Source organism: Struthio camelus, chromosome 3, assembly GCF_040807025.1.
Source record: "Struthio camelus isolate bStrCam1 chromosome 3, bStrCam1.hap1, whole genome shotgun sequence".
Taxonomy (NCBI): Eukaryota; Metazoa; Chordata; class Aves; order Struthioniformes; family Struthionidae; genus Struthio; species Struthio camelus.
This window is the reverse complement of record NC_090944.1, coordinates 3521958-3658337: the sequence shown is the minus strand read 5'-3', so window position 1 is coordinate 3658337 and position 136380 is coordinate 3521958.

The following is a 136380-nucleotide window of genomic DNA, read 5'->3' as shown; positions in this document are numbered from 1 at the left end:
ATCGGGGCCTTGTATTGGGGGTACTGAGGGGATCAGGGGCTTGTTTTTGAGGTGCTGGATGTGTTTTGGGAGTGCAGAGGGGATCAGGGCCTTGTGGTGGGGGTGCTGAGGGGATCTGGGCATGTTTTCGAGGTGCTGGGCCTTTTTTTCCATGGTGTAGAGGAGATCTGGGTGTTGTGTTGGGGGTGCTGGGCTTGTTTTCGGGCTGCTCAGTGGAGCTGAGTGTTGTGTTGGGGGTGCTATTCTTGTCATGAGGGTACTGAACGGGATCTGGGCATTGTGTTTGGGGTGCTGGACTTGTGGTGGGGGTGCCTAGAGGATCTGGGCTGTGTGTTGGGGGTTGCTCATGGGATCTGGGCGTTGTGGTGGGGCTGCTGAGGGGATCTGGGGCTTGTTTTCGAGGTGCTGGGCTTGTCATGCAGGCTGCTGGGCTTTTTGTAGAAGTGCAGAGGGGAGCTGGGCGTTGTGTTGGAGCTGCTGGGCCTTGTTTTGGGGGTGCTGAGGGGATCTGGGCCTTGTTTTGGGGTTGCTGAGGGGATCGGGGCATTGTGTTGGGGGTGCTGGGCTTGTGGTAGGGGTGCTGAGGGGATCTGGGCATTGCGTTGGGGGTGCAGGGCTTGTGGTGGGGTTGCTGAGGGGATCGGGACGTTGTTTTCGAGGTGCTGGGCTTGTAGTGGGGGTGCTGAGGGGATCTGGCCTTGTTTTTGACGTGCTGGGCCTTTTTTCCATGGCGCAGAGGAGATCTGGGCATTGTGTTGGGGGTGGTGGGCCTTGTGTTCTGCTTGCAGCAGCGATCTGGAGCTGTCATGGGGGTGCAGAGGGGATCTGGGCTTGTATTTCGGGTGCTGGGTCTTTTTTTAGTGGGGGTGCTGAGGGGATCTGGGCATTGTTTTGGAGGTCTTGGGCTTGTCATGGGTGTACTGAGTGGTCAGGGCCTTGTATTGCGGGTGCTGGGCTTGTTGTGGGGTTGCTGTGTGGATCTGGGCTGTGTGTTTGTTGTGTTGAGCTTGTGGGAGTGTTGAGGGGATCATGGGCTTGTTTTTGAGGTGTTGGGCTTGTGTTGCGGGTGCTGGGCTTGTGGTGGGGGTGCAGAGGGGAGCTGGGCATTGTGTTGGAGGTGCTGGGCCTTGTGTCGGGGGATCTGGGTGTTGTGTTGGGGGTGCTAGGCTTGTTTTCGGGCTGCTCAGTGGAGCTGAGTGTTGTGTTGGGGGTGCTAGTCTTGTCATGAGGGTACTGAACGGGATCTGGGCGTTGTGTTGGGGGTGCTGGGCTTTGTTGTGGGGGTGCTTAGGGGATCTGGGCCTTGTGTTGGGGGTGCTGGACTTGTCATAGTGGTGCTGAGGGGATCTGGGCATTGCATTGGGGGTGCAGAGGGGATCTGGGCGTTGTGGTGGGGCTGCTGAGGTGATCTGGGGCATTGTTTTGGAGGTGCGGGGCTTGTAGTGGGGGTGCTGAGGGGATCTGGCCATGTTTTCGAGGTGCTGGGCCTTTTTTCCGTGGTGTAGAGGAGATCTGGGCGTTGTGTTGGGGGTGCTGGGCTTGTGGTGGGGGTGCAGAGGGGATCTGGGCGTTGTGGTGGGGGTGCTGAGGAGATCGGGGCCTTGTATTGGGGGTACTGAGGGGATCAGGGGCTTGTTTTTGAGGTGCTGGATGTGTTTTGGGAGTGCAGAGGGGATCAGGGCCTTGTGGTGGGGGTGCTGAGGGGATCTGGGCGTTGTGTTGGGGGTGCTGGGCTTGTGGTGGGGGTGCTGAGGAGAGCTAGGTCTTGCACTGGGGGTGCTGGGCTTGTTGTGGGAGTGCTGGGCCTTGTTTTGGGAGTGCAGATGGGATCAGGGCCTTGTTTTGGGGGTGCGGAGGGGATCTGGGTGGTGTGTTTGTTGTGTTGGGCTTGGGGGAGTGCCGAGGGGGTCTGGGGCTTGTGTTGGGAGTGCTGGGCTTGTGGTGGGGGTGCTGAGGGGATCATGGGCTTGTTTTCGAGGTGCTGGGCTTGTCATGCAGGGTGCTAGCCTTGTTTTGGGGGTGCAGAGGGGAGCTGGGCATTGTGTTGGAGGTGCTGGGCCTTGTGTCGGGGGATCTGGGTGTTGTGTTGGGGGTGCTAGGCTTGTTTTCGGGCTGCTCAGTGGAGCTGAGTGTTGTGTTGGGGGTGCTGGTCTTGTCATGAGGGTACTGAACGGGATCTGGGCGTTGTGTTGGGGGTGCTGGGCTTTGTTGTGGGGGTGCTTAGGGGATCTGGGCCTTGTGTTGGGGGTGCTGGACTTGTCATAGTGGTGCTGAGGGGATCTGGGCATTGCGTTGGGGGTGCAGAGGGGATCTGGGCGTTGTGGTGGGGCTGCTGAGGTGATCTGGGGCATTGTTTTGGAGGTGCGGGGCTTGTAGTGGGGGTGCTGAGGGGATCTGGCCATGTTTTCGAGGTGCTGGGCCTTTTTTTCCGTGGTGTAGAGGAGATCTGGGTGTTGTGTTGGGGGTGCTGGGCTTGTTTTCGGGCTGCTCAGTGGAGCTGAGTGTTGTGTTGGGGGTGCTATTCTTGTCATGAGGGTACTGAACGGGATCTGGGCATTGTGTTTGGGGTGCTGGACTTGTGGTGGGGGTGCTGAGGGGATCTGGGCATTGTTTTGGAGGTGCTGGCCTTGTGGTGGGAGTGCCTAGGGGATCTGGGCTGTGTGTTGGGGGTTGCTCATGGGATCTGGGCGTTGTGGTGGGGCTGCTGAGGGGATCTGGGGCTTGTTTTCGAGGTGCTGGGCTTGTCATGCAGGCTGCTGGGCTTTTTGTAGAAGTGCAGAGGGGAGCTGGGCGTTGTGTTGGAGCTGCTGGGCCTTGTTTTGGGGGTGCTGAGGGGATCTGGGCCTTGTTTTGGGGTTGCTGAGGGGATCGGGGCATTGTGTTGGGGGTGCTGGGCTTGTGGTAGGGGTGCTGAGGGGATCTGGGCATTGCGTTGGGGGTGCAGGGCTTGTGGTGGGGTTGCTGAGGGGATCGGGACGTTGTTTTCGAGGTGCTGGGCTTGTAGTGGGGGTGCTGAGGGGATCTGGCCTTGTTTTCGACATGCTGGGCCTTTTTTCCGTGGCGCAGAGGAGATCTGGGCATTGTGTTGGGGGTGGTGGGCCTTGTGTTCTGCTTGCAGCAGCGATCTGGAGCTGTCATGGGGGTGCAGAGGGGATCTGGGCTTGTATTTCGGGTGCTGGGTCTTTTTTTAGTGGGGGTGCTGAGGGGATCTGGGCATTGTTTTGGAGGTCTTGGGCTTGTCCTGGGTGTACTGAGTGGTCAGGGCCTTGTATTGCGGGTGCTGGGCTTGTTGTGGGGTTGCTGTGTGGATCTGGGCTGTGTGTTTGTTGTGTTGAGCTTGTGGGAGTGTTGAGGGGATCATGGGCTTGTTTTTGAGGTGTTGGGCTTGTGTTGCGGGTGCTGGGCTTGTTTTGGGGGTGCAGAGGGGAGCTGGGCATTGTGTTGGAGGTGCTGGGCCTTGTGTCGGGGGATCTGGGTGTTGTGTTGGGGGTGCTAGGCTTGTTTTCGGGCTGCTCAGTGGAGCTGAGTGTTGTGTTGGGAGTGCTAGTCTTGTCATGAGGGTACTGAACGGGATCTGGGCGTTGTGTTGGGGGTGCTGGGCTTGTGGTGGGGGTGCTGAGGGGATCTGGGCGTTGTGTTTGGGGTGCTGGGCTTTGTTGTGGGGGTGCTTAGGGGATCTGGGCCTTGTGTTGGGGGTGCTGGACTTGTCATAGTGGTGCTGAGGGGATCTGGGCATTGCATTGGGGGTGCAGAGGGGATCTGGGCGTTGTGGTGGGGCTGCTGAGGTGATCTGGGGCATTGTTTTGGAGGTGCGGGGCTTGTAGTGGGGGTGCTGAGGGGATCTGGCCATGTTTTCGAGGTGCTGGGCCTTTTTTCCGTGGTGCAGAGGAGATCTGGGCGTTGTGGTGGGGGTGCTGAGGAGATCGGGGCCTTGTATTGGGGGTACTGAGGGGATCAGGGGCTTGTTTTTGAGGTGCTGGATGTGTTTTGGGAGTGCAGAGGGGATCAGGGCCTTGTGGTGGGGGTGCTGAGGGGATCTGGGCATGTTTTCGAGGTGCTGGGCCTTTTTTTCCATGGTGTAGAGGAGATCTGGGTGTTGTGTTGGGGGTGCTGGGCTTGTTTTCGGGCTGCTCAGTGGAGCTGAGTGTTGTGTTGGGGGTGCTATTCTTGTCATGAGGGTACTGAACGGGATCTGGGCATTGTGTTTGGGGTGCTGGACTTGTGGTGGGAGTGCCTAGGGGATCTGGGCTGTGTGTTGGGGGTTGCTCATGGGATCTGGGCGTTGTGGTGGGGCTGCTGAGGGGATCTGGGGCTTGTTTTCGAGGTGCTGGGCTTGTCATGCAGGCTGCTGGGCTTTTTGTAGAAGTGCAGAGGGGAGCTGGGCATTGTGTTGGAGCTGCTGGGCCTTGTTTTGGGGGTGCTGAGGGGATCTGGGCCTTGTTTTGGGGTTGCTGAGGGGATCGGGGCATTGTGTTGGGGGTGCTGGGCTTGTGGTAGGGGTGCTGAGGGGATCTGGGCATTGCGTTGGGGGTGCAGGGCTTGTGGTGGGGTTGCTGAGGGGATCGGGACGTTGTTTTCGAGGTGCTGGGCTTGTAGTGGGGGTGCTGAGGGGATCTGGCCTTGTTTTCGACGTGCTGGGCCTTTTTTCCGTGGCGCAGAGGAGATCTGGGCATTGTGTTGGGGGTGGTGGGCCTTGTGTTCTGCTTGCAGCAGCGATCTGGAGCTGTCATGGGGGTGCAGAGGGGATCTGGGCTTGTATTTCGGGTGCTGGGTCTTTTTTTAGTGGGGGTGCTGAGGGGATCTGGGCATTGTTTTGGAGGTCTTGGGCTTGTCCTGGGTGTACTGAGTGGTCAGGGCCTTGTATTGCGGGTGCTGGGCTTGTTGTGGGGTTGCTGTGTGGATCTGGGCTGTGTGTTTGTTGTGTTGAGCTTGTGGGAGTGCTGAGGGGATCATGGGCTTGTTTTTGAGGTGTTGGGCTTGTGTTGCGGGTGCTGGGCTTGTTTTGGGGGTGCAGAGGGGAGCTGGGCATTGTGTTGGAGGTGCTGGGCCTTGTGTCGGGGGATCTGGGTGTTGTGTTGGGGGTGCTAGGCTTGTCATGAGGGTACTGAACGGGATCTGGGCGTTGTGTTGGGGGTGCTGGGCTTGTGGTGGGGGTGCTGAGGGGATCTGGGCGTTGTGTTTGGGGTGCTGGGCTTTGTTGTGGGGGTGCTTAGGGGATCTGGGCCTTGTGTTGGGGGTGCTGGACTTGTCATAGTGGTGCTGAGGGGATCTGGGCATTGCATTGGGGGTGCAGAGGGGATCTGGGCGTTGTGGTGGGGCTGCTGAGGTGATCTGGGGCATTGTTTTGGAGGTGCGGGGCTTGTAGTGGGGGTGCTGAGGGGATCTGGCCATGTTTTCGAGGTGCTGGGCCTTTTTTCCGTGGTGTAGAGGAGATCTGGGCGTTGTGTTGGGGGTGCTGGGCTTGTGGTGGGGGTGCAGAGGGGATCTGGGCGTTGTGGTGGGGGTGCTGAGGAGATCGGGGCCTTGTATTGGGGGTACTGAGGGGATCAGGGGCTTGTTTTTGAGGTGCTGGATGTGTTTTGGGAGTGCAGAGGGGATCAGGGCCTTGTGGTGGGGGTGCTGAGGGGATCTGGGCGTTGTGTTGGGGGTGCTGGGCTTGTGGTGGGGGTGCTGAGGAGAGCTAGGTCTTGCACTGGGGGTGCTGGGCTTGTTGTGGGAGTGCTGGGCCTTGTTTTGGGAGTGCAGATGGGATCAGGGCCTTGTTTTGGGGGTGCGGAGGGGATCTGGGTGGTGTGTTTGTTGTGTTGGGCTTGGGGGAGTGCCGAGGGGGTCTGGGGCTTGTGTTGGGAGTGCTGGGCTTGTGGTGGGGGTGCTGAGGGGATCATGGGCTTGTTTTCGAGGTGCTGGGCTTGTCATGCAGGGTGCTAGCCTTGTTTTGGGGGTGCAGAGGGGAGCTGGGCATTGTGTTGGAGGTGCTGGGCCTTGTGTCGGGGGATCTGGGTGTTGTGTTGGGGGTGCTAGGCTTGTTTTCGGGCTGCTCAGTGGAGCTGAGTGTTGTGTTGGGGGTGCTGGTCTTGTCATGAGGGTACTGAACGGGATCTGGGCGTTGTGTTGGGGGTGCTGGGCTTTGTTGTGGGGGTGCTTAGGGGATCTGGGCCTTGTGTTGGGGGTGCTGGACTTGTCATAGTGGTGCTGAGGGGATCTGGGCATTGCGTTGGGGGTGCAGAGGGGATCTGGGCGTTGTGGTGGGGCTGCTGAGGTGATCTGGGGCATTGTTTTGGAGGTGCGGGGCTTGTAGTGGGGGTGCTGAGGGGATCTGGCCATGTTTTCGAGGTGCTGGGCCTTTTTTTCCGTGGTGTAGAGGAGATCTGGGTGTTGTGTTGGGGGTGCTGGGCTTGTTTTCGGGCTGCTCAGTGGAGCTGAGTGTTGTGTTGGGGGTGCTATTCTTGTCATGAGGGTACTGAACGGGATCTGGGCATTGTGTTTGGGGTGCTGGACTTGTGGTGGGGGTGCTGAGGGGATCTGGGCATTGTTTTGGAGGTGCTGGCCTTGTGGTGGGAGTGCCTAGGGGATCTGGGCTGTGTGTTGGGGGTTGCTCATGGGATCTGGGCGTTGTGGTGGGGCTGCTGAGGGGATCTGGGACTTGTTTTCGAGGTGCTGGGCTTGTCATGCAGGCTGCTGGGCTTTTTGTAGAAGTGCAGAGGGGAGCTGGGCGTTGTGTTGGAGCTGCTGGGCCTTGTTTTGGGGGTGCTGAGGGGATCTGGGCCTTGTTTTGGGGTTGCTGAGGGGATCGGGGCATTGTGTTGGGGGTGCTGGGCTTGTGGTAGGGGTGCTGAGGGGATCTGGGCATTGCGTTGGGGGTGCAGGGCTTGTGGTGGGGTTGCTGAGGGGATCGGGACGTTGTTTTCGAGGTGCTGGGCTTGTAGTGGGGGTGCTGAGGGGATCTGGCCTTGTTTTCGACGTGCTGGGCCTTTTTTCCGTGGCGCAGAGGAGATCTGGGCATTGTGTTGGGGGTGGTGGGCCTTGTGTTCTGCTTGCAGCAGCGATCTGGAGCTGTCATGGGGGTGCAGAGGGGATCTGGGCTTGTATTTTGGGTGCTGGGTCTTTTTTTAGTGGGGGTGCTGAGGGGATCTGGGCATTGTTTTGGAGGTCTTGGGCTTGTCCTGGGTGTACTGAGTGGTCAGGGCCTTGTATTGCGGGTGCTGGGCTTGTTGTGGGGTTGCTTTGTGGATCTGGGCTGTGTGTTTGTTGTGTTGGGCTTGTGGGAGTACTGAGTGGATCTGGGGCTTGTATTGGAGATGCTGGTCTTGACCTGGGGGTTGTAGAGGGGATCTGGGCGTTGTGGTGGGGCTGCTGAGGTGATCTGGGGCATTGTTTTGGAGGTGCGGGGCTTGTAGTGGGGGTGCTGAGGGGATCTGGCCATGTTTTCGAGGTGCTGGGCCTTTTTTTCCGTGGTGTAGAGGAGATCTGGGTGTTGTGTTGGGGGTGCTGGGCTTGTTTTCGGGCTGCTCAGTGGAGCTGAGTGTTGTGTTGGGGGTGCTATTCTTGTCATGAGGGTACTGAACGGGATCTGGGCATTGTGTTTGGGGTGCTGGACTTGTGGTGGGGGTGCTGAGGGGATCTGGGCATTGTTTTGGAGGTGCTGGCCTTGTGGTGGGAGTGCCTAGGGGATCTGGGCTGTGTGTTGGGGGTTGCTCATGGGATCTGGGCGTTGTGGTGGGGCTGCTGAGGGGATCTGGGGCTTGTTTTCGAGGTGCTGGGCTTGTCATGCAGGCTGCTGGGCTTTTTGTAGAAGTGCAGAGGGGAGCTGGGCGTTGTGTTGGAGCTGCTGGGCCTTGTTTTGGGGGTGCTGAGGGGATCTGGGCCTTGTTTTGGGGTTGCTGAGGGGATCGGGGCATTGTGTTGGGGGTGCTGGGCTTGTGGTAGGGGTGCTGAGGGGATCTGGGCATTGCGTTGGGGGTGCAGGGCTTGTGGTGGGGTTGCTGAGGGGATCGGGACGTTGTTTTCGAGGTGCTGGGCTTGTAGTGGGGGTGCTGAGGGGATCTGGCCTTGTTTTCGACGTGCTGGGCCTTTTTTCCGTGGCGCAGAGGAGATCTGGGCATTGTGTTGGGGGTGGTGGGCCTTGTGTTCTGCTTGCAGCAGCGATCTGGAGCTGTCATGGGGGTGCAGAGGGGATCTGGGCTTGTATTTTGGGTGCTGGGTCTTTTTTTAGTGGGGGTGCTGAGGGGATCTGGGCATTGTTTTGGAGGTCTTGGGCTTGTCCTGGGTGTACTGAGTGGTCAGGGCCTTGTATTGCGGGTGCTGGGCTTGTTGTGGGGTTGCTGTGTGGATCTGGGCTGTGTGTTTGTTGTGTTGAGCTTGTGGGAGTGTTGAGGGGATCATGGGCTTGTTTTTGAGGTGTTGGGCTTGTGTTGCGGGTGCTGGGCTTGTGGTGGGGGTGCAGAGGGGAGCTGGGCATTGTGTTGGAGGTGCTGGGCCTTGTGTCGGGGGATCTGGGTGTTGTGTTGGGGGTGCTAGGCTTGTTTTCGGGCTGCTCAGTGGAGCTGAGTGTTGTGTTGGGGGTGCTAGTCTTGTCATGAGGGTACTGAACGGGATCTGGGCGTTGTGTTGGGGGTGCTGGGCTTGTGGTGGGGGTGCTGAGGGGATCTGGGCGTTGTGTTTGGGGTGCTGGGCTTTGTTGTGGGGGTGCTTAGGGGATCTGGGCCTTGTGTTGGGGGTGCTGGACTTGTCATAGTGGTGCTGAGGGGATCTGGGCATTGCATTGGGGGTGCAGAGGGGATCTGGGCGTTGTGGTGGGGCTGCTGAGGTGATCTGGGGCATTGTTTTGGAGGTGCGGGGCTTGTAGTGGGGGTGCTGAGGGGATCTGGCCATGTTTTCGAGGTGCTGGGCCTTTTTTCCGTGGTGCAGAGGAGATCTGGGCGTTGTGTTGGGGGTGCTGGGCTTGTGGTGGGGGTGCAGAGGGGATCTGGGCGTTGTGGTGGGGGTGCTGAGGAGATCGGGGCCTTGTATTGGGGGTACTGAGGGGATCAGGGGCTTGTTTTTGAGGTGCTGGATGTGTTTTGGGAGTGCAGAGGGGATCAGGGCCTTGTGGTGGGGGTGCTGAGGGGATCTGGGCATGTTTTCGAGGTGCTGGGCCTTTTTTTCCATGGTGTAGAGGAGATCTGGGTGTTGTGTTGGGGGTGCTGGGCTTGTTTTCGGGCTGCTCAGTGGAGCTGAGTGTTGTGTTGGGGGTGCTATTCTTGTCATGAGGGTACTGAACGGGATCTGGGCATTGTGTTTGGGGTGCTGGACTTGTGGTGGGGGTGCCTAGGGGATCTGGGCTGTGTGTTGGGGGTTGCTCATGGGATCTGGGCGTTGTGGTGGGGCTGCTGAGGGGATCTGGGGCTTGTTTTCGAGGTGCTGGGCTTGTCATGCAGGCTGCTGGGCTTTTTGTAGAAGTGCAGAGGGGAGCTGGGCGTTGTGTTGGAGCTGCTGGGCCTTGTTTTGGGGGTGCTGAGGGGATCTGGGCCTTGTTTTGGGGTTGCTGAGGGGATCGGGGCATTGTGTTGGGGGTGCTGGGCTTGTGGTAGGGGTGCTGAGGGGATCTGGGCATTGCGTTGGGGGTGCAGGGCTTGTGGTGGGGTTGCTGAGGGGATCGGGACGTTGTTTTCGAGGTGCTGGGCTTGTAGTGGGGGTGCTGAGGGGATCTGGCCTTGTTTTCGACGTGCTGGGCCTTTTTTCCATGGCGCAGAGGAGATCTGGGCATTGTGTTGGGGATGGTGGGCCTTGTGTTCTGCTTGCAGCAGCGATCTGGAGCTGTCATGGGGGTGCAGAGGGGATCTGGGCTTGTATTTCGGGTGCTGGGTCTTTTTTTAGTGGGGGTGCTGAGGGGATCTGGGCATTGTTTTGGAGGTCTTGGGCTTGTCCTGGGTGTACTGAGTGGTCAGGGCCTTGTATTGCGGGTGCTGGGCTTGTTGTGGGGTTGCTGTGTGGATCTGGGCTGTGTGTTTGTTGTGTTGAGCTTGTGGGAGTGCTGAGGGGATCATGGGCTTGTTTTTGAGGTGTTGGGCTTGTGTTGCGGGTGCTGGGCTTGTGGTGGGGGTGCAGAGGGGAGCTGGGCATTGTGTTGGAGGTGCTGGGCCTTGTGTCGGGGGATCTGGGTGTTGTGTTGGGGGTGCTAGTCTTGTCATGAGGGTACTGAACGGGATCTGGGCGTTGTGTTGGGGGTGCTGGGCTTGTGGTGGGGGTGCTGAGGGGATCTGGGCGTTGTGTTTGGGGTGCTGGGCTTTGTTGTGGGGGTGCTTAGGGGATCTGGGCCTTGTGTTGGGGGTGCTGGACTTGTCATAGTGGTGCTGAGGGGATCTGGGCATTGCATTGGGGGTGCAGAGGGGATCTGGGCGTTGTGGTGGGGCTGCTGAGGTGATCTGGGGCATTGTTTTGGAGGTGCGGGGCTTGTAGTGGGGGTGCTGAGGGGATCTGGCCATGTTTTCGAGGTGCTGGGCCTTTTTTCCGTGGTGTAGAGGAGATCTGGGCGTTGTGTTGGGGGTGCTGGGCTTGTGGTGGGGGTGCAGAGGGGATCTGGGCGTTGTGGTGGGGGTGCTGAGGAGATCGGGGCCTTGTATTGGGGGTACTGAGGGGATCAGGGGCTTGTTTTTGAGGTGCTGGATGTGTTTTGGGAGTGCAGAGGGGATCAGGGCCTTGTGGTGGGGGTGCTGAGGGGATCTGGGCGTTGTGTTGGGGGTGCTGGGCTTGTGGTGGGGGTGCTGAGGAGAGCTAGGTCTTGCACTGGGGGTGCTGGGCTTGTTGTGGGAGTGCTGGGCCTTGTTTTGGGAGTGCAGATGGGATCAGGGCCTTGTTTTGGGGGTGCGGAGGGGATCTGGGTGGTGTGTTTGTTGTGTTGGGCTTGGGGGAGTGCCGAGGGGGTCTGGGGCTTGTGTTGGGAGTGCTGGGCTTGTGGTGGGGGTGCTGAGGGGATCATGGGCTTGTTTTCGAGGTGCTGGGCTTGTCATGCAGGGTGCTAGCCTTGTTTTGGGGGTGCAGAGGGGAGCTGGGCATTGTGTTGGAGGTGCTGGGCCTTGTGTCGGGGGATCTGGGTGTTGTGTTGGGGGTGCTAGGCTTGTTTTCGGGCTGCTCAGTGGAGCTGAGTGTTGTGTTGGGGGTGCTGGTCTTGTCATGAGGGTACTGAACGGGATCTGGGCGTTGTGTTGGGGGTGCTGGGCTTTGTTGTGGGGGTGCTTAGGGGATCTGGGCCTTGTGTTGGGGGTGCTGGACTTGTCATAGTGGTGCTGAGGGGATCTGGGCATTGCATTGGGGGTGCAGAGGGGATCTGGGCGTTGTGGTGGGGCTGCTGAGGTGATCTGGGGCATTGTTTTGGAGGTGCAGGGCTTGTAGTGGGGGTGCTGAGGGGATCTGGCCATGTTTTCGAGGTGCTGGGCCTTTTTTTCCGTGGTGTAGAGGAGATCTGGGTGTTGTGTTGGGGGTGCTGGGCTTGTTTTCGGGCTGCTCAGTGGAGCTGAGTGTTGTGTTGGGGGTGCTATTCTTGTCATGAGGGTACTGAACGGGATCTGGGCATTGTGTTTGGGGTGCTGGACTTGTGGTGGGGGTGCTGAGGGGATCTGGGCATTGTTTTGGAGGTGCTGGCCTTGTGGTGGGAGTGCCTAGGGGATCTGGGCTGTGTGTTGGGGGTTGCTCATGGGATCTGGGCGTTGTGGTGGGGCTGCTGAGGGGATCTGGGACTTGTTTTCGAGGTGCTGGGCTTGTCATGCAGGCTGCTGGGCTTTTTGTAGAAGTGCAGAGGGGAGCTGGGCGTTGTGTTGGAGCTGCTGGGCCTTGTTTTGGGGGTGCTGAGGGGATCTGGGCCTTGTTTTGGGGTTGCTGAGGGGATCGGGGCATTGTGTTGGGGGTGCTGGGCTTGTGGTAGGGGTGCTGAGGGGATCTGGGCATTGCGTTGGGGGTGCAGGGCTTGTGGTGGGGTTGCTGAGGGGATCGGGACGTTGTTTTCGAGGTGCTGGGCTTGTAGTGGGGGTGCTGAGGGGATCTGGCCTTGTTTTCGACGTGCTGGGCCTTTTTTCCGTGGCGCAGAGGAGATCTGGGCATTGTGTTGGGGGTGGTGGGCCTTGTGTTCTGCTTGCAGCAGCGATCTGGAGCTGTCATGGGGGTGCAGAGGGGATCTGGGCTTGTATTTTGGGTGCTGGGTCTTTTTTTAGTGGGGGTGCTGAGGGGATCTGGGCATTGTTTTGGAGGTCTTGGGCTTGTCCTGGGTGTACTGAGTGGTCAGGGCCTTGTATTGCGGGTGCTGGGCTTGTTGTGGGGTTGCTGTGTGGATCTGGGCTGTGTGTTTGTTGTGTTGGGCTTGTGGGAGTACTGAGTGGATCTGGGACTTGTATTGGAGATGCTGGGCTTGACCTGGGGGTTGTAGAGGGGATCTGGGCGTTGTGGTGGGGCTGCTGAGGTGATCTGGGGCATTGTTTTGGAGGTGCGGGGCTTGTAGTGGGGGTGCTGAGGGGATCTGGCCATGTTTTCGAGGTGCTGGGCCTTTTTTTCCGTGGTGTAGAGGAGATCTGGGTGTTGTGTTGGGGGTGCTGGGCTTGTTTTCGGGCTGCTCAGTGGAGCTGAGTGTTGTGTTGGGGGTGCTATTCTTGTCATGAGGGTACTGAACGGGATCTGGGCATTGTGTTTGGGGTGCTGGACTTGTGGTGGGGGTGCTGAGGGGATCTGGGCATTGTTTTGGAGGTGCTGGCCTTGTGGTGGGAGTGCCTAGGGGATCTGGGCTGTGTGTTGGGGGTTGCTCATGGGATCTGGGCGTTGTGGTGGGGCTGCTGAGGGGATCTGGGGCTTGTTTTCGAGGTGCTGGGCTTGTCATGCAGGCTGCTGGGCTTTTTGTAGAAGTGCAGAGGGGAGCTGGGCGTTGTGTTGGAGCTGCTGGGCCTTGTTTTGGGGGTGCTGAGGGGATCTGGGCCTTGTTTTGGGGTTGCTGAGGGGATCGGGGCATTGTGTTGGGGGTGCTGGGCTTGTGGTAGGGGTGCTGAGGGGATCTGGGCATTGCGTTGGGGGTGCAGGGCTTGTGGTGGGGTTGCTGAGGGGATCGGGACGTTGTTTTCGAGGTGCTGGGCTTGTAGTGGGGGTGCTGAGGGGATCTGGCCTTGTTTTCGACGTGCTGGGCCTTTTTTCCGTGGCGCAGAGGAGATCTGGGCATTGTGTTGGGGGTGGTGGGCCTTGTGTTCTGCTTGCAGCAGCGATCTGGAGCTGTCATGGGGGTGCAGAGGGGATCTGGGCTTGTATTTTGGGTGCTGGGTCTTTTTTTAGTGGGGGTGCTGAGGGGATCTGGGCATTGTTTTGGAGGTCTTGGGCTTGTCCTGGGTGTACTGAGTGGTCAGGGCCTTGTATTGCGGGTGCTGGGCTTGTTGTGGGGTTGCTGTGTGGATCTGGGCTGTGTGTTTGTTGTGTTGAGCTTGTGGGAGTGTTGAGGGGATCATGGGCTTGTTTTTGAGGTGTTGGGCTTGTGTTGCGGGTGCTGGGCTTGTGGTGGGGGTGCAGAGGGGAGCTGGGCATTGTGTTGGAGGTGCTGGGCCTTGTGTCGGGGGATCTGGGTGTTGTGTTGGGGGTGCTAGGCTTGTTTTCGGGCTGCTCAGTGGAGCTGAGTGTTGTGTTGGGGGTGCTAGTCTTGTCATGAGGGTACTGAACGGGATCTGGGCGTTGTGTTGGGGGTGCTGGGCTTGTGGTGGGGGTGCTGAGGGGATCTGGGCGTTGTGTTTGGGGTGCTGGGCTTTGTTGTGGGGGTGCTTAGGGGATCTGGGCCTTGTGTTGGGGGTGCTGGACTTGTCATAGTGGTGCTGAGGGGATCTGGGCATTGCATTGGGGGTGCAGAGGGGATCTGGGCGTTGTGGTGGGGCTGCTGAGGTGATCTGGGGCATTGTTTTGGAGGTGCGGGGCTTGTAGTGGGGGTGCTGAGGGGATCTGGCCATGTTTTCGAGGTGCTGGGCCTTTTTTCCGTGGTGCAGAGGAGATCTGGGCGTTGTGTTGGGGGTGCTGGGCTTGTGGTGGGGGTGCAGAGGGGATCTGGGCGTTGTGGTGGGGGTGCTGAGGAGATCGGGGCCTTGTATTGGGGGTACTGAGGGGATCAGGGGCTTGTTTTTGAGGTGCTGCATGTGTTTTGGGAGTGCAGAGGGGATCAGGGCCTTGTGGTGGGGGTGCTGAGGGGATCTGGGCATGTTTTCGAGGTGCTGGGCCTTTTTTTCCATGGTGTAGAGGAGATCTGGGTGTTGTGTTGGGGGTGCTGGGCTTGTTTTCGGGCTGCTCAGTGGAGCTGAGTGTTGTGTTGGGGGTGCTATTCTTGTCATGAGGGTACTGAACGGGATCTGGGCATTGTGTTTGGGGTGCTGGACTTGTGGTGGGGGTGCCTAGGGGATCTGGGCTGTGTGTTGGGGGTTGCTCATGGGATCTGGGCGTTGTGGTGGGGCTGCTGAGGGGATCTGGGGCTTGTTTTCGAGGTGCTGGGCTTGTCATGCAGGCTGCTGGGCTTTTTGTAGAAGTGCAGAGGGGAGCTGGGCGTTGTGTTGGAGCTGCTGGGCCTTGTTTTGGGGGTGCTGAGGGGATCTGGGCCTTGTTTTGGGGTTGCTGAGGGGATCGGGGCATTGTGTTGGGGGTGCTGGGCTTGTGGTAGGGGTGCTGAGGGGATCTGGGCATTGCGTTGGGGGTGCAGGGCTTGTGGTGGGGTTGCTGAGGGGATCGGGACGTTGTTTTCGAGGTGCTGGGCTTGTAGTGGGGGTGCTGAGGGGATCTGGCCTTGTTTTCGACGTGCTGGGCCTTTTTTCCATGGCGCAGAGGAGATCTGGGCATTGTGTTGGGGGTGGTGGGCCTTGTGTTCTGCTTGCAGCAGCGATCTGGAGCTGTCATGGGGGTGCAGAGGGGATCTGGGCTTGTATTTCGGGTGCTGGGTCTTTTTTTAGTGGGGGTGCTGAGGGGATCTGGGCATTGTTTTGGAGGTCTTGGGCTTGTCCTGGGTGTACTGAGTGGTCAGGGCCTTGTATTGCGGGTGCTGGGCTTGTTGTGGGGTTGCTGTGTGGATCTGGGCTGTGTGTTTGTTGTGTTGAGCTTGTGGGAGTGTTGAGGGGATCATGGGCTTGTTTTTGAGGTGTTGGGCTTGTGTTGCGGGTGCTGGGCTTGTGGTGGGGGTGCAGAGGGGAGCTGGGCATTGTGTTGGAGGTGCTGGGCCTTGTTTTTGGGGATCTGGGTGTTGTGTTGGGGGTGCTAGGCTTGTCATGAGGGTACTGAACGGGATCTGGGCGTTGTGTTGGGGGTGCTGGGCTTGTGGTGGGGGTGCTGAGGGGATCTGGGCGTTGTGTTTGGGGTGCTGGACTTGTCATAGTGGTGCTGAGGGGATCTGGGCATTGCGTTGGGGGTGCAGAGGGGATCTGGGCGTTGTGGTGGGGCTGCTGAGGTGATCTGGGGCATTGTTTTGGAGGTGCGGGGCTTGTAGTGGGGGTGCTGAGGGGATCTGGCCATGTTTTCGAGGTGCTGGGCCTTTTTTCCGTGGTGTAGAGGAGATCTGGGCGTTGTGTTGGGGGTGCTGGGCTTGTGGTGGGGGTGCAGAGGGGATCTGGGCGTTGTGGTGGGGGTGCTGAGGAGATCGGGGCCTTGTATTGGGGGTACTGAGGGGATCAGGGGCTTGTTTTTGAGGTGCTGGATGTGTTTTGGGAGTGCAGAGGGGATCAGGGCCTTGTGGTGGGGGTGCTGAGGGGATCTGGGCGTTGTGTTGGGGGTGCTGGGCTTGTGGTGGGGGTGCTGAGGAGAGCTAGGTCTTGCACTGGGGGTGCTGGGCTTGTTGTGGGAGTGCTGGGCCTTGTTTTGGGAGTGCAGATGGGATCAGGGCCTTGTTTTGGGGGTGCGGAGGGGATCTGGGTGGTGTGTTTGTTGTGTTGGGCTTGGGGGAGTGCCGAGGGGGTCTGGGGCTTGTGTTGGGAGTGCTGGGCTTGTGGTGGGGGTGCTGAGGGGATCATGGGCTTGTTTTCGAGGTGCTGGGCTTGTCATGCAGGGTGCTAGCCTTGTTTTGGGGGTGCAGAGGGGAGCTGGGCATTGTGTTGGAGGTGCTGGGCCTTGTGTCGGGGGATCTGGGTGTTGTGTTGGGGGTGCTAGGCTTGTTTTCGGGCTGCTCAGTGGAGCTGAGTGTTGTGTTGGGGGTGCTGGTCTTGTCATGAGGGTACTGAACGGGATCTGGGCGTTGTGTTGGGGGTGCTGGGCTTTGTTGTGGGGGTGCTTAGGGGATCTGGGCCTTGTGTTGGGGGTGCTGGACTTGTCATAGTGGTGCTGAGGGGATCTGGGCATTGCGTTGGGGCTGCAGAGGGGATCTGGGCGTTGTGGTGGGGCTGCTGAGGTGATCTGGGGCATTGTTTTGGAGGTGCGGGGCTTGTAGTGGGGGTGCTGAGGGGATCTGGCCATGTTTTCGAGGTGCTGGGCCTTTTTTTCCGTGGTGTAGAGGAGATCTGGGTGTTGTGTTGGGGGTGCTGGGCTTGTTTTCGGGCTGCTCAGTGGAGCTGAGTGTTGTGTTGGGGGTGCTATTCTTGTCATGAGGGTACTGAACGGGATCTGGGCATTGTGTTTGGGGTGCTGGACTTGTGGTGGGGGTGCTGAGGGGATCTGGGCATTGTTTTGGAGGTGCTGGCCTTGTGGTGGGAGTGCCTAGGGGATCTGGGCTGTGTGTTGGGGGTTGCTCATGGGATCTGGGCGTTGTGGTGGGGCTGCTGAGGGGATCTGGGACTTGTTTTCGAGGTGCTGGGCTTGTCATGCAGGCTGCTGGGCTTTTTGTAGAAGTGCAGAGGGGAGCTGGGCGTTGTGTTGGAGCTGCTGGGCCTTGTTTTGGGGGTGCTGAGGGGATCTGGGCCTTGTTTTGGGGTTGCTGAGGGGATCGGGGCATTGTGTTGGGGGTGCTGGGCTTGTGGTAGGGGTGCTGAGGGGATCTGGGCATTGCGTTGGGGGTGCAGGGCTTGTGGTGGGGTTGCTGAGGGGATCGGGACGTTGTTTTCGAGGTGCTGGGCTTGTAGTGGGGGTGCTGAGGGGATCTGGCCTTGTTTTCGACGTGCTGGGCCTTTTTTCCGTGGCGCAGAGGAGATCTGGGCATTGTGTTGGGGGTGGTGGGCCTTGTGTTCTGCTTGCAGCAGCGATCTGGAGCTGTCATGGGGGTGCAGAGGGGATCTGGGCTTGTATTTTGGGTGCTGGGTCTTTTTTTAGTGGGGGTGCTGAGGGGATCTGGGCATTGTTTTGGAGGTCTTGGGCTTGTCCTGGGTGTACTGAGTGGTCAGGGCCTTGTATTGCGGGTGCTGGGCTTGTTGTGGGGTTGCTGTGTGGATCTGGGCTGTGTGTTTGTTGTGTTGAGCTTGTGGGAGTGTTGAGGGGATCATGGGCTTGTTTTTGAGGTGTTGGGCTTGTGTTGCGGGTGCTGGGCTTGTGGTGGGGGTGCAGAGGGGAGCTGGGCATTGTGTTGGAGGTGCTGGGCCTTGTGTCGGGGGATCTGGGTGTTGTGTTGGGGGTGCTAGGCTTGTTTTCGGGCTGCTCAGTGGAGCTGAGTGTTGTGTTGAGGGTGCTAGTCTTGTCATGAGGGTACTGAACGGGATCTGGGCGTTGTGTTGGGGGTGCTGGGCTTTGTTGTGGGGGTGCTTAGGGGATCTGGGCCTTGTGTTGGGGGTGCTGGACTTGTCATAGTGGTGCTGAGGGGATCTGGGCATTGCATTGGGGGTGCAGAGGGGATCTGGGCGTTGTGGTGGGGCTGCTGAGGTGATCTGGGGCATTGTTTTGGAGGTGCGGGGCTTGTAGTGGGGGTGCTGAGGGGATCTGGCCATGTTTTCGAGGTGCTGGGCCTTTTTTCCGTGGTGCAGAGGAGATCTGGGCGTTGTGTTGGGGGTGCTGGGCTTGTGGTGGGGGTGCAGAGGGGATCTGGGCGTTGTGGTGGGGGTGCTGAGGAGATCGGGGCCTTGTATTGGGGGTACTGAGGGGATCAGGGGCTTGTTTTTGAGGTGCTGGATGTGTTTTGGGAGTGCAGAGGGGATCAGGGCCTTGTGGTGGGGGTGCTGAGGGGATCTGGGCATGTTTTCGAGGTGCTGGGCCTTTTTTTCCATGGTGTAGAGGAGATCTGGGTGTTGTGTTGGGGGTGCTGGGCTTGTTTTCGGGCTGCTCAGTGGAGCTGAGTGTTGTGTTGGGGGTGCTATTCTTGTCATGAGGGTACTGAACGGGATCTGGGCATTGTGTTTGGGGTGCTGGACTTGTGGTGGGGGTGCCTAGGGGATCTGGGCTGTGTGTTGGGGGTTGCTCATGGGATCTGGGCGTTGTGGTGGGGCTGCTGAGGGGATCTGGGGCTTGTTTTCGAGGTGCTGGGCTTGTCATGCAGGCTGCTGGGCTTTTTGTAGAAGTGCAGAGGGGAGCTGGGCGTTGTGTTGGAGCTGCTGGGCCTTGTTTTGGGGGTGCTGAGGGGATCTGGGCCTTGTTTTGGGGTTGCTGAGGGGATCGGGGCATTGTGTTGGGGGTGCTGGGCTTGTGGTAGGGGTGCTGAGGGGATCTGGGCATTGCGTTGGGGGTGCAGGGCTTGTGGTGGGGTTGCTGAGGGGATCGGGACGTTGTTTTCGAGGTGCTGGGCTTGTAGTGGGGGTGCTGAGGGGATCTGGCCTTGTTTTCGACGTGCTGGGCCTTTTTTCCATGGCGCAGAGGAGATCTGGGCATTGTGTTGGGGGTGGTGGGCCTTGTGTTCTGCTTGCAGCAGCGATCTGGAGCTGTCATGGGGGTGCAGAGGGGATCTGGGCTTGTATTTCAGGTGCTGGGTCTTTTTTTAGTGGGGGTGCTGAGGGGATCTGGGCATTGTTTTGGAGGTCTTGGGCTTGTCCTGGGTGTACTGAGTGGTCAGGGCCTTGTATTGCGGGTGCTGGGCTTGTTGTGGGGTTGCTGTGTGGATCTGGGCTGTGTGTTTGTTGTGTTGGGCTTGTGGGAGTACTGAGTGGATCTGGGACTTGTATTGGAGATGCTGGGCTTGACCTGGGGGTTGTAGAGGGGATCTGGGCGTTGTGGTGGGGCTGCTGAGGTGATCTGGGGCATTGTTTTGGAGGTGCGGGGCTTGTAGTGGGGGTGCTGAGGGGATCTGGCCATGTTTTCGAGGTGCTGGGCCTTTTTTTCCGTGGTGTAGAGGAGATCTGGGTGTTGTGTTGGGGGTGCTGGGCTTGTTTTCGGGCTGCTCAGTGGAGCTGAGTGTTGTGTTGGGGGTGCTATTCTTGTCATGAGGGTACTGAACGGGATCTGGGCATTGTGTTTGGGGTGCTGGACTTGTGGTGGGGGTGCAGAGGGGAGCTGGGCATTGTGTTGGAGGTGCTGGGCCTTGTGTCGGGGGATCTGGGTGTTGTGTTGGGGGTGCTAGTCTTGTCATGAGGGTACTGAACGGGATCTGGGCGTTGTGTTGGGGGTGCTGGGCTTGTGGTGGGGGTGCTGAGGGGATCTGGGCGTTGTGTTTGGGGTGCTGGGCTTTGTTGTGGGGGTGCTTAGGGGATCTGGGCCTTGTGTTGGGGGTGCTGGACTTGTCATAGTGGTGCTGAGGGGATCTGGGCATTGCATTGGGGGTGCAGAGGGGATCTGGGCGTTGTGGTGGGGCTGCTGAGGTGATCTGGGGCATTGTTTTGGAGGTGCGGGGCTTGTAGTGGGGGTGCTGAGGGGATCTGGCCATGTTTTCGAGGTGCTGGGCCTTTTTTCCGTGGTGTAGAGGAGATCTGGGCGTTGTGTTGGGGGTGCTGGGCTTGTGGTGGGGGTGCAGAGGGGATCTGGGCGTTGTGGTGGGGGTGCTGAGGAGATCGGGGCCTTGTATTGGGGGTACTGAGGGGATCAGGGGCTTGTTTTTGAGGTGCTGGATGTGTTTTGGGAGTGCAGAGGGGATCAGGGCCTTGTGGTGGGGGTGCTGAGGGGATCTGGGCGTTGTGTTGGGGGTGCTGGGCTTGTGGTGGGGGTGCTGAGGAGAGCTAGGTCTTGCACTGGGGGTGCTGGGCTTGTTGTGGGAGTGCTGGGCCTTGTTTTGGGAGTGCAGATGGGATCAGGGCCTTGTTTTGGGGGTGCGGAGGGGATCTGGGTGGTGTGTTTGTTGTGTTGGGCTTGGGGGAGTGCCGAGGGGGTCTGGGGCTTGTGTTGGGAGTGCTGGGCTTGTGGTGGGGGTGCTGAGGGGATCATGGGCTTGTTTTCGAGGTGCTGGGCTTGTCATGCAGGGTGCTAGCCTTGTTTTGGGGGTGCAGAGGGGAGCTGGGCATTGTGTTGGAGGTGCTGGGCCTTGTGTCGGGGGATCTGGGTGTTGTGTTGGGGGTGCTAGGCTTGTTTTCGGGCTGCTCAGTGGAGCTGAGTGTTGTGTTGGGGGTGCTGGTCTTGTCATGAGGGTACTGAACGGGATCTGGGCGTTGTGTTGGGGGTGCTGGACTTGTGGTGGGGGTGCTGAGGGGATCTGGGCATTGTTTTGGAGGTGCTGGCCTTGTGGTGGGAGTGCCTAGGGGATCTGGGCTGTGTGTTGGGGGTTGCTCATGGGATCTGGGCGTTGTGGTGGGGCTGCTGAGGGGATCTGGGGCTTGTTTTCGAGGTGCTGGGCTTGTCATGCAGGCTGCTGGGCTTTTTGTAGAAGTGCAGAGGGGAGCTGGGCGTTGTGTTGGAGCTGCTGGGCCTTGTTTTGGGGGTGCTGAGGGGATCTGGGCCTTGTTTTGGGGTTGCTGAGGGGATCGGGGCATTGTGTTGGGGGTGCTGGGCTTGTGGTAGGGGTGCTGAGGGGATCTGGGCATTGCGTTGGGGGTGCAGGGCTTGTGGTGGGGTTGCTGAGGGGATCGGGACGTTGTTTTCGAGGTGCTGGGCTTGTAGTGGGGGTGCTGAGGGGATCTGGCCTTGTTTTCGACGTGCTGGGCCTTTTTTCCGTGGCGCAGAGGAGATCTGGGCATTGTGTTGGGGGTGGTGGGCCTTGTGTTCTGCTTGCAGCAGCGATCTGGAGCTGTCATGGGGGTGCAGAGGGGATCTGGGCTTGTATTTTGGGTGCTGGGTCTTTTTTTAGTGGGGGTGCTGAGGGGATCTGGGCATTGTTTTGGAGGTCTTGGGCTTGTCCTGGGTGTACTGAGTGGTCAGGGCCTTGTATTGCGGGTGCTGGGCTTGTTGTGGGGTTGCTGTGTGGATCTGGGCTGTGTGTTTGTTGTGTTGGGCTTGTGGGAGTACTGAGTGGATCTGGGGCTTGTATTGGAGATGCTGGCCTTGACCTGGGGGTTGTAGAGGGGATCTGGGCGTTGTGGTGGGGCTGCTGAGGTGATCTGGGGCATTGTTTTGGAGGTGCGGGGCTTGTAGTGGGGGTGCTGAGGGGATCTGGCCATGTTTTCGAGGTGCTGGGCCTTTTTTTCCGTGGTGTAGAGGAGATCTGGGTGTTGTGTTGGGGGTGCTGGGCTTGTTTTCGGGCTGCTCAGTGGAGCTGAGTGTTGTGTTGGGGGTGCTATTCTTGTCATGAGGGTACTGAACGGGATCTGGGCATTGTGTTTGGGGTGCTGGACTTGTGGTGGGGGTGCTGAGGGGATCTGGGCATTGTTTTGGAGGTGCTGGCCTTGTGGTGGGAGTGCCTAGGGGATCTGGGCTGTGTGTTGGGGGTTGCTCATGGGATCTGGGCGTTGTGGTGGGGCTGCTGAGGGGATCTGGGGCTTGTTTTCGAGGTGCTGGGCTTGTCATGCAGGCTGCTGGGCTTTTTGTAGAAGTGCAGAGGGGAGCTGGGCGTTGTGTTGGAGCTGCTGGGACTTGTTTTGGGGGTGCTGAGGGGATCGGGGCATTGTGTTGGGGGTGCTGGGCTTGTGGTAGGGGTGCTGAGGGGATCTGGGCATTGCGTTGGGGGTGCAGGGCTTGTGGTGGGGTTGCTGAGGGGATCGGGACGTTGTTTTGGAGGTGCTGGGCTTGTAGTGGGGGTGCTGAGGGGATCTGGCCTTGTTTTCGACGTGCTGGGCCTTTTTTCCATGGCGCAGAGGAGATCTGGGCATTGTGTTGGGGATGGTGGGCCTTGTGTTCTGCTTGCAGCAGCGATCTGGAGCTGTCATGGGGGTGCAGAGGGGATCTGGGCTTGTATTTTGGGTGCTGGGTCTTTTTTTAGTGGGGGTGCTGAGGGGATCTGGGCATTGTTTTGGAGGTCTTGGGCTTGTCCTGGGTGTACTGAGTGGTCAGGGCCTTGTATTGCGGGTGCTGGGCTTGTTGTGGGGTTGCTGTGTGGATCTGGGCTGTGTGTTTGTTGTGTTGAGCTTGTGGGAGTGCTGAGGGGATCATGGGCTTGTTTTTGAGGTGTTGGGCTTCTGTGCTGGGCTTGTGGTGGGGGTGCAGAGGGGAGCTGGGCATTGTGTTGGAGGTGCTGGGCCTTGTGTCGGGGGATCTGGGTGTTGTGTTGGGGGTGCTAGGCTTGTCATGAGGGTACTGAACGGGATCTGGGCGTTGTGTTGGGGGTGCTGGGCTTGTGGTGGGGGTGCTGAGGGGATCTGGGCGTTGTGTTTGGGGTGCTGGGCTTTGTTGTGGGGGTGCTTAGGGGATCTGGGCCTTGTGTTGGGGGTGCTGGACTTGTCATAGTGGTGCTGAGGGGATCTGGGCATTGCGTTGGGGGTGCAGAGGGGATCTGGGCGTTGTGGTGGGGCTGCTGAGGTGATCTGGGGCATTGTTTTGGAGGTGCGGGGCTTGTAGTGGGGGTGCTGAGGGGATCTGGCCATGTTTTCGAGGTGCTGGGCCTTTTTTCCGTGGTGTAGAGGAGATCTGGGCGTTGTGTTGGGGGTGCTGGGCTTGTGGTGGGGGTGCAGAGGGGATCTGGGCGTTGTGGTGGGGGTGCTGAGGAGATCGGGGCCTTGTATTGGGGGTACTGAGGGGATCAGGGGCTTGTTTTTGAGGTGCTGGATGTGTTTTGGGAGTGCAGAGGGGATCAGGGCCTTGTGGTGGGGGTGCTGAGGGGATCTGGGCGTTGTGTTGGGGGTGCTGGGCTTGTGGTGGGGGTGCTGAGGAGAGCTAGGTCTTGCACTGGGGGTGCTGGGCTTGTTGTGGGAGTGCTGGGCCTTGTTTTGGGAGTGCAGATGGGATCAGGGCCTTGTTTTGGGGGTGCGGAGGGGATCTGGGTGGTGTGTTTGTTGTGTTGGGCTTGGGGGAGTGCCGAGGGGGTCTGGGGCTTGTGTTGGGAGTGCTGGGCTTGTGGTGGGGGTGCTGAGGGGATCATGGGCTTGTTTTCGAGGTGCTGGGCTTGTCATGCAGGGTGCTAGCCTTGTTTTGGGGGTGCAGAGGGGAGCTGGGCATTGTGTTGGAGGTGCTGGGCCTTGTGTCGGGGGATCTGGGTGTTGTGTTGGGGGTGCTAGGCTTGTTTTCGGGCTGCTCAGTGGAGCTGAGTGTTGTGTTGGGGGTGCTGGTCTTGTCATGAGGGTACTGAACGGGATCTGGGCGTTGTGTTGGGGGTGCTGGGCTTTGTTGTGGGGGTGCTTAGGGGATCTGGGCCTTGTGTTGGGGGTGCTGGACTTGTCATAGTGGTGCTGAGGGGATCTGGGCATTGCGTTGGGGGTGCAGAGGGGATCTGGGCGTTGTGGTGGGGCTGCTGAGGTGATCTGGGGCATTGTTTTGGAGGTGCGGGGCTTGTAGTGGGGGTGCTGAGGGGATCTGGCCATGTTTTCGAGGTGCTGGGCCTTTTTTTCCGTGGTGTAGAGGAGATCTGGGTGTTGTGTTGGGGGTGCTGGGCTTGTTTTCGGGCTGCTCAGTGGAGCTGAGTGTTGTGTTGGGGGTGCTATTCTTGTCATGAGGGTACTGAACGGGATCTGGGCATTGTGTTTGGGGTGCTGGACTTGTGGTGGGGGTGCTGAGGGGATCTGGGCATTGTTTTGGAGGTGCTGGCCTTGTGGTGGGAGTGCCTAGGGGATCTGGGCTGTGTGTTGGGGGTTGCTCATGGGATCTGGGCGTTGTGGTGGGGCTGCTGAGGGGATCTGGGACTTGTTTTCGAGGTGCTGGGCTTGTCATGCAGGCTGCTGGGCTTTTTGTAGAAGTGCAGAGGGGAGCTGGGCGTTGTGTTGGAGCTGCTGGGCCTTGTTTTGGGGGTGCTGAGGGGATCTGGGCCTTGTTTTGGGGTTGCTGAGGGGATCGGGGCATTGTGTTGGGGGTGCTGGGCTTGTGGTAGGGGTGCTGAGGGGATCTGGGCATTGTGTTGGGGGTGCAGGGCTTGTGGTGGGGTTGCTGAGGGGATCGGGACGTTGTTTTCGAGGTGCTGGGCTTGTAGTGGGGGTGCTGAGGGGATCTGGCCTTGTTTTCGACGTGCTGGGCCTTTTTTCCGTGGCGCAGAGGAGATCTGGGCATTGTGTTGGGGGTGGTGGGCCTTGTGTTCTGCTTGCAGCAGCGATCTGGAGCTGTCATGGGGGTGCAGAGGGGATCTGGGCTTGTATTTCGGGTGCTGGGTCTTTTTTTAGTGGGGGTGCTGAGGGGATCTGGGCATTGTTTTGGAGGTCTTGGGCTTGTCCTGGGTGTACTGAGTGGTCAGGGCCTTGTATTGCGGGTGCTGGGCTTGTTGTGGGGTTGCTGTGTGGATCTGGGCTGTGTGTTTGTTGTGTTGAGCTTGTGGGAGTGTTGAGGGGATCATGGGCTTGTTTTTGAGGTGTTGGGCTTGTGTTGCGGGTGCTGGGCTTGTGGTGGGGGTGCAGAGGGGAGCTGGGCATTGTGTTGGAGGTGCTGGGCCTTGTTTTTGGGGATCTGGGTGTTGTGTTGGGGGTGCTAGGCTTGTTTTCGGGCTGCTCAGTGGAGCTGAGTGTTGTGTTGGGGGTGCTAGTCTTGTCATGAGGGTACTGAACGGGATCTGGGCGTTGTGGTGGGGGTGCTGGGCTTGTGGTGGGGGTGCTGAGGGGATCTGGGCGTTGTGTTTGGGGTGCTGGGCTTTGTTGTGGGGGTGCTTAGGGGATCTGGGCCTTGTGTTGGGGGTGCTGGACTTGTCATAGTGGTGCTGAGGGGATCTGGGCATTGCATTGGGGGTGCAGAGGGGATCTGGGCGTTGTGGTGGGGCTGCTGAGGTGATCTGGGGCATTGTTTTGGAGGTGCGGGGCTTGTAGTGGGGGTGCTGAGGGGATCTGGCCATGTTTTCGAGGTGCTGGGCCTTTTTTCCGTGGTGTAGAGGAGATCTGGGCGTTGTGTTGGGGGTGCTGGGCTTGTGGTGGGGGTGCAGAGGGGATCTGGGCGTTGTGGTGGGGGTGCTGAGGAGATCGGGGCCTTGTATTGGGGGTACTGAGGGGATCAGGGGCTTGTTTTTGAGGTGCTGGATGTGTTTTGGGAGTGCAGAGGGGATCAGGGCCTTGTGGTGGGGGTGCTGAGGGGATCTGGGCATGTTTTCGAGGTGCTGGGCCTTTTTTTCCATGGTGTAGAGGAGATCTGGGTGTTGTGTTGGGGGTGCTGGGCTTGTTTTCGGGCTGCTCAGTGGAGCTGAGTGTTGTGTTGGGGGTGCTATTCTTGTCATGAGGGTACTGAACGGGATCTGGGCATTGTGTTTGGGGTGCTGGACTTGTGGTGGGGGTGCCTAGGGGATCTGGGCTGTGTGTTGGGGGTTGCTCATGGGATCTGGGCGTTGTGGTGGGGCTGCTGAGGGGATCTGGGGCTTGTTTTCGAGGTGCTGGGCTTGTCATGCAGGCTGCTGGGCTTTTTGTAGAAGTGCAGAGGGGAGCTGGGCGTTGTGTTGGAGCTGCTGGGCCTTGTTTTGGGGGTGCTGAGGGGATCTGGGCCTTGTTTTGGGGTTGCTGAGGGGATCGGGGCATTGTGTTGGGGGTGCTGGGCTTGTGGTAGGGGTGCTGAGGGGATCTGGGCATTGCGTTGGGGGTGCAGGGCTTGTGGTGGGGTTGCTGAGGGGATCGGGACGTTGTTTTCGAGGTGCTGGGCTTGTAGTGGGGGTGCTGAGGGGATCTGGCCTTGTTTTCGACGTGCTGGGCCTTTTTTCCGTGGCGCAGAGGAGATCTGGGCATTGTGTTGGGGGTGGTGGGCCTTGTGTTCTGCTTGCAGCAGCGATCTGGAGCTGTCATGGGGGTGCAGAGGGGATCTGGGCTTGTATTTTGGGTGCTGGGTCTTTTTTTAGTGGGGGTGCTGAGGGGATCTGGGCATTGTTTTGGAGGTCTTGGGCTTGTCCTGGGTGTACTGAGTGGTCAGGGCCTTGTATTGCGGGTGCTGGGCTTGTTGTGGGGTTGCTGTGTGGATCTGGGCTGTGTGTTTGTTGTGTTGAGCTTGTGGGAGTGTTGAGGGGATCATGGGCTTGTTTTTGAGGTGTTGGGCTTGTGTTGCGGGTGCTGGGCTTGTGGTGGGGGTGCAGAGGGGAGCTGGGCATTGTGTTGGAGGTGCTGGGCCTTGTGTCGGGGGATCTGGGTGTTGTGTTGGGGGTGCTAGGCTTGTTTTCGGGCTGCTCAGTGGAGCTGAGTGTTGTGTTGGGGGTGCTAGTCTTGTCATGAGGGTACTGAACGGGATCTGGGCGTTGTGTTGGGGGTGCTGGGCTTGTGGTGGGGGTGCTGAGGGGATCTGGGCGTTGTGTTTGGGGTGCTGGGCTTTGTTGTGGGGGTGCTTAGGGGATCTGGGCCTTGTGTTGGGGGTGCTGGACTTGTCATAGTGGTGCTGAGGGGATCTGGGCATTGCATTGAGGGTGCAGAGGGGATCTGGGCGTTGTGGTGGGGCTGCTGAGGTGATCTGGGGCATTGTTTTGGAGGTGCGGGGCTTGTAGTGGGGGTGCTGAGGGGATCTGGCCATGTTTTCGAGGTGCTGGGCCTTTTTTCCGTGGTGTAGAGGAGATCTGGGCGTTGTGTTGGGGGTGCTGGGCTTGTGGTGGGGGTGCAGAGGGGATCTGGGCGTTGTGGTGGGGGTGCTGAGGAGATCGGGGCCTTGTATTGGGGGTACTGAGGGGATCAGGGGCTTGTTTTTGAGGTGCTGGATGTGTTTTGGGAGTGCAGAGGGGATCAGGGCCTTGTGGTGGGGGTGCTGAGGGGATCTGGGCGTTGTGTTGGGGGTGCTGGGCTTGTGGTGGGGGTGCTGAGGAGAGCTAGGTCTTGCACTGGGGGTGCTGGGCTTGTTGTGGGAGTGCTGGGCCTTGTTTTGGGAGTGCAGATGGGATCAGGGCCTTGTTTTGGGGGTGCGGAGGGGATCTGGGTGGTGTGTTTGTTGTGTTGGGCTTGGGGGAGTGCCGAGGGGGTCTGGGGCTTGTGTTGGGAGTGCTGGGCTTGTGGTGGGGGTGCTGAGGGGATCATGGGCTTGTTTTCGAGGTGCTGGGCTTGTCATGCAGGGTGCTAGCCTTGTTTTGGGGGTGCAGAGGGGAGCTGGGCATTGTGTTGGAGGTGCTGGGCCTTGTGTCGGGGGATCTGGGTGTTGTGTTGGGGGTGCTAGGCTTGTTTTCGGGCTGCTCAGTGGAGCTGAGTGTTGTGTTGGGGGTGCTGGTCTTGTCATGAGGGTACTGAACGGGATCTGGGCGTTGTGTTGGGGGTGCTGGGCTTTGTTGTGGGGGTGCTTAGGGGATCTGGGCCTTGTGTTGGGGGTGCTGGACTTGTCATAGTGGTGCTGAGGGGATCTGGGCATTGCGTTGGGGGTGCAGAGGGGATCTGGGCGTTGTGGTGGGGCTGCTGAGGTGATCTGGGGCATTGTTTTGGAGGTGCGGGGCTTGTAGTGGGGGTGCTGAGGGGATCTGGCCATGTTTTCGAGGTGCTGGGCCTTTTTTTCCGTGGTGTAGAGGAGATCTGGGTGTTGTGTTGGGGGTGCTGGGCTTGTTTTCGGGCTGCTCAGTGGAGCTGAGTGTTGTGTTGGGGGTGCTATTCTTGTCATGAGGGTACTGAACGGGATCTGGGCATTGTGTTTGGGGTGCTGGACTTGTGGTGGGGGTGCAGAGGGGAGCTGGGCATTGTGTTGGAGGTGCTGGGCCTTGTGTCGGGGGATCTGGGTGTTGTGTTGGGGGTGCTAGGCTTGTCATGAGGGTACTGAACGGGATCTGGGCGTTGTGTTGGGGGTGCTGGGCTTGTGGTGGGGGTGCTGAGGGGATCTGGGCGTTGTGTTTGGGGTGCTGGGCTTTGTTGTGGGGGTGCTTAGGGGATCTGGGCCTTGTGTTGGGGGTGCTGGACTTGTCATAGTGGTGCTGAGGGGATCTGGGCATTGCATTGGGGGTGCAGAGGGGATCTGGGCGTTGTGGTGGGGCTGCTGAGGTGATCTGGGGCATTGTTTTGGAGGTGCGGGGCTTGTAGTGGGGGTGCTGAGGGGATCTGGCCATGTTTTCGAGGTGCTGGGCCTTTTTTCCGTGGTGTAGAGGAGATCTGGGCGTTGTGTTGGGGGTGCTGGGCTTGTGGTGGGGGTGCAGAGGGGATCTGGGCGTTGTGGTGGGGGTGCTGAGGAGATCGGGGCCTTGTATTGGGGGTACTGAGGGGATCAGGGGCTTGTTTTTGAGGTGCTGGATGTGTTTTGGGAGTGCAGAGGGGATCAGGGCCTTGTGGTGGGGGTGCTGAGGGGATCTGGGCGTTGTGTTGGGGGTGCTGGGCTTGTGGTGGGGGTGCTGAGGAGAGCTAGGTCTTGCACTGGGGGTGCTGGGCTTGTTGTGGGAGTGCTGGGCCTTGTTTTGGGAGTGCAGATGGGATCAGGGCCTTGTTTTGGGGGTGCGGAGGGGATCTGGGTGGTGTGTTTGTTGTGTTGGGCTTGGGGGAGTGCCGAGGGGGTCTGGGGCTTGTGTTGGGAGTGCTGGGCTTGTGGTGGGGGTGCTGAGGGGATCATGGGCTTGTTTTCGAGGTGCTGGGCTTGTCATGCAGGGTGCTAGCCTTGTTTTGGGGGTGCAGAGGGGAGCTGGGCATTGTGTTGGAGGTGCTGGGCCTTGTGTCGGGGGATCTGGGTGTTGTGTTGGGGGTGCTAGGCTTGTTTTCGGGCTGCTCAGTGGAGCTGAGTGTTGTGTTGGGGGTGCTGGTCTTGTCATGAGGGTACTGAACGGGATCTGGGCGTTGTGTTTGGGGTGCTGGACTTGTGGTGGGGGTGCTGAGGGGATCTGGGCATTGTTTTGGAGGTGCTGGCCTTGTGGTGGGAGTGCCTAGGGGATCTGGGCTGTGTGTTGGGGGTTGCTCATGGGATCTGGGCGTTGTGGTGGGGCTGCTGAGGGGATCTGGGACTTGTTTTCGAGGTGCTGGGCTTGTCATGCAGGCTGCTGGGCTTTTTGTAGAAGTGCAGAGGGGAGCTGGGCGTTGTGTTGGAGCTGCTGGGCCTTGTTTTGGGGGTGCTGAGGGGATCTGGGCCTTGTTTTGGGGTTGCTGAGGGGATCGGGGCATTGTGTTGGGGGTGCTGGGCTTGTGGTAGGGGTGCTGAGGGGATCTGGGCATTGCGTTGGGGGTGCAGGGCTTGTGGTGGGGTTGCTGAGGGGATCGGGACGTTGTTTTGGAGGTGCTGGGCTTGTAGTGGGGGTGCTGAGGGGATCTGGCCTTGTTTTCGACGTGCTGGGCCTTTTTTCCGTGGCGCAGAGGAGATCTGGGCATTGTGTTGGGGGTGGTGGGCCTTGTGTTCTGCTTGCAGCAGCGATCTGGAGCTGTCATGGGGGTGCAGAGGGGATCTGGGCTTGTATTTTGGGTGCTGGGTCTTTTTTTAGTGGGGGTGCTGAGGGGATCTGGGCATTGTTTTGGAGGTCTTGGGCTTGTCCTGGGTGTACTGAGTGGTCAGGGCCTTGTATTGCGGGTGCTGGGCTTGTTGTGGGGTTGCTGTGTGGATCTGGGCTGTGTGTTTGTTGTGTTGGGCTTGTGGGAGTACTGAGTGGATCTGGGGCTTGTATTGGAGATGCTGGCCTTGACCTGGGGGTTGTAGAGGGGATCTGGGCGTTGTGGTGGGGCTGCTGAGGTGATCTGGGGCATTGTTTTGGAGGTGCGGGGCTTGTAGTGGGGGTGCTGAGGGGATCTGGGCATGTTTTCGAGGTGCTGGGCCTTTTTTTCCGTGGTGTAGAGGAGATCTGGGTGTTGTGTTGGGGGTGCTGGGCTTGTTTTCGGGCTGCTCAGTGGAGCTGAGTGTTGTGTTGGGGGTGCTATTCTTGTCATGAGGGTACTGAACGGGATCTGGGCATTGTGTTTGGGGTGCTGGACTTGTGGTGGGGGTGCTGAGGGGATCTGGGCATTGTTTTGGAGGTGCTGGCCTTGTGGTGGGAGTGCCTAGGGGATCTGGGCTGTGTGTTGGGGGTTGCTCATGGGATCTGGGCGTTGTGGTGGGGCTGCTGAGGGGATCTGGGGCTTGTTTTCGAGGTGCTGGGCTTGTCATGCAGGCTGCTGGGCTTTTTGTAGAAGTGCAGAGGGGAGCTGGGCGTTGTGTTGGAGCTGCTGGGCCTTGTTTTGGGGGTGCTGAGGGGATCTGGGCCTTGTTTTGGGGTTGCTGAGGGGATCGGGGCATTGTGTTGGGGGTGCTGGGCTTGTGGTAGGGGTGCTGAGGGGATCTGGGCATTGCGTTGGGGGTGCAGGGCTTGTGGTGGGGTTGCTGAGGGGATCGGGACGTTGTTTTCGAGGTGCTGGGCTTGTAGTGGGGGTGCTGAGGGGATCTGGCCTTGTTTTCGACGTGCTGGGCCTTTTTTCCGTGGCGCAGAGGAGATCTGGGCATTGTGTTGGGGGTGGTGGGCCTTGTGTTCTGCTTGCAGCAGCGATCTGGAGCTGTCATGGGGGTGCAGAGGGGATCTGGGCTTGTATTTTGGGTGCTGGGTCTTTTTTTAGTGGGGGTGCTGAGGGGATCTGGGCATTGTTTTGGAGGTCTTGGGCTTGTCCTGGGTGTACTGAGTGGTCAGGGCCTTGTATTGCGGGTGCTGGGCTTGTTGTGGGGTTGCTGTGTGGATCTGGGCTGTGTGTTTGTTGTGTTGGGCTTGTGGGAGTACTGAGTGGATCTGGGGCTTGTATTGGAGATGCTGGCCTTGACCTGGGGGTTGTAGAGGGGATCTGGGCGTTGTGGTGGGGCTGCTGAGGTGATCTGGGGCATTGTTTTGGAGGTGCGGGGCTTGTAGTGGGGGTGCTGAGGGGATCTGGGCATGTTTTCGAGGTGCTGGGCCTTTTTTTCCGTGGTGTAGAGGAGATCTGGGTGTTGTGTTGGGGGTGCTGGGCTTGTTTTCGGGCTGCTCAGTGGAGCTGAGTGTTGTGTTGGGGGTGCTATTCTTGTCATGAGGGTACTGAACGGGATCTGGGCATTGTGTTTGGGGTGCTGGACTTGTGGTGGGGGTGCTGAGGGGATCTGGGCATTGTTTTGGAGGTGCTGGCCTTGTGGTGGGAGTGCCTAGGGGATCTGGGCTGTGTGTTGGGGGTTGCTCATGGGATCTGGGCGTTGTGGTGGGGCTGCTGAGGGGATCTGGGGCTTGTTTTCGAGGTGCTGGGCTTGTCATGCAGGCTGCTGGGCTTTTTGTAGAAGTGCAGAGGGGAGCTGGGCGTTGTGTTGGAGCTGCTGGGACTTGTTTTGGGGGTGCTGAGGGGATCGGGGCATTGTGTTGGGGGTGCTGGGCTTGTGGTAGGGGTGCTGAGGGGATCTGGGCATTGCGTTGGGGGTGCAGGGCTTGTGGTGGGGTTGCTGAGGGGATCGGGACATTGTTTTCGAGGTGCTGGGCTTGTAGTGGGGGTGCTGAGGGGATCTGGCCTTGTTTTCGACGTGCTGGGCCTTTTTTCCATGGCGCAGAGGAGATCTGGGCATTGTGTTGGGGGTGGTGGGCCTTGTGTTCTGCTTGCAGCAGCGATCTGGAGCTGTCATGGGGGTGCAGAGGGGATCTGGGCTTGTATTTTGGGTGCTGGGTCTTTTTTTAGTGGGGGTGCTGAGGGGATCTGGGCATTGTTTTGGAGGTCTTGGGCTTGTCCTGGGTGTACTGAGTGGTCAGGGCCTTGTATTGCGGGTGCTGGGCTTGTTGTGGGGTTGCTGTGTGGATCTGGGCTGTGTGTTTGTTGTGTTGAGCTTGTGGGAGTGTTGAGGGGATCATGGGCTTGTTTTTGAGGTGTTGGGCTTGTGTTGCGGGTGCTGGGCTTGTGGTGGGGGTGCAGAGGGGAGCTGGGCATTGTGTTGGAGGTGCTGGGCCTTGTGTCGGGGGATCTGGGTGTTGTGTTGGGGGTGCTAGGCTTGTTTTCGGGCTGCTCAGTGGAGCTGAGTGTTGTGTTGGGGGTGCTAGTCTTGTCATGAGGGTACTGAACGGGATCTGGGCGTTGTGTTGGGGGTGCTGGGCTTTGTTGTGGGGGTGCTTAGGGGATCTGGGCCTTGTGTTGGGGGTGCTGGACTTGTCATAGTGGTGCTGAGGGGATCTGGGCATTGCATTGAGGGTGCAGAGGGGATCTGGGCGTTGTGGTGGGGCTGCTGAGGTGATCTGGGGCATTGTTTTGGAGGTGCGGGGCTTGTAGTGGGGGTGCTGAGGGGATCTGGCCATGTTTTCGAGGTGCTGGGCCTTTTTTCCGTGGTGTAGAGGAGATCTGGGCGTTGTGTTGGGGGTGCTGGGCTTGTGGTGGGGGTGCAGAGGGGATCTGGGCGTTGTGGTGGGGGTGCTGAGGAGATCGGGGCCTTGTATTGGGGGTACTGAGGGGATCAGGGGCTTGTTTTTGAGGTGCTGGATGTGTTTTGGGAGTGCAGAGGGGATCAGGGCCTTGTGGTGGGGGTGCTGAGGGGATCTGGGCGTTGTGTTGGGGGTGCTGGGCTTGTGGTGGGGGTGCTGAGGAGAGCTAGGTCTTGCACTGGGGGTGCTGGGCTTGTTGTGGGAGTGCTGGGCCTTGTTTTGGGAGTGCAGATGGGATCAGGGCCTTGTTTTGGGGGTGCGGAGGGGATCTGGGTGGTGTGTTTGTTGTGTTGGGCTTGGGGGAGTGCCGAGGGGGTCTGGGGCTTGTGTTGGGAGTGCTGGGCTTGTGGTGGGGGTGCTGAGGGGATCATGGGCTTGTTTTCGAGGTGCTGGGCTTGTCATGCAGGGTGCTAGCCTTGTTTTGGGGGTGCAGAGGGGAGCTGGGCATTGTGTTGGAGGTGCTGGGCCTTGTGTTGGGGGATCTGGGTGTTGTGTTGGGGGTGCTAGGCTTGTTTTCGGGCTGCTCAGTGGAGCTGAGTGTTGTGTTGGGGGTGCTGGTCTTGTCATGAGGGTACTGAACGGGATCTGGGCGTTGTGTTGGGGGTGCTGGGCTTTGTTGTGGGGGTGCTTAGGGGATCTGGGCCTTGTGTTGGGGGTGCTGGACTTGTCATAGTGGTGCTGAGGGGATCTGGGCATTGCGTTGGGGGTGCAGAGGGGATCTGGGCGTTGTGGTGGGGCTGCTGAGGTGATCTGGGGCATTGTTTTGGAGGTGCGGGGCTTGTAGTGGGGGTGCTGAGGGGATCTGGCCATGTTTTCGAGGTGCTGGGCCTTTTTTTCCGTGGTGTAGAGGAGATCTGGGTGTTGTGTTGGGGGTGCTGGGCTTGTTTTCGGGCTGCTCAGTGGAGCTGAGTGTTGTGTTGGGGGTGCTGGTCTTGTCATGAGGGTACTGAACGGGATCTGGGCATTGTGTTTGGGGTGCTGGACTTGTGGTGGGGGTGCTGAGGGGATCTGGGCATTGTTTTGGAGGTGCTGGCCTTGTGGTGGGAGTGCCTAGGGGATCTGGGCTGTGTGTTGGGGGTTGCTCATGGGATCTGGGCGTTGTGGTGGGGCTGCTGAGGGGATCTGGGGCTTGTTTTCGAGGTGCTGGGCTTGTCATGCAGGCTGCTGGGCTTTTTGTAGAAGTGCAGAGGGGAGCTGGGCGTTGTGTTGGAGCTGCTGGGCCTTGTTTTGGGGGTGCTGAGGGGATCTGGGCCTTGTTTTGGGGTTGCTGAGGGGATCGGGGCATTGTGTTGGGGGTGCTGGGCTTGTGGTAGGGGTGCTGAGGGGATCTGGGCATTGCGTTGGGGGTGCAGGGCTTGTGGTGGGGTTGCTGAGGGGATCGGGACGTTGTTTTCGAGGTGCTGGGCTTGTAGTGGGGGTGCTGAGGGGATCTGGCCTTGTTTTCGACGTGCTGGGCCTTTTTTCCGTGGCGCAGAGGAGATCTGGGCATTGTGTTGGGGGTGGTGGGCCTTGTGTTCTGCTTGCAGCAGCGATCTGGAGCTGTCATGGGGGTGCAGAGGGGATCTGGGCTTGTATTTTGGGTGCTGGGTCTTTTTTTAGTGGGGGTGCTGAGGGGATCTGGGCATTGTTTTGGAGGTCTTGGGCTTGTCCTGGGTGTACTGAGTGGTCAGGGCCTTGTATTGCGGGTGCTGGGCTTGTTGTGGGGTTGCTGTGTGGATCTGGGCTGTGTGTTTGTTGTGTTGAGCTTGTGGGAGTGTTGAGGGGATCATGGGCTTGTTTTTGAGGTGTTGGGCTTGTGTTGCGGGTGCTGGGCTTGTGGTGGGGGTGCAGAGGGGAGCTGGGCATTGTGTTGGAGGTGCTGGGCCTTGTGTCGGGGGATCTGGGTGTTGTGTTGGGGGTGCTAGGCTTGTTTTCGGGCTGCTCAGTGGAGCTGAGTGTTGTGTTGGGGGTGCTAGTCTTGTCATGAGGGTACTGAACGGGATCTGGGCGTTGTGTTGGGGGTGCTGGGCTTGTGGTGGGGGTGCTGAGGGGATCTGGGCGTTGTGTTTGGGGTGCTGGGCTTTGTTGTGGGGGTGCTTAGGGGATCTGGGCCTTGTGTTGGGGGTGCTGGACTTGTCATAGTGGTGCTGAGGGGATCTGGGCATTGCATTGGGGGTGCAGAGGGGATCTGGGCGTTGTGGTGGGGCTGCTGAGGTGATCTGGGGCATTGTTTTGGAGGTGCGGGGCTTGTAGTGGGGGTGCTGAGGGGATCTGGCCATGTTTTCGAGGTGCTGGGCCTTTTTTCCGTGGTGCAGAGGAGATCTGGGCGTTGTGTTGGGGGTGCTGGGCTTGTCGTAGGGGTAGTGAGGGGTCTGGGCGTTGTGGTGGGGGTGCTGAGGAGATCGGGGCCTTGTATTGGGGGTACTGAGGGGATCAGGGGCTTGTTTTTGAGGTGCTGGATGTGCTTTGGGAGTGCAGAGGGGATCAGGGCCTTGTGGTGGGGGTGCTGAGGGGATCTGGGCGTTGTGTTGGGGGTGCTGGGCTTGTGGTGGGGGTGCTGAGGAGAGCTAGGTCTTGCACTGGGGGTGCTGGGCTTGTTGTGGGAGTGCTGGGCCTTGTTTTGGGAGTGCAGATGGGATCAGGGCCTTGTTTTGGGGGTGCGGAGGGGATCTGGGTGGTGTGTTTGTTGTGTTGGGCTTGGGGGAGTGCCGAGGGGGTCTGGGGCTTGTGTTGGGAGTGTGGGGCTTGTGGTGGGGGTGCTGAGGGGATCTGTGCTTGTTTTCGAGGTGCTGGGCTTGTCATGCAGGCTGCTGGGCTTTTTGTGGAAGTGCAGAGGGGAGCTGGGCGTTGTGTTGGAGTTGCTGGGCCTTGTTTTGGGGGTGCTGACGGGATGTGGGCCTTGTGTCAGGGGAGCTGGTCTTGTAATGGGTTTGCTGAGGGGATGTGGGCCTTGTTTTGAGGTTACTGAGGGGATCGGGGCGTTGTGTTGGTGGTGCTGGGCTTTGTTTTTGGAGTGCTGGGCTTGTGGGGATGCTGAGGTGATTCAGGCCGTGTTTTTGTTGTGTTGGGCGTGTGGGAGAGCCTAGGGGATCTGGGCTGTGTATCGGGGGTGCAGAGGGGATCTGGGGATTGTTTTCGAGGTGCTGGGCTTGTGTTGTGGGTGCTGGCCTTGTTTTGGGGGTGCTGAGGGGATCTGGGCTTGTTGTGGGGGTCCTGAGGGGATCTGGGGCTTGTTTTCGAGGTGCTGGATGTGTTTTGGGAGTGCAGAGGGGATCAGGGCCTTGTTTTGGGGGTGCAGAGGGGATCTGGGCGTTGTGTTGGGGGTGCTGGGCTTGTGGTGGGGGTGCAGAGGGGATCTGGGCATTGTTTTTGAAGTGCTGGGCTTTGTTGTGGGGGTGCAGAGGGGATCAGGGCCTTGTGTTGGGGGTGCTGAGGAGATCGGGGCGTTGTGTTGGGGGTGCTGGGCTTGTGGTGGGGGTGCTGAGGAGAGCTAGGTCTTGCACTGGGGGTGCTGGGCTTGTTGTGGGAGTGCTGGGCTAGTGGTGGGTGTGCAGAGGGGATCTGGGTCTTGTGGGGGTGTCGGGCTTGTCATGGGGGTACTGAGGGGTCTGGGCCTTGTCTTGGGAGTGCTGGGCCTTGTGTTGGGGGTGCAGAGGAGATCTGGGCCGTGTGTTTGTTGTGTTGGGCTTGTGGGAGTGCTGAGGGGATCATTGGCTTGTTTTGGGGGTGCTGGGCTTGTGGTGGGGGTGCTGAGGGGATCTGGACTTGTTTTCGAGGTGCTGGGCTTGTCATGCAGGGTGCTAGCCTTGATTTGGGGGTGCAGAGGGGAGCTGGGCATTGTGTTGGAGGTGCTGGGCCTTGTGTCGGGGGATCTGGGTGTTGTGTTGGGGGTGCTAGGCTTGTTTTCGGGCTGCTCACTGGAGATGAGTGTTGTGTTGCGGGTGCTGGTCTTGTCATGAGGGTACTGAAGGGGATCTGGGCGTTGTGTTGGGGGTGCTGGGCTTGTCATGGGGGTGCTGAGGGGAACTGGACCTTCTTGTGGGGGTGCTGAGGGAATATGGGGCTTGTTTTGAGGTGCTGGGCTTGTCATGCAGGCTGCTGGGCTTTTTGTGGAAGTGCAGAGGGGAGCTGGGCGTTGTGTTGGAGTTGCTGGGCCTTGTTTTGGGGGTGCTGAGGGGATGTGGGCCTTGTGTCGGGGGAGCTGGTCTTGTAAGGGGTTTGCTGAGGGGATCTGGGCCTTGTTTTGGGGTTGCTGAGGGGATCTGGGGCATTGTGTTGGGGGTGCTGGGCTTGTGGTAGGGGTGCTGTGGGGATCTGGACTTTGTTTTCGAGGTGCTGGGCCTTTTTTCCGTGGTGCAGAGGAAATCTGGGCATTGTGTTGGGGGTGCTGGACTTGTGGTAGGGGTGCTGAGGGGATCTGGGCATTGCGTTGGGGGTGCAGGGCTTGTGGTGCGGCTGCTTAGGTGATCGGGGCGTTGTTTTGGAGGTGCGGGGCTTGTAGTGGGGGTGCTGAGGGGATCTGGGCTTTGTGTTGGGGGTGCTGAGGAGATCGGGGCCTTGTATTGGGGGTAGTGAGGGGATCAGGGGCTTGTTTTCGAGGTGCTGGATGTGTTTTGGGAGTGCAGAGGGGATCAGGGCCTTGTGGTGGGGGTGCTGAGGAGAGCTAGGTCTTGCACTGGGGGTGCTGGGCCTTGTTTTGGGAGTGCAGATGGGATCAGGGCCTTGTTTTGGGGGTGCGGAGGGGATCTGGGCCGTGTGTTTGTTGTGTGGGGCGTGTGGGAGTGCTGAGGGGATCTGGGGCTTGTTTTTGGGGTGCTGGGCTTGTGATGGAGGATGCTGAGGGGATCTGGGCCTTGTGTTGGGTGCGCTGCGCTTGTGGTGGACGTGCTGACGGGATCTGGGCATTGTGGTGGAGGTGCTGGGCTTGTCGTAGGGGTACTGAGGGCTTGTCTGGGGAGTGCTGGGCCTTGTGTTGGGGGTGCTGAGGGGATGTGGGCCTTGTTTTGGGGGAGTTGGTCTTGTAATGGGTTTGCTGAGGGGATCTGGGCCTTGTTTTGGGGTTGCTGAGGGGATCGGGGCATTGTGTTGGGGGTACTGAGGGGATATGGGGCATGTTTTGGAGGTGCTGGATGTGCTTTGGGAGTGCAGAGGGGATCAGGGCCTTGTTGTGGGTGTGCTGCGGGGATCTGGGCGTTGCGTTGGGGGTGCAGGGCTTGTGGTGGGGCTGCTGAGGGGATCGGGGCGTTGTTTTGGAGGTGCGGGGCTTGTAGTGGGGGTGCTGAGGGGATCTGGCCATGTTTTCGAGGTGCTGGGCCTTTTTTCCGTGGTGCAGAGGAAATCTGGGCATTGTGTTTGTTGTGTTGGGCTTGTGGGAGTGCAGAGGGGATCTGGGTCTTGTTGTGGGGGTGTCGGGCTTGTCATGGGGGTACTGAGGGGTCTGGGCCTTGTCTTGGGAGTACTGGGCCTTGTGTTGGGAGTGAAGAGGAGATCTGGGCTGTGTGTTTGTTGTGTTGGGCTTGGGGAAATGCAGAGGGGATCTGAGCTTGTCATGGGGGTGCTGAGGGGATCCGGACCTTCTTGTGGGGGTGTTGAGGGAATATGGGGCTTGTTTTCGAGGTGCTGGATGTGTTTTGGGAGTGCAGAGGGGATCAGGGCCTTATGGTGGGGGTGCTGAGGGGATCTGGGCGTTGTGTTGGGGGTGCTGGGCTTGTGGTGGGGGTGCTGAGGAGAGCTAGGTCTTGCACTGGGGTTGCTGGGCTTGTCTTGGGAGTGCTGGGCCTTGTGTTGGGAGTGAAGAGGAGATCTGGGCCGTGTGTTTGTTGTGTTGGGCTTGTGGGAGTGCTGAGGGGATCATTGGCTTGTTTTGGGGGTGCTGGGCTTGTGGTGGGGGTGCTGAGGGGATCTGGGCTTGTTTTCGAGGTGCTGGGCTTGTCATGCAGGGTGCTAGCCTTGATTTGGGGGTGCAGAGGGAAGCTGGGCATTGTGTTGGAGGTGCTGGGCCTTGTGTCGGGGGATCTGGGTGTTGTGTTGGGGGTGCTAGGCTTGTTTTCGGGCTGCTCACTGGAGATGAGTGTTGTGTTGCGGGTGCTGGTCTTGTCATGAGGGTACTGAAGGGGATCTGGGCGTTGTGTTGGGGGTGCTGGGCTTTGTTGTGGGGGTGCAGAGGGGATCTGGGCTTGTTGTGGGGGTCCTGAGGGGATCTGGGGCTTGTTTTCGAGGTGCTGGATGTGTTTTGGGAGTGCAGAGGGGATCAGGGCCTTGTTGTGGGTGTGCTGAGGGGATCTGGGCGTTGTGTTGGGGGTGCTGGGCTTGTGGTGGGGGTGCTGAGGGGAGCTAGGTCTTGCACTGGGGGTGCTGGGCTTGTTGTGGGAGTGCTGGGCTAGTGGTGGGTGTACAGAGGGGATCTGGGTCTTGTTGTGGGGGTGTCGGGCTTGTCATGGGGGTACTGAGGGGTCTGGCCCTTGTCTTGGGAGTGCTGGGCCTTGATTTGGGAGTGAAGAGGAGATCTGGGCTGTGTGTTTGTTGTGTTCGGCTTGTGGAAGTGCAGAGGGGATCTGAGCTTGTCATGGGGGTGCTGGGCTTGTGGTGGGGGTGCTGAGGGGATCTGGACTTGTTTTCGAGGTGCTGGGCTTGTCATGCAGGGTGCTAGCCTTGTTTTGGGGGTGCAGAGGGGAGCTGGGCATTGTTTTGGAGGTGCTGGGCCTTGTGTCGGGGGATCTGGGTGTTGTGTTGGGGGTGCTAGGCTTGTTTTCGGGCTGCTCACTGGAGATGAGTGTTGTGTTGCGGGTGCTGGTCTTGTCATGAGGGTACTGAAGGGGATCTGGGCGTTGTGTTGGGGGTGCTGGGCTTTGTTGTGGGGGTGCTGAGGGGATCTGGACCTTCTTGTGGGGGTGCTGAGGGAATATGGGGCTTGTTTTGAGGTGCTGGGCTTGTCATGCAGGCTGCTGGGCTTTTTGTGGAAGTGCAGAGGGGAGCTGGGCGTTGTGTTGGAGTTGCTGGGCCTTGTTTTGGGGGTGCTGAGGGGATGTGGGACTTGTGTCGGGGGAGCTCTTCTTGTAAGGGGTTTGCTGAGGGGATGTGGGCCTTGTTTTGGGGTTGCTGAGGGGATCTGGGCGTTGTGTTGGGGGTGCTGGGCTTGTGGTAGGGGTGCTGAGGGGATCTGGACTTTGTTTTCGAGGTGCTGGGCCTTTTTTACGTGGGGCAGAGGAAATCTGGGCATTGTGTTGGGGGTGCTGGACTTGTGGTAGGGGTGCTGAGGGGATCTGGGCATTGCGTTGGGGGTGCAGGGCTTGTGGTGCGGCTGCTTAGGTGATCGGGGCGTTGTTTTGGAGGTGCGGGGCTTGTAGTGGGGGTGCTGAGGGGATCTGGGCTTTGTGTTGGGGGTGCTGAGGAGATCGGGGCCTTGTATTGGGGGTAGTGAGGGGATCAGGGGCTTGTTTTCGAGGTGCTGGATGTGTTTTGGGAGTGCAGAGGGGATCAGGGCCTTGTGGTGGGGGTGCTGAGGGGATCTGGGCGTTGTGTTGGGGGTGCTGGGCTTGTGGTGAGGGTGCTGAGGAGAGCTAGGTCTTGCACTGGGGTTGCTGGGCTTGTTGTGGGAGTGCTGGGCTAGTGGTGGGTGTGCAGAGGGGATCCTGGTGTTGTGTTGGGGGTGCTGGGCTTGTGGTCGGGCTGCTGATGGGATGTGGGCCTTGTGTCAGGGGAGCTGGTCTTGTAAGGGGTTTGCTGAGGGGATGTGGGCCTTGTTTTGGGGTTGCTGAGGGGATCGGGGCATTGTGTTGGGGGTGCTGGGCGTTGTTTTTGGACTGCTGGGCTTGTGGTGGGGATGCTGAGGTGATTCAGGCCGTGTTTTTGTTGTGTTGGGCGTGTGGGAGTGCCTAGGGGATCTGGGCTGTGTGTCGGGGGTGCTCAGGGAATCTGGGGATTGTTTTCGAGGTGCTGGGCTTGTGTTGTGGGTGCTGGCCTTGTTTTGGGGGTGCTGAGGGGATCTGGGCTTGTTGTGGGGGTCCTGAGGGGATCTGGGGCTTGTTTTCGAGGTGCTGGATGTGTTTTGGGAGTGCAGAGGGGATCAGGGCCTTGTGGTGGGGGTGCTGAGGGGATCTGGGCGTTGTTTTGGGGGTGCTGGGCTTGTGGTGGGGGTGCTGAGGAGAGCTAGGTCTTGCACTGGGGGTGCTGGGCTTGTTGTGGGAGTGCTGGGCTAGTGGTGGGTGTGCAGAGGGGATCTGGGTCTTGTTGTGGGGGTGTCGGGCTTGTCATGGGAGTACTGAGGGGTCTGGGCCTTGTCTTGGGAGTGCTGGGCCTTGATTTGGGAGTGAAGAGGAGATCTGGGCCGTGTGTTTGTTGTGTTGGGCTTGTGGGAGTGCTGAGGGGATCATTGGCTTGTTTTGGGGGTGCTGGGCTTGTGGTGGGGGTGCTGAGGGGATCTGGGCTTGTTTTCGAGGTGCTGGGCTTGTCATGCAGGGTGCTAGCCTTGATTTGGGGGTGCAGAGGGAAGCTGGGCATTGTGTTGGAGGTGCTGGGCCTTGTGTCGGGGGATCTGGGTGTTGTGTTGGGGGTGCTAGGCTTGTTTTCGGGCTGCTCACTGGAGATGAGTGTTGTGTTGCGGGTGCTGGTCTTGTCATGAGGGTACTGAAGGGGATCTGGGCGTTGTGTTGGGGGTGCTGGGCTTTGTTGTGGGGGTGCAGAGGGGATCTGGGCTTGTTGTGGGGGTCCTGAGGGGATCTGGGGCTTGTTTTCGAGGTGCTGGATGTGTTTTGGGAGTGCAGAGGGGATCAGGGCCTTGTTGTGGGTGTGCTGAGGGGATCTGGGCGTTGTGTTGGGGGTGCTGGGCTTGTGGTGGGGGTGCTGAGGGGAGCTAGGTCTTGCACTGGGGGTGCTGGGCTTGTTGTGGGAGTGCTGGGCTAGTGGTGGGTGTACAGAGGGGATCTGGGTCTTGTTGTGGGGGTGTCGGGCTTGTCATGGGGGTACTGAGGGGTCTGGGCCTTGTCTTGGGAGTGCTGGGCCTTGATTTGGGAGTGAAGAGGAGATCTGGGCTGTGTGTTTGTTGTGTTCGGCTTGTGGAAGTGCAGAGGGGATCTGAGCTTGTCATGGGGGTGCTGGGCTTGTGGTGGGGGTGCTGAGGGGATCTGGACTTGTTTTCGAGGTGCTGGGCTTGTCATGCAGGGTGCTAGCCTTGTTTTGGGGGTGCAGAGGGGAGCTGGGCATTGTTTTGGAGGTGCTGGGCCTTGTGTCGGGGGATCTGGGTGTTGTGTTGGGGGTGCTAGGCTTGTTTTCGGGCTGCTCACTGGAGATGAGTGTTGTGTTGGGGGTGCTGGTCTTGTCATGAGGGTACTGAAGGGGATCTGGGCGTTGTGTTGGGGGTGCTGGGCTTTGTTGTGGGGGTGCTGAGGGGATCTGGACCTTCTTGTGGGGGTGCTGAGGGAATATGGGGCTTGTTTTGAGGTGCTGGGCTTGTCATGCAGGCTGCTGGGCTTTTTGTGGAAGTGCAGAGGGGAGCTGGGCGTTGTGTTGGAGTTGCTGGGCCTTGTTTTGGGGGTGCTGAGGGGATGTGGGACTTGTGTCGGGGGAGCTCTTCTTGTAAGGGGTTTGCTGAGGGGATGTGGGCCTTGTTTTGGGGTTGCTGAGGGGATCTGGGCGTTGTGTTGGGGGTGCTGGGCTTGTGGTAGGGGTGCTGAGGGGATCTGGACTTTGTTTTCGAGGTGCTGGGCCTTTTTTCCGTGGGGCAGAGGAAATCTGGGCATTGTGTTGGGGGTGCTGGACTTGTGGTAGGGGTGCTGAGGGGATCTGGGCATTGCGTTGGGGGTGCAGGGCTTGTGGTGCGGCTGCTTAGGTGATCGGGGCGTTGTTTTGGAGGTGCGGGGCTTGTAGTGGGGGTGCTGAGGGGAACTGGGCTTTGTGTTGGGGGTGCTGAGGAGATCGGGGCCTTGTATTGGGGGTAGTGAGGGGATCAGGGGCTTGTTTTCGAGGTGCTGGATGTGGTTTGGGAGTGCAGAGGGGATCAGGGCCTTGTGGTGGGGGTGCTGAGGGGATCTGGGCGTTGTGTTGGGGGTGCTGGGCTTGTGGTGAGGGTGCTGAGGAGAGCTAGGTCTTGCACTGGGGTTGCTGGGCTTGTTGTGGGAGTGCTGGGCTAGTGGTGGGTGTGCAGAGGGGATCCTGGTGTTGTGTTGGGGGTGCTGGGCTTGTGGTCGGGCTGCTGATGGGATGTGGGCCTTGTGTCAGGGGAGCTGGTCTTGTAAGGGGTTTGCTGAGGGGATGTGGGCCTTGTTTTGGGGTTGCTGAGGGGATCGGGGCATTGTGTTGGGGGTGCTGGGCGTTGTTTTTGGACTGCTGGGCTTGTGGTGGGGATGCTGAGGTGATTCAGGCCGTGTTTTTGTTGTGTTGGGCGTGTGGGAGTGCCTAGGGGATCTGGGCTGTGTGTCGGGGGTGCTCAGGGAATCTGGGGATTGTTTTCGAGGTGCTGGGCTTGTGTTGTGGGTGCTGGCCTTGTTTTGGGGGTGCTGAGGGGATCTGGGCTTGTTGTGGGGGTCCTGAGGGGATCTGGGGCTTGTTTTCGAGGTGCTGGATGTGTTTTGGGAGTGCAGAGGGGATCAGGGCCTTGTGGTGGGGGTGCTGAGGGGATCTGGGCGTTGTGTTGGGGGTGCTGGGCTTGTGGTGGGGGTGCTGAGGAGAGCTAGGTCTTGCACTGGGGGTGCTGGGCTTGTTGTGGGAGTGCTGGGCTAGTGGTGGGTGTGCAGAGGGGATCTGGGTCTTGTTGTGGGGGTGTCGGGCTTGTCATGGGAGTACTGAGGGGTCTGGGCCTTGTCTTGGGAGTGCTGGGCCTTGATTTGGGAGTGAAGAGGAGATCTGGGCCGTGTGTTTGTTGTGTTGGGCTTGTGGGAGTGCTGAGGGGATCATTGGCTTGTTTTGGGGGTGCTGGGCTTGTGGTGGGGGTGCTGAGGGGATCTGGGCTTGTTTTCGAGGTGCTGGGCTTGTCATGCAGGGTGCTAGCCTTGATTTGGGGGTGCAGAGGGAAGCTGGGCATTGTGTTGGAGGTGCTGGGCCTTGTGTCGGGGGATCTGGGTGTTGTGTTGGGGGTGCTAGGCTTGTTTTCGGGCTGCTCACTGGAGATGAGTGTTGTGTTGCGGGTGCTGGTCTTGTCATGAGGGTACTGAAGGGGATCTGGGCGTTGTGTTGGGGGTGCTGGGCTTTGTTGTGGGGGTGCTGAGGGGATCTGGGCTTGTTGTGGGGGTCCTGAGGGGATCTGGGGCTTGTTTTCGAGGTGCTGGATGTGTTTTGGGAGTGCAGAGGGGATCAGGGCCTTGTTGTGGGTGTGCTGAGGGGATCTGGGCGTTGTGTTGGGGGTGCTGGGCTTGTGGTGGGGGTGCTGAGGGGAGCTAGGTCTTGCACTGGGGGTGCTGGGCTTGTTGTGGGAGTGCTGGGCTAGTGGTGGGTGTACAGAGGGGATCTGGGTCTTGTTGTGGGGGTGTCGGGCTTGTCATGGGGGTACTGAGGGGTCTGGCCCTTGTCTTGGGAGTGCTGGGCCTTGATTTGGGAGTGAAGAGGAGATCTGGGCTGTGTGTTTGTTGTGTTCGGCTTGTGGAAGTGCAGAGGGGATCTGAGCTTGTCATGGGGGTGCTGGGCTTGTGGTGGGGGTGCTGAGGGGATCTGGACTTGTTTTCGAGGTGCTGGGCTTGTCATGCAGGGTGCTAGCCTTGTTTTGGGGGTGCAGAGGGGAGCTGGGCATTGTTTTGGAGGTGATGGGCCTTGTGTCGGGGGATCTGGGTGTTGTGTTGGGGGTGCTAGGCTTGTTTTCGGGCTGCTCACTGGAGATGAGTGTTGTGTTGCGGGTGCTGGTCTTGTCATGAGGGTACTGAAGGGGATCTGGGCGTTGTGTTGGGGGTGCTGGGCTTTGTTGTGGGGGTGCTGAGGGGATCTGGACCTTCTTGTGGGGGTGCTGAGGGAATATGGGGCTTGTTTTGAGGTGCTGGGCTTGTCATGCAGGCTGCTGGGCTTTTTGTGGAAGTGCAGAGGGGAGCTGGGCGTGGTGTTGGAGTTGCTGGGCCTTGTTTTGGGGGTGCTGAGGGGATGTGGGACTTGTGTCGGGGGAGCTCTTCTTGTAAGGGGTTTGCTGAGGGGATGTGGGCCTTGTTTTGGGGTTGCTGAGGGGATCTGGGCGTTGTGTTGGGGGTGCTGGGCTTGTGGTAGGGGTGCTGAGGGGATCTGGACTTTGTTTTCGAGGTGCTGGGCCTTTTTTACGTGGGGCAGAGGAAATCTGGGCATTGTGTTGGGGGTGCTGGACTTGTGGTAGGGGTGCTGAGGGGATCTGGGCATTGCGTTGGGGGTGCAGGGCTTGTGGTGCGGCTGCTTAGGTGATCGGGGCGTTGTTTTGGAGGTGCGGGGCTTGTAGTGGGGGTGCTGAGGGGATCTGGGCTTTGTGTTGGGGGTGCTGAGGAGATCGGGGCCTTGTATTGGGGGTAGTGAGGGGATCAGGGGCTTGTTTTCGAGGTGCTGGATGTGGTTTGGGAGTGCAGAGGGGATCAGGGCCTTGTGGTGGGGGTGCTGAGGGGATCTGGGCGTTGTGTTGGGGGTGCTGGGCTTGTGGTGAGGGTGCTGAGGAGAGCTAGGTCTTGCACTGGGGGTGCTGGGCCTTGTTTTGGTAGTGCAGATGGGATCAGGGCCTTGTTTTGGGGGTGCGGAGGGGATCTGGGCCGTGTGTTTGTTGTGTGGGGCGTGTGGGAGTGCTGAGGGGATCTGGGGCTTGTTTTTGGGGTGCTGGGCTTGTGATGGAGGATGCTGAGGGGATCTGGGCCTTGTGTTGGGTGCGCTGGGCTTGTGGTGGACGTGCTGACGGGATCTGGGCATTGTGGTGGAGGTGCTGGGCTTGTCGTAGGGGTACTGAGTGGTCTGGGCCTTGTCTGGGGAGTGCTGGGCCTTGTGTTGGGGGTGCTGAGGGGATGTGGGCCTTGTTTTGGGGGAGTTGGTCTTGTAATGGGTTTGCTGAGGGGATCTGGGCCTTGTTTTGGGGTTGCTGAGGGGATCGGGGCATTGTGTTGGGGGTGCTGGGCTTGTTATGGGGGTGCAGAGGGGATCTGGGCTGTGTGTTTGTTGTGTTGGGCTTGTGGGAGTGCAGAGGGGATCTGGGCTTGTCATGGGGGTGCTGAGGGGATCCGGACCTTCTTGTGGGGGTGCTGAGGGAATATGGGGCTTGTTTTCATGGTGCTGGGCTTGTCATGCAGGCTGCTGGGCTTTTTGTGGAAGTGCAGAGGGGAGCTGGGCGTTGTGTTGGAGTTGCTGGGCGTTGTTTTGGGAGTGCTGAGGGGATGTGGGCCTTGTGTTGGGGGAGCTGGTCTTGTAACGGGTTTGCTGAGGGGATCTAGGCCCTGTTTTGGGGTTGCTGAGGAGATCTGGGCATTGTGTTGGGGGTGCTGGACTTGTGGTAGGGGTGCTGAGGGGATCTGGGCATTGCGTTGGGGGTGCAGGGCTTGTGGTGGGCGTGCTGAGGTGATCGGGGCGTTGTTTTGGAGGTGCGGGGCTTGTAGTGGGGGTGCTGAGGGGATCTGGCCATGTTTTCGAGGTACTGGGCCTTTTTTCCGTGGTGCAGAGGAAATCTGGGCATTGTGTTGGGGGTGCTGGGCTTGTGGTGGGGGTGCAGAGGGGATCTGGGCTTTGTGTTGGGGGTGCTGAGGAGATCGGGGCCTTGTATTGGGGGTAGTGAGGGGATCAGGGGCTTGTTTTCGAGGTGCTGGATGTGTTTTGGGAGTGCAGAGGGGATCAGGGCCTTGTGGTGGGGGTGCTGAGGGGATCTGGGTGTTGTGTTGGGGGTGCTGGGCTTGTGGTGGGGGTGCTGAGGAGAGCTAGGTCTTGCACTGGGGGTGCTGGGCTTGTTGTGGGAGTGCTGGGCCTTGTTTTGGGAGTGCAGATGGGATCAGGGCCTTGTTTTGGGGGTGCGGAGGGGATCTGGGCCGTGTGTTTGTTGTGTGGGGCGTGTGGGAGTGCTGAGGGGAACTGGGGCTTGTTTTTGGGGAGCTGGGCTTGTGATGCAGGGTGCTGAGGGGATCAGGGCCTTGTGTTGGGGGTACTGGGCGTGTTGTGCGAGTGCGGAGGGGATCTGGGGCTTGTGTTGGGTGCGCTGGGCTTGTGGTGGGGGTGCTGAGGGGATCTGGGCTTGTTTTCGAGGTGCTGGGCTTGTCATGCAGGGTGCTAGCCTTTTTTTGGGGGTGCAGAGGGGAGCTGGGCATTGTGTTGGAGGTGCTGGGCCTTGTTTTGGGGGATTTGGGTGTTGTGTTGGGGGTGCGGGGCTTGTTTTCGGGCTGCTCAGTGGAGCTGGGTGTTGTGTTGGGGGTGCTGGGCTTGTCATGAGGGTACTGAACGGGATCGGGGCATTGTTTTTGGGGTGCTGGACTTGTGGTGGGGGTGCTGAGGGGATCTGGGCGTTGTGGTGGGGGTGCTGGCCTTGTGGTGGAGGTGCTGGGCTTGTGGTGGGGGTGCAGAGGGGATCTGGGCGTTGTGGTGGGGGTGCTGGGCATTGTGTTCGGGGTGGTGAGGGGATCTGGGCCTTGTGTTGTGGCTGCTGGACTTGTCATAGTGGTTCTGAGGGGATCTGGTCCTTGTGTTGGGGGTGCTGGGCGTGTTGTGCGAGTGCGGAGGGGATCTGGGGCTTGTGGTAGGGGTGCGCTGGGCTTGTCGTGGACGTGCTGACGGGGTCTGGACATTGTGGTGGAGATGCTGGGCTTCTTATGGGGGTGCAGAGGGGATCTGGGCTGTGTGTTTGTTGTGTTGGGCTTGTGGGAGTGTAGAGGGGATCTAGGCTTGTTATGGGGGTGCTGAGGGGATCCGGACCTTCTTGTGGGGGTGCTGAGGGAATATGGGGCTTGTTTTCATGGTGCTGGGCTTGTCATGCAGGCTGCTGGGCTTTTTGTGGAAGTGCAGAGGGGAGCTGGGCGTGGTGTTGGAGTTGCTGGGCCTTGTTTTGGGGGTGCTGAGGGGATGTGGGCCTTGTTGTGGGGTTGCAGAGGGGATCGGGGCATTGTGTTGGGGGTGCTGGACTTGTGGTAGGGGTGCTGAGGGGATCTGGGCGTTGTGGTGGGGGTGCTGAGGAGATCGGGGCCTTATATTGCGGGTACTGAGGGGATCAGGGGCTTGTTTTTGAGGTGCTGGATGTGTTTTGGGAGTGCAGAGGGGATCAGGGCCTTGTGGTGGGAGTGCTGAGGGGAGGGATCTGGGCGTTGTGTTGGGGGTGCTGGGCTTGTGGTGGGGGTGCTGAGGGGAGCTAGGTCTTGCACTGGGGGTGCTGGGCTTGTTGTGGGAGTGCTGGGCTTGTGGTGGGGGTGCAGAGGAGATCCTGGTGTTGTGTTGGGGGTGCTGGGCTTGTGGTCGGGCTACTGATGGGATCTGGGCCTTGTGTCGGGGGAGCTGGTCTTGTAATGGGCTTGCAGAGGGGATGTGGGCCTTGTTTTGGGGTTGCTGAGGGGATCGGGGCGTTGTGTTGGGGGTGCTGGGCGTGTTGTGCCAGTGCGGAGGGGATCTGGGGCTTGTATTGGAGGTGTTGGGCCTGTTATGGGTGTGCAGAGGAGATCTGGGCTGTGTGTTTGTCGTGTTGAGCTTGTGGGAGAGCAGAAGGGATCTGGGCTTGTTTTTGAGGTGTTGGGCTTGTGTTGCGGGGGCTGGCCTTTTTTTGGGGGTGCAGAGGGGAGCTGGGCATTGTGTTGGAGGTGCTGGGCCTTGTGTCGGGGGATCTGGGTGTTGTGTTGGGGGTGCTAGGCTTGTTTTCGGGCTGCTCAGTGGAGCTGGGTGTTGTGTTGGGGGTGCTAGTCTTGTCATGAGGGTATTGAACGGGATCTGGGCGTTGTGTTGGGGGTGTTGGGCTTGTTGTGGGGGTGCTGAGGGTATCCGAGCGTTGTGTTGGGGGTGCTGCGGGTTGTTTTTGGAGTGCTGGGCTTGTGGTGGGGATGCTGAGGTGATTTAGGTTGTGTTTTTGGTGTGTTGGGCGTGTGGGAGTGCCTAGGGGATCTGGGCTATGTGTCGGTGGTGCTGACGGGATCTGGGCCTTGTTGTGGGGGTCCTGAGGGGATCTGGGGCTTGTTTTCGACGTGCTGTCCTTGTTTTGGGGGTGCTGGCCTTGTTTTGGGGGTGCAGAGGGGCTCTGGGCCTTGTTGTGGGGGTGCTGAGGGAATATGGGGCTTGTTTTCGAGGTGCTGGGCTTGTTTTGCAGGGGATCTGGGCTTTTTGTGGGGGTGCTGAGGGGATGTGGGCCTTGTGTCGGGGGAGCTGGTCTTGTAATGGGTTTGCTGAGGGGATGTCGGCCTTGTTTTCGGGTTGCTGAGGGGATCGGGGCATTGTGGTGGGGGTGCTGGGCTTGTGGTGGGGGTGCTGAGGAGAGCTAGGTCTTGCACTGGGGGTGCTGGGCTTGTTGTGGGAGTGCTGGGCTAGTGGTGGGTGTGCAGAGGGGATCTGGGTCTTGTTGTGGGGGTGTCGGGCTTGTCATGGGGGTACTGAGGGGTCTGGGCCTTGTCTTGGGAGTACTGGGCCTTGTGTTGGGAGTGAAGAGGAGATCTGGGCCGTGTGTTTGTTGTGTTGGGCTTGTGGGAGTGCTGAGGGGATCATTGGCTTGTTTTGGGGGTGCTGGGCTTGTCATGCAGGGTGCTAGCCTTGTTTTGGGGGTGCAGAGGGGAGCTGGGCATTGTGTTGGAGGTGCTGGGCCTTGTGTCGGGGGATCTGGGTGTTGTGTTGGGGGTGCTAGGCTTGTTTTCAGGCTGCTCAGTGGAGCTGAGCGTTGTGTTGGGGGTGCTGGTCTTGTCATGAGGGTACTGAAGGGGATCGGGGCATTGTGTTGGGGGTGCTGGGCTTGTGGTGGGGGTGCTGATTGGATCTGGGCGTTGTGTTCGGGGTGCTGGGCTTTGTTGTGGGGGTGCTGAGTGGATCTGGGCATTGTTTCTGAGGTGCTGGGCTTTGTTGTGGGGGTGCTGAGGGGATCTGGGCCTTGTGTTGGGCGTGCTGGGCGTGTTATGCGAGTGCGGAGGGGATCTGGGGCTTGTTGTGGGGGTGCTGAGGGGATCTGGGCATGGTGTTGGAGGTGTTGGGCTTGTCATAGGGGTACTGAGGGGTCTGGGCCTTGTCTTGGGAGTGCTGGGCCTTGTGTTGGGGCTGGTCGAGGGGATCTGGGCGGTGTGTTTGTTGTGTTGAGCTTGTGGGAGTGCTGAGGGGATCTGGACATTGTGTTGGGAGTGCTGGGCTTGTCATGGAGGGTGCTGAGGGGATTTGGGCCTTGTATTTGGGAGAGCTGGGCTTGTCGTGGGTGTGCTGAGGAAAGCTAGGTTTTGTTTTAGGGCTGCTAGGCCTTGTTTTCGGAGTGCAGAGGGGATCTGGGCCTTGTGTTGGCAGTGCGGAGAGGATCTGGGTGGTGTGCTTGTTGTGTTGGGCTTGGGGGAGTGCCGAGGGGGTCTGGGTCTTGTGTTGGGAGTGCTGGGCTTGTGGTGGGGGTGCTGAGGGGATCTGGGCATTGCGTTGGGGGTGCAGGGCTTGTGGTGGGGTTGCTGAGGGGATCGGGACGTTGTTTTCGAGGTGCTGGGCTTGTAGTGGGGGTGCTGAGGGGATCTGGCCTTGTTTTCGACGTGCTGGGCCTTTTTTCCGTGGTGCAGAGGAGATCTGGGCATTGTGTTGGGGGTGGTGGGCTTGTGGTGGGGGTGCTGAGGAGAGCTAGGTCTTGCACTGGGGGTGCTGGGCTTGTTGTGGGAGTGCTGGGCTAGTGGTGGGTGTGCAGAGCAGATCTGAGTCTTGTTGTGGGGGTGTCGGGCTTGTCATGGGGGTACTGAGGGGTCTGGGCCTTGTCTTGGGAGTACTGATCGGGGAGTACTGATCCGGGCCTTGCGTTGGGGGTGAAGAGGAGATCTGGGCTGTGTGTTTGTTGTGTTGGGCTTGGGGGAGTGCCGAGGGGGTCTGGGGCTTGTGGTGGGGGTGCTGGGCTTGTCGTGGGGGTGCTGAGGGGAATCTGTGCTTGTTTTCGAGGTGCTGGGCTTGTCATGCAGGGTGCTAGCCTTGTTTTGGGGGTGCAGAGGGGAGCTGGGCATTGTGTTGGAGGTGCTGGGCCTAGTTTTGGGGGATCTGGGTGTTGTGTTGGGGGTGCTGGTCTTGTCATGAGGGTACTGAACGGGATCGGGGCGTTGTGTTGGGGGTGCTGGGCTTGTGGTGGGGGTGCAGAGGGGATCTGGGCCTTGTGTTGGGGGTGCTGGACTTGTCCTAGTGGTGCAGAGGGGATCTGGGCGTTGTGTTGGGGGTGCTGGACTTGTCATAGTGGTGCTGAGGGGATCTGGGCTTGTGTTAGGGGTGCTGGGCGTGTTGTGCGAGTGCGGAGGGGATCTGGGGCTTGTACTGGAGGTGTTGGGCCTGTTATGGGTGTGCAGAGGGGATCTGGGCTGTGTGTTTGTTGTGTTGGGCTTGTGGGAGTGCAGAGGGGATCTGGGCTTGTCATGGGGGTGCTGAGGGGATCTGGACCTTCTTGTGGGGGTGCTGAGGGAATATGGGGCTTGTTTTCGAGGTGCTGGGCTTGTCATGCAGGCTGCTGGGCTTTTTGTGGAAGTGCAGAGGGGAGCTGGGCGTTGTGTTGAAGTTGTTGGGCCTTGTTTTGGGGGTGCTGAGGGGATGTGGGCCTTGTTTCGGGGGAGCTGGTCTTGTAAGGGGTTTGCTGAGGGGATGTGGGCCTTGTTTTGGGGTTGCTGAGGGGATCTGGGGCATTGTATTGGGGGTGCTGGGCTTGTCGTAGGGGTGCTGACGGGATCTGGGCTTTGTTTTTGAGGTGCTGGGCCTTTTTTCCATGGTGCAGAGGAAATCTGGGCATTGTGTTGGGGGTGCTGGGCTTGTGGTCGGGGGGCTGAGGGGATCAGGGCCTTGTGGTGGGGATGCTGAGGGGATCTGGGCGTTGTGGTGGGGGTGCAGAGGGGATCTGGGCATTGTGTTGGGGGTGCTGAGGAGATCGGGGCCTTGTATTGGGGGTAGTGAGGGGATCAGGGGCTTGTTTTCGAGGTGCTGGATGTGTTTTGGGAGTGCAGAGGGGATCAGGGCCTTGTGGTTGGGGTGCTGAGGGGATCTGGGCTTTGTGTTGGGGGTGCTGGGCTTGTGGTGGGGGTGCTGAGGAGAGCTAGGTCTTGCACTGGGGGTGCTGGGCTTGTTGTGGGAGTGCTGGGCTTGTGGTGGGGGTGCAGAGGGGATCCTGGTGTTGTGTTACGGGTGCTGGGCTTGTGGTCGGGCTGCTGATGGGATGTGGGCCTTGTGTCGGGGGAGCTGGTCTTGTAAGGGGTTTGCTGAGGGGATGTGGGCCTTGTTTTGAGGTTACTGAGGGGATCGGGGCGTTGTGTTGGGGGTGCTGGGCGTTGTTTTTGGACTGCTGGGCTTGTGGTGGGGATGCTGAGGTGATTTAGGCTGTGTTTTTGTTGTGTTGGGCGTGTGGGAGTGCCTAGGGGATCTGGGCCTTGTTGTGGGGGTGCAGAGGGGATCTGGGGATTGTTTTCGAGGTTCTGGGCTTGTGTTGCGGGTGCGGGCCTTATTGTGGGGGTGCAGAGGGGATCTGGGCCTTGTTGTGGGGGTGCTGAGGGGATCTGGGGATTATTTTCGAGGTGCTGGGCTTGTGTTGCAGGTGCTGGCCTTGTTTTGGGGCTGCTGAGGGGAGCTGGGCATTGTGTTGGGGGTGCTGGGCTTTGTTGTGGGGGTGCAGAGGGGATCTGGGCATTGTGTTGGGGGTGCTGGGCTTGTGGTGGGGTTGCAGAGGGGATCTGGGCATTGTTTTTGAGGTGCTGGGCTTGTCGTGGGGATGCTGAGGGGATCTGGGCGTTGTGTTGGGGATGCTGGGCTTGTGGTGGGGTTGCAGTGGGGATCTGGGCGTTGTGCTGGGAGTTCTGCGCTTGTCGTGGGTGTGCTGAGGGCAGCTAGGCGTTGTGTTGTGGGTGCTGGGCTTGTGGTGGGGTTGCAGAGGGGATCTGGGCATTGTGTTGGGGGTGCAGGGCTTTTGGTGGGGGTGCTGAGGGGATCTGGGCATTGTTTTTTAGGTGCTGGGCTTTGTTGTCGGGGTGCTGAGGGGATCTGGGCTTGTTTTTGGGGTGCTGGGCCTTTTTTCCGTGATGCAGAGGAGATCTTGGCCTTGTTTTGGAGATGCTGGGCTTGTGGTCGGGGTGCTGAGGCTTTCTGGGCATTGTGTTGGGCGTTCTCGGCTTGTCATGGGAGTGCTGAGGGGATCAGGGGCTTGTTTTCGAGGTGCTGGGCTTGTAGTGGTGGTTTTGAGGGGGTCTGGGCATTGTGTTGGGGGATCTGGACCTTGTTTTTGGGGGTGCTGAGGGGATCTGGGGCTTGTGTTGGGAGATCTGGGCTTGTGGTGGGGTTGCAGAGGGGATCTGGGGCTTCTTTTGGAGGTGTTGGGCTTGTTGTGGGGGTGCTGAGGGGATGTGGGCGTTGTTTTGGAGATGCTGGGCTTGTTGTGGGGGAGCTAAGGGGATCTGGGTATTGTATTGGGGGTACTGTGCCTTGTTTTGATGGGGGTGCGGAGGGTATCTGGGCATTGTTTTGGAGGTGTTGGGCTTGTCATGGGGGTACTGAGCGGTCTGGGCCTTGTTTTGGGAGTGCTGGGCTTGTGTTGGTGGTTCTGAGGGGAGCTGGGCCGTTTGTTGTGTTGGGCTTGTTGGAGTGCTAATTGGATCTGGGCCTTGTATTGGAGATGCTGCGCTTTGTTTTGGTGATGCTGAGGGGATCTGGGCCTTGTTTTGGGGTTGCTGAGGGGATCGGGGCGTTGTGTTGGGGGTGCTGGGCTTGTGGTAGGGGTGCTGAGGGGATCTGGGCATTGCGTTGGGGGTGCAGGGCTTGTGGTGGGGTTGCTGAGGGGATCGGGACGTTGTTTTCGAGGTGCTGGGCTTGTCATGGAGGGTGCTGAGGGGATCTGGCCTTGTTTTCGACGTGCTGGGCCTTTTTTCCGTGGCGCAGAGGAGATCTGGGCATTGTGTTAGGGGTGCTGGGCTTGTGGTGGGGGTGCTGAGGGGATCTGGGCGTTGTGTTTGGGGTGCTGGGCTTTGTTGTGGGGGTGCTGAGGGGATCTGGGCATTGCGTTGGGGGTGCAGAGGGGATCTGGGCGTTGTGGTGGGGCTGCTGAGGTGATCTGGGGCATTGTTTTGGAGGTGCGGGGCTTGTAGTGGGGGTGCTGAGGGGATCTGGGCTTTGTGTTGGGGGTGCTGAGGAGATCGGGGCCTTGTATTGGGGGTAGTGAGGGGATCAGGGGCTTGTTTTCGAGGTGCTGGATGTGGTTTGGGAGTGCAGAGGGGATCAGGGCCTTGTGGTGGGGGTGCTGAGGGGATCTGGGTGTTGTGTTGGGGGTGCTGGGCTTGTGGTGAGGGTGCTGAGGAGAGCTAGGTCTTGCACTGGGGGTGCTGGGCTTGTTGTGGGAGTGCAGATGGGATCAGGGCCTTGTTTTGGGGGTGCGGAGGGGATCTGGGCCGTGTGTTTGTTGTGTGGGGCGTGTGGGAGTGCTGAGGGGAACTGGGGCTTGTTTTTGGGGTGCTGGGCTTGTGATGGAGGATGCTGAGGGGATCTGGGCCTTGTGTTGGGTGCGCTGGGCTTGTGGTGGACGTGCTGACGGGATCTGGGCATTGTGGTGGAGGTGCTGGGCTTGTCGTAGGGGTACTGAGGGGTCTGGGCCTTGTCTGGGGAGTGCTGGGCCTTGTGTTGGGGGTGCTGAGGGGATGTGGGCCTTGTTTTGGGGGAGTTGGTCTTGTAATGGGTTTGCTGAGGGGATCTGGGCCTTGTTTTGGGGTTGCTGAGGGGATCGGGGCATTGTGTTGGGGGTGCTGGGCTTGTTATGGGGGTGCAGAGGGGATCTGGGCTGTGTGTTTGTTGTGTTGGGCTTGTGGGAGTGCAGAGGGGATCTGGGCTTGTCATGGGGGTGCTGAGGGGATCCGGACCTTCTTGTGGGGGTGCTGAGGGAATATGGGGCTTGTTTTCATGGTGCTGGGCTTGTCATGCAGGCTGCTGGGCTTTTTGTGGAAGTGCAGAGGGGAGCTGGGCGTTGTGTTGGAGTTGCTGGGCGTTGTTTTGGGAGTGCTGAGGGGATGTGGGCCTTGTGTTGGGGGAGCTGGTCTTGTAACGGGTTTGCTGAGGGGATCTAGGCCCTGTTTTGGGGTTGCTGAGGAGATCTGGGCATTGTGTTGGGGGTGCTGGACTTGTGGTAGGGGTGCTGAGGGGATCTGGGCATTGCGTTGGGGGTGCAGGGCTTGTGGTGGGCGTGCTGAGGTGATCGGGGCGTTGTTTTGGAGGTGCGGGGCTTGTAGTGGGGGTGCTGAGGGGATCTGGACTTTGTTTTCGAGGTGCTGGGCCTTTTTTCCGTGGTGCAGAGGAAATCTGGGCATTGTGTTGGGGGTGCTGAGGGGATCTGGGCTTTGTGTTGGGGGTGCTGAGGAGATCGGGGCCTTGTATTGGGGGTACTGAGGGGATCAGGGGCTTGTTTTCGAGGTGCTGGATGTGTTTTGGGAGTGCAGAGGGGATCAGGGCCTTGTGGTGGGGGTGCTGAGGGGATCTGGGCTTTGTGTTGGGGGTGCTGGGCTTGTGGTGGGGGTGCTGAGGAGAGCTAGGTCTTGCACTGGGGGTGCTGGGCTTGTTGTGGGAGTGCTGGGCTAGTGGTGGGTGTGCAGAGGGGATCCTGGTGTTGTGTTACGGGTGCTGGGCTTGTGGTCGGGCTGCTGATGGGATGTGGGCCTTGTGTCAGGGGAGCTGGTCTTGTAAGGGGTTTGCTGAGGGGATGTGGGCCTTGTTTTGGGGTTGCTGAGGGGATCGGGGCATTGTGTTGGGGGTGCTGGGCGTTGTTTTTGGACTGCTGGGCTTGTGGTGGGGATGCTGAGGTGATTCAGGCCGTGTTTTTGTTGTGTTGGGCGTGTGGGAGTGCCTAGGGGATCTGGGCTGTGTGTCGGGGGTGCTCAGGGAATCTGGGGATTGTTTTCGAGGTGCTGGGCTTGTGTTGTGGGTGCTGAGGGGATCTGGGCTTGTTGTGGGGGTGCTGAGGGGATCTGGGGCTTGTTTTCGAGGTGCTGGATGTGTTTTGGGAGTGCAGAGGGGATCAGGGCCTTGTGGTGGGGGTGCTGAGGGGATCTGGGCGTTGTGTTGGGGGTGCTGGGCTTGTGGTGGGGGTGCTGAGGGGAGCTAGGTCTTGCACTGGGGGTGCTGGGCTTGTTGTGGGAGTGCTGGGCTAGTGGTGGGTGTACAGAGGGGATCTGGGTCTTGTTGTGGGGGTGTCGGGCTTGTCATGGGGGTACTGAGGGGTCTGGGCCTTGTCTTGGGAGTGCTGGGCCTTGATTTGGGAGTGAAGAGGAGATCTGGGCTGTGTGTTTGTTGTGTTCGGCTTGTGGAAGTGCAGAGGGGATCTGAGCTTGTCATGGGGGTGCTGGGCTTGTGGTGGGGGTGCTGAGGGGATCTGGACTTGTTTTCGAGGTGCTGGGCTTGTCATGCAGGGTGCTAGCCTTGTTTTGGGGGTGCAGAGGGGAGCTGGGCATTGTTTTGGAGGTGCTGGGCCTTGTGTCGGGGGATCTGGGTGTTGTGTTGGGGGTGCTAGGCTTGTTTTCGGGCTGCTCACTGGAGATGAGTGTTGTGTTGCGGGTGCTGGTCTTGTCATGAGGGTACTGAAGGGGATCTGGGCGTTGTGTTGGGGGTGCTGGGCTTTGTTGTGGGGGTGCTGAGGGGATCTGGACCTTCTTGTGGGGGTGCTGAGGGAATATGGGGCTTGTTTTGAGGTGCTGGGCTTGTCATGCAGGCTGCTGGGCTTTTTGTGGAAGTGCAGAGGGGAGCTGGGCGTTGTGTTGGAGTTGCTGGGCCTTGTTTTGGGGGTGCTGAGGGGATGTGGGACTTGTGTCGGGGGAGCTCTTCTTGTAAGGGGTTTGCTGAGGGGATGTGGGCCTTGTTTTGGGGTTGCTGAGGGGATCTGGGCGTTGTGTTGGGGGTGCTGGGCTTGTGGTAGGGGTGCTGAGGGGATCTGGACTTTGTTTTCGAGGTGCTGGGCCTTTTTTACGTGGGGCAGAGGAAATCTGGGCATTGTGTTGGGGGTGCTGGACTTGTGGTAGGGGTGCTGAGGGGATCTGGGCATTGCGTTGGGGTGCAGGGCTTGTGGTGCGGCTGCTTAGGTGATCGGGGCGTTGTTTTGGAGGTGCGGGGCTTGTAGTGGGGGTGCTGAGGGGATCTGGGCTTTGTGTTGGGGGTGCTGAGGAGATCGGGGCCTTGTATTGGGGGTAGTGAGGGGATCAGGGGCTTGTTTTCGAGGTGCTGGATGTGGTTTGGGAGTGCAGAGGGGATCAGGGCCTTGTGGTGGGGGTGCTGAGGGGATCTGGGCGTTGTGTTGGGGGTGCTGGGCTTGTGGTGAGGGTGCTGAGGAGAGCTAGGTCTTGCACTGGGGGTGCTGGGCCTTGTTTTGGTAGTGCAGATGGGATCAGGGCCTTGTTTTGGGGGTGCGGAGGGGATCTGGGCCGTGTGTTTGTTGTGTGGGGCGTGTGGGAGTGCTGAGGGGATCTGGGGCTTGTTTTTGGGGTGCTGGGCTTGTGATGGAGGATGCTGAGGGGATCTGGGCCTTGTGTTGGGTGCGCTGGGCTTGTGGTGGACGTGCTGACGGGATCTGGGCATTGTGGTGGAGGTGCTGGGCTTGTCGTAGGGGTACTGAGTGGTCTGGGCCTTGTCTGGGGAGTGCTGGGCCTTGTGTTGGGGGTGCTGAGGGGATGTGGGCCTTGTTTTGGGGGAGTTGGTCTTGTAATGGGTTTGCTGAGGGGATCTGGGCCTTGTTTTGGGGTTGCTGAGGGGATCGGGGCATTGTGTTGGGGGTGCTGGGCTTGTTATGGGGGTGCAGAGGGGATCTGGGCTGTGTGTTTGTTGTGTTGGGCTTGTGGGAGTGCAGAGGGGATCTGGGCTTGTCATGGGGGTGCTGAGGGGATCCGGACCTTCTTGTGGGGGTGCTGAGGGAATATGGGGCTTGTTTTCATGGTGCTGGGCTTGTCATGCAGGCTGCTGGGCTTTTTGTGGAAGTGCAGAGGGGAGCTGGGCGTTGTGTTGGAGTTGCTGGGCGTTGTTTTGGGAGTGCTGAGGGGATGTGGGCCTTGTGTTGGGGGAGCTGGTCTTGTAACGGGTTTGCTGAGGGGATCTAGGCCCTGTTTTGGGGTTGCTGAGGAGATCTGGGCATTGTGTTGGGGGTGCTGGACTTGTGGTAGGGGTGCTGAGGGGATCTGGGCATTGCGTTGGGGGTGCAGGGCTTGTGGTGGGCGTGCTGAGGTGATCGGGGCGTTGTTTTGGAGGTGCGGGGCTTGTAGTGGGGGTGCTGAGGGGATCTGGCCATGTTTTCGAGGTACTGGGCCTTTTTTCCGTGGTGCAGAGGAAATCTGGGCATTGTGTTGGGGGTGCTGGGCTTGTGGTGGGGGTGCAGAGGGGATCTGGGCTTTGTGTTGGGGGTGCTGAGGAGATCGGGGCCTTGTATTGGGGGTAGTGAGGGGATCAGGGGCTTGTTTTCGAGGTGCTGGATGTGTTTTGGGAGTGCAGAGGGGATCAGGGCCTTGTGGTGGGGGTGCTGAGGGGATCTGGGTGTTGTGTTGGGGGTGCTGGGCTTGTGGTGGGGGTGCTGAGGAGAGCTAGGTCTTGCACTGAGGGTGCTGGGCTTGTTGTGGGAGTGCTGGGCCTTGTTTTGGGAGTGCAGATGGGATCAGGGCCTTGTTTTGGGGGTGCGGAGGGGATCTGGGCCGTGTGTTTGTTGTGTGGGGCGTGTGGGAGTGCTGAGGGGAACTGGGGCTTGTTTTTGGGGTGCTGGGCTTGTGATGCAGGGTGCTGAGGGGATCAGGGCCTTGTGTTGGGGGTACTGGGCGTGTTGTGCGAGTGCGGAGGGGATCTGGGGCTTGTGTTGGGTGCGCTGGGCTTGTGGTGGGGGTGCTGAGGGGATCTGGGCTTGTTTTCGAGGTGCTGGGCTTGTCATGCAGGGTGCTAGCCTTTTTTTGGGGGTGCAGAGGGGAGCTGGGCATTGTGTTGGAGGTGCTGGGCCTTGTTTTGGGGGATTTGGGTGTTGTGTTGGGGGTGCGGGGCTTGTTTTCGGGCTGCTCAGTGGAGCTGGGTGTTGTGTTGGGGGTGCTGGGCTTGTCATGAGGGTACTGAACGGGATCGGGGCATTGTTTTTGGGGTGCTGGACTTGTGGTGGGGGTGCTGAGGGGATCTGGGCGTTGTGGTGGGGGTGCTGGCCTTGTGGTGGAGGTGCTGGGCTTGTGGTGGGGGTGCAGAGGGGATCTGGGCGTTGTGGTGGGGGTGCTGGGCATTGTGTTCGGGGTGGTGAGGGGATCTGGGCCTTGTGTTGTGGCTGCTGGACTTGTCATAGTGGTTCTGAGGGGATCTGGTCCTTGTGTTGGGGGTGCTGGGCGTGTTGTGCGAGTGCGGAGGGGATCTGGGGCTTGTGGTAGGGGTGCGCTGGGCTTGTCGTGGACGTGCTGACGGGGTCTGGACATTGTGGTGGAGATGCTGGGCTTCTTATGGGGGTGCAGAGGGGATCTGGGCTGTGTGTTTGTTGTGTTGGGCTTGTGGGAGTGTAGAGGGGATCTAGGCTTGTTATGGGGGTGCTGAGGGGATCCGGACCTTCTTGTGGGGGTGCTGAGGGAATATGGGGCTTGTTTTCATGGTGCTGGGCTTGTCATGCAGGCTGCTGGGCTTTTTGTGGAAGTGCAGAGGGGAGCTGGGCGTGGTGTTGGAGTTGCTGGGCCTTGTTTTGGGGGTGCTGAGGGGATGTGGGCCTTGTTGTGGGGTTGCAGAGGGGATCGGGGCATTGTGTTGGGGGTGCTGGACTTGTGGTAGGGGTGCTGAGGGGATCTGGGCGTTGTGGTGGGGGTGCTGAGGAGATCGGGGCCTTATATTGCGGGTACTGAGGGGATCAGGGGCTTGTTTTTGAGGTGCTGGATGTGTTTTGGGAGTGCAGAGGGGATCAGGGCCTTGTGGTGGGAGTGCTGAGGGGAGGGATCTGGGCGTTGTGTTGGGGGTGCTGGGCTTGTGGTGGGGGTGCTGAGGGGAGCTAGGTCTTGCACTGGGGGTGCTGGGCTTGTTGTGGGAGTGCTGGGCTTGTGGTGGGGGTGCAGAGGAGATCCTGGTGTTGTGTTGGGGGTGCTGGGCTTGTGGTCGGGCTACTGATGGGATCTGGGCCTTGTGTCGGGGGAGCTGGTCTTGTAATGGGCTTGCAGAGGGGATGTGGGCCTTGTTTTGGGGTTGCTGAGGGGATCGGGGCGTTGTGTTGGGGGTGCTGGGCGTGTTGTGCCAGTGCGGAGGGGATCTGGGGCTTGTATTGGAGGTGTTGGGCCTGTTATGGGTGTGCAGAGGGGATCTGGGCTGTGTGTTTGTCGTGTTGAGCTTGTGGGAGAGCAGAAGGGATCTGGGCTTGTTTTGGAGGTGTTGGGCTTGTGTTGCGGGTGCTGGGCTTTTTTTGGGGGTGCAGAGGGGAGCTGGGCATTGTGTTGGAGGTGCTGGGCCTTGTGTCGGGGGATCTGGGTGTTGTGTTGGGGTGCTAGGCTTGTTTTCGGGCTGCTCAGTGGAGCTGGGTGTTGTGTTGGGGGTGCTAGTCTTGTCATGAGGGTATTGAACGGGATCTGGGCGTTGTGTTGGGGGTGTTGGGCTTGTTGTGGGGGTGCTGAGGGTATCCGAGCGTTGTGTTGGGGGTGCTGCGGGTTGTTTTTGGAGTGCTGGGCTTGTGGTGGGGATGCTGAGGTGATTTAGGTTGTGTTTTTGGTGTGTTGGGCGTGTGGGAGTGCCTAGGGGATCTGGGCTATGTGTCGGTGGTGCTGACGGGATCTGGGCCTTGTTGTGGGGGTCCTGAGGGGATCTGGGGCTTGTTTTCGATGTGCTGTCCTTGTTTTGGGGGTGCTGGCCTTGTTTTGGGGGTGCAGAGGGGCTCTGGGCCTTGTTGTGGGGGTGCTGAGGGAATATGGGGCTTGTTTTCGAGGTGCTGGGCTTGTTTTGCAGGGGATCTGGGCTTTTTGTGGGGGTGCTGAGGGGATGTGGGCCTTGTGTCGGGGGAGCTGGTCTTGTAATGGGTTTGCTGAGGGGATGTCGGCCTTGTTTTCGGGTTGCTGAGGGGATCGGGGCATTGTGGTGGGGGTGCTGGGCTTGTGGTGGGGGTGCTGAGGAGAGCTAGGTCTTGCACTGGGGGTGCTGGGCTTGTTGTGGGAGTGCTGGGCTAGTGGTGGGTGTGCAGAGGGGATCTGGGTCTTGTTGTGGGGGTGTCGGGCTTGTCATGGGGGTACTGAGGGGTCTGGGCCTTGTCTTGGGAGTACTGGGCCTTGTGTTGGGAGTGAAGAGGAGATCTGGGCCGTGTGTTTGTTGTGTTGGGCTTGTGGGAGTGCTGAGGGGATCATTGGCTTGTTTTGGGGGTGCTGGGCTTGTCATGCAGGGTGCTAGCCTTGTTTTGGGGGTGCAGAGGGGAGCTGGGCATTGTGTTGGAGGTGCTGGGCCTTGTGTCAGGGGATCTGGGTGTTGTGTTGGGGGTGCTAGGCTTGTTTTCAGGCTGCTCAGTGGAGCTGAGCGTTGTGTTGGGGGTGCTGGTCTTGTCATGAGGGTACTGAAGGGGATCGGGGCATTGTGTTGGGGGTGCTGGGCTTGTGGTGGGGGTGCTGATTGGATCTGGGCGTTGTGTTCGGGGTGCTGGGCTTTGTTGTGGGGGTGCTGAGTGGATCTGGGCATTGTTTCTGAGGTGCTGGGCTTTGTTGTGGGGGTGCTGAGGGGATCTGGGCCTTGTGTTGGGCGTGCTGGGCGTGTTATGCGAGTGCGGAGGGGATCTGGGGCTTGTTGTGGGGGTGCTGAGGGGATCTGGGCATGGTGTTGGAGGTGTTGGGCTTGTCATAGGGGTACTGAGGGGTCTGGGCCTTGTCTTGGGAGTGCTGGGCCTTGTGTTGGGGCTGGTCGAGGGGATCTGGGCGGTGTGTTTGTTGTGTTGAGCTTGTGGGAGTGCTGAGGGGATCTGGACATTGTGTTGGGAGTGCTGGGCTTGTCATGGAGGGTGCTGAGGGGATTTGGGCCTTGTATTTGGGAGAGCTGGGCTTGTCGTGGGTGTGCTGAGGAAAGCTAGGTTTTGTTTTAGGGCTGCTAGGCCTTGTTTTCGGAGTGCAGAGGGGATCTGGGCCTTGTGTTGGCAGTGCGGAGAGGATCTGGGTGGTGTGTTTGTTGTGTTGGGCTTGGGGGAGTGCCGAGGGGGTCTGGGTCTTGTGTTGGGAGTGCTGGGCTTGTGGTGGGGGTGCTGAGGGGATCTGGGCATTGCGTTGGGGGTGCAGGGCTTGTGGTGGGGTTGCTGAGGGGATCGGGACGTTGTTTTCGAGGTGCTGGGCTTGTAGTGGGGGTGCTGAGGGGATCTGGCCTTGTTTTCGACGTGCTGGGCCTTTTTTCCGTGGTGCAGAGGAGATCTGGGCATTGTGTTGGGGGTGGTGGGCTTGTGGTGGGGGTGCTGAGGAGAGCTAGGTCTTGCACTGGGGGTGCTGGGCTTGTTGTGGGAGTGCTGGGCTAGTGGTGGGTGTGCAGAGCAGATCTGAGTCTTGTTGTGGGGGTGTCGGGCTTGTCATGGGGGTACTGAGGGGTCTGGGCCTTGTCTTGGGAGTACTGATCGGGGAGTACTGATCCGGGCCTTGCGTTGGGGGTGAAGAGGAGATCTGGGCTGTGTGTTTGTTGTGTTGGGCTTGGGGGAGTGCCGAGGGGGTCTGGGGCTTGTGGTGGGGGTGCTGGGCTTGTCGTGGGGGTGCTGAGGGGAATCTGTGCTTGTTTTCGAGGTGCTGGGCTTGTCATGCAGGGTGCTAGCCTTGTTTTGGGGGTGCAGAGGGGAGCTGGGCATTGTGTTGGAGGTGCTGGGCCTAGTTTTGGGGGATCTGGGTGTTGTGTTGGGGGTGCTGGTCTTGTCATGAGGGTACTGAACGGGATCGGGGCGTTGTGTTGGGGGTGCTGGGCTTGTGGTGGGGGTGCAGAGGGGATCTGGGCCTTGTGTTGGGGGTGCTGGACTTGTCCTAGTGGTGCAGAGGGGATCTGGGCGTTGTGTTGGGGGTGCTGGACTTGTCATAGTGGTGCTGAGGGGATCTGGGCTTGTGTTAGGGGTGCTGGGCGTGTTGTGCGAGTGCGGAGGGGATCTGGGGCTTGTACTGGAGGTGTTGGGCCTGTTATGGGTGTGCAGAGGGGATCTGGGCTGTGTGTTTGTTGTGTTGGGCTTGTGGGAGTGCAGAGGGGATCTGGGCTTGTCATGGGGGTGCTGAGGGGATCTGGACCTTCTTGTGGGGGTGCTGAGGGAATATGGGGCTTGTTTTCGAGGTGCTGGGCTTGTCATGCAGGCTGCTGGGCTTTTTGTGGAAGTGCAGAGGGGAGCTGGGCGTTGTGTTGAAGTTGTTGGGCCTTGTTTTGGGGGTGCTGAGGGGATGTGGGCCTTGTTTCGGGGGAGCTGGTCTTGTAAGGGGTTTGCTGAGGGGATCTGGGCCTTGTTTTGGGGTTGCTGAGGGGATCTGGGGCATTGTATTGGGGGTGCTGGGCTTGTCGTAGGGGTGCTGACGGGATCTGGGCTTTGTTTTTGAGGTGCTGGGCCTTTTTTCCATGGTGCAGAGGAAATCTGGGCATTGTGTTGGGGGTGCTGGGCTTGTGGTCGGGGGGCTGAGGGGATCAGGGCCTTGTGGTGGGGATGCTGAGGGGATCTGGGCGTTGTGGTGGGGGTGCAGAGGGGATCTGGGCATTGTGTTGGGGGTGCTGAGGAGATCGGGGCCTTGTATTGGGGGTAGTGAGGGGATCAGGGGCTTGTTTTCGAGGTGCTGGATGTGTTTTGGGAGTGCAGAGGGGATCAGGGCCTTGTGGTTGGGGTGCTGAGGGGATCTGGGCGTTGTGTTGGGGGTGCTGGGCTTGTGGTGGGGGTGCTGAGGAGAGCTAGGTCTTGCACTGGGGGTGCTGGGCTTGTTGTGGGAGTGCTGGGCTTGTGGTGGGGGTGCAGAGGGGATCCTGGTGTTGTGTTACGGGTGCTGGGCTTGTGGTCGGGCTGCTGATGGGATGTGGGCCTTGTGTCGGGGGAGCTGGTCTTGTAAGGGGTTTGCTGAGGGGATGTGGGCCTTGTTTTGAGGTTACTGAGGGGATCGGGGCGTTGTGTTGGGGGTGCTGGGCATTGTTTTTGGACTGCTGGGCTTGTGGTGGGGATGCTGAGGTGATTTAGGCTGTGTTTTTGTTGTGTTGGGCGTGTGGGAGTGCCTAGGGGATCTGGGCCTTGTTGTGGGGGTGCAGAGGGGATCTGGGGATTGTTTTCGAGGTTCTGGGCTTGTGTTGCGGGTGCGGGCCTTATTGTGGGGGTGCAGAGGGGATCTGGGCCTTGTTGTGGGGGTGCTGAGGGGATCTGGGGATTATTTTCGAGGTGCTGGGCTTGTGTTGCGGGTGCTGGGCTTTGTTGTGGGGGTGCAGAGGGGATCTGGGCATTGTGTTGGGGGTGCTGGGCTTGTGGTGGGGTTGCAGAGGGGATCTGGGCATTGTTTTTGAGGTGCTGGGCTTGTCGTGGGGATGCTGAGGGGATCTGGGCGTTGTGTTGGGGATGCTGGGCTTGTGGTGGGGTTGCAGTGGGGATCTGGGCGTTGTGCTGGGAGTTCTGCGCTTGTCGTGGGTGTGCTGAGGGCAGCTAGGCGTTGTGTTGTGGGTGCTGGGCTTGTGGTGGGGTTGCAGAGGGGATCTGGGCATTGTGTTGGGGGTGCAGGGCTTTTGGTGGGGGTGCTGAGGGGATCTGGGCATTGTTTTTTAGGTGCTGGGCTTTGTTGTCGGGGTGCTGAGGGGATCTGGGCTTGTTTTTGGGGTGCTGGGCCTTTTTTCCGTGATGCAGAGGAGATCTTGGCCTTGTTTTGGAGATGCTGGGCTTGTGGTCGGGGTGCTGAGGCTTTCTGGGCATTGTGTTGGGCGTTCTCGGCTTGTCATGGGAGTGCTGAGGGGATCAGGGGCTTGTTTTCGAGGTGCTGGGCTTGTAGTGGTGGTTTTGAGGGGGTCTGGGCATTGTGTTGGGGGATCTGGACCTTGTTTTTGGGGGTGCTGAGGGGATCTGGGGCTTGTGTTGGGAGATCTGGGCTTGTGGTGGGGTTGCAGAGGGGATCTGGGGCTTCTTTTGGAGGTGTTGGGCTTGTTGTGGGGGTGCTGAGGGGATGTGGGCGTTGTTTTGGAGATGCTGGGCTTGTTGTGGGGGAGCTAAGGGGATCTGGGTATTGTATTGGGGGTACTGTGCCTTGTTTTGATGGGGGTGCGGAGGGTATCTGGGCATTGTTTTGGAGGTGTTGGGCTTGTCATGGGGGTACTGAGCGGTCTGGGCCTTGTTTTGGGAGTGCTGGGCTTGTGTTGGTGGTTCTGAGGGGAGCTGGGCCGTTTGTTGTGTTGGGCTTGTTGGAGTGCTAATTGGATCTGGGCCTTGTATTGGAGATGCTGCGCTTTGTTTTGGTGATGCTGAGGGGATCTGGGCCTTGTTTTGGGGTTGCTGAGGGGATCGGGGCGTTGTGTTGGGGGTGCTGGGCTTGTGGTAGGGGTGCTGAGGGGATCTGGGCATTGCGTTGGGGGTGCAGGGCTTGTGGTGGGGTTGCTGAGGGGATCGGGACGTTGTTTTCGAGGTGCTGGGCTTGTCATGGAGGGTGCTGAGGGGATCTGGCCTTGTTTTCGACGTGCTGGGCCTTTTTTCCGTGGCGCAGAGGAGATCTGGGCATTGTGTTAGGGGTGCTGGGCTTGTGGTGGGGGTGCTGAGGGGATCTGGGCGTTGTGTTTGGGGTGCTGGGCTTTGTTGTGGGGGTGCTGAGGGGATCTGGGCATTGCGTTGGGGGTGCAGAGGGGATCTGGGCGTTGTGGTGGGGCTGCTGAGGTGATCTGGGGCATTGTTTTGGAGGTGCGGGGCTTGTAGTGGGGGTGCTGAGGGGATCTGGGCTTTGTGTTGGGGGTGCTGAGGAGATCGGGGCCTTGTATTGGGGGTAGTGAGGGGATCAGGGGCTTGTTTTCGAGGTGCTGGATGTGGTTTGGGAGTGCAGAGGGGATCAGGGCCTTGTGGTGGGGGTGCTGAGGGGATCTGGGTGTTGTGTTGGGGGTGCTGGGCTTGTGGTGAGGGTGCTGAGGAGAGCTAGGTCTTGCACTGGGGGTGCTGGGCTTGTTGTGGGAGTGCAGATGGGATCAGGGCCTTGTTTTGGGGGTGCGGAGGGGATCTGGGCCGTGTGTTTGTTGTGTGGGGCGTGTGGGAGTGCTGAGGGGATCTGGGGCTTGTTTTTGGGGTGCTGGGCTTGTGATGGAGGATGCTGAGGGGATCTGGGCCTTGTGTTGGGTGCGCTGGGCTTGTGGTGGACGTGCTGACGGGATCTGGGCATTGTGGTGGAGGTGCTGGGCTTGTCGTAGGGGTACTGAGGGGTCTGGGCCTTGTCTGGGGAGTGCTGGGCCTTGTGTTGGGGGTGCTGAGGGGATGTGGGCCTTGTTTTGGGGGAGTTGGTCTTGTAATGGGTTTGCTGAGGGGATCTGGGCCTTGTTTTGGGGTTGCTGAGGGGATCGGGGCATTGTGTTGGGGGTGCTGGGCTTGTTATGGGGGTGCAGAGGGGATCTGGGCTGTGTGTTTGTTGTGTTGGGCTTGTGGGAGTGCAGAGGGGATCTGGGCTTGTCATGGGGGTGCTGAGGGGATCCGGACCTTCTTGTGGGGGTGCTGAGGGAATATGGGGCTTGTTTTCATGGTGCTGGGCTTGTCATGCAGGCTGCTGGGCTTTTTGTGGAAGTGCAGAGGGGAGCTGGGCGTTGTGTTGGAGTTGCTGGGCGTTGTTTTGGGAGTGCTGAGGGGATGTGGGCCTTGTGTTGGGGGAGCTGGTCTTGTAACGGGTTTGCTGAGGGGATCTAGGCCCTGTTTTGGGGTTGCTGAGGAGATCTGGGCATTGTGTTGGGGGTGCTGGACTTGTGGTAGGGGTGCTGAGGGGATCTGGGCATTGCGTTGGGGGTGCAGGGCTTGTGGTGGGCGTGCTGAGGTGATCGGGGCGTTGTTTTGGAGGTGCGGGGCTTGTAGTGGGGGTGCTGAGGGGATCTGGACTTTGTTTTCGAGGTGCTGGGCCTTTTTTCCGTGGTGCAGAGGAAATCTGGGCATTGTGTTGGGGGTGCTGAGGGGATCTGGGCTTTGTGTTGGGGGTGCTGAGGAGATCGGGGCCTTGTATTGGGGGTACTGAGGGGATCAGGGGCTTGTTTTCGAGGTGCTGGATGTGTTTTGGGAGTGCAGAGGGGATCAGGGCCTTGTGGTGGGGGTGCTGAGGGGATCTGGGCTTTGTGTTGGGGGTGCTGGGCTTGTGGTGGGGGTGCTGAGGAGAGCTAGGTCTTGCACTGGGGGTGCTGGGCTTGTTGTGGGAGTGCTGGGCTAGTGGTGGGTGTGCAGAGGGGATCCTGGTGTTGTGTTACGGGTGCTGGGCTTGTGGTCGGGCTGCTGATGGGATGTGGGCCTTGTGTCAGGGGAGCTGGTCTTGTAAGGGGTTTGCTGAGGGGATGTGGGCCTTGTTTTGGGGTTGCTGAGGGGATCGGGGCATTGTGTTGGGGGTGCTGGGCGTTGTTTTTGGACTGCTGGGCTTGTGGTGGGGATGCTGAGGTGATTCAGGCCGTGTTTTTGTTGTGTTGGGCGTGTGGGAGTGCCTAGGGGATCTGGGCTGTGTGTCGGGGGTGCTCAGGGAATCTGGGGATTGTTTTCGAGGTGCTGGGCTTGTGTTGTGGGTGCTGAGGGGATCTGGGCTTGTTGTGGGGGTGCTGAGGGGATCTGGGGCTTGTTTTCGAGGTGCTGGATGTGTTTTGGGAGTGCAGAGGGGATCAGGGCCTTGTGGTGGGGGTGCTGAGGGGATCTGGGCGTTGTGTTGGGGGTGCTGGGCTTGTGGTGGGGGTGCTGAGGGGAGCTAGGTCTTGCACTGGGGGTGCTGGGCTTGTTGTGGGAGTGCTGGGCTAGTGGTGGGTGTACAGAGGGGATCTGGGTCTTGTTGTGGGGGTGTCGGGCTTGTCATGGGGGTACTGAGGGGTCTGGGCCTTGTCTTGGGAGTGCTGGGCCTTGATTTGGGAGTGAAGAGGAGATCTGGGCTGTGTGTTTGTTGTGTTCGGCTTGTGGAAGTGCAGAGGGGATCTGAGCTTGTCATGGGGGTGCTGGGCTTGTGGTGGGGGTGCTGAGGGGATCTGGACTTGTTTTCGAGGTGCTGGGCTTGTCATGCAGGGTGCTAGCCTTGTTTTGGGGGTGCAGAGGGGAGCTGGGCATTGTTTTGGAGGTGCTGGGCCTTGTGTCGGGGGATCTGGGTGTTGTGTTGGGGGTGCTAGGCTTGTTTTCGGGCTGCTCACTGGAGATGAGTGTTGTGTTGCGGGTGCTGGTCTTGTCATGAGGGTACTGAAGGGGATCTGGGCGTTGTGTTGGGGGTGCTGGGCTTTGTTGTGGGGGTGCTGAGGGGATCTGGACCTTCTTGTGGGGGTGCTGAGGGAATATGGGGCTTGTTTTGAGGTGCTGGGCTTGTCATGCAGGCTGCTGGGCTTTTTGTGGAAGTGCAGAGGGGAGCTGGGCGTTGTGTTGGAGTTGCTGGGCCTTGTTTTGGGGGTGCTGAGGGGATGTGGGACTTGTGTCGGGGGAGCTCTTCTTGTAAGGGGTTTGCTGAGGGGATGTGGGCCTTGTTTTGGGGTTGCTGAGGGGATCTGGGCGTTGTGTTGGGGGTGCTGGGCTTGTGGTAGGGGTGCTGAGGGGATCTGGACTTTGTTTTCGAGGTGCTGGGCCTTTTTTACGTGGGGCAGAGGAAATCTGGGCATTGTGTTGGGGGTGCTGGACTTGTGGTAGGGGTGCTGAGGGGATCTGGGCATTGCGTTGGGGGTGCAGGGCTTGTGGTGCGGCTGCTTAGGTGATCGGGGCGTTGTTTTGGAGGTGCGGGGCTTGTAGTGGGGGTGCTGAGGGGATCTGGGCTTTGTGTTGGGGGTGCTGAGGAGATCGGGGCCTTGTATTGGGGGTAGTGAGGGGATCAGGGGCTTGTTTTCGAGGTGCTGGATGTGTTTTGGGAGTGCAGAGGGGATCAGGGCCTTGTGGTGGGGGTGCTGAGGGGATCTGGGCGTTGTGTTGGGGGTGCTGGGCTTGTGGTGAGGGTGCTGAGGAGAGCTAGGTCTTGCACTGGGGGTGCTGGGCCTTGTTTTGGGAGTGCAGATGGGATCAGGGCCTTGTTTTGGGGGTGCGGAGGGGATCTGGGCCGTGTGTTTGTTGTGTGGGGCGTGTGGGAGTGCTGAGGGGATCTGGGGCTTGTTTTTGGGGTGCTGGGCTTGTGATGGAGGATGCTGAGGGGATCTGGGCCTTGTGTTGGGTGCGCTGGGCTTGTGGTGGACGTGCTGACGGGATCTGGGCATTGTGGTGGAGGTGCTGGGCTTGTCGTAGGGGTACTGAGTGGTCTGGGCCTTGTCTGGGGAGTGCTGGGCCTTGTGTTGGGGGTGCTGAGGGGATGTGGGCCTTGTTTTGGGGGAGTTGGTCTTGTAATGGGTTTGCTGAGGGGATCTGGGCCTTGTTTTGGGGTTGCTGAGGGGATCGGGGCATTGTGTTGGGGGTGCTGGGCTTGTTATGGGGGTGCAGAGGGGATCTGGGCTGTGTGTTTGTTGTGTTGGGCTTGTGGGAGTGCAGAGGGGATCTGGGCTTGTCATGGGGGTGCTGAGGGGATCCGGACCTTCTTGTGGGGGTGCTGAGGGAATATGGGGCTTGTTTTCATGGTGCTGGGCTTGTCATGCAGGCTGCTGGGCTTTTTGTGGAAGTGCAGAGGGGAGCTGGGCGTTGTGTTGGAGTTGCTGGGCGTTGTTTTGGGAGTGCTGAGGGGATGTGGGCCTTGTGTTGGGGGAGCTGGTCTTGTAACGGGTTTGCTGAGGGGATCTAGGCCCTGTTTTGGGGTTGCTGAGGAGATCTGGGCATTGTGTTGGGGGTGCTGGACTTGTGGTAGGGGTGCTGAGGGGATCTGGGCATTGCGTTGGGGGTGCAGGGCTTGTGGTGGGCGTGCTGAGGTGATCGGGGCGTTGTTTTGGAGGTGCGGGGCTTGTAGTGGGGGTGCTGAGGGGATCTGGCCATGTTTTCGAGGTACTGGGCCTTTTTTCCGTGGTGCAGAGGAAATCTGGGCATTGTGTTGGGGGTGCTGGGCTTGTGGTGGGGGTGCAGAGGGGATCTGGGCTTTGTGTTGGGGGTGCTGAGGAGATCGGGGCCTTGTATTGGGGGTAGTGAGGGGATCAGGGGCTTGTTTTCGAGGTGCTGGATGTGTTTTGGGAGTGCAGAGGGGATCAGGGCCTTGTGGTGGGGGTGCTGAGGGGATCTGGGTGTTGTGTTGGGGGTGCTGGGCTTGTGGTGGGGGTGCTGAGGAGAGCTAGGTCTTGCACTGAGGGTGCTGGGCTTGTTGTGGGAGTGCTGGGCCTTGTTTTGGGAGTGCAGATGGGATCAGGGCCTTGTTTTGGGGGTGCGGAGGGGATCTGGGCCGTGTGTTTGTTGTGTGGGGCGTGTGGGAGTGCTGAGGGGAACTGGGGCTTGTTTTTGGGGTGCTGGGCTTGTGATGCAGGGTGCTGAGGGGATCAGGGCCTTGTGTTGGGGGTACTGGGCGTGTTGTGCGAGTGCGGAGGGGATCTGGGGCTTGTGTTGGGTGCGCTGGGCTTGTGGTGGGGGTGCTGAGGGGATCTGGGCTTGTTTTCGAGGTGCTGGGCTTGTCATGCAGGGTGCTAGCCTTTTTTTGGGGGTGCAGAGGGGAGCTGGGCATTGTGTTGGAGGTGCTGGGCCTTGTTTTGGGGGATTTGGGTGTTGTGTTGGGGGTGCGGGGCTTGTTTTCGGGCTGCTCAGTGGAGCTGGGTGTTGTGTTGGGGGTGCTGGGCTTGTCATGAGGGTACTGAACGGGATCGGGGCATTGTTTTTGGGGTGCTGGACTTGTGGTGGGGGTGCTGAGGGGATCTGGGCGTTGTGGTGGGGGTGCTGGCCTTGTGGTGGAGGTGCTGGGCTTGTGGTGGGGGTGCAGAGGGGATCTGGGCGTTGTGGTGGGGGTGCTGGGCATTGTGTTCGGGGTGGTGAGGGGATCTGGGCCTTGTGTTGTGGCTGCTGGACTTGTCATAGTGGTTCTGAGGGGATCTGGTCCTTGTGTTGGGGGTGCTCGGCGTGTTGTGCGAGTGCGGAGGGGATCTGGGGCTTGTGGTAGGGGTGCGCTGGGCTTGTCGTGGACGTGCTGACGGGGTCTGGACATTGTGGTGGAGATGCTGGGCTTCTTATGGGGGTGCAGAGGGGATCTGGGCTGTGTGTTTGTTGTGTTGGGCTTGTGGGAGTGTAGAGGGGATCTAGGCTTGTTATGGGGGTGCTGAGGGGATCCGGACCTTCTTGTGGGGGTGCTGAGGGAATATGGGGCTTGTTTTCATGGTGCTGGGCTTGTCATGCAGGCTGCTGGGCTTTTTGTGGAAGTGCAGAGGGGAGCTGGGCGTGGTGTTGGAGTTGCTGGGCCTTGTTTTGGGGGTGCTGAGGGGATGTGGGCCTTGTTGTGGGGTTGCAGAGGGGATCGGGGCATTGTGTTGGGGGTGCTGGACTTGTGGTAGGGGTGCTGAGGGGATCTGGGCGTTGTGGTGGGGGTGCTGAGGAGATCGGGGCCTTATATTGCGGGTACTGAGGGGATCAGGGGCTTGTTTTTGAGGTGCTGGATGTGTTTTGGGAGTGCAGAGGGGATCAGGGCCTTGTGGTGGGAGTGCTGAGGGGAGGGATCTGGGCGTTGTGTTGGGGGTGCTGGGCTTGTGGTGGGGGTGCTGAGGGGAGCTAGGTCTTGCACTGGGGGTGCTGGGCTTGTTGTGGGAGTGCTGGGCTTGTGGTGGGGGTGCAGAGGAGATCCTGGTGTTGTGTTGGGGGTGCTGGGCTTGTGGTCGGGCTACTGATGGGATCTGGGCCTTGTGTCGGGGGAGCTGGTCTTGTAATGGGCTTGCAGAGGGGATGTGGGCCTTGTTTTGGGGTTGCTGAGGGGATCGGGGCGTTGTGTTGGGGGTGCTGGGCGTGTTGTGCCAGTGCGGAGGGGATCTGGGGCTTGTATTGGAGGTGTTGGGCCTGTTATGGGTGTGCAGAGGGGATCTGGGCTGTGTGTTTGTCGTGTTGAGCTTGTGGGAGAGCAGAAGGGATCTGGGCTTGTTTTGGAGGTGTTGGGCTTGTGTTGCGGGTGCTGGGCTTTTTTTGGGGGTGCAGAGGGGAGCTGGGCATTGTGTTGGAGGTGCTGGGCCTTGTGTCGGGGGATCTGGGTGTTGTGTTGGGGTGCTAGGCTTGTTTTCGGGCTGCTCAGTGGAGCTGGGTGTTGTGTTGGGGGTGCTAGTCTTGTCATGAGGGTATTGAACGGGATCTGGGCGTTGTGTTGGGGGTGTTGGGCTTGTTGTGGGGGTGCTGAGGGTATCCGAGCGTTGTGTTGGGGGTGCTGCGGGTTGTTTTTGGAGTGCTGGGCTTGTGGTGGGGATGCTGAGGTGATTTAGGTTGTGTTTTTGGTGTGTTGGGCGTGTGGGAGTGCCTAGGGGATCTGGGCTATGTGTCGGTGGTGCTGACGGGATCTGGGCCTTGTTGTGGGGGTCCTGAGGGGATCTGGGGCTTGTTTTCGATGTGCTGTCCTTGTTTTGGGGGTGCTGGCCTTGTTTTGGGGGTGCAGAGGGGCTCTGGGCCTTGTTGTGGGGGTGCTGAGGGAATATGGGGCTTGTTTTCGAGGTGCTGGGCTTGTTTTGCAGGGGATCTGGGCTTTTTGTGGGGGTGCTGAGGGGATGTGGGCCTTGTGTCGGGGGAGCTGGTCTTGTAATGGGTTTGCTGAGGGGATGTCGGCCTTGTTTTCGGGTTGCTGAGGGGATCGGGGCATTGTGGTGGGGGTGCTGGGCTTGTGGTGGGGGTGCTGAGGAGAGCTAGGTCTTGCACTGGGGGTGCTGGGCTTGTTGTGGGAGTGCTGGGCTAGTGGTGGGTGTGCAGAGGGGATCTGGGTCTTGTTGTGGGGGTGTCGGGCTTGTCATGGGGGTACTGAGGGGTCTGGGCCTTGTCTTGGGAGTACTGGGCCTTGTGTTGGGAGTGAAGAGGAGATCTGGGCCGTGTGTTTGTTGTGTTGGGCTTGTGGGAGTGCTGAGGGGATCATTGGCTTGTTTTGGGGGTGCTGGGCTTGTCATGCAGGGTGCTAGCCTTGTTTTGGGGGTGCAGAGGGGAGCTGGGCATTGTGTTGGAGGTGCTGGGCCTTGTGTCGGGGGATCTGGGTGTTGTGTTGGGGGTGCTAGGCTTGTTTTCAGGCTGCTCAGTGGAGCTGAGCGTTGTGTTGGGGGTGCTGGTCTTGTCATGAGGGTACTGAAGGGGATCGGGGCATTGTGTTGGGGGTGCTGGGCTTGTGGTGGGGGTGCTGATTGGATCTGGGCGTTGTGTTCGGGGTGCTGGGCTTTGTTGTGGGGGTGCTGAGTGGATCTGGGCATTGTTTCTGAGGTGCTGGGCTTTGTTGTGGGGGTGCTGAGGGGATCTGGGCCTTGTGTTGGGCGTGCTGGGCGTGTTATGCGAGTGCGGAGGGGATCTGGGGCTTGTTGTGGGGGTGCTGAGGGGATCTGGGCATGGTGTTGGAGGTGTTGGGCTTGTCATAGGGGTACTGAGGGGTCTGGGCCTTGTCTTGGGAGTGCTGGGCCTTGTGTTGGGGCTGGTCGAGGGGATCTGGGCGGTGTGTTTGTTGTGTTGAGCTTGTGGGAGTGCTGAGGGGATCTGGACATTGTGTTGGGAGTGCTGGGCTTGTCATGGAGGGTGCTGAGGGGATTTGGGCCTTGTATTTGGGAGAGCTGGGCTTGTCGTGGGTGTGCTGAGGAAAGCTAGGTTTTGTTTTAGGGCTGCTAGGCCTTGTTTTCGGAGTGCAGAGGGGATCTGGGCCTTGTGTTGGCAGTGCGGAGAGGATCTGGGTGGTGTGCTTGTTGTGTTGGGCTTGGGGGAGTGCCGAGGGGGTCTGGGTCTTGTGTTGGGAGTGCTGGGCTTGTGGTGGGGGTGCTGAGGGGATCTGGGCATTGCGTTGGGGGTGCAGGGCTTGTGGTGGGGTTGCTGAGGGGATCGGGACGTTGTTTTCGAGGTGCTGGGCTTGTAGTGGGGGTGCTGAGGGGATCTGGCCTTGTTTTCGACGTGCTGGGCCTTTTTTCCGTGGTGCAGAGGAGATCTGGGCATTGTGTTGGGGGTGGTGGGCTTGTGGTGGGGGTGCTGAGGAGAGCTAGGTCTTGCACTGGGGGTGCTGGGCTTGTTGTGGGAGTGCTGGGCTAGTGGTGGGTGTGCAGAGCAGATCTGAGTCTTGTTGTGGGGGTGTCGGGCTTGTCATGGGGGTACTGAGGGGTCTGGGCCTTGTCTTGGGAGTACTGATCGGGGAGTACTGATCCGGGCCTTGCGTTGGGGGTGAAGAGGAGATCTGGGCTGTGTGTTTGTTGTGTTGGGCTTGGGGGAGTGCCGAGGGGGTCTGGGGCTTGTGGTGGGGGTGCTGGGCTTGTCGTGGGGGTGCTGAGGGGAATCTGTGCTTGTTTTCGAGGTGCTGGGCTTGTCATGCAGGGTGCTAGCCTTGTTTTGGGGGTGCAGAGGGGAGCTGGGCATTGTGTTGGAGGTGCTGGGCCTAGTTTTGGGGGATCTGGGTGTTGTGTTGGGGGTGCTGGTCTTGTCATGAGGGTACTGAACGGGATCGGGGCGTTGTGTTGGGGGTGCTGGGCTTGTGGTGGGGGTGCAGAGGGGATCTGGGCCTTGTGTTGGGGGTGCTGGACTTGTCCTAGTGGTGCAGAGGGGATCTGGGCGTTGTGTTGGGGGTGCTGGACTTGTCATAGTGGTGCTGAGGGGATCTGGGCTTGTGTTAGGGGTGCTGGGCGTGTTGTGCGAGTGCGGAGGGGATCTGGGGCTTGTACTGGAGGTGTTGGGCCTGTTATGGGTGTGCAGAGGGGATCTGGGCTGTGTGTTTGTTGTGTTGGGCTTGTGGGAGTGCAGAGGGGATCTGGGCTTGTCATGGGGGTGCTGAGGGGATCTGGACCTTCTTGTGGGGGTGCTGAGGGAATATGGGGCTTGTTTTCGAGGTGCTGGGCTTGTCATGCAGGCTGCTGGGCTTTTTGTGGAAGTGCAGAGGGGAGCTGGGCGTTGTGTTGAAGTTGTTGGGCCTTGTTTTGGGGGTGCTGAGGGGATGTGGGCCTTGTTTCGGGGGAGCTGGTCTTGTAAGGGGTTTGCTGAGGGGATCTGGGCCTTGTTTTGGGGTTGCTGAGGGGATCTGGGGCATTGTATTGGGGGTGCTGGGCTTGTCGTAGGGGTGCTGACGGGATCTGGGCTTTGTTTTTGAGGTGCTGGGCCTTTTTTCCATGGTGCAGAGGAAATCTGGGCATTGTGTTGGGGGTGCTGGGCTTGTGGTCGGGGGGCTGAGGGGATCAGGGCCTTGTGGTGGGGGTGCTGAGGGGATCTGGGCGTTGTGGTGGGGGTGCAGAGGGGATCTGGGCATTGTGTTGGGGGTGCTGAGGAGATCGGGGCCTTGTATTGGGGGTAGTGAGGGGATCAGGGGCTTGTTTTCGAGGTGCTGGATGTGTTTTGGGAGTGCAGAGGGGATCAGGGCCTTGTGGTTGGGGTGCTGAGGGGATCTGGGCGTTGTGTTGGGGGTGCTGGGCTTGTGGTGGGGGTGCTGAGGAGAGCTAGGTCTTGCACTGGGGGTGCTGGGCTTGTTGTGGGAGTGCTGGGCTTGTGGTGGGGGTGCAGAGGGGATCCTGGTGTTGTGTTACGGGTGCTGGGCTTGTGGTCGGGCTGCTGATGGGATGTGGGCCTTGTGTCGGGGGAGCTGGTCTTGTAAGGGGTTTGCTGAGGGGATGTGGGCCTTGTTTTGAGGTTACTGAGGGGATCGGGGCGTTGTGTTGGGGGTGCTGGGCATTGTTTTTGGACTGCTGGGCTTGTGGTGGGGATGCTGAGGTGATTTAGGCTGTGTTTTTGTTGTGTTGGGCGTGTGGGAGTGCCTAGGGGATCTGGGCCTTGTTGTGGGGGTGCAGAGGGGATCTGGGGATTGTTTTCGAGGTTCTGGGCTTGTGTTGCGGGTGCGGGCCTTATTGTGGGGGTGCAGAGGGGATCTGGGCCTTGTTGTGGGGGTGCTGAGGGGATCTGGGGATTATTTTCGAGGTGCTGGGCTTGTGTTGCGGGTGCTGGGCTTTGTTGTGGGGGTGCAGAGGGGATCTGGGCATTGTGTTGGGGGTGCTGGGCTTGTGGTGGGGTTGCAGAGGGGATCTGGGCATTGTTTTTGAGGTGCTGGGCTTGTCGTGGGGATGCTGAGGGGATCTGGGCGTTGTGTTGGGGATGCTGGGCTTGTGGTGGGGTTGCAGTGGGGATCTGGGCGTTGTGCTGGGAGTTCTGCGCTTGTCGTGGGTGTGCTGAGGGCAGCTAGGCGTTGTGTTGTGGGTGCTGGGCTTGTGGTGGGGTTGCAGAGGGGATCTGGGCATTGTGTTGGGGGTGCAGGGCTTTTGGTGGGGGTGCTGAGGGGATCTGGGCATTGTTTTTTAGGTGCTGGGCTTTGTTGTCGGGGTGCTGAGGGGATCTGGGCTTGTTTTTGGGGTGCTGGGCCTTTTTTCCGTGATGCAGAGGAGATCTTGGCCTTGTTTTGGAGATGCTGGGCTTGTGGTCGGGGTGCTGAGGCTTTCTGGGCATTGTGTTGGGCGTTCTCGGCTTGTCATGGGAGTGCTGAGGGGATCAGGGGCTTGTTTTCGAGGTGCTGGGCTTGTAGTGGTGGTTTTGAGGGGGTCTGGGCATTGTGTTGGGGGATCTGGACCTTGTTTTTGGGGGTGCTGAGGGGATCTGGGGCTTGTGTTGGGAGATCTGGGCTTGTGGTGGGGTTGCAGAGGGGATCTGGGGCTTCTTTTGGAGGTGTTGGGCTTGTTGTGGGGGTGCTGAGGGGATGTGGGCGTTGTTTTGGAGATGCTGGGCTTGTTGTGGGGGAGCTAAGGGGATCTGGGTATTGTATTGGGGGTACTGTGCCTTGTTTTGATGGGGGTGCGGAGGGTATCTGGGCATTGTTTTGGAGGTGTTGGGCTTGTCATGGGGGTACTGAGCGGTCTGGGCCTTGTTTTGGGAGTGCTGGGCTTGTGTTGGTGGTTCTGAGGGGAGCTGGGCCGTTTGTTGTGTTGGGCTTGTTGGAGTGCTAATTGGATCTGGGCCTTGTATTGGAGATGCTGCGCTTTGTTTTGGTGATGCTGAGGGGATCTGGGCCTTGTTTTGGGGTTGCTGAGGGGATCGGGGCGTTGTGTTGGGGGTGCTGGGCTTGTGGTAGGGGTGCTGAGGGGATCTGGGCATTGCGTTGGGGGTGCAGGGCTTGTGGTGGGGTTGCTGAGGGGATCGGGACGTTGTTTTCGAGGTGCTGGGCTTGTCATGGAGGGTGCTGAGGGGATCTGGCCTTGTTTTCGACGTGCTGGGCCTTTTTTCCGTGGCGCAGAGGAGATCTGGGCATTGTGTTAGGGGTGCTGGGCTTGTGGTGGGGGTGCTGAGGGGATCTGGGCGTTGTGTTTGGGGTGCTGGGCTTTGTTGTGGGGGTGCTGAGGGGATCTGGGCATTGCGTTGGGGGTGCAGAGGGGATCTGGGCGTTGTGGTGGGGCTGCTGAGGTGATCTGGGGCATTGTTTTGGAGGTGCGGGGCTTGTAGTGGGGGTGCTGAGGGGATCTGGGCTTTGTGTTGGGGGTGCTGAGGAGATCGGGGCCTTGTATTGGGGGTAGTGAGGGGATCAGGGGCTTGTTTTCGAGGTGCTGGATGTGGTTTGGGAGTGCAGAGGGGATCAGGGCCTTGTGGTGGGGGTGCTGAGGGGATCTGGGTGTTGTGTTGGGGGTGCTGGGCTTGTGGTGAGGGTGCTGAGGAGAGCTAGGTCTTGCACTGGGGGTGCTGGGCTTGTTGTGGGAGTGCAGATGGGATCAGGGCCTTGTTTTGGGGGTGCGGAGGGGATCTGGGCCGTGTGTTTGTTGTGTGGGGCGTGTGGGAGTGCTGAGGGGATCTGGGGCTTGTTTTTGGGGTGCTGGGCTTGTGATGGAGGATGCTGAGGGGATCTGGGCCTTGTGTTGGGTGCGCTGGGCTTGTGGTGGACGTGCTGACGGGATCTGGGCATTGTGGTGGAGGTGCTGGGCTTGTCGTAGGGGTACTGAGGGGTCTGGGCCTTGTCTGGGGAGTGCTGGGCCTTGTGTTGGGGGTGCTGAGGGGATGTGGGCCTTGTTTTGGGGGAGTTGGTCTTGTAATGGGTTTGCTGAGGGGATCTGGGCCTTGTTTTGGGGTTGCTGAGGGGATCGGGGCATTGTGTTGGGGGTGCTGGGCTTGTTATGGGGGTGCAGAGGGGATCTGGGCTGTGTGTTTGTTGTGTTGGGCTTGTGGGAGTGCAGAGGGGATCTGGGCTTGTCATGGGGGTGCTGAGGGGATCCGGACCTTCTTGTGGGGGTGCTGAGGGAATATGGGGCTTGTTTTCATGGTGCTGGGCTTGTCATGCAGGCTGCTGGGCTTTTTGTGGAAGTGCAGAGGGGAGCTGGGCGTTGTGTTGGAGTTGCTGGGCGTTGTTTTGGGAGTGCTGAGGGGATGTGGGCCTTGTGTTGGGGGAGCTGGTCTTGTAACGGGTTTGCTGAGGGGATCTAGGCCCTGTTTTGGGGTTGCTGAGGAGATCTGGGCATTGTGTTGGGGGTGCTGGACTTGTGGTAGGGGTGCTGAGGGGATCTGGGCATTGCGTTGGGGGTGCAGGGCTTGTGGTGGGCGTGCTGAGGTGATCGGGGCGTTGTTTTGGAGGTGCGGGGCTTGTAGTGGGGGTGCTGAGGGGATCTGGACTTTGTTTTCGAGGTGCTGGGCCTTTTTTCCGTGGTGCAGAGGAAATCTGGGCATTGTGTTGGGGGTGCTGAGGGGATCTGGGCTTTGTGTTGGGGGTGCTGAGGAGATCGGGGCCTTGTATTGGGGGTACTGAGGGGATCAGGGGCTTGTTTTCGAGGTGCTGGATGTGTTTTGGGAGTGCAGAGGGGATCAGGGCCTTGTGGTGGGGGTGCTGAGGGGATCTGGGCTTTGTGTTGGGGGTGCTGGGCTTGTGGTGGGGGTGCTGAGGAGAGCTAGGTCTTGCACTGGGGGTGCTGGGCTTGTTGTGGGAGTGCTGGGCTAGTGGTGGGTGTGCAGAGGGGATCCTGGTGTTGTGTTACGGGTGCTGGGCTTGTGGTCGGGCTGCTGATGGGATGTGGGCCTTGTGTCAGGGGAGCTGGTCTTGTAAGGGGTTTGCTGAGGGGATGTGGGCCTTGTTTTGGGGTTGCTTAGGGGATCGGGGCATTGTGTTGGGGGTGCTGGGCGTTGTTTTTGGACTGCTGGGCTTGTGGTGGGGATGCTGAGGTGATTCAGGCCGTGTTTTTGTTGTGTTGGGCGTGTGGGAGTGCCTAGGGGATCTGGGCTGTGTGTCGGGGGTGCTCAGGGAATCTGGGGATTGTTTTCGAGGTGCTGGGCTTGTGTTGTGGGTGCTGAGGGGATCTGGGCTTGTTGTGGGGGTCCTGAGGGGATCTGGGGCTTGTTTTCGAGGTGCTGGATGTGTTTTGGGAGTGCAGAGGGGATCAGGGCCTTGTGGTGGGGGTGCTGAGGGGATCTGGGCGTTGTGTTGGGGGTGCTGGGCTTGTGGTGGGGGTGCTGAGGGGAGCTAGGTCTTGCACTGGGGGTGCTGGGCTTGTTGTGGGAGTGCTGGGCTAGTGGTGGGTGTACAGAGGGGATCTGGGTCTTGTTGTGGGGGTGTCGGGCTTGTCATGGGGGTACTGAGGGGTCTGGGCCTTGTCTTGGGAGTGCTGGGCCTTGATTTGGGAGTGAAGAGGAGATCTGGGCTGTGTGTTTGTTGTGTTCGGCTTGTGGAAGTGCAGAGGGGATCTGAGCTTGTCATGGGGGTGCTGGGCTTGTGGTGGGGGTGCTGAGGGGATCTGGACTTGTTTTCGAGGTGCTGGGCTTGTCATGCAGGGTGCTAGCCTTGTTTTGGGGGTGCAGAGGGGAGCTGGGCATTGTTTTGGAGGTGCTGGGCCTTGTGTCGGGGGATCTGGGTGTTGTGTTGGGGGTGCTAGGCTTGTTTTCGGGCTGCTCACTGGAGATGAGTGTTGTGTTGCGGGTGCTGGTCTTGTCATGAGGGTACTGAAGGGGATCTGGGCGTTGTGTTGGGGGTGCTGGGCTTTGTTGTGGGGGTGCTGAGGGGATCTGGACCTTCTTGTGGGGGTGCTGAGGGAATATGGGGCTTGTTTTGAGGTGCTGGGCTTGTCATGCAGGCTGCTGGGCTTTTTGTGGAAGTGCAGAGGGGAGCTGGGCGTTGTGTTGGAGTTGCTGGGCCTTGTTTTGGGGGTGCTGAGGGGATGTGGGACTTGTGTCGGGGGAGCTCTTCTTGTAAGGGGTTTGCTGAGGGGATGTGGGCCTTGTTTTGGGGTTGCTGAGGGGATCTGGGCGTTGTGTTGGGGGTGCTGGGCTTGTGGTAGGGGTGCTGAGGGGATCTGGACTTTGTTTTCGAGGTGCTGGGCCTTTTTTACGTGGGGCAGAGGAAATCTGGGCATTGTGTTGGGGGTGCTGGACTTGTGGTAGGGGTGCTGAGGGGATCTGGGCATTGCGTTGGGGGTGCAGGGCTTGTGGTGCGGCTGCTTAGGTGATCGGGGCGTTGTTTTGGAGGTGCGGGGCTTGTAGTGGGGGTGCTGAGGGGATCTGGGCTTTGTGTTGGGGGTGCTGAGGAGATCGGGGCCTTGTATTGGGGGTAGTGAGGGGATCAGGGGCTTGTTTTCGAGGTGCTGGATGTGTTTTGGGAGTGCAGAGGGGATCAGGGCCTTGTGGTGGGGGTGCTGAGGGGATCTGGGCGTTGTGTTGGGGGTGCTGGGCTTGTGGTGAGGGTGCTGAGGAGAGCTAGGTCTTGCACTGGGGGTGCTGGGCCTTGTTTTGGGAGTGCAGATGGGATCAGGGCCTTGTTTTGGGGGTGCGGAGGGGATCTGGGCCGTGTGTTTGTTGTGTGGGGCGTGTGGGAGTGCTGAGGGGATCTGGGGCTTGTTTTGGGGTGCTGGGCTTGTGATGGAGGATGCTGAGGGGATCTGGGCCTTGTGTTGGGTGCGCTGGGCTTGTGGTGGACGTGCTGACGGGATCTGGGCATTGTGGTGGAGGTGCTGGGCTTGTCGTAGGGGTACTGAGTGGTCTGGGCCTTGTCTGGGGAGTGCTGGGCCTTGTGTTGGGGGTGCTGAGGGGATGTGGGCCTTGTTTTGGGGGAGTTGGTCTTGTAATGGGTTTGCTGAGGGGATCTGGGCCTTGTTTTGGGGTTGCTGAGGGGATCGGGGCATTGTGTTGGGGGTGCTGGGCTTGTTATGGGGGTGCAGAGGGGATCTGGGCTGTGTGTTTGTTGTGTTGGGCTTGTGGGAGTGCAGAGGGGATCTGGGCTTGTCATGGGGGTGCTGAGGGGATCCGGACCTTCTTGTGGGGGTGCTGAGGGAATATGGGGCTTGTTTTCATGGTGCTGGGCTTGTCATGCAGGCTGCTGGGCTTTTTGTGGAAGTGCAGAGGGGAGCTGGGCGTTGTGTTGGAGTTGCTGGGCGTTGTTTTGGGAGTGCTGAGGGGATGTGGGCCTTGTGTTGGGGGAGCTGGTCTTGTAACGGGTTTGCTGAGGGGATCTAGGCCCTGTTTTGGGGTTGCTGAGGAGATCTGGGCATTGTGTTGGGGGTGCTGGACTTGTGGTAGGGGTGCTGAGGGGATCTGGGCATTGCGTTGGGGGTGCAGGGCTTGTGGTGGGCGTGCTGAGGTGATCGGGGCGTTGTTTTGGAGGTGCGGGGCTTGTAGTGGGGGTGCTGAGGGGATCTGGCCATGTTTTCGAGGTACTGGGCCTTTTTTCCGTGGTGCAGAGGAAATCTGGGCATTGTGTTGGGGGTGCTGGGCTTGTGGTGGGGGTGCAGAGGGGATCTGGGCTTTGTGTTGGGGGTGCTGAGGAGATCGGGGCCTTGTATTGGGGGTAGTGAGGGGATCAGGGGCTTGTTTTCGAGGTGCTGGATGTGTTTTGGGAGTGCAGAGGGGATCAGGGCCTTGTGGTGGGGGTGCTGAGGGGATCTGGGTGTTGTGTTGGGGGTGCTGGGCTTGTGGTGGGGGTGCTGAGGAGAGCTAGGTCTTGCACTGAGGGTGCTGGGCTTGTTGTGGGAGTGCTGGGCCTTGTTTTGGGAGTGCAGATGGGATCAGGGCCTTGTTTTGGGGGTGCGGAGGGGATCTGGGCCGTGTGTTTGTTGTGTGGGGCGTGTGGGAGTGCTGAGGGGAACTGGGGCTTGTTTTTGGGGTGCTGGGCTTGTGATGCAGGGTGCTGAGGGGATCAGGGCCTTGTGTTGGGGGTACTGGGCGTGTTGTGCGAGTGCGGAGGGGATCTGGGGCTTGTGTTGGGTGCGCTGGGCTTGTGGTGGGGGTGCTGAGGGGATCTGGGCTTGTTTTCGAGGTGCTGGGCTTGTCATGCAGGGTGCTAGCCTTTTTTTGGGGGTGCAGAGGGGAGCTGGGCATTGTGTTGGAGGTGCTGGGCCTTGTTTTGGGGGATTTGGGTGTTGTGTTGGGGGTGCGGGGCTTGTTTTCGGGCTGCTCAGTGGAGCTGGGTGTTGTGTTGGGGGTGCTGGGCTTGTCATGAGGGTACTGAACGGGATCGGGGCATTGTTTTTGGGGTGCTGGACTTGTGGTGGGGGTGCTGAGGGGATCTGGGCGTTGTGGTGGGGGTGCTGGCCTTGTGGTGGAGGTGCTGGGCTTGTGGTGGGGGTGCAGAGGGGATCTGGGCGTTGTGGTGGGGGTGCTGGGCATTGTGTTCGGGGTGGTGAGGGGATCTGGGCCTTGTGTTGTGGCTGCTGGACTTGTCATAGTGGTTCTGAGGGGATCTGGTCCTTGTGTTGGGGGTGCTCGGCGTGTTGTGCGAGTGCGGAGGGGATCTGGGGCTTGTGGTAGGGGTGCGCTGGGCTTGTCGTGGACGTGCTGACGGGGTCTGGACATTGTGGTGGAGATGCTGGGCTTCTTATGGGGGTGCAGAGGGGATCTGGGCTGTGTGTTTGTTGTGTTGGGCTTGTGGGAGTGTAGAGGGGATCTAGGCTTGTTATGGGGGTGCTGAGGGGATCCGGACCTTCTTGTGGGGGTGCTGAGGGAATATGGGGCTTGTTTTCATGGTGCTGGGCTTGTCATGCAGGCTGCTGGGCTTTTTGTGGAAGTGCAGAGGGGAGCTGGGCGTGGTGTTGGAGTTGCTGGGCCTTGTTTTGGGGGTGCTGAGGGGATGTGGGCCTTGTTGTGGGGTTGCAGAGGGGATCGGGGCATTGTGTTGGGGGTGCTGGACTTGTGGTAGGGGTGCTGAGGGGATCTGGGCGTTGTGGTGGGGGTGCTGAGGAGATCGGGGCCTTATATTGCGGGTACTGAGGGGATCAGGGGCTTGTTTTTGAGGTGCTGGATGTGTTTTGGGAGTGCAGAGGGGATCAGGGCCTTGTGGTGGGAGTGCTGAGGGGAGGGATCTGGGCGTTGTGTTGGGGGTGCTGGGCTTGTGGTGGGGGTGCTGAGGGGAGCTAGGTCTTGCACTGGGGGTGCTGGGCTTGTTGTGGGAGTGCTGGGCTTGTGGTGGGGGTGCAGAGGAGATCCTGGTGTTGTGTTGGGGGTGCTGGGCTTGTGGTCGGGCTACTGATGGGATCTGGGCCTTGTGTCGGGGGAGCTGGTCTTGTAATGGGCTTGCAGAGGGGATGTGGGCCTTGTTTTGGGGTTGCTGAGGGGATCGGGGCGTTGTGTTGGGGGTGCTGGGCGTGTTGTGCCAGTGCGGAGGGGATCTGGGGCTTGTATTGGAGGTGTTGGGCCTGTTATGGGTGTGCAGAGGGGATCTGGGCTGTGTGTTTGTCGTGTTGAGCTTGTGGGAGAGCAGAAGGGATCTGGGCTTGTTTTGGAGGTGTTGGGCTTGTGTTGCGGGTGCTGGGCTTTTTTTGGGGGTGCAGAGGGGAGCTGGGCATTGTGTTGGAGGTGCTGGGCCTTGTGTCGGGGGATCTGGGTGTTGTGTTGGGGTGCTAGGCTTGTTTTCGGGCTGCTCAGTGGAGCTGGGTGTTGTGTTGGGGGTGCTAGTCTTGTCATGAGGGTATTGAACGGGATCTGGGCGTTGTGTTGGGGGTGTTGGGCTTGTTGTGGGGGTGCTGAGGGTATCCGAGCGTTGTGTTGGGGGTGCTGCGGGTTGTTTTTGGAGTGCTGGGCTTGTGGTGGGGATGCTGAGGTGATTTAGGTTGTGTTTTTGGTGTGTTGGGCGTGTGGGAGTGCCTAGGGGATCTGGGCTATGTGTCGGTGGTGCTGACGGGATCTGGGCCTTGTTGTGGGGGTCCTGAGGGGATCTGGGGCTTGTTTTCGATGTGCTGTCCTTGTTTTGGGGGTGCTGGCCTTGTTTTGGGGGTGCAGAGGGGCTCTGGGCCTTGTTGTGGGGGTGCTGAGGGAATATGGGGCTTGTTTTCGAGGTGCTGGGCTTGTTTTGCAGGGGATCTGGGCTTTTTGTGGGGGTGCTGAGGGGATGTGGGCCTTGTGTCGGGGGAGCTGGTCTTGTAATGGGTTTGCTGAGGGGATGTCGGCCTTGTTTTCGGGTTGCTGAGGGGATCGGGGCATTGTGGTGGGGGTGCTGGGCTTGTGGTGGGGGTGCTGAGGAGAGCTAGGTCTTGCACTGGGGGTGCTGGGCTTGTTGTGGGAGTGCTGGGCTAGTGGTGGGTGTGCAGAGGGGATCTGGGTCTTGTTGTGGGGGTGTCGGGCTTGTCATGGGGGTACTGAGGGGTCTGGGCCTTGTCTTGGGAGTACTGGGCCTTGTGTTGGGAGTGAAGAGGAGATCTGGGCCGTGTGTTTGTTGTGTTGGGCTTGTGGGAGTGCTGAGGGGATCATTGGCTTGTTTTGGGGGTGCTGGGCTTGTCATGCAGGGTGCTAGCCTTGTTTTGGGGGTGCAGAGGGGAGCTGGGCATTGTGTTGGAGGTGCTGGGCCTTGTGTCGGGGGATCTGGGTGTTGTGTTGGGGGTGCTAGGCTTGTTTTCAGGCTGCTCAGTGGAGCTGAGCGTTGTGTTGGGGGTGCTGGTCTTGTCATGAGGGTACTGAAGGGGATCGGGGCATTGTGTTGGGGGTGCTGGGCTTGTGGTGGGGGTGCTGATTGGATCTGGGCGTTGTGTTCGGGGTGCTGGGCTTTGTTGTGGGGGTGCTGAGTGGATCTGGGCATTGTTTCTGAGGTGCTGGGCTTTGTTGTGGGGGTGCTGAGGGGATCTGGGCCTTGTGTTGGGCGTGCTGGGCGTGTTATGCGAGTGCGGAGGGGATCTGGGGCTTGTTGTGGGGGTGCTGAGGGGATCTGGGCATGGTGTTGGAGGTGTTGGGCTTGTCATAGGGGTACTGAGGGGTCTGGGCCTTGTCTTGGGAGTGCTGGGCCTTGTGTTGGGGCTGGTCGAGGGGATCTGGGCGGTGTGTTTGTTGTGTTGAGCTTGTGGGAGTGCTGAGGGGATCTGGACATTGTGTTGGGAGTGCTGGGCTTGTCATGGAGGGTGCTGAGGGGATTTGGGCCTTGTATTTGGGAGAGCTGGGCTTGTCGTGGGTGTGCTGAGGAAAGCTAGGTTTTGTTTTAGGGCTGCTAGGCCTTGTTTTCGGAGTGCAGAGGGGATCTGGGCCTTGTGTTGGCAGTGCGGAGAGGATCTGGGTGGTGTGTTTGTTGTGTTGGGCTTGGGGGAGTGCCGAGGGGGTCTGGGTCTTGTGTTGGGAGTGCTGGGCTTGTGGTGGGGGTGCTGAGGGGATCTGGGCATTGCGTTGGGGGTGCAGGGCTTGTGGTGGGGTTGCTGAGGGGATCGGGACGTTGTTTTCGAGGTGCTGGGCTTGTAGTGGGGGTGCTGAGGGGATCTGGCCTTGTTTTCGACGTGCTGGGCCTTTTTTCCGTGGTGCAGAGGAGATCTGGGCATTGTGTTGGGGGTGGTGGGCTTGTGGTGGGGGTGCTGAGGAGAGCTAGGTCTTGCACTGGGGGTGCTGGGCTTGTTGTGGGAGTGCTGGGCTAGTGGTGGGTGTGCAGAGCAGATCTGAGTCTTGTTGTGGGGGTGTCGGGCTTGTCATGGGGGTACTGAGGGGTCTGGGCCTTGTCTTGGGAGTACTGATCGGGGAGTACTGATCCGGGCCTTGCGTTGGGGGTGAAGAGGAGATCTGGGCTGTGTGTTTGTTGTGTTGGGCTTGGGGGAGTGCCGAGGGGGTCTGGGGCTTGTGGTGGGGGTGCTGGGCTTGTCGTGGGGGTGCTGAGGGGAATCTGTGCTTGTTTTCGAGGTGCTGGGCTTGTCATGCAGGGTGCTAGCCTTGTTTTGGGGGTGCAGAGGGGAGCTGGGCATTGTGTTGGAGGTGCTGGGCCTAGTTTTGGGGGATCTGGGTGTTGTGTTGGGGGTGCTGGTCTTGTCATGAGGGTACTGAACGGGATCGGGGCGTTGTGTTGGGGGTGCTGGGCTTGTGGTGGGGGTGCAGAGGGGATCTGGGCCTTGTGTTGGGGGTGCTGGACTTGTCCTAGTGGTGCAGAGGGGATCTGGGCGTTGTGTTGGGGGTGCTGGACTTGTCATAGTGGTGCTGAGGGGATCTGGGCTTGTGTTAGGGGTGCTGGGCGTGTTGTGCGAGTGCGGAGGGGATCTGGGGCTTGTACTGGAGGTGTTGGGCCTGTTATGGGTGTGCAGAGGGGATCTGGGCTGTGTGTTTGTTGTGTTGGGCTTGTGGGAGTGCAGAGGGGATCTGGGCTTGTCATGGGGGTGCTGAGGGGATCTGGACCTTCTTGTGGGGGTGCTGAGGGAATATGGGGCTTGTTTTCGAGGTGCTGGGCTTGTCATGCAGGCTGCTGGGCTTTTTGTGGAAGTGCAGAGGGGAGCTGGGCGTTGTGTTGAAGTTGTTGGGCCTTGTTTTGGGGGTGCTGAGGGGATGTGGGCCTTGTTTCGGGGGAGCTGGTCTTGTAAGGGGTTTGCTGAGGGGATCTGGGCCTTGTTTTGGGGTTGCTGAGGGGATCTGGGGCATTGTATTGGGGGTGCTGGGCTTGTCGTAGGGGTGCTGACGGGATCTGGGCTTTGTTTTTGAGGTGCTGGGCCTTTTTTCCATGGTGCAGAGGAAATCTGGGCATTGTGTTGGGGGTGCTGGGCTTGTGGTCGGGGGGCTGAGGGGATCAGGGCCTTGTGGTGGGGATGCTGAGGGGATCTGGGCGTTGTGGTGGGGGTGCAGAGGGGATCTGGGCATTGTGTTGGGGGTGCTGAGGAGATCGGGGCCTTGTATTGGGGGTAGTGAGGGGATCAGGGGCTTGTTTTCGAGGTGCTGGATGTGTTTTGGGAGTGCAGAGGGGATCAGGGCCTTGTGGTTGGGGTGCTGAGGGGATCTGGGCTTTGTGTTGGGGGTGCTGGGCTTGTGGTGGGGGTGCTGAGGAGAGCTAGGTCTTGCACTGGGGGTGCTGGGCTTGTTGTGGGAGTGCTGGGCTTGTGGTGGGGGTGCAGAGGGGATCCTGGTGTTGTGTTACGGGTGCTGGGCTTGTGGTCGGGCTGCTGATGGGATGTGGGCCTTGTGTCGGGGGAGCTGGTCTTGTAAGGGGTTTGCTGAGGGGATGTGGGCCTTGTTTTGAGGTTACTGAGGGGATCGGGGCGTTGTGTTGGGGGTGCTGGGCGTTGTTTTTGGACTGCTGGGCTTGTGGTGGGGATGCTGAGGTGATTTAGGCTGTGTTTTTGTTGTGTTGGGCGTGTGGGAGTGCCTAGGGGATCTGGGCCTTGTTGTGGGGGTGCAGAGGGGATCTGGGGATTGTTTTCGAGGTTCTGGGCTTGTGTTGCGGGTGCGGGCCTTATTGTGGGGGTGCAGAGGGGATCTGGGCCTTGTTGTGGGGGTGCTGAGGGGATCTGGGGATTATTTTCGAGGTGCTGGGCTTGTGTTGCGGGTGCTGGGCTTTGTTGTGGGGGTGCAGAGGGGATCTGGGCATTGTGTTGGGGGTGCTGGGCTTGTGGTGGGGTTGCAGAGGGGATCTGGGCATTGTTTTTGAGGTGCTGGGCTTGTCGTGGGGATGCTGAGGGGATCTGGGCGTTGTGTTGGGGATGCTGGGCTTGTGGTGGGGTTGCAGTGGGGATCTGGGCGTTGTGCTGGGAGTTCTGCGCTTGTCGTGGGTGTGCTGAGGGCAGCTAGGCGTTGTGTTGTGGGTGCTGGGCTTGTGGTGGGGTTGCAGAGGGGATCTGGGCATTGTGTTGGGGGTGCAGGGCTTTTGGTGGGGGTGCTGAGGGGATCTGGGCATTGTTTTTTAGGTGCTGGGCTTTGTTGTCGGGGTGCTGAGGGGATCTGGGCTTGTTTTTGGGGTGCTGGGCCTTTTTTCCGTGATGCAGAGGAGATCTTGGCCTTGTTTTGGAGATGCTGGGCTTGTGGTCGGGGTGCTGAGGCTTTCTGGGCATTGTGTTGGGCGTTCTCGGCTTGTCATTGGAGTGCTGAGGGGATCAGGGGCTTGTTTTCGAGGTGCTGGGCTTGTAGTGGTGGTTTTGAGGGGGTCTGGGCATTGTGTTGGGGGATCTGGACCTTGTTTTTGGGGGTGCTGAGGGGATCTGGGGCTTGTGTTGGGAGATCTGGGCTTGTGGTGGGGTTGCAGAGGGGATCTGGGGCTTCTTTTGGAGGTGTTGGGCTTGTTGTGGGGGTGCTGAGGGGATGTGGGCGTTGTTTTGGAGATGCTGGGCTTGTTGTGGGGGAGCTAAGGGGATCTGGGTATTGTATTGGGGGTACTGTGCCTTGTTTTGATGGGGGTGCGGAGGGTATCTGGGCATTGTTTTGGAGGTGTTGGGCTTGTCATGGGGGTACTGAGCGGTCTGGGCCTTGTTTTGGGAGTGCTGGGCTTGTGTTGGTGGTTCTGAGGGGAGCTGGGCCGTTTGTTGTGTTGGGCTTGTTGGAGTGCTAATTGGATCTGGGCCTTGTATTGGAGATGCTGCGCTTTGTTTTGGTGATGCTGAGGGGATCTGGGCCTTGTTTTGGGGTTGCTGAGGGGATCGGGGCGTTGTGTTGGGGGTGCTGGGCTTGTGGTAGGGGTGCTGAGGGGATCTGGGCATTGCGTTGGGGGTGCAGGGCTTGTGGTGGGGTTGCTGAGGGGATCGGGACGTTGTTTTCGAGGTGCTGGGCTTGTAGTGGGGGTGCTGAGGGGATCTGGCCTTGTTTTCGACGTGCTGGGCCTTTTTTCCGTGGCACAGAGGAGATCTGGGCATTGTGTTAGGGGTGCTGGGCTTGTGGTGGGGGTGCGGAGGGGATCTGGGCGTTGTGTTTGGGGTGCTGGGCTTTGTTGTGGGGGTGCTTAGGGGATCTGGGCCTTGTGTTGGGGGTGCTGGACTTGTCATAGTGGTGCTGAAGGGATCTGGGCATTGCGTTGGGGGTGCAGAGGGGATCTGGGCGTTGTGGTGGGGCTGCTGAGGTGATCGGGGCATTGTTTTGGAGGTGCGGGGCTTGTAGTGGGGGTGCTGAGGGGATCTGGGCTTCTTTTCGAGGTGCTGGGCCTTTTTTTCCGTGGTGTAGAGGAGATCTGGGCGTTGTGTTGGGGGTGCTGGGCTTGTGGTGGGGGTGCAGAGGGGATCTGGGCGTTGTGGTGGGGGTGCTCAGGAGATCGGGGCCTTGTATTGGGGGTACTGAGGGGATCAGGGGCTTGTTTTTGAGGTGCTGGATGTGTTTTGGGAGTGCAGAGGGGATCAGGGCCTTGTGGTGGGGGTGCTGAGGGGATCTGGGCGTTGTGTTGGGGGTGCTGGGCTTGTGGTGAGGGTGCTGAGGAGAGCTAGGTCTTGCACTGGGGGTGCTGGGCTTGTTGTGGGAGTGCTGGGCCTTGTTTTGGTAGTGCAGATGGGATCAGGGCCTTGTTTTGGGGGTGCAGAGGGGATCTGGGTGGTGTGTTTGTTGTGTTGGGCTTGGGGGAGTGCCGAGGGGGTCTGGGGCTTGTGTTGGGAGTGCTGGGCTTGTGATGGAGGATGCTGAGGGGATCTGGGGCTTGTTTTCAAGGTGCTGCTGGGCTTGTCATGCAGGCTGCTGGGCTTTTTGTAGAAGTGCAGAGGGGAGCCGGGCGTTGTGTTGGAGCTGCTGGGCCTTGTTTTGGGGGTGCTGAGGGGATCTGGGCCTTGTTTTGGGGTTGCTGAGGGGATCGGGGCATTGTGTTGGGGGTGCTGGGCTTGTGGTAGGGGTACTGAGGGGATCTGGGCATTGCGTTGGGGGTGCAGGGCTTGTGGTGGGGTTGCTGAGGGGATCGGGACGTTGTTTTCAAGGTGCTGGGCTTGTAGTGGGGGTGCTGAGGGGATCTGGCCTTGTTTTCGACGTGCTGGGCCTTTTTTCCGTGGTGCAGAGGAGATCTGGGCATTGTGTTGGGGGTGGTGGGCCTTGTGTTCTGCTTGCAGCAGCGATCTGGAGCTGTCATGGGGGTGGAGAGGGGATCTGGGCTTGTATTTCGGGTGCTGGGTCTTTTTTTAGTGGGGGTGCTGAGGGGATCTGGGCATTGTTTTGGAGGTCTTGGGCTTGTCCTGGGTGTACTGAGTGGTCAGGGCCTTGTATTGCGGGTGCTGGGCTTGTTGTGGGGTTGTTGTGTGGATCTGGGCTGTGTGTTTGTTGTGTTGGGCTTGTGGGAGTACTGAGGGCATCTGGGGCTTGTATTGGAGATGCTGGGCTTGACCTGGGGGTTGTAGAGGGGATCTGGGCCTTGTCTTGGAAAATCTGGGCGTTGTGTTGGGGGTGCTGGGCTTACTGGGGTGCTGAGGGGATCTGGGCATTGTTGTGGGGGTGTTGGGCTTTGTTTTTGGGTTTCCGAGCGGATATGTGCGTTGTGTTGGGGGTGCTGGGCTTGTCGTGGGGGTGCTGGGGGGATCTGGGCCTTGTATTTGGGGTGCTGCGTATGACCTGGGGTTTGTAGAGGGGATCTGGGCCTTGTTCCGGGGAGATCTGGGCGGTGTGTTGGGGGTGCTGAGGGGTTCTGGGCATTGTGTTCGGGGTGCTGGGCTTATCAGCGTCCTGAGGGGATCTGGGCGTTGTGTTGGGAGTGCAGAGACTGTGTCGCTGGCTCCTTGAAAGCCTCAGCTGCAGCCTCTTGAATGGGGCTACTCACCCCCCGGCAGGCAGCCCGCACGCCCTCCACCACTGCGCATGCCACGGCTCATGCAGTTTCCCGATTGTTCCTGTCTCCACCTCCGGAGGCCTCCGCAGATGCTTGGAGCTGCAGCTCACCTGGGTCACAACAAGGCACAAGGCTTGTGGCCGCTCCTCTTGCCCACAGCCCCTTGGCAGCACACGCAGCGACACAGTCACAGCTCTGCCTTCCCCTCTGAGTGGCATGCCACCACACCTCTGCCTCAGCACTCCTGCCTAGCTGAGAGCCACCAGAGCCACTGCCAGGGGCTGCTGTTGGCCAGGCAAGAGCCAGCACTACCTGGGCATCTTCCATAGGCAGCATGGGGGCACTCGCATGCTGCCCAATGTCTCTTTGCTCCACCTGGGAGGCAGAAAGCAGGTGACAACCCTCCCTCAGGGCTCCCTTTTGCCCCTGAGCAGGCACCCCTGCGCCAGGCAGGCCCCAAAGGCACCCAGCCTTGCCGCACAGAGGGGTCCTGCAGACACACAGGCAGCTTGCACCTTATGCCCAGTTTGCGCTCTGGGCCTCTGGAGGCTTCTGCACGATGCACTAGCGATGTCTCACGTGCGCCGGCCACTCTGTGTGTGCAACTTTTGGGAGGCAGTCCAGCAGCTCATGGCCTTCATCGCTCACCAGCACCGCCTGGTTGTCAGCACAACGGAGCCGGCTCTGCCTGTGCAGTGCAGATGTTGCTGTTGCCCTCTTCTCAGCACCCCCCCACCACAATCCTCTCTTGGCCTCGGCAGCTCAGCACGGCCATGCCCACCTCTCTGCCTCTGGGCTGCATCCTGCTCTGCCCCGGCCTGCGCCTCCCCCCGCTCCTGCGGCACCTGCCCAGGCCACAGGCACACACTAGTGCCCTCCCCATTCCAGCACCTGCCGCAGGGGCAGACCTCTGCAGCCAAGGCCTCCCCTTGCCCTGCCTCCCGCCTCTCTGCCCCCAAAACACCCCCAGCGCCCCCAACCCCCAGATCCCCCCCGCACCCCCCACAACCCCCAGATCCCCTCAGCAGGGACAGACAAGGCTTCACTCCCCGCCCCACGCTGCCATCCACAACCCGCCAATCAGGACACAGCTAACACTCCCACACCCACCAATCAGGAGGCTCCTACCGCAGCTGTTGCTCCGGCACCTTCTAGAAGCTTCCCCGGGCCAGCAGGGAGTGAGGAAATGCCCAGAGAAAACGGGCTCCGGAGAAAAGGAGTAATGGAGCCACAACCAGCTGCTCGGGGGGAGAGGGCATCCCACCCCCTGCCCCTGCGCCTGACTCCGTAACCCCCGAGTGAAAATTAATCAGGAACGCCCCAAGGAAATGGCGGGGGGGGTGAGGGGAAAGGGGGAGCTGCTGAAAAACAAAGAACAGCCAAACCCCAACCCAGCCTCCTTCCCATGGGTAAATAAATAAAACCCACAGTGTGTAAGTAAATAAATGACCCCTATGGGTGATTGCTTGTGGGGGAGGAAGAAGAAAAAGACAAAAAAAAAACCTGCTGGAAAAAAACCTGGAGAGTTTCAAGGCTGTAAAAAACTTCCTCAGGAAATACATTTTAAAAACCTGCACACAAGCTGCTCAAATATGGGCAACCACCACCCTCCATCTGCCAAAAGACAGGGAGAAAAAAAAAAAAAAAAGAAAGTGTTGCAAATCAGAAAGGAAATGTGCCACCCTCCCCCCCCAAAAGGTGAAAATGTGGGGAATCCTTTCCCCCTTGCCCCTCCAAGAGCCGCTCCAATAACAAATGGCGATGGAGAAGGCTGCGGTGGAGGCTGCTGCGTTTCTGGCTGGCGTGGCGAGAGCTGTCTGTGGCAGGAAATCCAGCCGGACCGCCCCGGTACGGCCTCCTGGGCGCTGCTTGCCAGATGGCTTCTCCCCTTGGTGCCACGACGAGTGCCCACGTCTTGGGCAGCTCCTGGGACGAGGACGTGCCGCTTGTCCCCCCACCCCACTGTCTCCAGCACCAGGAGAGAGCCTGACTAGCGTTGCAGCCGCTCTGCTGCTTTTCACACCTTGTATGCGCCCTGACCCCCAATACAACGCCCAGATCCCCTCAGGAACGCCCAACACAAGGCCCAGATCCCCTCAGCACCCCCACAACAAAGCCCAGAACTCCAAAAACAAGGCCCAGCACCCCAAAACAAGGCCCAGCACTCCCAAACATAAGGCCCAGATCCCGTTCAGCACCCCCATGACAAGCCCCGCACCCCCAATACAAGGCCCAGATCCCCTCAGGACTCCCAAAACAAGGCCCAGCACCCGTAAAACAACACCTAGCTCTCCTCAGCACACCCACGACAAGCCCAGCTCTCCCCAATACAAGGCCCAGATCCCCTCAGGACTCCCAAAACAAGCCCCAGCACCCCTAAAACAACACCTAGCTCTCCTCAGCACACCCACGACAAGCCCAGCTCTCCCCAATACAAGGCCCAGATCCCCTCAGCACTCGTACAACAAGCCCAGCACCCCCAACACAAGGCCCAGATCCCCTCAGCACCACCATAAGCCCAGCCCCCCTACAAAATGCCCAGATCTCCTCAGCACCCACAACACAAGCCCCGCACCCCCAACATATCCCCTCAGCACCCCCACAGCAAGGCCCAGCACCCCCAAAACAATGCCCAGATCGCCTCAGCACGTGCAAAACAAGACCCACCACTCACAAAACAAGGCCAAGATCCCCTCAGCTCTACTAACACAAGGCCCAGATCCCCTCACCACCCCCAAAAAAAGACACAGATCCCATCAGAACCCCCAACACAAAGCCCAGCACTCCCAATACAAGGCCCAAATCCCCTCAACGTCCCCATGACAAGACCAGCATTTCCAATAAAAGCCCCAGATACCCTCAGCGCTCCTAAAACCAGGCCCAGATCCCCTCCGCACCCCCCAAAAAAGCCCCGCACCTCCAACACAATGCCCAGCACCCCCAAAAGCAATGCCCAGCACCCCAAAAACACAGCCCAGATCCCCTCAGCACCCCAACGACAAGACCAGCACCCCTAAAACAAGACCCAGCACCCCCAGAAAAAGGCCCCGATACTCTCAGGACACCCAACACAAGGCCTAGATCCCCTAAGCACCACGACAAGCCCGGTACCCACAACACAATGCCCAGATCCCCTCAGCACCCTCATGAAAAGTCCAGCACCCCCAATACAAGGCCCAGATATCTCCAGCACTCCCAAAACAATGCCTAGGTCCCCTCAGCACCCCAAAACAAGCCTAGCTCTCCCAAAACAAGTCCCAGCACCCCCAAAACAACGCCCTGACTACTCAGGACCCCCACAACAGGCCCTGCACCCCAAACACAAGGCCCACGTCCCCTCTCCACCCCCACGACAAGCCCAGAACCCCCAACACAACGCCCAGATCCCCTCAGCACCCCCATGACAAGCCCAGCACCAGGAGAGACCCTGACTAGCGTTGCAGCCGCTCTGCTGCTTTTCACACCTTGTATGCACCCTGGCCCTCATCCCACATTGCTTCAATCTCTGCGCGTCTGTGGCAGGAGCCGTGCAAATCTCTATGTGCACCAGCTGAGCCAGGAGGGAGAGGTGGCCCTCTTGGGACAACAGCCTCCAGTCCTGCCCGTGCAGACGAGCGTACTGGACCTGACTTGCCACAGGAGAGTGCGACCAGCTCTTGCCAGGCTCAGCAGGAGACGCCTGCACTCTGCAGCAAGGCTTCGTAAGGGGGCTTCAGGCCTGGCTCCTGCGGAAGACCTTCCCAAAGGCACCTGGCACTTTCTCTCCCCACAACCTCCCCGCCAGCACCCGCACGATGCTTCCCACATACAAGGAGAACGTCAGGAAGCGAGAGCAGGCAACAGGCCCCTTTTACTGCTTGTTGCTGGTACAGAGCTATGAACGTGGGAACATGTGTTACAGACAGAGCAGAGCCACAGGATCAAACACAAGAGAGAGACTTGGTGAAGGGTGACATTCCGTGACGTGTTTGTTCCCGAGGCCATCAGATGAGGGGATCCTATCAGTCCAGTTGGACTTTAAAAGCACAGACTTCAGCAAAGACTCTGCTTCATGGAGTCCAGAAGTTGAACACTCTCCAGAAGTGAACCCACTTATGGAGAGGAGAAGAAAATCACAGATGTGATGTACAGGCCATGGTATTATCTAGGTGTGTATCTTGCTGCTTCTGCTGTTGGCTATTGTTTGGGTTCTTTGCAGAAGGCTAGCCCTTGAGGTGATTGTATACATGTTTCCCAGAGTAAGACTAGCAACTGAAATACAAAGGCATGAAATGAAATGCAGCTTCCAGCAGCAATGATCTCTTGGACTGCTGGCAAGGGATGCCAATACATTCAGGCCATTGCCATTGCAGACCGTTTTGGCGCTGGGAGATGCTATGTGGAGGGGATAGCTGTTCCAGCTCAGAGATCACATCTGTCTTTGGGCACTTTTCCCCTTCTGGAGGGGTTGCTCCTTTGCCTCCAATTTTGCACAGCAATCTTGTTGCAATTGTGAGCGGAAACGGCACACAAGCCATTTGCAGCATGCCTGCGGGGAGCTTTCTGGCGTGAGGCCCCAATTGGCAGAAGCTGCTCCTGCTTCTCTAGACTTTGTATAGGCAGCTTCCTTGTTATCCTCAAGCACAAGGCAACAGTGACTTGCTACAAGACTGGAGCAAAGGGCAGCAAATGCAAATGGCAGGGACGAACTGATTTCTTCTAACCCACTGGGTCCCATTGAGGACTTGAGGGCGATGGAAGTGAACACTGTGGTCCCCATCAGGAGCACGTATTGTGTCTGTGCAAAGAGCGCTGCACAACGGGCATTGCTTCCAGCAGCCATGCAGCCCTTCAACTCCGATTGTATGAGGTTTCCAGTTCCAAGCTTTCAGATGAGTCATGGAAAATGCCTGTTTCAGGTTTGCTAGCACAGGGGCCAGTGCTTTACTCATTGCCTCCTCCAGGAGCTCTAGCTCCTTTCTTTCTTGATGCTCAGTGCTTTTCAGATGACTTCTGGGAAGTTCAGAATTAGCTCCAAGTCTGCTCCCAAATTCCTCTAGCCACAGGGAGACATTGCCACAGTTCTCTTGGACAACTGGAGTTGTAGGCGCAAAGCTAGCAGCAGCAACAAGAGTCTGGAATGAATTCAGGGAAACATGGAACAAGTTCTTCAGCCTTGAATTGTTCTTGTCTAAGCAATAGTTGTTAACACACTTTTCAACGAAACCTTCTAAAACATGTTGGGGGAAATGAATGTGCTGCCTGAACTTCTCACCATTCTCTTCCTCCGCAAGAGAGAGGAGAATAGCCGTTTCTAGTTCAGATCGATGGCCACTGAAAGCTGGAGAGTTAGAGCTCCTTTCCCAGGCTATATCAAGAGCAGTCTTCACAGACACTGCCTGTCAAAGAGCTCCTGAAAGCTCGTCACATAAAAAAATCAGCAACTGCTGTGATAGAGGGCACTGCTTGGCAGGACATGTGGAAACTTGTGAAGAAGTCTTCTCTCTGGCCCTGCAGGTAGAAAGTGGGGTCGTTTGCTCTTGTGAAAGCCTTCTGCATCTTTGCCAACCTTTCTGCTGCCACTTTGCCTAGAGACACTGCTGAATGTCTTCTGTATCCATGAGTGAAAACATATGCGGAGTTCCTGGCTGCCGAGTCCACCTGTTTTCCTATTTCATGCAGTCTGTCATGAATGCAACTTTGGTTGTCATGCATTGGCTCCTGTTCCTTTGTGTCGATGGGGAGGCTGATGAGCTGTGTGATGCGGTCGTGAAGCTGCTCCGTTCTGGTAATAGCACAGCTGCACAAAGGCTTTTTCCTGAAGGGCAGTGCTCCCTTCATGACCACCTGCTTGGAAATAGCTTCGATTGGGCAGGTCTCTCTCAGGGAGTGGTCCTCTCAGGTCCCGAGTACAATTGTTTGTTGTCCCCACTGTAACGCTGAGCCATCTATTTCGTAGGCCCTACGCACGGTGTCTGGTTCACTCCCCCAGGTGACATGACAGTTTTGATCCCACACATTCCTCCAGTTCAAGTCTTGTGGAAGATTCTTGCTTGCTAGACATATGATGGAGAGATGGGAGTTTGAGACTTGTATGCCCAGGCCCCAATCATATAGACGCACCGTTGGTATTATTCCCGATACGGTTGATTCTCTCTTTCATATTAACTGGAATGATCCCAAGGGGAATGGGGCTCCCTGTGTGCGTGGGCAGTGGCAACCAAGCTGTAATTTGGGGAGTAGTCACTCAATGTGCAAAACCTTTCCTTAGCTCCAAAACCAGATTGCTAGCTGTACGTTCTAACCATTCCCTCAACTGGTTTAAATCAACTAGGTGAACCAACCCCATGCCAATCCATAGGACCTATAACATTGGAACACTACATGAGCACGTTACAGGCGATTGTGGAAGGTGTGTGATGGGCTCGACCATCGACGGGAACCAATTCTGAGAAGAAAGGAAAAGAAAACTTCTGGGATGTGAGTGTTAAAATTTTAGCCTTAACATTTCACAGAATCACAGGCTCAGAGAATGGTGGAGGTTGGAAGGGACCTCCGGAGATCCTGGAGTCCAACGCCCCTGCTCAGCCAGGGTCCTCTGGAGCATATTGCCCAGGATTGGGCCAGGCGGCTTTTGAATATCTCCAGGGAAGGAGACTCCACAACCTCTCAGGGCAACCTGGTCGAGTGCTCCGGAACCCTCTCCGCACCCCCAAAAAAAGGCCTAGATCCCCTCAACACCCCCACAACAAGGCCCAGCACCGCCAAAAAAACGCCCAGATCCCCACAGTACCCCGAAAACAAGGCCCAGATCCCCTAAGCACCCCGAAAACAAGCCTAGTTCTCCCAAAACAAGGCCCACCACCCCCAACACAACCCCATGACCACTCAGGACCCCCACGACAAGCCCAGCACCCCCAACACAAGGCCCACGTCCTCTAAGCGCCCCCAAAACAAGACCCAGATCCCCTCTGCACCCCCATAACAAGCCCAGCAAACCCTACACAATGCCCAGCACCCCCAACACAATGCCCTGATCCCCTCAGCACCATGACAAGCCCAGCACTCCCAAAACAAGGCCCAGCACCCCAGAAACAAGGCCCTGATCCCCTCTGCACCCCCATGACAAGACCAGCACCCCCAACACAAGGCCCACCTCCTCTAAGCACCCCCACAACAACACCCAGATCCCCTCTGCACCCCCAACACAAGGTCCAGATCCCCTCTGCACCTCAAAACAAAGACCAGCACCCCCAACACAAGGACCAACTCCCCTCTGCACCCCCCACGACAAGACCAGCACCCCCAACACAACGCCCCACTCCCCCCTGCACCCCCGCCACAAGCCCAGCACCAGCAGACACCCTGACCAGAAGGCTAGCCTGCGAGTTTATTGTATGCATGTTTTGGGAAGTACGACTAGCATCTGAAATACAAAGGGATGAAATGAAATGCAGCTTCCAGCAGCAATGATCTCTTGCACTGCCTGCAAGGGATGCCATGGGAAATGCATCCTTTGGCAAGAAGCATTTTATTTCTTCCTCTCTGTTTGGCTCTTGCTTGAAATGTTCCAGCAGAGTGGTCTCACTAGGGAGGTTTATGTTTGGTTCTGCAGGAGGAGGTGCACTGGAAGATACTTTGTAGAGCCATTGTTTCCAGAGGCTAGCCAAGTGTTGCCTCAGCTTTTCTTCATGCAGCTCTTCCTTCTTTAGCGACAAAGCCACCAGTTGCCTTCTCTTGACAAGCTCGTGTTCACATTCTGGCTTCTTCTGATGCCCTTTGCTCAGATTCTTCTCCCGTTCAATGAACTCGGCAGACTTTCTCTGTGTCTCTTCCACAAGTGCTTCTCTCCGATCTTGCGGTTGATTTTCAATGCTTGCTTTCCGCTGAATCAAAAGCCCACTGGCGTCATCTTCCCTGAAATACGGTTCCAAGCCTTTCCAGAGGGTCTCATATTTATCTTGCACTTCCTCCATAAGGCTTCTTCGGGTCACTTGCGGAACGTCTCCCTTTCTAATCCGATTGTTCCATTTCATTTGCAAGTCTAGGATGTGGCTCCCCAGCTGCCAGGTCCACTGGCTGTCGGTTGTTCCTAAGCTGTTGTCTGCGGCAACTTCCCGAGTGTTTTGGAAAGGGAAAACATACTTTTCATTCAGCAGAGCCTTCCACAAGTCACTCATACGAACTTTCAAGCTCGAGAGCCTTGAAATAGTGCCCTGCGATCCCTTCTTGGCACCTTGGAGAATTGTGCTCTTTAACTGCTGCACGTGCTGGCTGTGTGTGGTGTTGGGTGGGGTCCTGCGTGGGTTTCCTTGCCACCCAGAGGTGAGCAAAGTAGTGACTGTGGGTGTTCACATCAAAGCGGATGACATCGCTGAAGCAGGTGACATGGCAGAACGCCTGCTGGGCGGCTGGGCGGCTGTCCCTGCCATTTCCTCCAGCTTTTCCTGCAGGCATCTTTGTGCTTGCATGTTTTGTTCCTGGGCAGTTATTTCTCCAACATTGTGGTGCACAAAGCAGCAGCTTGGCGAAAGATTGACTTGCTTCATCCGGAGAAAAGCCTGCCCAGCTAGCTGAAGGACATCTTGCATGTCTCCAGGATTTTCTCCCAAGATATTGATCAGAGTCATGTTGCCAATGCCAATGCCAAAGGTGGCTAGCTCATTGTCATCATTAAGTGACTGCTTATTGGCCACCTCCATGGCACAAAGTCCTGCCGTGTCAACAATCAGCCTGTAATCAAAGTCCACGACCTCTTGGGGTTTCTCGTCCACCTGAAGCAGCTGCATAAACGCTCCCTGCGTGCCTCTCCCCGCACTGACGTTCCACTGCAGACCAAACATGGCATTCAGCAGGCTTGACTTCCCCGGGCTCTGGATGCCAAGCACTGAGAGAACAAACGCTCTTCTCTCCCCTAGCTTCTCAATTTGTCAAAGATTGCCCCAAGCCATCGTCACCGTACAGACGAAGCATCACCATCCACCACTTCAAGGGCATACCCTGAAACCGTCAGATCGACTGCCACTTCAGGTAGTTTGCAAAAACATTCATCTTTTGAGTTCAAGGATTCTAGAGCTTCACGAATCTGCCCTACTTCTCTCAAAAGACGCTTGAGACCAATGGATGAATCATTGACTGCATTGGAGAGGGCTTCTAACTTATTCATCAATGCTGTTTTCAGACTGGTTTTTTCATTGCTTTTCTTTATTTCCAGGATTTGATACCTTCACTGATGATACTCTTTCTGAAGTTCCTCCAAGTGCTCAGAGGACAGGTCATCCCTAAAGACCTTCCTCCACTGCAGCAAGTATTTCTTGGTGTCTCTTGCCTGTGCCTGGAGAAAAGCGAGGACTGATTTCAGCAGCTGCTTGAGGGGGAACGCTCTGTCGAGTTGCTTTCTTCGTCCTGCACACTTCTCTGGCTCAGTTTGGCTCCCATGATGTTCTATGTTCTTGTTCCTCTTTTCCTGCAAGCGGGGGAGCTCTTTCTCCTTTTTACACCATGGGTACCATAGTTGTCCTTGAAGAGGCAGTAGCTGTGATTTGATCTCAAACACAATTTCTCCTTTGTCAAGAATCCCACCAAGGTTCTTGCCTTTGCTTTGGCTCTCACACACTCTTCTGCCTCTTTAGCCACAATAAATCCACGTTGGCGAGCTGTGTCCTGACAAGCATCAAGCCTTAAAAGGTTGTTTGACCTTGCTAGTAGGTCTCTGATTGTTTTTATCAGCTCCTCTACTAATTCTGCTTTGTTTCTGTTCTGGATACCTCTTTTTACATTCTGGCTAGATCGGCCACACGCAACATTCTCTTCTTCAGTGAAAAGACAAATCAAAGGCTTTTGAGACTGCCACGGGTCACGTACAATGTTCACGCCTTTCTTGTCACTCTGGTCAGACTCAGCTAACTGAGAGCCTCCTTCACAGAAGAGATCTGCTGTAAAAACGGCAATTGTTGTTCATGACCTCTAGCATCCCCATGCAGGTTACAAAAAGCAACACAGCCGTCAAAAGTGTCATCAGCACTGCCACTGGCACAGGACCAAGAGATCTCCACAACACCTGTCGTTAGAAGACAGCCTTTGGTGCTGCCTTTGCAATGTCGGTGGCAGAAAGTGTGGTGTTTGTGTTTACTCAGCAGAGCATTCAGGAGCTGAGCCTTGGAAGAGGAAGGAGAACTCCCGATCCGTATGAAGGACACCATGAGTGTGTCTGCCTGATCAATCGGTTTGTTTTTGTGCCTCTGAATTGTGGTCTGCTCCTCTGAATTGTGGTCTGCTTTCCCAATTGTTCCGTGGCTTTCCAGCTCTTTTTAACTTGGCCGAGGGAACTCTCTTGGTGCGGTGCATGGATTTGGTAGCAGGAGGGGGAGCACCAAGTGGCACAAAGCGAGGTTTGTTGAAATGTACTGGCTCGTGAAATCAGGGGCACCATGAAACATCGCCACCTGGAGGTCCATGGCATGTGTGTGTGTCAGACCTGCTGTAACAGAGGCATCCCCTTCTTCACGCTCAGCATTGAAAAACTCACTGTCAATATCTGAGGCACTATCTGAGCACTCAGTGCCAAGGCTTGTTGCATTCGGAGTGCTCAGAACGCCTTCTTTTGCTTTGCCATGCTCCTGGCAAACCAGATACCTTCCACGGTAGTCCAGCATCAGCAGCTTGTGCCGAAAATGGAAGGGGTATTCACTGCCAATCCTGGGCTGGCTGTCACACAGGGCAGTCTTGTCGATAACCTGAAGATCTGCCCTCCCCCTTTTCCTTGCGTAGCAATTTTCTAGTCCCGGGTGTTTGATCAAGTGGAGGACCTCTTGGCCTCTGGAACGCTCATTCCTTTTAGGATCCTCCCACTGTTCTGCTGAGGGTGATGGCTTGGATGAATCTTTCTGCTCAGCCCCCTGACCAATATCAATTCTCCCCTGTTTTACAACTTCTTTCTGCAGATCACTGTTGGAGGCTACATAGTCTCCATTCACAGGGGAATTCAGATCTTGCTCCAGAGCGCCCCCAGGATCACATCCACCGCGCTTTGTAAGGATCTCACGGACTTCTTCTGACAGCCAGTTTCCTATGTGATGGTTCATCTGAGCTAAGCATTTAAACTTCTGTTCTGGAGACATGTTTTTGCATGTTGCTGCTCTACTCAGCCCTGTCAGGAGCAGGAAAGCCTGAGTTCGGGGAACGGCTGGCTTCCTAAGACTCAGGGAGCATTCCTGCGCCGCCTTCATATCACTTCACATGGTGTTTCACTCTCGCCTCCCGCAGAGTCTTGCACAGAGGTTTATTGACGCTGGCCCGGAGGTGGCAAAGGCGTCTAGCTCCGCGGGCGCTGGTTACTGGCACGTCTGCCCAGGCGCGGAGCCTGCTGCTGGCCCCAATCAGCTGGCCCTTGCCTGGCGCCTCCTCAGCACTCGCCGTGGCCTTCGCAGGAAGGAGGCGCATCTGCGGAGGCCCTTGCGCAGCCCTCTGAAGGCGCCTGCAGGGCAGGCTGGGCAGGCTGGGCAGAGCAGGCAGGCCAGGGCCGCTGTGCAGCCGGTGGCTGCAGCGGGAGGGGAGGGCGCCTCCGGTGGTGGGCTCCAGAGCTGCATGGTGGGCCAGCGCTGCAGGGAGGTGGCACACGCTGGCTCCTCGTCCTCTTCCTCCTCGGACTGCTCGAGGGGTGAAAGTGGCCGCACTGTGCCTTCCCCTGCCAGCGGGACGGGTGCCCAGGCACAGTGCAGGATGGACCGGCGCGGGATGTGGGCTGGCCAGTCGAGGTGTGGGGCTTTGGGGAGGCAGTCCAGCAGCTCGTGACCTTCCTCGCTCAGCAACACGGTCTGGTTGCGCCCAAAGCGGACCCGCCTGCATGGTGGGGATGGCGGGAGGGCTGTGGGCACAAGCAGCTCACCCAGCACTCCTGCAGGTGTTGGGGGAGCGTCCAGCAGGATGGAGGGTGGTGGCAGTGGGAGAGGGCCATCCAACTTCCATCCATCCGTGTCCGGCTCGGAGGTGGGCAGGAGGTGGCGAGGGGGCAAGGTGTCCTCGCTTGTGAGCCTGGGAGGGAGAAAGGTGGTGAGGAGGCTGCCTTGGGTGCCCCAGGGGGAAGCCCTGGTTGCGGCGGCAGACGCCAAAGGGTGCCAGGGTGCGGGCGGAGGGGGCGCTGGGGCCAGGGCTGCAGCAGTGGGCAAGGAGCAAAGGGGCTTCCCAGTTGGTGAGCAGCAGGCATGCGGCATGTCCTGGGCATCCCGCGCGTCGACCCCAGCCCTAGCCATGCCATGCCCTGCTCTTTGGGGGGCCCAGGCCAGGCGCAGGTCCGTGGCTCTGGGCTGCATCAGGCTCTTGCCTGCGGTGGGCCTGGCCAGGGCTGTGGGGCAGCCCCCCTGCAGGCCAGGCCTTCGCTTACCCTGCCTGCCGGCTGGCTGCACAGTCCTGCGTGTCCACCGTGGGCAGGAAGGAGGCTGCTGGAAGAGGAGGCAGAGAGGCAGTGAGCGAGGGCAGCCCGTGGGCGGAGCCCCAGCTGGGGCCGAGGGCGGTGGGCGCTGGCGGCGCTGGGCTGTCTTGGCCGGGAGGCGCTGCCGAGCGCGCCTACGCTCTGGGCCGGGGCTGCTCACCTCCGGGCTCGTCCACGCTGCCGTTGCCCAGGCTGCCAGCACTGCCGCGAGGCCCCTGCACAGCCCAAGAGAGCGCTGCCTTAGGGGCGAGCATCCAAGCTGCGCCAAGAGGCGCCCTGCTCGCGGAAGGGCTGCGCGGGGCACGCAGAGCTGAGGCTGGAGGCAGGCTTGCGCGCAGCACCGTCAGGCTGCCCTTGCTGCAGGTGCTGCCGCGGCCTCAGCCCTCTCGCTGCCCACGCCAGCTCGGGGCCATGCCCAGGCTGACTCCTACCTTGGGCCAGAGCCTTTTCCCCGCCAGCACCAACACCACCGCTATGCACAGGATCATGAGGACGTTGACGACCGAGGGCATGTGGGCCAGGCACACCACAAAGAGGCTCAGCACCACAAACTCGCCCACGACGCTCAGCCTCCGAGGCTCCATGCCGCCACCGGAAGCGCGCCGCGAGCGTGCAGCCTGCTCAGCGCTCCGCCTCCACGTCCTGCTCCAAGAGTGCCACCCAAAACACAGCACCCACCTCTGAGCACGCCGCCCCTTGCAGCCACCCTCCCCCTCCCCGACCAAGGCAGACCAGCAGCCCCCAAAGCCCTGCTCCCCACCGCCCCTCCAACGCCCCTCCACCAACCTCCCCCGACCCTGACCGCTCCGCTCTGCTCTGCGGCTCACCCTGTGCACGCTCCTCCGCACCCCAAGATCGACAGCGTCAATCTGACACCAGGACAAGAGCCAAAGGCCGCCGAGAGCAACTCTGCAAAAAGCAGGGCACGGTGCCCTCACTCCGTCGGCCTTGCCTGGCTGCCCGCTCCCGCCGCTGCTTTCCCACGTGTGACGCGGGGACACCGGGTGGTGAGCAGCAAGGGCGCAGAATGGTGCCCGAGCGTGGCTGGGCTTCGCGGCGGGGACGTTTGCCTGATTGTGGCACTTGTGCCCACCGAGGGAGCGTGCAGCGCGTGGTGGGCGCTGGGGGGGCGACAAAGCCAGGGAGAGCGCCCCGAGGGGAGGAGAGACTGCAGAGAGACGGAAGGAGCCAGCTCTTACCCCGCTGCCTTGCTCCTTCGCCCCAGCTCAACGCCACACTCTCCACCTGCTCGCGCACTCGCTCGCACACTCGCTCGCTCGCTCGCTCGCAGGCAAAGTGACAGCGGCACTTCCCCCAGCCCCACCTCCAGAAAGACCCCGGCATTGTGATGCCATGGCGACATCACTTCCACACACCTGGTCTGCCAGGGCACCCCCAGGCCCCACCTGACGCTGCTCTCACCCAAACCCCAACAAGGCGCAGCCCACCAAGGCCAGCCCCAACACAGCTCCCGCCAGCACAAAGCCCAACCAAAGCCCAGAGTCGTCCCTGACAAGCCCATGCCGAGCCTGTGGCTCGTTCTTCCTTTGGGCACTTTTCCCCTTCTGGACGGGTTGCTGCTGTGCCCTCCAATTGTGCACAGCAATCTTGTTGCAATTGTGAGCGGAAACGGCACACAAGCCATTTGCAGCATGCCTGCGGGGAGCTTTCTGGCGTGAGGCCCCAATTGGCAGAAGCTGCTCCTGCTTCTCTAGACTCTGTATAGGCAGCTTCCTTGTTATCCTCAAGCACAAGGCAACAGTGACTTGCTACAAGACTGGAGCAAAGGGCAGGGACCAACTGATTTCTTGTAACCCACTGGGTCCCATTGAGGACTTGAGGGCGATGGAAGTGAACACTGTGGTCCCCATCAGGAGCACGTATTGTGTCTGTGCAAAGAGCGCTGCACAACGGGCATTGCTTCCAGCAGCCGTGCAGCCCTTCAACTCCGATTGTATGAGGTTTCCAGTTCCAAGCTTTCAGATGAGGCATGGAAAATGCCTGTTTCAGGTTTGCTAGCACAGGGGCCAGAGCTTTACTCATTGCCTCCTTCAGGAGCTCTCGCTCCTTTCTTTCTTGATGCTCAGTGCTTTTCAGATGACTTCTGGGAAGTTCAGAATTAGCTCCAAGTCTGCTCCCAAATTCCTCTAGCCACAGGGAGACATTGCCACAGTTCTCTTGGACAACTGGAGTTGTAGGCGCAAAGCTAGCAGCAGCAACAAGAGTCTGGAATGAATTCAGGGAAACATGGAACAAGTTCTTCAGCCTTGAATTGTTCTTGTCTAAGCAATAGTTAACACACTTTTCAACGAAACCTTCTAAAACATGTTGGGGGAAATGAATGTGCTGCCTGAACTTCTCACCATTCTCTTCCTCCGCAAGAGAGAGGAGAATAGCCGTTTCTAGTTGAGATCGATGGCCATTGAAAGCTGGAGAGTTAGAGCTCCTTTCCCAGGCTATATCAAGAGCAGTCTTCACAGACACTGCCTGTCAAAGAGCTCCTGAAAGCTCGTCACATAAAAAAAATCAGCAACTGCTGTGATAGAGGGCACTGCTTGGCAGGACATGTGGAAACTTGTGAAGAAGTCTTCTCTCTGGCCCTGCAGGTAGAAAGTGGGGTCGTTTGCTCTTGTGAAAGCCTTCTGCATCTTTGCCAACCTTTCTGCTGCCACTTTGCCTAGAGACACTGCTGAATGTCTTCTGTATCCATGAGTGAAGACATATGTGGAGTTCCTGGCTGCCGAGTCCACCTGTTCTCTTATTTCATGCAGTCTGTCATGAATGCAACTTTGGTTGTCATGCATTGGCTCCTGTTCCTTTGTGTCGATGGGGAGGCTGATGAGCTGTGTGATGCGGTCGTGAAGCTGCTCCGTTCTGGTAATATCGCAGCTGCACAAAGGCTTTTTCCTGAAGGGCAGTGCTCCCTTCATGACCACCTGCTTGGAAATAGCTTCGATTGGGCAGGTCTCTCTCAGGGAGTGGTTCTCTCAGGTCCCGAGTACAATTGTTTGTTGTCCCCACTGTAACACTGAGCCATCTATTTCGTAGGCCCTACGCACGGTGTCTGGTTCACTCCCCCAGGTGACATGACAGTTTTGATCCCACACATTCCTCCAGTTCAAGTCTTGTGGAAGATTCTTGGCTTGCTAGACATATGATGGAGAGATGGGAGTTTGAGACTTGTATGCCCAGGCCCCAATCATATAGACGCACCGTTGGTATTATTCCCGATACGGTTGATTCTCTCTTTCATATTAACTGGAATGATCCCAAGGGGAATGGGGCTCCCTGTGTGCGTGGGCAGTGGCAACCAAGCTGTAATTTGGGGAGTAGTCACTCAATGTGCAAAACCTTTCCTTAGCTCCAAAACCAGATTGCTAGCTGTACGTTCTAACCATTCCCTCAACTGGTTTAAATCAACTAGGTGAACCAACCCCATGCCAATCCATAGGACCTATAACATTGGAACACTACATGAGCACATTACAGGCGATTGTGGGAGGTGTGTGATGGGCTCGACCATCGACGGGAACCAATTCTGAGAAGAAAGGAAAAGAAAACTTCTGGGATGTGAGTGTTAAAATTTTAGCCTTAACATTTCACAGAATCACAGGCTCAGAGAATGGTGGAGGTTGGAAGGGACCTCCGGAGATCCTGGAGTCCAACGCCCCTGCTCAGCCAGGGTCCTCTGGAGCATATTGCCCAGGATTGGGCCAGGCGGCTTTTGAATATCTCCAGGGAAGGAGACTCCACAACCTCTCAGGGCAACCTGGTCGAGTGCTCCGGAACCCTCTCCGCACCCCCAAAAAAAGGCCTAGATCCCCTCAACACCCCCACAACAAGGCCCAGCACCCCCAAAACAACGCCCAGATCCCCTCAGTACCCCGAAAACAAGGCCCACATCCCCTCAGCACCCTTAGGACAAGCCCAGTACCCCCAAAACAAGGCCCACACCCCGAAAACAAGGCCCAGATCCCCTAAGCACCCCGAAAACAAGCCTAGTTCTCCCAAAACAAGGCCCACCACCCCCAACACAACACCATGACCACTCAGGACCCCCACGACAAGCCCAGCACCCCCAACACAAGGCCCACGTCCCCTAAGCACCCCCAAAACAAGACCCAGATCCCCTCTCCACCCCTATAACAAGCCCAGCAAACCCTACACAATGCCCAGCACCCCCAACACAATGCCCTGATCCCCTCAGCACCCCCATGACAAGCCCAGCACTCCCAAAACAAGGCCCAGCACCCCAGAAACAAGGCCCTGATCCCCTCTCCACCCCCACAACAAACCCAGCACCCCCAACACAAGGCCCATCTCCTCTAAGCACCCCCACAACAACACCCAAATCCCCTCTGCACCCCCAACACAAGGTCCAGATCCCCTCTGCACCCCAAAACAAAGACCAGCACTCCAAAAACAAGGCCCTGATCCCTTCTGCACCCCCATGACAAGACCAGCACCCCCAACACAAGGCCCACCTCCTCTAAGCACCCCCACAACAACACCCAGATCCCCTATGCACCCCCAACACAAGGTCCAGATCCCCTCTGCACCCCCCACGACAAGACCAGCACCCCCAACACAACGCCCCACTCCCCCCTGCACCCCCGCCACAAGACCAGCACCAGCAGACACCCTGACCAGAAGGCTAGCCCGCCAGTTTATTGTATACATGTTTTGGGAAGTACGACTAGCATCTGAAATACAAAGGGATGAAATGAAATGCAGCTTCCAGCAGCAATGATCTCTTGCACTGCCTGCAAGGGATGCCATGGGAAATGCATCCTTTGGCAAGAAGCATTTTATTTCTTCCTCTCTGTTTGGCTCTTGCTTGAAATGTTCCAGCAGAGTGGTCTCACCAGGGAGGTTTATGTTTGGTTCTGCAGGAGGAGGTGCGCTGGAAGATACTTTGTAGAGCCATTGTTTCCAGAGGCTAGCCAAGTGTTGCCTCAGCTTTTCTTCATGCACCTCTTCCTTCTTTAGCGACAAAGCCACCAGTTGCCTTCTCTTGACAAGCTCGTGTTCACATTCTGGCTTCTTCTGATGCCCTTTGCTCGGATTCTTCTCCCGTTCAATGAACTCGGCAGACTTTCTCTGTGTCTCTTCCACAAGTGCTTCTCTCCGATCTTGCGGTTGATTTTCAATGCTTGCTTTCCGCTGAATCAAAAGCCCACTGGCGTCATCTTCCCTGAAATACGGTTCCAAGCCTTTCCAGAGGGTCTCCTATTTATCTTGCACTTCCTCCATAAGGCTTCTTCGGGTCACATGCGGAACGTCTCCCTTTCTAATCCGATTGTTCCGTTTCATTTGCAAGTCTAGGATGTGGCTCCCCAGCTGCCAGGTCCACTGGCTGTCGGTTGTTCCTAAGCTGTTGTCTGCGGCAATTTCCCAAGTGTTTTGGAAAGGGAAAACAAACTTTTCATTCAGCAGAGCCTTCCACAAGTCACTCATACGAACTTTCAAGCTCGAGAGCCTTGAAATAGTGCCCTGCGATCCCTTCTTGGCACCTTGGAGAATTGTGCTCTTTAACTGCTGCACGTGCTGGCTGTCTGTGGGGTTGGGTGGGGCCCTGGGTGGGTTTCCTTGCCACCCAGAGGTGAGCAAATTAGTGACGGTGGGTGTTCACATCAAAGCGGATGACATTGCTGAAGCAGGTGACATGGCAGAACGCCTGCTGGGCGGCTGGGCGGCTGTCCCTGCCATTTCCTCCAGCTTTTCCTGCAGGCGTCTTTGTGCTTGCATGTTTTGTTCCTGGGCAGTTATTTCTCCAACATTGTGGTGCACAAAGCAGCAGCTTGGCGAAAGATTGACTTGCTTCATCTGGAGAAAAGCCTGCCCAGCTAGCTGAAGGACATCTTGCATGTCTCCAGGATTTTCTCCCAAGATATTGATCAGAGTCATGTTGCCAATGCCAATGCCAAAGGTGGCTAGCTCATTGTCATCATTAAGTGACTGCTTATTGGCCACCTCCATGGCACAAAGTCCTCCCGTGTCAACAATCAGCCTGTAATCAAAGTCCACGGCCTCTTGGGGTTTCTCGTCCACCTGAAGCAGCTGCATAAACGCTCCCCGCGTGCCTCTCCCCGCACTGACGTTCCACTGCAGCCCAAACATGGCATTCAGCAGGCTTGACTTCCCCGGGCTCTGGATGCCAAGCACTGAGAGAACAAACGCTCTTCTCTCCCCTAGCTTCTCAATTAACTTGTCAAAGATTGCCCCAAGCCATCGTCACGGTACAGACGAAGCATCACCATCCACCACTTCAAGGGCATACCCTGAAACCGTCAGATCGACTGCCACTTCAGGTAGTTTGCAAAAACATTCATCTTTTGAGTTCAAGGATTCTAGAGCTTCACGAATCTGCCCTACTTCTCTCAAAAGACGCTTGAGACCAATGGATGAATCATTGACTGCATTGGAGAGGGCTTCTAACTTATTCATCAATGCTGTTTTCAGACTGGTTTTTTCATTGCTTTTCTTTATTTCCAGGATTTGATACCTTCACTGATGATACACTTTCTGAAGTTCCTCCAAGTGCTCAGAGGACAGGTCATCCCTAAAGACCTTCATCCACTGCAGCAAGTATTTCTTGGTGTCTCTTGCCTGTGCCTGGAGAAAAGCGAGGACTGATTTCATCAGCTGCTTGAGGGGGAACGCTCTGTCGAGTTGCTTTCTTCGTCCTGCCCACTTCTCTGGCTCAGTTTGGCTCCCATGATGTTCTATGTTCTTGTTCCTCTTTTCCTGCAAGCGGGGGAGCTCTTTCTCCTTTTTACACCATGGGTACCATAGTTGTCCTTGAAGAGGCAGTAGCTGTGATTTGATCTCAAACACAATTTCTCCTTTGTCAAGAATCCCACCAAGGTTCTTGCCTTTGCTTTGGCTCTCACACACTCTTCTGCCTCTTTAGCCACAATAAATACACGTTGGCGAGCTGTGTCCTGACAAGCATCAAGCCTTAAAAGGTTGTTTGACCTTGCTAGCAGAGCTCTGATTGTTTTTACCAGCTCCTCTACTAATTCTGCTTTGTTTCTGTTCTGGATACCTCTTTTTACATTCTGGCTAGATCGGCCACACGCAACATTCTCTTCTTCAGTGAAAAGACAAATCAAAGGCTTTTGAGACTGCCACGGGTCACGTACAATGTTCATGCCTTTCTTGTCACTCTGGTCAGACTCAGCTAACTGAGAGCCTCCTTCACAGAAGAGATCTGCTGTAAAAACGGCAATTGTTGTTCATGACCTCTAGCATCTCCATGCAGGTTACAGAAAGCAACACAGCCGTCAAAAGTGTCGTCAGCACTGCCACTGGCACAGGACCAAGAGATCTGCACAACACCTGTCATTAGAAGACAGCCTTTGGTGCTGCCTTTGCAATGTCGGTGGCAGAAAGTGTCGTGTTTGTGTTTAGTCGGCAGAGCATTCAGGAGCTGAGCCTTGGAAGAGGAAGGAGAACTCCCGATCCGTATGAAGGACACGATGGGTGTGTCTGCCTGATCAATCGGTTTGTTTTTGTGCCTCTGAATTGTGGTCTGCTCCTCTGAATTGTGGTCTGCTTTCCCAATTGTTCCGTGGCTTTCCAGCTCTTTTTAACTTGGCTGAGGGAACTCTCTTGGTGCGGTGCATGGATTTGGTAGCAGGAGGGGGAGCGCCAAGTGGCACAAAGCGAGGTTTGTTGAAATGTACTGGCTCGTGAAATCAGGGGCACCATGAAACATCGCCACCTGGAGGTCCATGGCATGTGTGTGTGTCAGACCTGCTGTAACAGAGGCATCCCCTTCTTCACGCTCAGCATTGAAAAACTCACTGTCAATATCTGAGGCACTATCTGAGCACTCAGCGCCAAGGCTTGTTGCATTCGGAGTGCTCAGAACGCCTTCTTTTGCTTTGCCATGCTCCTGGCAAACCAGATACCTTCCACGGTAGTCCAGCATCAGCAGCTTGTGCCGAAAATGGAAGGGGTATTCACTGCCAATCCTGGGCTGGCTGTCACACAGGGCAGTCTTGTCGATAACCTGAAGATCTGCCCTCCCCCTTTTCCTTGCGTAGCAATTTTCTAGTCCCGGGTGTTTGATCAAGTGGAGGACCTCTTGGCCTCTGGAACGCTCATTCCTTTTAGGATCCTCCCACTGTTCTGCTGAGGGTGATGGCTTGGATGAATCTTTCCGCTCAGCCCTCTGACCGATTTCAATTCTCCCCCGTTTTATAACTTCTTTCTGCAGATCACTGTTGGAGGCTACATAGTCTCCATTCACAGGGGAATTCAGATCTTGCTCCAGAGCGCCCCCAGGATCACATCCACCGCACTTTCTAAGGATCTCACGGACTTCTTCTGACAGCCAGTTTCCTATGTGATGGTTCATCTGAGCTAAGCATTTAAACTTCTCTTCTGGAGACATGTTTTTGCATGTTGCTGCTCTACTCAGCCCTGTCAGGAGCAGGAAAGCCTGAGTTCGGGGAACGGCTGGCTTCCTAAGACTCAGGGAGCATTCCTGCGCCTCCTTCATATCACTTCACATGGTGTTTCACTCTCACCTCCCGCAGAGTCTTGCTCAGAGGTTTATTGACGCTGGCCCGGAGGTGGCAAAGGCGTCTAGCTCCGCAGGCGCTGGTTACTGGCGCCTCTGCCCAGGCGCGGAGCCTGCTGCTGGCCCCAATCAGCTGGCCCTTGCCTGGCGCCTCCTGAGCACTTGCCGTGGCCCTCGCAGGAAGGAAGCGCATCTGCGGAGGCCCTTGCGCAGCCCTCTGAAGGCGCCTGCAGGGCAGGCTGGGCAGGCTGGGCAGAGCAGGCAGGCCAGGGCCGCTGTGCAGCCGGCGGCTGCAGCGGGAGGGGAGGGCGCCTCCGGTGGTGGGCTCCAGAGCTGCATGGTGGGCCAGCGCTGCAGGGAGGTGGCACACGCTGGCTCCTCGTCCTCTTCCTCCTCGGACTGCTCGAGGGGTGAAAGTGGCCGCACTGTGCCTTCCCCTGCCAGCGGGACGGGTGCCCAGGCACAGTGCAGGATGGACCGGCGCGGGATGTGGGCTGGCCAGTCGAGGTGTGGGGCTTTGGGGAGGCAGTCCAGCAGCTCGTGACCTTCTTCACTGAGCAGCACGGTCTGGTTGCGCCCAAAGCGGACCCGCCTGCATGGTGGGGATGGCGGGAGGGCTGTGGGCACAAGCAGCTCACCCAGCACTCCTGCAGGTGTTGGGGGAGCGTCCAGCAGGATGGAGGTTGGTGGCAGTGGGAGAGGGCCATCCAACTTCCATCCATCCGTGTCCAGCTCGGAGGTCGGCAGGAGGTGGCGAGGGGACAAGATGTCCTCGCTTGTGAGCCTGGGAGGGAGAAAGGTGGTGAGGAGGCTGCCTTGGGTGCCCCAGGGGGAAGCCCTGGTGGCGGCAGCAGACGCCAAAGGGTGCCAGGGTGCGGGCGGAGGGGGCGCTGGGGCCAGGGCTGCAGCAGTGGGCAAGGAGCAAAGGGGCTTCCCAGTTGGTGAGCAGCAGGCATGCGGCATGTCCTGGGCATCCCGCGCGTCGACCCCAGCCCTAGCCATGCCATGCCCTGCTCTTTGGGGGGCCCAGGCCAGGTGCAGGTCCGTGGCTCTGGGCTGCATCAGGCTCTTGCCTGCGGTGGGCCTGGCCAGGGCTGTGGGGCAGCCCCCCTGCAGGCCAGGCCTCCGCTTACCCTGCCTGCCGGCTGGCTGCACAGTCCTGCGTGTCCACCGTGGGCAGGAAGGAGGCTGCTGGAAGAGGAGGCAGAGAGGCAGTGAGCGAGGGCAGCCCGTCGGCGGAGCCCCAGCTGGGGCCGAGGGCGGTGGGCGCTGGCGGCGCTGGGCTGTCTTGGCCGGGAGGCGCTGCCGAGCGCGCCTACGCTCTGGGCCGGGGCTGCTCACCTCCGGGCTCGTCCACGCTGCCGTTGCCCAGGCTGCCAGCACTGCCGCGAGGCCCCTGCACAGCCCAAGAGAGCGCTGCCTTAGGGGCGAGCATCCACGCTGCGCCAAGAGGCGCCCTGCTCGCGGAAGGGCTGCGCGGGGCACGCAGAGCTGAGGCTGGAGGCAGGCTTGCGCGCAGCACCGTCAGGCTGCCCTTGCTGCAGGTGCTGCCGCGGCCTCAGCCCTCTCGCTGCCCGCGCCAGCTCGGGGCCATGCCCAGGCTGACTCCTACCTTGGGCCAGGGCCTTTTCCCCGCCAGCACCAACACCACCGCTATGCACAGGATCATGAGGACGTTGACGACCGAGGGCATGTGGGCCAGGCACACCACAAAGAGGCTCAGCACCACAAACTCGCCCACGACGCTCAGCCTCCGAGGCTCCATGCCGCCACCGGAAGCGCGCCGCGAGCGTGCAGCCTGCTCAGCGCTCCGCCTCCACGTCCTGCTCCAAGAGTGCCACCCAAAACACAGCACCCACCTCTGAGCACGCCGCCCCTTGCAGCCACCCTCCCCCTCCCCGACCAAGGCAGACCAGCAGCCCCCAAAGCCCTGCTCCCCACCGCCCCTCCAACGCCCCTCCACCAACCTCCCCCGACCCTGACCGCTCCGCTCTGCTCTGCGGCTCACCCTGTGCACGCTCCTCCGCACCCCAAGATCGACAGCGTCAATCTGACACCAGGACAAGAGCCAAAGGCCGCCGAGAGCAACTCTGCAAAAAGCAGGGCACGGTGCCCTCACTCCGTCGGCCTTGCCTGGCTGCCCGCTCCCGCCGCTGCTTTCCCACGTGTGACGCGGGGACACCGGGTGGTGAGCAGCAAGGGCGCAGAATGGTGCCCGAGCGTGGCTGGGCTTCGCGGCGGGGACGTTTGCCTGATTGTGGCACTTGTGCCCACCGAGGGAGCGTGCAGCGCGTGGTGGGCGCTGGGGGGGCGACAAAGCCAGGGAGAGCGCCCCGAGGGGAGGAGAGACTGCAGAGAGACGGAAGGAGCCAGCTCTTACCCCGCTGCCTCGCTCCTTCGCCCCAGCTCAACGCCACGCTCTCCACCTGCTCGCGCACTCGCTCGCACACTCGCTCACTCGCTCGCTCGCAGGCAAAGTGACAGCGGCACTTCCCCCAGCCCCACCTCCAGAAAGACCCCGGCATTGTGATGCCATGGCGACATCACTTCCACACACCTGGTCTGCCAGGGCACCCCCAGGCCCCACCTGACGCTGCTCTCACCCAAACCCCAACAAGGCGCAGCCCACCAAGGCCAGCCCCAACACAGCTCCCGCCAGCACAAAGCCCAACCAAAGCCCAGAGTCGTCCCTGACAAGCCCATGCCGAGCCCGTGGCTCGTTCTTTCTTTGGGCACTTTTCCCCTTCTGGACGGGTTGCTGCTGTGCCCTCCAATTGTGCACAGCAATCTTGTTGCAATTGTGAGCGGAAACGGCACACAAGCCATTTGCAGCATGCCTGCGGGGAGCTTTCTGGCGTGAGGCCCCAATTGGCAGAAGCTGCTCCTGCTTCTCTAGACTTTGTATAGGCAGCTTCCTTGTTATCCTCAAGCACGAGGCAACAGTGACTTGCTACAAGACTGGAGCAAAGGGCAGGGACCAACTGATTTCTTCTAACCCACTGGCTACCATTGAGGACTTGAGGGCGATGGAAGTGAACACTGTGGTCCCCATCAGGAGCACGTATTGTGTCTGTGCAAAGAGCGCTGCACAACGGGCATTGCTTCCAGCAGCCGTGCAGCCCTTCAACTCCGATTGTATGAGGTTTCCAGTTCCAAGCTTTCAGATGAGTCATGGAAAATGCCTGTTTCAGGTTTGCTAGCACAGGGGCCAGAGCTTTACTCATTGCCTCCTTCAGGAGCTCTCGCTCCTTTCTTTCTTGATGCTCAGTGCTTTTCAGATGACTTCTGGGAAGTTCAGAATTAGCTCCAAGTCTGCTCCCAAATTCCTCTAGCCACAGGGAGACATTGCCACAGTTCTCTTGGACAACTGGAGTTGTAGGCGCAAAGCTAGCAGCAGCAGCAAGAGTCTGGAATGAATTCAGGGAAACATGGAACAAGTTCTTCAGCCTTGAATTGTTCTTGTCTAAGCAATAGTTGTTAACACACTTCTCAACGAAACCTTCTAAAACATGTTGGGGGAAATGAATGTGCTGCCTGAACTTCTCACCATTCTCTTCCTCCGCAAGAGAGAGGAGAATAGCCGTTTCTAGTTCAGATCGATGGCCACTGAAAGCTGGAGAGTTAGAGCTCCTTTCCCAGGCTATATCAAGAGCAGTCTTCACAGGCACTGCCTGTCAAAGAGCTCCTGAAAGCTCGTCACATAAAAAAAATCAGCAAATGCTGTGATAGAGGGCACTGCTTGGCAGGACATGTGGAAACTTGTGAAGAAGTCTTCTCTCTGGCCCTGCAGGTAGAAAGTGGGGTCGTTTGCTCTTGTGAAAGCCTTCTGCATCTTTGCCAACCTTTCTGCTGCCACTTTGCCTAGAGACACTGCTGAATGTCTTCTGTATCCATGAGTGAAGACATATGTGGAGTTCCTGGCTGCCGAGTCCACCTGTTTTCCTATTTCATGCAGTCTGTCATGAATGCAACTTTGGTTGTCATGCATTGGCTCCTGTTCCTTTGTGTCGATGGGGAGGCTGATGAGCTGTGTGATGCGGTCGTGAAGCTGCTCCGTTCTGGTAATAGCGCAGCTGCGCAAAGGCTTTTTCCTGAAGGGCAGTGCTCCCTTCAGGACCACCTGCTTGGAAATAGCTTCGATTGGGCAGGTCTCTCTCAGGGAGTGGTCCTCTCAGGTCCCGAGTACAATTGTTTGTTGTCTCCACTGTAACGCTGAGCCATCTATTTCGTAGGCCCTACGCACGGTGTCTGGTTCACTCACCCAGGTGACATGACAGTTTTGATCCCACACATTCCTCCAGTTCAAGTCTTGTGGAAGATTCATGGCTTGCTAGACATATGATGGAGAGATGGGAGTTCGAGACTTGTATGCCCAGGCCCCAATCATATAGACGCACCGTTGGTATTATTCCAGATACGGTTGTTCTCTCTTTCATATTAACTGGAATGATCCCAAGGGGAATGGGGCTCCCTGTGTGCGTGGGCAGTGGCAACCAAGCTGTAATTTGGGGAGTAGTCACTCAATGTGCAAAACCTTTCCTTAGCTCCAAAACCAGATTGCTAGCTGTACGTTCTAACCATTCCCTCAACTGGTTTAAATCAACTAGGTGAACCAACCCCATGCCAATCCATAGGACCTATAACATTGGAACACTACATGAGCACATTACAGGCGATTGTGGGAGGTGTGTGATGGGCTCGACCATCGACGGGAACCAATTCTGAGAAGAAAGGAAAAGAAAACTTCTGGGATGTGAGTGTTAAAATTTTAGCCTTAACATTTCACAGAATCACAGGCTCAGAGAATGGTGGAGGTTGGAAGGGACCTCCGGAGATCCTGGAGTCCAACGCCCCTGCTCAGCCAGGGTCCTCTGGAGCATATTGCCCAGGATTGGGCCAGGCGGCTTTTGAATATCTCCAGGGAAGGAGACTCCACAACCTCTCTGGGCAACCTGGTCGAGTGCTCTGGAACCCTCTCCGCACCCCCAAAAAAAGGCCTAGATCCCCTCAACACCCCCACAACAAGGCCCAGCACCCCCAAAACAACGCCCAGATCCCCACAGTACCCCGAAAACAAGGCTCAGATCCCCTCAGCCCCCTTACGACAAGCCCAGTACCCCCAAAACAAGGCCCACACCCCGAAAACAAGGCCCAGATCCCCTAAGCACCCCAAAAACAAGCCTAGTTCTCCCAAAACAAGGCCCACCACCCCCAACACAACACCATGACCACTCAGGACCCCCACGACAAGCCCAGCACCCCCAACACAAGGCCCACGTCCCCTAAGCACCCCCAAAACAAGACCCAGATCCCCTCTCCACCCCCATAACAAGCCCAGCAAACCCTACACAATGCCCAGCACCCCCAACACAATGCCCTGATCCCCTCAGCACCCCCATGACAAGCCCAGCACTCCCAAAACAAGGCCCAGCACCCCAGAAACAAGGCCCTGATCCCCTCTCCACCCCCACAACAAACCCAGCACCCCCAACACAAGGCCCATCTCCTCTAAGCACCCCCACAACAACACCCAAATCCCCTCTGCACCCCCAACACAAGGTCCAGATCCCCTCTGCACCCCAAAACAAAGACCAGCACTCCAAAAACAAGGCCCTGATCCCTTCTGCACCCCCATGACAAGACCAGCACCCCCAACACAAGGCCCACCTCCTCTAAGCACCCCCACAACAACACCCAGATCCCCTATGCACCCCCAACACAAGGTCCAGATCCCCTCTGCACCCCCCACGACAAGACCAGCACCCCCAACACAACGCCCCACTCCCCCCTGCACCCCCGCCACAAGCCCAGCACCAGAAGACACCCTGACCAGAAGGCTAGCCCGCCAGTTTATTGTATACATGTTTTGGGAAGTACGACTAGCATCTGAAATACAAAGGGATGAAATGAAATGCAGCTTCCAGCAGCAATGATCTCTTGCACTGCCTGCAAGGGATGCCATGGGAAATGCATCCTTTGGCAAGAAGCATTTTATTTCTTCCTCTCTGTTTGGCTCTTGCTTGAAATGTTCCAGCAGAGTGGTCTCACCAGGGAGGTTTATGTTTGGTTCTGCAGGAGGAGGTGCACTGGAAGATACTTTGTAGAGCCATTGTTTCCAGAGGCTAGCCAAGTGTTGCCTCAGCTTTTCTTCATGCAGCTCTTCCTTCTTTAGCGACAAAGCCACCAGTTGCCTTCTCTTGACAAGCTCGTGTTCACATTCTGGCTTCTTCTGATGCCCTTTGCTCGGATTCTTCTCCCGTTCAATGAACTCGGCAGACTTTCTCTGTGTCTCTTCCACAAGTGCTTCTCTCAGATCTTGCGGTTGATTTTCAATGCTTGCTTTCCGCTGAATCAAAAGCCCACTGGCGTCATCTTCCCTGAAATATGGTTCCAAGTCTTTCCAGAGGGAAAGAGAGAGAGTCTTTCATATTTATCTTGCACTTCCTCCATAAGGCTTCTTCGGGTCACATGCGGAACGTCTCCCTTTCTAATCCGATTGTTCCGTTTCATTTGCAAGTCTAGGATGTGGCTCCCCAGCTGCCAGGTCCACTGGCTGTCGGTTGTTCCTAAGCTGTTGTCTGCGGCAATTTCCCAAGTGTTTTGGAAAGGGAAAACAAACTTTTCATTCAGCAGAGCCTTCCACAAGTCACTCATACGAACTTTCAAGCTCGAGAGCCTTGAAATAGTGCCCTGCGATCCCTTCTTGGCACCTTGGAGAATTGTGCTCTTTAACTGCTGCACGTGCTGGCTGTCTGTGGGGTTGGGTGGGGCCCTGGGTGGGTTTCCTTGCCACCCAGAGGTGAGCAAAGTAGTGACGGTGGGTGTTCACATCAAAGCGGATGACATCGCTGAAGCAGGTGACATGGCAGAACGCCTGCTGGGCGGCTGGGCGGCTGTCCCTGCCATTTCCTCCAGCTTTTCCTGCAGGCGTCTTTGTCCTTGCATGTTTTGTTCCTGGGCAGTTATTTCTCCAACATTGTGGTGCACAAAGCAGCAGCTTGGCGAAAGATTGACTTGCTTCATCTGGAGAAAAGCCTGCCCAGCTAGCTGAAGGACATCTTGCATGTCTCCAGGATTTTCTCCCAAGATATTGATCAGAGTCATGTTGCCAATGCCAATGCCAAAGGTGGCTAGCTCATTGTCATCATTAAGTGACTGCTTATTGGCCACCTCCATGGCACAAAGTCCTCCCGTGTCAACAATCAGCCTGTAATCAAAGTCCACGGCCTCTTGGGGTTTCTCGTCCACCTGAAGCAGCTGCATAAACGCTCCCCGCGTGCCTCTCCCCGCACTGACGTTCCACTGCAGACCAAACATGGCATTCAGCAGGCTTGACTTCCCCGGGCTCTGGATGCCAAGCACTGAGAGAACAAACGCTCTTCTCTCCCCTAGCTTCTCAATTAACTTGTCAAAGATTGCCCCAAGCCATCGTCACCGTACAGACGAAGCATCACCATCCACCACTTCAAGGGCATACCCTGAAACCATCAGATCGACTGCCACTTCAGGTAGTTTGCAAAAACATTCATCTTTTGAGTTCAAGGATTCTAGAGCTTCACGAATCTGCCCTACTTCTCTCAAAAGACGCTTGAGACCAATGGATGAATCATTGACTGCATTGGAGAGGGCTTCTAACTTATTCATCAATGCTGTTTTCAGACTGTTTTTTTCCTTGCTTTTCTTTATTTCCAGGATTTGATACCTTCACTGATGATACTCTTTCTGAAGTTCCTCCAAGTGCTCAGAGGACAGGTCATCCCTAAAGACCTTCCTCCACTGCAGCAAGTATTTCTTGGTGTCTCTTGACTGTGCCTGGAGAAAAGCGAGGACTGATTTCATCAGCTGCTTGAGGGGGAACGCTCTGTCGAGTTGCTTTCTTCGTCCTGCCCACTTCTCTGGCTCAGTTTGGCTCCCATGATGTTCTATGTTCTTGTTCCTCTTTTCCTGCAAGCGGGGGAGCTCTTTCTCCTTTTTACACCATGGGTACCATAGTTGTCCTTGAAGAGGCAGTAGCTGTGATTTGATCTCAAACACAATTTCTCCTTTGTCAAGAATCCCACCAAGGTTCTTGCCTTTGCTTTGGCTCTCACACACTCTTCTGCCTCTTTAGCCACAATAAATCCACGTTGGCGAGCTGTGTCCTGACAAGCATCAAGCCTTAAAAGGTTGTTTGACCTTGCTAGCAGAGCTCTGATTGTTTTTACCAGCTCCTCTACTAATTCTGCTTTGTTTCTGTTCTGGATACCTCTTTTTACATTCTGGCTAGATCGGCCACACGCAACATTCTCTTCTTCAGTGAAAAGACAAATCAAAGGCTTTTGAGACTGCCACGGGTCACGTACAATGTTCATGCCTTTCTTGTCACTCTGGTCAGACTCAGCTAACTGAGAGCCTCCTTCACAGAAGAGATCTGCTGTAAAAACGGCAATTGTTGTTCATGACCTCTAGCATCTCCATGCAGGTTACAGAAAGCAACACAGCCGTCAAAAGTGTCGTCAGCACTGCCACTGGCACAGGACCAAGAGATCTGCACAACACCTGTCATTAGAAGACAGCCTTTGGTGCTGCCTTTGCAATGTCGGTGGCAGAAAGTGTCGTGTTTGTGTTTAGTCGGCAGAGCATTCAGGAGCTGAGCCTTGGAAGAGGAAGGAGAACTCCCGATCCGTATGAAGGACACGATGGGTGTGTCTGCCTGATCAATCGGTTTGTTTTTGTGCCTCTGAATTGTGGTCTGCTCCTCTGAATTGTGGTCTGCTTTCCCAATTGTTCCGTGGCTTTCCAGCTCTTTTTAACTTGGCTGAGGGAACTCTCTTGGTGCGGTGCATGGATTTGGTAGCAGGAGGGGGAGCGCCAAGTGGCACAAAGCGAGGTTTGTTGAAATGTACTGGCTCGTGAAATCAGGGGCACCATGAAACATCGCCACCTGGAGGTCCATGGCATGTGTGTGTGTCAGACCTGCTGTAACAGAGGCATCCCCTTCTTCACGCTCAGCATTGAAAAACTCACTGTCAATATCTGAGGCACTATCTGAGCACTCAGCGCCAAGGCTTGTTGCATTCGGAGTGCTCAGAACGCCTTCTTTTGCTTTGCCATGCTCCTGGCAAACCAGATACCTTCCACGGTAGTCCAGCATCAGCAGCTTGTGCCGAAAATGGAAGGGGTATTCACTGCCAATCCTGGGCTGGCTGTCACACAGGGCAGTCTTGTCGATAACCTGAAGATCTGCCCTCCCCCTTTTCCTTGCGTAGCAATTTTCTAGTCCCGGGTGTTTGATCAAGTGGAGGACCTCTTGGCCTCTGGAACGCTCATTCCTTTTAGGATCCTCCCACTGTTCTGCTGAGGGTGATGGCTTGGATGAATCTTTCCGCTCAGCCCTCTGACCGATTTCAATTCTCCCCCGTTTTATAACTTCTTTCTGCAGATCACTGTTGGAGGCTACATAGTCTCCATTCACAGGGGAATTCAGATCTTGCTCCAGAGCGCCCCCAGGATCACATCCACCGCACTTTCTAAGGATCTCACGGACTTCTTCTGACAGCCAGTTTCCTATGTGATGGTTCATCTGAGCTAAGCATTTAAACTTCTGTTCTGGAGACATGCTTTTGCATGTTGCTGCTCTACTCAGCCCTGTCAGGAGCAGGAAAGCCTGAGTTCGGGGAACGGCTGGCTTCCTAAGACTCAGGGAGCATTCCTGCGCCTCCTTCATAGCACTTCACATGGTGTTTCACTCTCACCTCCCGCAGAGTCTTGCTCAGAGGTTTATTGACGCTGGCCCGGAGGTGGCAAAGGCGTCTAGCTCCGCAGGCGCTGGTTACTGGCACGTCTGCCCAGGCGCGGAGCCTGCTGCTGGCCCCAATCAGCTGGCCCTTGCCTGGCGCCTCCTGAGCACTTGCCGTGGCCCTCGCAGGAAGGAAGCGCATCTGCGGAGGCCCTTGCGCAGCCCTCTGAAGGCGCCTGCAGGGCAGGCTGGGCAGGCTGGGCAGAGCAGGCAGGCCAGGGCCGCTGTGCAGCCGGCGGCTGCAGCGGGAGGGGAGGGCGCCTCCGGTGGTGGGCTCCAGAGCTGCATGGTGGGCCAGCGCTGCAGGGAGATGGCACACGCTGGCTCCTCGTCCTCTTCCTCCTCGGACTGCTCGAGGGGTGAAAGTGGCCGCACTGTGCCTTCCCCTGCCAGCGGGACGGGTGCCCAGGCACAGTGCAGGATAGACCGGCGCGGGATGTGGGCTGGCCAGTCGAGGTGTGGGGCTTTGGGGAGGCAGTCCAGCAGCTCGTGACCTTCTTCACTGAGCAGCACGGTCTGGTTGCGCCCAAAGCGGACCCGCCTGCATGGTGGGGATGGCGGGAGGGCTGTGGGCACAAGCAGCTCACCCAGCACTCCTGCAGGTGTTGGGGGAGCGTCCAGCAGGATGGAGGGTGGTGGCAGTGGGAGAGGGCCATCCAACTTCCATCCATCCGTGTCCAGCTCGGAGGTCGGCAGGAGGTGGCGAGGGGACAAGATGTCCTCGCTTGTGAGCCTGGGAGGGAGAAAGGTGGTGAGGAGGCTGCCTTGGGTGCCCCAGGGGGAAGCCCTGGTGGTGGCGGCAGACGCCAAAGGGTGCCAGGGTGCGGGCGGAGGGGGCGCTGGGGCCAGGGCTGCAGCAGTGGGCAAGGAGCAAAGGGGCTTCCCAGTTGGTGAGCAGCAGGCATGCGGCATGTCCTGGGCATCCCGCGCGTCGACCCCAGCCCTAGCCATGCCATGCCCTGCTCTTTGGGGGGCCCAGGCCAGGCGTAGGTCCGTGGCTCTGGGCTGCATCGGGCTCTTGCCTGCGGTGGGCCTGGCCAGGGCTGTGGAGGCCAGGCCTCCGCTTACCCTGCCTGCCGGCTGGCTGCACAGTCCTGCGTCTGCACCGTGGGCAGGAAGGGGGCTGCTGGAAGAGGAGGCAGAGAGGCAGTGAGCGAGGGCAGCCCGTGGGCGGAGCCCCAGCTGGGGCCGAGGGCGGTGGGCGCTGGCGGCGCTGGGCTGTCTTGGCCGGGAGGCGCTGCCGAGCGCGCCTACGCTCTGGGCCGGGGCTGCTCACCTCCGGGCTTGTCCACGCTGCCGTTGCCCAGGCTGCCAGCACTGCCGCGAGGCCCCTGCACAGCCCAAGAGAGCGCTGCCTTAGTGGCGAGCATCCACGCTGCGCCAAGAGGCGCCCTGCTCGCGGAAGGGCTGCGCGGGGCACGCAGAGCTGAGGCTGGAGGCAGGCTTGCGCGCAGCACCGTCAGGCTGCCCTTGCTGCAGGTGCTGCCGCGGCCTCAGCCCTCTCGCTGCCCGCGCCAGCTCGGGGCCATGCCCAGGCTGACTCCTACCTTGGGCCAGGGCCTTTTCCCCGCCGGCACCAACACCACCGCTATGCACAGGATCGTGAGGACGTTGACGACCGAGGGCATGTGGGCCAGGCACACCACAAAGAGGCTCAGCACCACAAACTCGCCCACGACGCTCAGCCTCCGAGGCTCCATGCCGCCACCGGAAGCGCGCCGCGAGCGTGCAGCCTGCTCAGCGCTCCGCCTCCACGTCCTGCTCCAAGAGTGCCACCCAAAACACAGCACCCACCTCTGAGCACGCCGCCCCTTGCAGCCACCCTCCCCCTCCCCGACCAAGGCAGACCAGCAGCCCCCAAAGCCCTGCTCCCCACCGCCCCTCCAACGCCCCTCCACCAACCTCCCCCGACCCTGACCGCTCCGCTCTGCTCTGCGGCTCACCCTGTGCACGCTCCTCCGCACCCCAAGATCGACAGCGTCAATCTGACACCAGGACAAGAGCCAAAGGCCGCCGAGAGCAACTCTGCAAAAAGCAGGGCACGGTGCGCTCACTCCGTCGGCCTTGCCTGGCTGCCCGCTCCCGCCGCTGCTTTCCCACGTGTGACGCGGGGACACTGGGTCGTGAGCAGCAAGGGCGCAGAATGGTGCCCGAGCGTGGCTGGGCTTCGCGGCGGGGACGTTTGCCTGATTGTGGCGCTTGTGCCCACCGAGGGAGCGTGCAGCGGGTGGTGGGCGCTGGGGGGGCGACAAAGCCAGGGAGAGCGCCCCGAGGGGAGGAGAGACTGCAGAGAGACGGAAGGAGCCAGCTCTTACCCCGCTGCCTCGCTCCTTCGCCCCAGCTCAACGCCACGCTCTCCACCTGCTCGCGCACTCGCTCGCACACTCGCTCGCTCGCTCGCTCGCAGGCAAAGTGACAGCGGCACTTCCCCCAGCCCCACCTCCAGAAAGACCCCGGCATTGTGATGCCATGGCGACATCACTTCCACACACCTGGTCTGCCAGGGCACCCCCAGGCCCCACCTGACGCTGCTCTCACCCAAACCCCAACAAGGCGCAGCCCGCCAAGGCCAGCCCCAACACAGCTCCCGCCAGCACAAAGCCCAACCAAAGCCCAGAGTCGTCCCTGACAAGCCCATGCCGAGCCCGTGGCTCGTTCTTTCTTTGGGCACTTTTCCCCTTCTGGACGGGTTGCTGCTGTGCCCTCCAATTGTGCACAGCAATCTTGTTGCAATTGGGAGCGGAAACGGCACACAAGCCATTTGCAGCATGCCTGCGGGGAGCTTTCTGGCGTGAGGCCCCAACTGGCAGAAGCTGCTCCTGCTTCTCTAGACTTTGTATAGGCAGCTTCCTTGTTATCCTCAAGCACGAGGCAACAGTGACTTGCTACAAGACTGGAGCAAAGGGCAGGGACCAACTGATTTCTTCTAACCCACTGGCTACCATTGAGGACTTGAGGGCGATGGAAGTGAACACTGTGGTCCCCATCAGGAGCACGTATTGTGTCTGTGCAAAGAGCGCTGCACAACGGGCATTGCTTCCAGCAGCCGTGCAGCCCTTCAACTCCGATTGTATGAGGTTTCCAGTTCCAAGCTTTCAGATGAGTCATGGAAAATGCCTGTTTCAGGTTTGCTAGCACAGGGGCCAGAGCTTTACTCATTGCCTCCTTCAGGAGCTCTCGCTCCTTTCTTTCTTGATGCTCAGTGCTTTTCAGATGACTTCTGGGAAGTTCAGAATTAGCTCCAAGTCTGCTCCCAAATTCCTCTAGCCACAGGGAGACATTGCCACAGTTCTCTTGGACAACTGGAGTTGTAGGCGCAAAGCTAGCAGCAGCAGCAAGAGTCTGGAATGAATTCAGGGAAACATGGAACAAGTTCTTCAGCCTTGAATTGTTCTTGTCTAAGCAATAGTTGTTAACACACTTCTCAACGAAACCTTCTAAAACATGTTGGGGGAAATGAATGTGCTGCCTGAACTTCTCACCATTCTCTTCCTCCGCAAGAGAGAGGAGAATAGCCGTTTCTAGTTGAGATTGATGGCCATTGAAAGCTGGAGAGTTAGAGCTCCTTTCCCAGGCTATATCAAGAGCAGTCTTCACAGACACTGCCTGTCAAAGAGCTCCTGAAAGCTCGTCAAATAAAAAAAATCAGCAACTGCTGTGATAGAGGGCACTGCTTGGCAGGACATGTGGAAACTTGTGAAGAAGTCTTCTCTCTGGCCCTGCAGGTAGAAAGTGGGGTCGTTTGCTCTTGTGAAAGCCTTCTGCATCTTTGCCAACCTTTCTGCTGCCACTTTGCCTAGAGACACTGCTGAATGTCTTCTGTATCCATGAGTGAAAACATATGCGGAGTTCCTGGCTGCCGAGTCCACCTGTTTTCTTATTTCATGCAGTCTGTCATGAATGCAACTTTGGTTGTCATGCATTGGCTCCTGTTCCTTTGTGTCGATGGGGAGGCTGATGAGCTGTGTGATGCGGTCGTGAAGCTGCTCCGTTCTGGTAATAGCGCAGCTGCGCAAAGGCTTTTTCCTGAAGGGCAGTGCTCCCTTCATGACCACCTGCTTGGAAATAGCTTCGATTGGGCAGGTCTCTCTCAGGGAGTGGTCCTCTCAGGTCCCGAGTACAATTGTTTGTTGTCTCCACTGTAACGCTGAGCCATCTATTTCGTAGGCCCTCCGCACGGTGTCTGGTTCACTCCCCCAGGTGACATGACAGTTTTGATCCCACACTTTCCTCCAGTTCAAGTCTTGTGGAAGATTCATGGCTTGCTAGACATATGATGGAGAGATGGGAGTTCGAGACTTGTATGCCCAGGCCCCAATCATATAGACGCACCGTTGGTATTATTCCAGATACGGTTGTTCTCTCTTTCATATTAACTGGAATGATCCCAAGGGGAATGGGGCTCCCTGTGTGCGTGGGCAGTGGCAACCAAGCTGTAATTTGGGGAGTAGTCACTCAATGTGCAAAACCTTTCCTTAGCTCCAAAACCAGATTGCTAGCTGTACGTTCTAACCATTCCCTCAACTGGTTTAAATCAACTAGGTGAACCAACCCCATGCCAATCCATAGGACCTATAACATTGGAACACTACATGAGCACATTACAGGCGATTGTGGAAGGTGTGTGATGGGCTCGACCATCGACGGGAACCAATTCTGAGAAGAAAGGAAAAGAAAACTTCTGGGATGTGAGTGTTAAAATTTTAGCCTTAACATTTCACAGAATCACAGGCTCAGAGAATGGTGGAGGTTGGAAGGGACCTCCGGAGATCCTGGAGTCCAACGCCCCTGCTCAGCCAGGGTCCTCTGGAGCATATTGCCCAGGATTGGGCCAGGCGGCTTTTGAATATCTCCAGGGAAGGAGACTCCACAACCTCTCTGGGCAACCTGGTTGAGTGCTCCGGAACCCTCTCCGCACCCCCAAAAAAAGGCCTAGATCCCCTCAACACCCCCATGACAAGGCCCAGCACCGCCAAAACAACGCCCAGATCCCCACAGTACCCCGAAAACAAGGCCCACATCCCCTCAGCACCCTTAGGACAAGCCCAGTACCCCCAAAACAAGGCCCACACCCCGAAAACAAGGCCCAGATCCCCTAAGCACCCCAAAAACAAGCCTAGTTCTCCCAAAACAAGGCCCACCACCCCCAACACAACACCATGACCACTCAGGACCCCCACGACAAGCCCAGCACCCCCAACATAAGGCCCACGTCCTCTAAGCGCCCCCAAAACAAGACCCAGATCCCCTCTCCACCCCCATAACAAGCCCAGCAAACCCTACACAATGCCCAGCACCCCCAACACAATGCCCTGATCCCCTCAGCACCATGACAAGCCCAGCACTCCCAAAACAAGGCCCAGCACCCCAGAAACAAGGCCCTGATCCCCTCTGCACCCCCATGACAAGGCCAGCTCCCCCAACACAAGGCCCACCTCCTCTAAGCACCCCCACAACAACACCCAGATCCCCTCTGCACCCCCAACACAAGGTCCAGATCCCCTCTGCACCTCAAAACAAAGACCAGCACCCCCAACACAAGGACCAACTCCCCTCTGCACCCCCCACGACAAGACCAGCACCCCCAACACAACGCCCCACTCCCCCCTGAACCCCCGCCACAAGCCCAGCACCAGCAGACACCCTGACCAGAAGGCTAGCCCGCGAGTTTATTGTATACATGTTTTGGGAAGTACGACTAGCATCTGAAATACAAAGGGATGAAATGAAATGCAGCTTCCAGCAGCAATGATCTCTTGCACTGCCTGCAAGGGATGCCATGGGAAATGCATCCTTTGGCAAGAAGCATTTTATTTCTTCCTCTCTGTTTGGCTCTTGCTTGAAATGTTCCAGCAGAGTGGTCTCACTAGGGAGGTTTATGTTTGGTTCTGCAGGAGGAGGTGCACTGGAAGATACTTTGTAGAGCCATTGTTTCCAGAGGCTAGCCAAGTGTTGCCTCAGCTTTTCTTCATGCAGCTCTTCCTTCTTTAGCGACAAAGCCACCAGTTGCCTTCTCTTGACAAGCTCGTGTTCACATTCTGGCTTCTTCTGATGCCCTTTGCTCGGATTCTTCTCCCGTTCAATGAACTCGGCAGACTTTCTCTGTGTCTCTTCCACAAGTGCTTCTCTCAGATCTTGCGGTTGATTTTCAATGCTTGCTTTCCGCTGAATCAAAAGCCCACTGGCGTCATCTTCCCTGAAATATGGTTCCAAGTCTTTCCAGAGGGAAAGAGAGAGAGTCTTTCATATTTATCTTGCACTTCCTCCATAAGGCTTCTTCGAGTCACTTGCGGAACGTCTCCCTTTTTAATCCGATTGTTCCGTTTCATTTGCAAGTCTAGGATGTGGCTCCCCAGCTGCCAGGTCCACTGGCTGTCGGTTGTTCCTAAGCTGTTGTCTGCGGCAACTTCCCGAGTGTTTTGGAAAGGGAAAACATACTTTTCATTCAGCAGAGCCTTCCACAAGTCACTCATACAAACTTTCAAGCTCGAGAGCCTTGAAATAGTGCCCTGCGATCCCTTCTTGGCACCTTGGAGAATTGTGCTCTTTAACTGCTGCACGTGCTGGCTGTCTGTGGGGTTGGGTGGGGCCCTGGGTGGGTTTCCTTGCCACCCAGAGGTGAGCAAAGTAGTGACTGTGGGTGACATGGCAGAATGCCTGCTGGGCGGCTGGGTGGCTGTCCCTGCCATTTCCTGCAGCTTTTCCTGCAGGCGTCTTTGTCCTTGCATGTTTTGTTCCTGGGCAGTTATTTCTCCAACATTGTGGTGCACAAAGCAGCAGCTTGGCGAAAGATTGACTTGCTTCATGCGGAGAAAAGCCTGCCCAGCTAGCTGAAGGACATCTTGCATGTCTCCAGGATTTTCTCCCAAGATATTGATCAGAGTCATGTTGCCAATGCCAATGCCAAAGGTGGCTAGCTCATTGTCATCATTAAGTGACTGCTTATTGGCCACCTCCATGGCACAAAGTCCTCCCGTGTCAACAATCAGCCTGTAATCAAAGTCCACGGCCTCTTGGGGTTTCTCGTCCACCTGAAGCAGCTGCATAAATGCTCCCCGCGTGCCTCTCCCCGCACTGACGTTCCACTGCAGACCAAACATGGCATTCAGCAGGCTTGACTTCCCCAGGCTCTGGATGCCAAGCACTGAGAGAACAAACGCTCTTCTCTCCCCTAGCTTCTCAATTTGTCAAAGATTGCCCCAAGCCATCGTCACGGTACAGACGAAGCATCACCATCCACCACTTCAAGGGCATACCCTGAAACCGTCAGATCGACTGCCACTTCAGGTAGTTTGCAAAAACATTCATCTTTTGAGTTCAAGGATTCTAGAGCTTCACGAATCTGCCCTACTTCTCTCAAAAGACGCTTGAGACCAATGGATGAATCATTGACTGCATTGGAGAGGGCTTCTAACTTATTCATCAATGCTGTTTTCAGAGTGGTTTTTTCCTTGCTTTTCTTTATTTCCAGGATTTGATACCATCACTGATGATACTCTTTCTGAAGTTCCTCCAAGTGCTCAGAGGACAGGTCATCCCTAAAGACCTTCCTCCACTGCAGCAAGTATTTCTTGGTGTCTCTTGCCTGTGCCTGGAGAAAAGCGAGGACTGATTTCATCAGCTGCTTGAGGGGGAACGCTCTGTCGAGTTGCTTTCTTCGTCCTGCACACTTCTCTGGCTCACTTTGGCTCCCATGATGTTCTATGTTCTTGTTCCTCTTTTCCTGCAAGCAGGGGAGCTCTTTCTCCTTTTTACACCATGGGTACCATAGTTGTCCTTGAAGAGGCAGTAGCTGTGATTTGATCTCAAACACAATTTCTCCTTTGTCAAGAATCCCACCAAGGTTCTTGCCTTTGCTTTGGCTCTCACACACTCTTCTGCCTCTTTAGCCACAATAAATCCACGTTGGCGAGCTGTGTCCTGACAAGCATCAAGCCTTAAGAGGTTGTTTGACCTTGCTAGTAGGTCTCTGATTGTTTTTATCAGCTCCTCTACTAATTCTGCTGTGTTTCTGTTCTGGATACCTCTTTTTACATTCTGGCTAGATCGGCCACATGCAACATTCTCTTCTTCAGTGAAAAGACAAATCAAAGGCTTTTGAGACTGCCACGGGTCACGTACAATGTTCACGCCTTTCTTGTCACTCTGGTCAGACTCAGCTAACTGAGAGCCTCCTTCACAGAAGAGATCTGCTGTAAAAACGGCAATTGTTGTTCATGACCTCTAGCATCTCCATGCAGGTTACAAAAAGCAACACAGCCGTCAAAAGTGTCATCAGCACTGCCACTGGCACAGGACCAAGAGATCTCCACAACACCTGTCGTTAGAAGACAGCCTTTGGTGCTGCCTTTGCAATGTCGGTGGCAGAAAGTGTGGTGTTTGTGTTTACTCAGCAGAGCATTCAGGAGCTGAGCCTTGGAAGAGGAAGGAGAACTCCCGATCCGTATGAAGGACACCATGAGTGTGTCTGCCTGATCAATCGGTTTGTTTTTGTGCCTCTGAATTGTGGTCTGCTCCTCTGAATTGTGGTCTGCTTTCCCGATTGTTCCGTGGCTTTCCAGCTCTTTTTAACTTGGCTGAGGGAACTCTCTTGGTGCGGTGCATGGATTTGGTAGCAGGAGGGGGAGCACCAAGTGGCACAAAGCGAGGTTTGTTGAAATGTACTGGCTCGTGAAATCATGGGCACCATGAAACATCGCCACCTGGAGGTCCATGGCATGTGTGTGTGTCAGACCTGCTGTAACAGAGGCATCCCCTTCTTCACGCTCAGCATTGAAAAACTCACTGTCAATATCTGAGGCACTATCTGAGCACTCAGTGCCAAGGCTTGTTGCATTCGGAGTGCTCAGAACGCCTTCTTTTGCTTTGCCATGCTCCTGGCAAACCAGATACCTTCCACGGTAGTCCAGCATCAGCAGCTTGTGCCGAAAATGGAAGGGGTATTCACTGCCAATCCTGGGCTGGCTGTCACACAGGGCAGTCTTGTCGATAACCTGAAGATCTGCCCTCCCCCTTTTCCTTGCGTAGCAATTTTCTAGTCCCGGGTGTTTGATCAAGTGGAGGACCTCTTGGCCTCTGGAACGCTCATTCCTTTTAGGATCCTCCCACTGTTCTGCTGAGGGTGATGGCTTGGATGAATCTTTCCGCTCAGCCCCCTGACCGATATCAATTCTCCCCCGTTTTATAACTTCTTTCTGCAGATCACTGTTGGAGGCTACATAGTCTCCATTCACAGGGGAATTCAGATCTTGCTCCAGAGCGCCCCCAGGATCACATCCACCGCACTTTCTAAGGATCTCACGGACTTCTTCTGACAGCCAGTTTCCTATGTGATGGTTCATCTGAGCTAAGCATTTAAACTTCTCTTCTGGAGACATGTTTTTGCATGTTGCTGCTCTACTCAGCCCTGTCAGGAGCAGGAAAGCCTGAGTTCGGGGAACGGCTGGCTTCCTAAGACTCAGGGAGCATTCCTGCGCCTTCTTCATATCACTTCACATGGTGTTTCACTCTCGCCTCCCGCAGAGTCTTGCACAGAGGTTTATTGACGCTGGCCCGGAGGTGGCAAAGGCGTCTAGCTCCGCGGGCGCTGGTTACTGGCACGTCTGCCCAGGCGCGGAGCCTGCTGCTGGCCCCAATCAGCTGGCCCTTGCCTGGCGCCTCCTGAGCACTTGCCGTGGCCTTCGCAGGAAGGAGGCACATCTGCGGAGGCCCTTGCGCAGCCCTCTGAAGGCGCCTGCAGGGCAGGCTGGGCAGGCTGGGCAGAGCAGGCAGGCCAGGGCCGCTGTGCAGCCGGCGGCTGCAGCGGGAGGGGAGGGCGCCTCCGGTGGTGGGCTCCAGAGCTGCATGGTGGGCCAGCGCTGCAGGGAGGTGGCACACGCTGGCTCCTCGTCCTCTTCGTCCTCGGACTGCCCGGCGGGTGAAAGTGGCCGCACTGTGCCTTCCTCTGCCAGCGGGACGGGTGCCCAGGCACAGTGCAGGATGGACCGGCGCGGGATGTGGGCTGGCCAGTCGAGGTGTGGGGCTTTGGGGAGGCAGTCCAGCAGCTCGTGACCTTCCTCGCTCAGCAACACGGTCTGGTTGCGCCCAAAGCGGACCCGCCTGCGTGGTGGGGATGGCGGGAGGGCTGTGGGCACAAGCAGCTCACCCAGCACTCCTGCAGGTGTTGGGGGAGCGTCCAGCAGGATGGAGGTTGGTGGCAGTGGGAGAGGGCCATCCAACTTCCATCCATCCGTGTCCGGCTCGGAGGTGGGCAGGAGGTGGCGAGGGGGCAAGGTGTCCTCGCTTGTGAGCCTGGGAGGGAGAAAGGTGGTGAGGAGGCTGCCTTGGGTGCCCCAGGGGGAAGCCCTGGTTGCGGCGGCAGACGCCAAAGGGTGCCAGGGTGCGGGCGGAGGGGGCGCTGGGGCCAGGGCTGCAGCAGTGGGCAAGGAGCAAAGGGGCTTCCCAGTTGGTGAGCAGCAGGCATGCGGCATGTCCTGGGCATCCCGCGCGTCGACCCCAGCCCTAGCCATGCCATGCCCTGCTCTTTGGGGGGCCCAGGCCAGGCGCAGGTCTGTGGCTCTGGGCTGCATCAGGCTCTTGCCTGCGGTGGGCCTGGCCAGGGCTGTGGGGCAGCCCCCCTGCAGGCCAGGCCTCCGCTTACCCTGCCTGCCGGCTGGCTGCACAGTCCTGCGTCTGCACCGTGGGCAGGAAGGAGGCTGCTGGAAGAGGAGGCAGAGAGGCAGTGAGCGAGGGCAGCCCGTGGGCGGAGCCCCAGCTGGGGCCGAGGGCGGTGGGCGCTGGCGGCGCTGGGCTGTCTTGGCCGGGAGGCGCTGCCGAGCGCGCCTACGCTCTGGGCTGGGGCTGCTCACCTCCGGGCTCGTCCACGCTGCCGTTGCCCAGGCTGCCAGCACTGCCGCGAGGCCCCTGCACAGCCCAAGAGAGCGCTGCCTTAGTGGCGAGCATCCACGCTGCGCCAAGAGGCCCCCTGCTCGCAGAAGGGCTGCGCGGGGCACGCAGAGCTGAGGCTGGAGGCAGGCTTGCGCGCAGCACCGTCAGGCTGCCCTTGCTGCAGGTGCTGCCGCGGCCTCAGCCCTCTCGCTGCCCGCGCCAGCTCGGGGCCATGCCCAGGCTGACTCCTACCTTGGGCCAGGGCCTTTTCCCCGCCAGCACCAACACCACCGCTATGCACAGGATCGTGAGGACGTTGACGACCGAGGGCATGTGGGCCAGGCACACCACAAAGAGGCTCAGCACCACAAACTCGCCCACGACGCTCAGCCTCCGAGGCTCCATGCCGCCACCGGAAGCGCGCCGCGAGCGTGCAGCCTGCTCAGCGCTCCGCCTCCACGTCCTGCTCCAAGAGTGCCACCCAAAACACAGCACCCACCTCTGAGCACGCCGCCCCTTGCAGCCACCCTCCCCCTCCCCGACCAAGGCAGACCAGCAGCCCCCAAAGCCCTGCTCCCCACCGCCCCTCCAACGCCCCTCCACCAACCTCCCCCGACCCTGACCGCTCCGCTCTGCTCTGCGGCTCACCCTGTGCACGCTCCTCCGCACCCCAAGATCGACAGCGTCAATCTGACACCAGGAGAAGAGCCAAAGGCCGCCGAGAGCAACTCTGCAAAAAGCAGGGCACGGTGCGCTCACTCCGTCGGCCTTGCCTGGCTGCCCGCTCCCGCCGCTGCTTTCCCACGTGTGACGCGGGGACACCGGGTCGTGAGCAGCAAGGGCGCAGAATGGTGCCCGAGCGTGGCTGGGCTTCGCGGCGGGGACGTTTGCCTGATTGTGGCACTTGTGCCCACCGAGGGAGCGTGCAGCGGGTGGTGGGCGCTGGGGGGGCGACAAAGCCAGGGAGAGCGCCCCGAGGGGAGGAGAGACTGCAGAGAGACGGAAGGAGCCAGCTCTTACCCCGCTGCCTCGCTCCTTCGCCCCAGCTCAACACCACACTCTCCACCTGCTCGCGCACTCGCTCGCACACTCGCTCGCTCGCTCGCTCGCAGGCAAAGTGACAGCGGCACTTCCCCCAGCCCCACCTCCAGAAAGACCCCGGCATTGTGATGCCATGGCGACATCACTTCCACACACCTGGTCTGCCAGGGCACCCCCAGGCCCCACCTGACGCTGCTCTCACCCAAACCCCAACAAGGCGCAGCCCGCCAAGGCCAGCCCCAACACAGCTCCCGCCAGCACAAAGCCCAACCAAAGCCCAGAGTCGTCCCTGACAAGCCCATGCCGAGCCTGTGGCTCGTTCTTCCTTTGGGCACTTTTCCCCTTCTGGACGGGTTGCTGCTGTGCCCTCCAATTGTGCACAGCAATCTTGTTGCAATTGTGAGCGGAAACGGCACACAAGCCATTTGCAGCATGCCTGCGGGGAGCTTTCTGGCGTGAGGCCCCAATTGGCAGAAGCTGCTCCTGCTTCTCTAGACTTTGTATAGGCAGCTTCCTTGTTATCCTCAAGCACAAGGCAACAGTGACTTGCTACAAGACTGGAGCAAAGGGCAGGGACCAACTGATTTCTTCTAACCCACTGGCTACCATTGAGGACTTGAGGGCGATGGAAGTGAACACTGTGGTCCCCATCAGGAGCACGTATTGTGTCTCTGCAAAGAGCGCTGCACAACGGGCATTGCTTCCAGCAGCCGTGCAGCCCTTCAACTCCGATTGTATGAGGTTTCCAGTTCCAAGCTTTCAGATGAGTCATGGAAAATGCCTGTTTCAGGTTTGCTAGCACAGGGGCCAGAGCTTTACTCATTGCCTCCTTCAGGAGCTCTCGCTCCTTTCTTTCTTGATGCTCAGTGCTTTTCAGATGACTTCTGGGAAGTTCAGAATTAGCTCCAAGTCTGCTCCCAAATTCCTCTAGCCACAGGGAGACATTGCCACAGTTCTCTTGGACAACTGGAGTTGTAGGCGCAAAGCTAGCAGCAGCAACAAGAGTCTGGAATGAATTCAGGGAAACATGGAACAAGTTCTTCAGCCTTGAATTGTTCTTGTCTAAGCAATAGTTAACACACTTTTCAACGAAACCTTCTAAAACATGTTGGGGGAAATGAATGTGCTGCCTGAACTCACCATTCTCTTCCTCCGCAAGAGAGAGGAGAATAGCCGTTTCTAGTTGAGATCGATGGCCATTGAAAGCTGGAGAGTTAGAGCTCCTTTCCCAGGCTATATCAAGAGCAGTCTTCACAGACACTGCCTGTCAAAGAGCTCCTGAAAGCTCGTCACATAAAAAAAATCAGCAACTGCTGTGATAGAGGGCACTGCTTGGCAGGACATGTGGAAACTTGTGAAGAAGTCTTCTCTCTGGCCCTGCAGGTAGAAAGTGGGGTCGTTTGCTCTTGTGAAAGCCTTCTGCATCTTTGCCAACCTTTCTGCTGCCACTTTGCCTAGAGACACTGCTGAATGTCTTCTGTATCCATGAGTGAAGACATATGTGGAGTTCCTGGCTGCCGAGTCCACCTGTTCTCTTATTTCATGCAGTCTGTCATGAATGCAACTTTGGTTGTCATGCATTGGCTCCTGTTCCTTTGTGTCGATGGGGAGGCTGATGAGCTGTGTGATGCGGTCGTGAAGCTGCTCCGTTCTGGTAATATCGCAGCTGCACAAAGGCTTTTTCCTGAAGGGCAGTGCTCCCTTCATGACCACCTGCTTGGAAATAGCTTCGATTGGGCAGGTCTCTCTCAGGGAGTGGTCCTCTCAGGTCCCGAGTACAATTGTTTGTTGTCCCCACTGTAACGCTGAGCCATCTATTTCGTAGGCCCTACGCACGGTGTCTGGTTCACTCCCCCAGGTGACATGACAGTTTTGATCCCACACATTCCTCCAGTTCAAGTCTTGTGGAAGATTCTTGGCTTGCTAGACATATGATGGAGAGATGGGAGTTCGAGACTTGTATGCCCAGGCCCCAATCATATAGACGCACCGTTGGTATTATTCCAGATACGGTTGATTCTCTCTTTCATATTAACTGGAATGATCCCAAGGGGAATGGGGCTCCCTGTGTGCGTGGCCAGTGGCAACCAAGCTGTAATTTGGGGAGTAGTCACTCAATGTGCAAAACCTTTCCTTAGCTCCAAAACCAGATTGCTAGCTGTACGTTCTAACCATTCCCTCAACTGGTTTAAATCAACTAGGTGAACCAACCCCATGCCAATCCATAGGACCTATAGCATTGGAACACTACATGAGCACATTACAGGCGATTGTGGGAGGTGTGTGATGGGCTCGACCATCGACGGGAACCAATTCTGAGAAGAAAGGAAAAGAAAACTTCTGGGATGTGAGTGTTAAAATTTTAGCCTTAACATTTCACAGAATCACAGGCTCAGAGAATGGTGGAGGTTGGAAGGGACCTCCGGAGATCCTGGAGTCCAACGCCCCTGCTCAGCCAGGGTCCTCTGGAGCATATTGCCCAGGATTGGGCCAGGCGGCTTTTGAATATCTCCAGGGAAGGAGACTCCACAACCTCTCTGGGCAACCTGGTCGAGTGCTCCGGAACCCTCTCCGCACCCCCAAAAAAAGGCCTAGATTCCCTCAACACCCCCATGACAAGGCCCAGCACTGCCAAAACAACGCCCAGATCCCCTCAGTACCCCGAAAACAAGGCCCAGATCCCCTCAGCACCCCAAAAACAAGCCTAGTTCTCCCAAAACAAGGCCCACCACCCCCAACACAACACCATGACCACTCAGGACCCCCACGACAAGCCCAGCACCCCCAACACAAGGCCCACGTCCTCTAAGCACCCCCAAAACAAGACCCAGATCCCCTCTGCACCCCCATAACAAGCCCAGCAAACCCTACACAATGCCCAGCACCCCCAACACAAGGCCCACCTCCTCTAGGCACCCCCACAACAACACCCAGATCCCCTCTGCACCCCCAACACAATGCCCAGATCCCCTCTGCACCTCAAAACAAAGACCAGCACCCCCAACACAAGGACCAACTCCCCTCTGCACCCCCCACGACAAGACCAGCACCCCCAACACAACGCCCCACTCCCCCCTGCACCCCCGCCACAAGCCCAGCACCAGCAGACACCCTGACCAGAAGGCTAGCCCGCGAGTTTATTGTAGACATGTTTTGGGAAGTACGACTAGCATCTGAAATACAAAGGGATGAAATGAAATGCAGCTTCCAGCAGCAATGATCTCTTGCACTGCCTGCAAGGGATGCCATGGGAAATGCATCCTTTGCCAAGAAGCATTTTATTTCTTCCTCTCTGTTTGGCTCTTGCTTGAAATGTTCCAGCAGAGTGGT